Here is a 142,267-nt window from a genome sequence, read left to right on the forward strand (position 1 = left end):
GAAACAAAGGCTCTGAAGAGCAATAACTCACATAAGGTCCCAACAGCAGGTTCTGAGTTGTTTGGGGGCTTGTGCCCATGCCCATTGTGAACTGGGCTCCAAATGGGTGGGTCACTAATGTTTGTGGGATGAATAAATGAGGGGAGAAAAGAAAGGGGGCCAGGAGCGGCTGTCTGTCCTAAGCATAGACCCTCCAAGGTGAACTAGGTGCAAACCAGAAGCCAGGCAGGGACTGATGGGGAAGGTTAGACAGTGGTGGGCTGGGGTGTCTGGTCTCAGGCTGAGGTGTGGCTGGAAATAAACAGAGCCCAAAGTGGGAGAAAGTGGGGAGGAATTCTCCAGTTCACACTGGGCAGGCGCCATGTTCAAAATACTGTGGGTACAGGGCAACCAAAAAAAAAAGCACTAGTCTGAGGCCCCAGAGTAGTTCATTTCCAGTGGGGGAGATAAGACAATTAAGAAAGCACAAATAACTCAAACAGTAATTCCAGATGGTGAGAGGAGTTAAAGAAAATAAAACAAGTGTGTGTGGGAATGCAGTGGAGAAGTGACCTTATCTATGCTGGTCTGGGAAGATCTCTGGGGGGAAGCGGCACCAGAGTGGCACCTGAGGGTTGATCAACCTAGGCACTGATGATGAAGGTTGCTGGGGAGGGGTCAAGGGATGGGAGAGTTCTGGGCAGAGAGAACGGCAAGTGCAAAGACAAGCTGGTGACAAGTTGAGGAGACACAGAAGGGTCAGAGTGGCTGGAGTAAAGAAGGGCAGAGCGTCAAGAGGGGCCAAGAGTCACCTCCTTTGGGGAGCCTGCTCAGATTCCCGCGCACCTTCCACACTCCCACGGGTCCCTCTCAGGCCTTCTTCCCTGCCGGGACTGCCAGTCCTGGGGAGGGGAGGGCCGACTCGGATTCCTCCCTCCGCACCCCTGTGGCGCCCAGCCCGGCGCTGGGCACCCCATGGGCACTCGGTAAATATTTGTAGAGCGCACTGTGAGGAATGAATGAAACCATTGGGCGCAAAGGAGGTGGGGGGCGGGGCCGAGGGCAGGTGGGAGGCCGCGCGCGCGGGAGGGGCCCCTGGAAGCTCCTCCTTCCCCTCCCCCTCCCCCCCTCCTCTCCCCCCTCCTCCTCCTCCTCCTCCCAGGCCCCAGCGCGTACCACTTTGGGCTCCCGAGGCGGCCTCTTGTGTGATCAAGGGCGCGCAGGCCCCACAGAGCGATCTGGGGACCCTGCTCTCGGTGCTGGAGTTCGGAAGAGGGTGATTCGCGGTCGCCCGAGGGCCAGAACGCGAGAGGAGCGGGAGAAAGGAGCGCTCGCTCTCCCGCCGCCTCCCCGGCGCTCGCTCTCTCAGCCCCTAGGTTTGCTGGCTGCTCCTCCCACCCGCGCCCGCCTCCTTGCTCGCTCGCTCACTCGTTCAAGTCGGTTTTTAAGTCTGCGGTGTGCCCGGGAGTGTGCGGGGCGAGGGGCCCCGGGGCCAGAGCCAAGCCGTGGGCAGGGGTCCGGGCAGAGAGCAGCGGGTCGGGGGAGGGGCCATGTCCCGCGCAGGGCCCGTCTGCAGCAAGTGACCGAGCGGCGTGGACCGCCGCCTGCCCCCCTCCGCCACCTGGGGTGGCGCGGGCCCCGGTGCCGGGTGCCCCGAGCCCGGGTCGCGCGTAGAGCCGGCGCGATGCACGTGCGCTCCCTGCGCGCCGCGGCGCCCCACAGCTTAGTGGCGCTCTGGGCGCCCCTGTTCCTGCTGCGCTCCGCCTTGGCCGACTTCAGCTTGGACAACGAGGTGCACTCGAGCTTCATCCATCGTAGTCTCCGCAGCCAGGAGCGGCGGGAGATGCAGCGCGAGATCCTCTCCATCTTAGGCTTGCCCCATCGCCCGCGCCCCCACCTCCAGGGCAAGCACAACTCGGCGCCCATGTTCATGCTGGACCTGTACAATGCCATGGCGGTGGAGGAGGGCGGCGGGCCCGACGGCCAGGGCTTCTCCTATCCCTACAAGGCGGTCTTCAGCACCCAGGGCCCCCCTCTGGCCAGCCTGCAAGATAGCCACTTCCTCACCGACGCCGACATGGTCATGAGCTTCGTCAACCTCGGTGAGTGAGGGTAGGAGGGAGGAGGTGACCGTCTCGATCAGAAGGCGCTTTGGAACAAGGAGGAGGGAACCGCTTCTTACAACCAGCCCACCCATCTTAACACTCTGGCCGTTTGCAAAACCGTAGTGCCTGGCCAAGTCTCTCTGTCCTAGTAGACCCCACGCTGTGAGCGCCTCAGGTAGGGCGAACCAGGCTTATGTGGCCTGTGGTTGTTTGGGGGAAGGAACCACTGGTCTGAAGGCCCCTCCGGGTTAAGTTGGTGGCCGCACCTCTGGGACTGGAGGCGCCTGGCCCGCCGCGGCTGAGTTCAAAGTGCGGGGCTCGGTCATGTGAGCTGTGCCCGGCCGGCGCGTCCCTCGCTACCTGGATTTAAAGAGCCCTGCTCGGCGAAGCTTCCTTCCCGCCCTTTCTGGGCCCCCTCTCAGCCCTGTCTGACCCTGGCATCGCGGGCGTCGTGCCCCGTTCCCCGCTTTGGCAAGCCCTACCTGTCCGCTCTCAGTGCGCCCGCCCTAGTGTGCTGCGCGCCCCGAGCGCCTCGGGCCCCTCTCTTGGCCGCGGGGCGCCTCCCTCTCTCTCAGCTCTCCTGGCTTGAGCTGGTGAAGAAACGTTGCCATTGCGAGCTTTCTATTTTAAATATTTAATGATAGGTCCCGGACGGGCAGAATCCATTTTCAGCGTTTATCACATGTGGCGTGCAAACCACGGCTTTTGGCGATTGGGTGGCGCGGGATATCCGAGCAGACGCCGCCAGAGGCGGCTGGGGGACCTGGCTCGGGACTGGAGCCACGACGACCCGGGAGACTCGAGGCTGGGGCTGTGGCGGGGCCGCCGCCTCCTCCATCTGTGCACGCACACTCACCAGACTTGCTCAAACTAACCCCCGGCAGCGCTCTGTAGGGCTGATGATCAAATATTTGGTTTCCGAGATAACACTCCCCGATAGCGCTGTTTCCTGAGCGGCTTTCATTCTACATGTGTAATTTGCTGCGAAAATCCGAACAGAGTCAAGACAGCAAACTCACGCCCACGGGCGCTGTGTCAACATGGAAATAATGATACTCAAGCCCCTCGCTGGGCATTGGGGGCGTGGATGGAGGGCGCGGGGAAGCCGGATCAACCTTAATGCTTCCCGCTCCAGATAAGATCCCCGGGGTTCCCCGGATGCCATTGTCTGCCCTTAATAATAGCCAAAAATTAAATAGTGAAACAAGTTTCAGCGAGCAAGGGGTGGGAGGTTTAGATGCCAAAATAACTTCAAGAAAAGTTTAAATTATATTAAGCAGCCTGTTAGAATGAGGCAGCTCCATATGTCCTGATTTAGGACAATCTCCAAGATGTATGAGGTGGAAAAAAGCAAGGTGCAGATCAGTGAGGTTACATATGTGCTTGTATATCATCCCTTCTCACTGGAAGAAGACACTAGGAACTGGAAATAGACTTTACTGGGGAAGGGGAGGGGTGGCGGGTAGGACTGCGGCTGGGGCTTAGGGAGTGGGAGCTGGAGTCTGATCTTTCATTGTGTGCACTTTTGTCTGTGTGATTTTTTTTTTTTTTTTTTTTACAATGTGTATTTATGACCTATACCAGAAACTGGAGAAAAAAAATTCCAAATACATATAAGTAAATTAAAGAGAGCTCTGTAGCCCTTTCTCGGGCCGGGATTTATGGCATCCCCCTCTGTTGGGTACCCATGACTCCCAGTGAATGCAGCAGGTCCCAGTGGCTGCCTTCAGAGACTGGCTGGGGTCATTAAAAAGGTATTTGCAAGCCCTGGCTTTGCAAATCTCATGCAGAAAGTACCCTGCTGCTTACGGACCAGTAGCAGGGTCAAACCCGGTGTCCCACGTCCTTTACTGAAGAAGGGCTAGGTTGCCAACTGGGTGTCCCTGGGGATCTGGGGGCAGGGCTGTTTGTGCCCCTTGATGGTGGGAGCAAGCTGGGGCTTGTTTGGGAAGGCCACAGCTGGGTGGTTTTCCTCCTCTGGCTGTACACACACCTTTCAACCGTTAGTCCCATTTCTTTCATCTTGAAAGGACAAAGACCGGCTTGTCTGAGCCTCTTAATCAGTCGGGCTGGCTTTGGGCTTTGTGGGACAGTCCTGACTTTCTCAGGTCTTGCTTTCTGGAACATCACTCCAAATTAGATGGCAGAGTGGCTTTTAGCAGAGTGCACTGACCTTGTTTTCTTTCTCGCTTTGTCCCTAAAACTTGAGGTAATTAGATGGGTGAAGACCTGGACTGCAGTTTGCCATGACTTCTGTAGCTGTTTCTAAGGTTGACCTATTTCTGCTCAGCACAGGGAATAAATGCCTGTCTCTTCCATTCTGTTGTGGTCCCGGAATTTCTCCCCCAGGAGGGGCTTGGGGGTGGCAGTAGGTTGGAGCCAGTGGGGTGTGTGTGTGTATAGGAAACTTGCCTGGAAGCTGAGTTTGCTGAGAAAGCTCATGATTTTTCCTTGGATTGCAAATCATATTGCTCTGTAACATACAAGGTTTTCTAAAGGTGTGTTTAGTCTCACATTTTACTGAAGAGTGAGAAAATGTCACTTGTCCATATCAAACCATTACTTGTTATCATGCAGGGGGCATGGGGGGGATTTTGGGGAGGGTAGATCTTGAGGGAAGGCTGACTTTCTCCCCGGGCCTCTCCCCGCTGCGCTGTATACCGGGCTGTGTCCTGCAGGACTTGTGAGACCTCTTCCTAGATTCTGAAGGCTTTTGCAGACCTGGTGCGTTTGTTCTTCCTTCTGTCTGCAGCCAGACTGGCTTTTGTTCCTGTAAGTCCTCGGAATTCAAGCTTTTTGCCAGGCTGAGCAGGATCTAAACTAAAGAGGGAACCGGAGGAGCATTTATGACAAAACCAGGTGCTGAGAATGAGGTCTTCGGACCGCACCTTATAACGAAGACCAGCCTGTACAATAAAGCCCGGGGTGAGGCTGGTTGAGTGGCCCGATCAAGACTCCCACCTTCCCATCCTGGGCCCCTTAAGTTCAGAGGCGAGACTTGCAAACTGGTTTGGATTAACAAGCCCCTGATTTCTCCATGTAGACTTAAATTTTGGACCTCAAAATAGGCTATCCTTCCTTAAATAGAGCCCAGGCAATGTGAATTCCGCAGACGGAATCCAGAGATAACCCACTGCCGATCTCTCATTGGAGAGATCCAGTAGCTTCCTTGGGGATCTTCTAAAGAAGCCGGCTGGCGCGAGGGGTGTGCAGTGTGTGTTGATCTCTGGTCCAGGCTAGGAAGGAACCAACTTTGTTTAATCGTCGAGACTAAATTAAAAGAGAGAGAGCAAGAGAGAGAGAGAGAGAGAGAAGAGAGATAGAGAGTTGGAAACCTATCATTATTGGACTCTGCGTATAAAAGTGGCTTTTGTGACTGCATCTGAAGAGCAGTGAGAGGCCTTGCTGTTGGACTTTTCCTTTATACCATCTGGCTAAACTTTTTGTTGACAAGTGTTTGGCATTAAGATCTCTCCTCTTGCCCCTTAAGAACAGGCCCTACCACTGTAGAGTATTAGAAAAAGATTCTGTTACGGTTTAAAAATTTCCTTCAGGGAGTGCTCGGAGAAGAGAGCATGGGCTGCAGGCATTTGCAGCTGTAACCTGGCTTGTGTTAAGATTTGGAAGGGGCTGTTCCACATTCCAGCACTCGGAGCGCCGGCCCTCACTGGTAAGCAGCCAGAGGTTAATATAGATGTCACACAGGCTTTCCCCCTTCTTTCTTCCTTTCTTTCTGCAGAATGCCTTCGCTATAGGAGTGCACCAACAGCTGTGTTTTTAGTAACCCTTTCAAAATCACTTCTTTTAAACTTCATCTTCCTGCTTCTATAAATCAAAGATCTTCTACCCCCCCCACCCCCCACCCCACCCATCCCCCTGCTCCCAAGGATATATGTGACCCAGATTTGAACTTGTTTGATCTTCTTTGTATTTCTCTTTTGGAACCAACACTGGCTAAGGCTGAGCCCTGGATGCCAGCTTGGGTGGCTATTTTTAGTTTTTATTCCAGGCTTGTCATTCAGTTGGGGAGTGGCCCCATCGAAGGGGTTGAGGGAGGTGGCCCAGATACGAATCGATTTCAGGGCGGCCAAGGGACAGTTCTCTGAAGGCATAGCCAGAAGAAACTGCTTCTGGGATGCAACTCTTGCAAGCTCTGGTTCGGGGCCTTTACCTCGGGTAGCAGGCTCCCAAGCCTCTGCCGAGATAAACACAGCTGGTGTACGATCCCTGACCACCGGAATGCCTACGATGTGAGCAAATATCACATGGCCACTGAACTCAGAGACAAGTGATGACTTCATTTCAGGGAGAGTCCCATTTAAGTTGATTGATCACCCCTATCACTTTAATATATTTCCCCCCCTATTGGGTAAGGTCATATTTGGCCCATGGCAAGAATCAGAGTGTCCTAACACTCCCCCAGTCCCCGCCCTGCCCCAGCCTGCCCATTCCTTGAACCAGCTGAATATTCTGAATGGAGAGTCCTTTGCACCAAATGGCTGGCCACGTTAATTTTTTTTGCAATTGCTCTTCAGACCTAGCTGGGGTTTGTTGACATACTCTTTTTTTTTTTTTTTTTGGCAAGTTGCTGCAACATTTTGCCTTCATGAACTCCGGCAGTCACCAGGGGTTAGGACACAGGCAGGGATGTGTGGGACCTGTCATGTATTGTCAGAAGGAATGTGAGGATTAGCCTTTAAAGCAAGGTGGTGGGAGAGCCCTGCAGCTGTGTACACTTATTATAAAAGATTTAAGTCCCACTGGTAAAATCAATATATTGAATTGCATGACCCTCTGCTTTTAATTAGTTTAAATCAAATGCGCCGGTGCCACTTGCCTCCTCTCGCCTTCATGGGGTGAGGAAATACCAATATTTACATAGAAACTGTTAATTTGTGGTGAAAATGATAACACATTTAGCTTTACACACCCAAATTTGCCCCGACTTGATGGATCCCAGATCAACGCGGAGTTGCGGGGTGATGTCACCAGGGCAAGGTCGCAGGGTGGTGGATGACATCAGCGACGCTTGTTGCTTCGACCCTGGATGCTGGAGGCAGGTGGGTGTAGCTGCGGGTGAGGTGCCGGGAGGATGCTGGTGTTTCAAGAAACGAGCTGGTTCTTTCGTTGCCAGCCAGAATCCTCAGAGATTCCCTCCCATTGCATCTCAAGTCTTTTCCCTGAAGCGTGCTTACACAACTGGGAAGCGAGCGCTCGCATCTCCGGTTGCGTGGAACCTGCTCACCTAGTGTGCGGGATCCTGTGCACGGGCAGCTCAAGGCACGGTGCCTTATTTATTCCAGAGCGTCAGAGGCTTTTCTTTCTAGTTGCTGAAACCGTTTATAGAGGAAGGGTGCTTGCACTGCAGACCATCCCGTGCACGATCACGGCGATGACGTGAACTGTCCAGGCTGAGCTGCGTGTTCAGCCGCAGTTGAATTCTGGGTCCCTGCAGCAAAATGGCATTTGACAAATAATATCTGACGAAAATGTGACTTGGTATTTCTTAATATGAAACAGATATTTCCTAGTTAACCTTCCACGGTGAAAAATTCCGCGAACCCAATGTGAAATGGCCGTGCCCATGAATACCAGGGTGGCCACTGCATCCTTCCCCTCCCCAAAGCGGAGTGTTTATGATTTGAGGGGACATTTAGGAGCGCATGAAGTTTGACACTTACTTATGTGAAACCCCGAGTAGCATGTGCGATGCCGTCCTTTCAACATTTGTGTTGGAAGGCATTGTTGGGAGCCGCGCAAAGCCTTTGCTGATCCGCGTGGAGTGGATTGAATTAATGACAACTCCGAGAGCACCAGTTTTAGGGTAATTGCTTTATTGTTTTGGAGCCAGGGTGCTTATAATCCGGTTCCTGTACAAACATGTTTAACGTGTGTTAATGCATTTCCAAACCAGAGCCTCTCAGCACAACCCTGCTTTTCATTAATTGATGTCGGTAGCATGGTACAGTATTTCAAAGGGCTGGCCAAGTATAAACTGTGTTTCCAATTTCCTTCCTTTCCTGTGTTTGGAATGCCAATGTTAATTTGTTCCCATGCAGGAGCGGGGGCTGCCAACTGCGGCTTTCTATAAAGGGCTTCACAGTGAAGGCTTCCAGCCCTCGCTGATGCTTGTGGCTGCCTGGCCAAGTTTCCTGACACTTTGCAGCTAATTCTGGATGATATATGGAGTGGGGGGTTGGGGGGCTTTACTGCCGTGTAACGGAAGTTCTCGGTGACAGCAGAGGGTGTGACTTGGCAGGGGAGAATGGCACGGCATCCATAGTGATTCTCTTTAGACACAGCTTAAACCCATGTGTCTGTTTCCACTAGGGTTGCATGTTAGCTGCGTGACCTTGAGCAAGTTACTTAACATCTCTGAGATGGTTTCCTCGTTTTATAGAGCAGGATAACATTCCCTTCCTTTACAGCTCCTCAGGAAGATGAAAATCCTACCACATACGTGCAGAGTCTGGCACACAGTAGGTGTACAATAAATGGTAGCTCTTGTTTTTATTTGTGGCGGTCAGATCGTTTACTCACTTCTGTATATGAATTCAAATTTTACTTTTTAAGTACTTTATCTTATAATACTGAGATGAAGCCACCCATGTTATTTTAAAGATGTTAAGAAAATGGCCCCAAAGATGTGTGTGCATGCATGTTTTTCTCCTCTTCCAGAGATCAGGGAAATCTGAATGAGCACGCCAAACTCATACGAGGATAAGGAGAATATCATGCTAACATTTTCTTTCACTTTTAGCATCATCGTCTATTTAAAATTTTTACTACTTAGGAGACTGAAACTCGAGGGAAGACTACCTATGGGAACTCTTTGTACTGTCTTGCAACTTTTCTCTGAATAAAAAATTATTCCAGAAAAAAAAAAAAAGCTTTAATTTCAAAAAACCGCATTACTGAAGTATTTCTTCCCACCCGTTGCTGGAAGGTGGTCAAAGTACAAATTGTCTTTTCCTTTGAGGGAGTGACAAGCCCAAAGCATTCATTAACAGAATAGCACAACTTCCCCACTTTTTATGGGAGCAGGTGCAAGACTGCCCCCCTCCCCCAGCTGTGGTTAGGCTACGACAAAGCCCCGTGTGGGTTCAGTGCCTTCAGAAACCTCTGGAGACTAGAGGAGGCAGAGACCATCTCCAGGGCCCAAGACGGAGGGGTGAGCTTTCTCACTCAAAGCTTCCCATAAATTCCCTCCGGCCCTTTCTATACCGTTTGAAAAATCTGACTTAGTGAGTATTAAGTTTCCCTGCATCTTTGAGGTCACATGTTATTCTTTCACATCTTTATCTCCTCGGAGTAGCTTTCAAGTTTCCATCTTTTGTTGTCTGGCGTAATTAAATTTGGCTGTGAATAAAAACATGCGCTGTTTCCAAAATCGAGGACTTTGCATGTTTTTAAGCATTTGAGTTAGGCCTGTGCTGTCTTATAATGCCAGCCTCTCTCTTGCTTTCATGTAGTTTTGGGGAAAAAAAAAATCTAAGCACTTAGCATAACAGGCGGTCTCCAATGGTCTTCTCATGGTCCCAGTGTTCATCTGCCCAGCAATTTAACAACACACACAAAGGCAGGCGAGCTATTCTGTGGTTTCCATGACTTGTGTTTTGGCCTTGGATAAAGGACTTTTTTCCTGACTGCTTTTTCAGACATTCTGACTCTCCTGCTCTAGCGTGGCCTTGCAGAATTCTCCTGGCATGGGCGGTGCCCGGGCAGTGGCTGCTCGTGTACATGCATGAGCTGAAGATGTTCTAAGATATGTTTGTACCTTTTAACCTTGTGGCCTCACTAATAAATTTTTGAGTACATATCCTAAAAAAGAATAAATCATGCCTGACCAGGCGGTGGCGCAGTGGATAGAGAGTCGGACTGGGATATGGAGGACCCAGGTTTGAGACCCCAAGCTCGCCAGCTTGAGTGCGGGCTCATCCGGTTTGAGCAAAAGCTCACCAGCTTGGACCCAAGGTTGCTGGCTCAAGCAAGTAAGGGGTCACTCGGTCTGCTGCCGCCCCCCCCCCCCCCGGGCAAGGCACATATAAGAAATCAATCCATGAACAACTAAGGAACCGCAATGAAGAATTGATGTTTCTCATCTCTCTCTCTTCCTGTCTGTCTGTCCCTATCTGTCCCTCTCTCTGACTCTCTCTGTCTCTGCCACAAAAGAAGAATAAATCATTTTAGTATACTTTGTACTATATAAAACAAAGACTAAAACAGAAATTTATTATTCTTTTCTCCATTGATTGGATTTGAGAAAGAGGAAGAGAGAAAGAGAGAGAGAGAGAGAGAGAGAGAGGGAGCATCAACTCATTGTTCCAGTTAGCTGTGCACACGTTGATTGCTTCTCTCACATGCCGTGACTGTGGCTGGAACCAGCTACCTTCAGGTTGAGCTGGCAACCCTGGGAACAAACCAGTGACCTCGGCACTCCAGGATGGTGCTTTATCCACAGTGCCAGGGTTAAAATGAAAATTTAACCGGAAGTTACTAAAGATAAAAACTATCCAAAATTCTAATGTTACCTAATATACATTTTAACTAATCAATCATGGATTAATATATATATTTTCATATTAATTAATGAGGCAAATATAACTAATTTTGCTATTACTAAAATTTTCAATGTGATGCAATTTGGTTCTTTAAAATTATGGTTCAGGGCCCTGGCCGGTTGGCTCAGCGGTAGAGCGTCGGCCTAGCGTGCAGAGGACCCGGGTTCGATTCCCGGCCAGGGCACATAGGAGAAGCGCCCATTTGCTTTTCCACCCCTCCGCCGCGCCTTCCTCTCTGTCTCTCTCTTCCCCTCCCGCAGCCGAGGCTCCATTGGAGCAAAGATGGCCTGGGCGCTGGGGATGGCTCTGTGGCCTCTGCCCCAGGTGCTAGAGTGGCTCTGGTCGCAACATGGCGACACCCAGGAGGGTCGCAACATGGCGACGCCCAGGATGGGCAGAGCATCGCCCCCTGGTGGACAGAGCGTCGCCCCTGGTGGGCGTGCCGGGTGGATCCTGGTCGGGCGCATGCGGGAGTCTGTTTGACTGTCTCTCCCTGTTTCCAGCTTCAGAAAAATGCAAAAAAAAAAAAAAAAAAAAAAAAATTATGGTTCAGCAGTTTGGGATCAGTGAGCTAAAGGTCTGGTCCTGAGCTTTGATCATTTTGACCCTTCATTTGGTCCACATAAATGGATTTATTATGTTGTAACAAAGAACCCCACAATCTCAGTAGGTTGAAATGTGGTAGGTTTGTTGTCCTCTTACATTGTTATGACTCAATCCTGGATTGGGACAGTGCTCAGATCCCCAGGGTGACGGAGCTGTCACCCTTTTGAATGTTACCAAATATTGTGCCAGAGGGGAGGAACAATGTGAACTGTGCTGGGCTTTTAAAATTCCCACCTGGAAGTGACCCAACATTCCTGCTAACATTTCATTGGTCAGAGCTAGTCACATGGTCAAACCTGACCCAAGATGGGTGGGAGGTTACAATTCCACCCTTTGCTTGGGGAGGGTGACCCAACATTCCTGCTCACATTTCATTGGTCAGAGCTAGTCACATGGTCAAACCTGACCCAAGATGGGTGGGAGGTTACAATTCCACCCTTTGCTTGGGAAGGGTGACCCAACATTCCTGCTCACATTTCATTGGTCAGAGCTAGTCACATGGTCAAACCTGACCCAAGATGGGTGGGAGGTTACAATTCCACCCTTTGCTTGGGAAGGGGGAGCAGCTGAAAGAACCCTGGAAATGGCACCAGTGACTACCACCCTGTTGTAGGCGAAGGCTGTCTCACCAGATAAAGAGATAGAAACAGAGCAAGTGAGTTGTTGGCTGCATTACCGAAACAAAAGCCTTATTTTTTCATCTCATCCTCATCCAGTTTGCAGAGATTGTTGTTGAAGCTCAGCTCGTAAATTTCTATCTTCCCTGACGTCCACCAGTTCATGAAGTTTAATTAGTGGTAATTGTAATATTTCCCCCTGTGTCCTGATGGATCTGTCTTGCCTCCCCCAAGTGCTTGTACCCCATTTTGAAGACCGGTGTTTCCAGATGTTTCTGCATCACTGAGGTATTCGCGTGGTTCAAAAGTGGGTCTCTCCTCAGACCCACTTGTAGAATGGTTCGCCTCTTTAAAACTTGTGTTTCAGCAAAAGCAAGCTTTTAGTTTGCCGGGTTCACTACCCAGAGAACTAAGGAGATTGGTCCCGGCTCCAGAGGCACTCATCCTGGCTGGTGTGCCTCCAAGGCGGGCAGGTTATTGCCTTGTCATGAAGTCTTGCCGTGAATGGGACAGCAGCTCTTTCTTCCCGTGTCTGAGAGGCAGTTTCTAGTCCAGGCAGGACCTTGCAGGGCTGAATCTAGAAACTGACTGAATTCAGAGACGCCTTCATTATCTAAATGCATCGCGGGAATAAATCACAGTGACAAGGTGAGAGGGTTGAGTTGAGACCCTTTCTGTAGCAGTAATAGGTTTCTAATAGCTCTCTTTGTCGGGCTCCTCATTTAATTCTCTCTCCACATTCTGTCGAGCAAGTTGTATTCCCATGTTAAAGATGAGGAAATAGTAGGGTCCCAAACTTGCAGAACTAGGACGCGGTGGGGCTGGCATTTGGATCAAGCTCTTGCTGAGTGTACAGCCATCTACTTTTCCCCCCTGGCCCCGCAGGTGTGTGTGAACGGGGACGGGGGCCACAGGAGAGTAGTCCTGAGGCCACCAGAACAGACACTGAGCCCTTGATCTTGACTTTGTGATTTGGAGCCCTGAAGAGTGAGATAAAGGTAAACAGGTCAGCCCTTTCCCTTTCATTGTCCACCTTCCTAGGACAACTGCCCTCTCCTCTCCCTGTATGGCTTAAACATAATCGTCACGGCCCAGGGCCCCGAGTGTTCCCGCACCCTCTTAATGGGGAAATTCCAGAGGCAGCCACACATGGATATTTTAACAGCAGTACCTCCAGACATGGTCTAGAAGAGACCACGGGGGTGGTGTTTGCCACATGTACCAGAATAAATATTGCGCATTGTTTGTAAGAGCATAACATTCACCAACAGTCTACATGTCCATGAGCAAGAAGAGATCGGAGAAATAAATGTGTGATACCTTTCCTTGTCCATTCATGATATATACCACAGGGGGATGCAAGGGCTTTCTTACACAGTAACATAGACCCAAAACAGAATGTCCAGAGGAGAAAGCAAGTTGCGGAAGGATGTTTAGGGCGTAACCATTTGTCCTTGTGTCAGAATACACACGAGGGCACCAACTGATGCTGAATATGGTGTGTGGGTTCCTACGTGGGCACGACACCATGGAAAAGTGGGCGGCAGGACCCACAGCAGCTGCCTCTGGGGAGGCAGGAAAAGGAGGGGATTGGGGAGACATTTTAAATAAACTCCGATTGTTCCTGTCACGTTCGCTCTCGTTTAACAACAAGAAACCACTAGGAAGTGCAGTGTGGGATCCTGGATGGGTCTCGGAACGAAACGGGGAACATCAATAGAAAAACCAGCGCAATCCAAAAAAAAAACCAAAACACTGGGGTTTGGATAATGGTGACACACCGATGTCAGTTTCTTTGGTGGGACAAGTCTCCCCTGGTTATGGAAGATGTTAACGTCGGGGGCAGCTGGGCGAGGGTCCACCCTATAAGCATTTACTAGCCCTAGAAGGTTCTGAGGCCCACCGCCATTTTTAAGGGCTTCTCTCTCAACAAATGTTAGGTCAAGTCAGTCAGAAAATGGAACCTGAGAAGGAGGTTCTATTTTTGTAATTTTTCTGTAAATCTAAAGTTATTCTGAATTTATTATTATTAAAGACTTTACTTATTTATTTGGAAATAGAGAGAGAGAGGGAGAGAGAAGATGGGGGAGGAGCAGAAAGCATCAACTCCCATATGTTGGGCAAGCCCAGAGTTTTGAACCGGCAACGTCAGCGTTCTAAGTCGATGCTTTATCCACTGCGCCACCACAGGTCAGGCTAAAGTTATTCTAAAATAAAAGGTTTCTTTAGGGGGAAGAAAAAAAAAGCGACCACTATATTAACTCTTGTTAATTCTTAGTGGTGGGTACCTGAATGTTTGTTACATTTTCCTCTGCATTCTTTGTAATGACATTTTTCTAAGCCCCAAATGAACCAGAAAAGCTTCCTACTGGAGAGGAGTAGAGGTGGATGTTGGTGGAGTCCCTGTTTCCAAAGCATGGATCCCGGAGAGCCAGTCTTAGAGTGCGTTCAGGGTACCGCACCCCGAAGGCCCATAACATCAATGCACAGGCCCACTAACACGACGGGGCCTCAGCCAGCACACCCTGCTCGGCAGTGCCCTGAGACCTTTAAAACTCTCTGTCTCTGTTCATAAGAAACCCAGTATAAAGCAGCCATCGGTTTATGAGCAAGACAGAGGGGACAGGGGTGTTGTTTTAGGTCTCTCCGCTTGCCTCTTGGTCCTGAACTATGTGAAATGCCCCCCCCCCACCATCTTCCCCCTTCTCAGGTTCCATTTTCTGACTGACTTGACCTAACATTTGTTGAGAGAGAAGCCCTTAAAAATGGCAGTGGGCCTCAGAACCTTCTAGGGCTAGTAAATGTTTATAGGGTGGAGGCACCAGTTGGTCATTTCCTTGAGGAGGAAACAATAAATGAAGCTGCTTGCTTATACCTGCTCAGACCCTGAGCGCCTCGCTCTGAATGTACTGGGCGTGGGGGTGGGAAAGAGGACAGAGAAACCCACGGGTATCTTGAGGCTTGGACACCCTAGGAGCTTGGAAGCCCTCCCCCAACCCCTTGTTCAGGAGGGTTCATGGCAGGGTCTCAGCCTTGGCACTGGTGACGTTTTTCAGCCAGACAGTTCTCTGCTGTGGGGCCTTCCTGCACATTTCAGGATGTTGGGTGTCTACCCACCAGATGCCACTGGTGCCCCTCTCTAAAGTTGTGACAGCCCCAAATCTTGCCAGACATTGCCACATGTCCCCTGGGGAGGAGGGGCAGATCGCCCCCGTTGAGAACCACTGTAACTTGCCTCAAACTTGGAAATCGGTTTGAGAGCCTTTGCATCAAACCCACTGGCCGACGGCAGCAAGTGGAGTAAGCAGCATTTCTAGACTGATGGGTGATTTTCCGGTTGAAAGGAACCCAGATTGCGATCAAAACGGGAGCCCTCTCCTGGGAACACAACACTGCCTGCATTTCAAACTCCCCGGGGACGAAAATGGAGGGCAGAGCTTTACAGAGTTGGCCTCATCTCCTGGGAACCAAAATGTTGTCACGGCACCTTTTACCCGATGATACCAAAAGGTTACTAAACTCACTCTTTGAACTGGTCCCTCTTTTCTTTTACCTCCTCCCCCAACTTTCCTTAGGAGGAAATAGGGCACGAACCTCTCTCTCTTACCTGTTCCCCTCTCTCAGCAGGTAACTTGTTGGGGCGCAGGGGGTGGTTAGTAGAGAATCTGAGGTCTCCATGCCTCCCTGTAGCTCAGAAACAGCATAAAGCAGGGGACCCGGTCCCAGCCCAGCCTGCCGTCCGTTTTTGGACAGCCTGTGAGCAAGAAGTTGTCTTTACGTTTTTTGAAGGGTGATACATAATCAAAAGAAAAATATTATTTCATGGCACGTGCACATGAGGTTCCAGCCTCAGTCATTTGTGAACCTTTATTGGCACACGCTCACCTTTTGTGCACTTCTCTGGGCACTTTCACAGTCCAAGGACAGGGGAGAGCCGTCGCCACAGAGCCTGCTCGTTCTCCAAAGGCTAGGATGTTTAGAATATGGCCCAGTGTAGAAGCTGGCCAACCCCTGCTTGAGACGCTCCATTCCCTCTGCCGGGGAAAGGGTAAAACGTTTTTTTAAAAGCCCAAGTTTTGTCTGCTCCTCTTGTCCCTCTGCAGATGCCCAGTGACTGGCCGACAACCTCCTGGATGCTCAGAGAGCTTCTTGTAGTCCGAGGAGACTCTGATTTAAGCAGAAACCTCCCTTGAAGCCCTGCGTCTCAAACGTGGGGACTTGCATTGTGCTTCCCCATAAAGGCCCTGGAGCATTTGCCGGGCTCTTCCTCAGTTGGCTTCGTCCCAGCAGGTCCCCCACGCCCCAGGTCCTGTTTGCAAAATGTGCTCCTGAGACATGTCAGGTGATAGCCAAGACTGGCTCTGGGGTCGGACCACGTGAGTCTAAACACCAGCTTTGCTCCTTGTTAGCTTTGTGGCCTCGGGCAGGTTCCTGAGCTCTGGGTGCCATGTCCACCTCCGGGCTACTTTTGGTGCCTGCCTCCTGAGAGGGTCCCCTGTGCAGAGGCAGGCAGAGAGGTGAGCCCTCATGCCTCAGGCTCCCAGAATGTTAGCCGCTGGTGGAGACACTGTCACTTGCCAGGCCAAAGCGTGGGCCACTCTGGAGCTGGCCTGCCTGTGTGAGTCCCACAAACAGCTCTTGGTACCCAGGGTCATGGGATGCGCTGCTTGCTCATTCTGGGACGAGAGCAGGGATTTGGGTCAGGCTGATACCCCTACTGAAATGGGAGGCCTGGCTATGTTGATTGGGCCTGAGACAAACCCGGAAGCTGGTTTTCTTATTATGAGTCCTGCTATTCTAGAGAGCAGCCTCATGCCGATTAACATCTCTGTTTACTGAAGCAGGGTTTTCAGGGAACACAGAGCCATCAGGACCCAGGTGTGCCTGCCAGCTCAGGGCACAGACAGCCCTCAGGTTTAGACACTTGACTGTGGCCTGGCCTATTCTAAAAATCAATCAATCACAGTGACATTGTTCGCTCTCTCTGTCTCTCTTTCCTGAACTCTGTTTGTCAGACTTGGTAGGGTCACATTCCACCACCCTCCCTCCTCACCCCCATTTTGACATGAACCACTGACATTTCTCTATCTTCCGTGAGGACCCGCCTGTGCCAGTCACTCATCCAATAGGATGATTCCCACATTTGTTTTTATGTGTGGGGAAACTGAAACTCAGGGATGACAAGTCACTTGCCCACTTTTTGTGGACATCAGGTCTGGCTTTGGTCATTGGTGTGTGATCTCAGACAAGTCACTGCAGGTATCAGCACCTCATTGTTGGTCAGTTTGGGCCATCTCGGTCAGGCCGCTATAACAAAAATGCCCTAGCCTAGAGGGGGCAGTAAACAACAGATGTTTATTTATCACCTCTCTGGAAACTGGAAGTCCAAGATCAGGGTCCTAGCGCGGTTAGTTCTGATCCTCTCCCTGGGCTGCAGATGCCTTATTGCTGTGTCCTCATATAACGAGAGCGAGAGGGCTCCAATCTCTTCCTCTTAAAAGGAAACTAGTCCCATCATGGAGGCCTCACCCTCATGACCTCCTCTAAACCTGGTATTTCCCAAAAGCCTCGTCTCCAAATGCCGTCATGTTGAAGGGGTAGGGCTTTAACACATGAGTTTGGGGAGGGGAAACACAACTCAGTCCATAGCAGTCTCCCTCTAATGTGGGGTGGCTCAGGGCACTTGGGATTAAGTGAGGCAATGGCAGGGGGCTCTTTAAATGGAGGCTGCTCCTAGGGCCACCTTTGGGGCCCCATCTGGCTGCAGAGTCTCTTCCAGGCCCTTCTGTGCTCATGCCTGATGTCCTGACTAGTCTGCCAGGGGACACCTGTGAGTTCCTCATCGCATCCAGTGTAGGCCCTCGTCTCCAAGGCTATGCATTTTCCTAAGTAGCTTCACATTTAAAAAATTATATTTATGGGCCTTGTTTGGATAGCTCAATTGGTTAGAGCAGGGGTAGTCAACCTTTTTATACCTACCGCCCACTTTTGTATCTCTGTTAGTAGTAAAATTTTCTAACCGCCCACCGGTTCCACAGTAATGGTGATTTATAAAGTAGGGAAGTAACTTTACTTTATAAAATTTATAAAGCAGAGTTACAGCAAGTTAAAGCATATAATAATAATTACTTATCAAGTACTTTATGTCGGATTTTTGCTAAGTTTGGCAAAATAAATCTTTATAAAACAACTTAATATAGTTAAATCTATGGTTTTATTTATACTTTGGTTGCTCCGCTACCGCCCACCATGAAAGCTGGAACGCCCACTAGTGGGCGGTAGGGACCAGGTTGACTACCACTGGGTTAGAACATTGTCCCAATATGCCAAGGTGCAGGTTCCGTCCCCAGTCGGGGCACATACAAGAATCAACCAATGAATGCATAAATAAGTGGAACAATAAATCCATGTTTCTCTCTCTCTCCCTCCCCCCACCAACATCAATCAATAAAAAATAGTTATTTATTCAACACCTATTATAGGTTTTAACAAAGGCTTGGGAACTTGAAGAAAACATGTGTGAAAACAACTGTCCCTTCCATGGGGGCTAGGCTGAAGACAGGGGGTAGGATAGCAAATGGGAACAGTGAAAATTAAACTTTGAAATCCTTTAGGAAGCTACCATGTTGGGTATAGACACATTCGCTCTTGGATGGTAAGTCCCTGTGGCCAGTTTTCTTCCAGCGTTAGGATAGATTGCTGCTTTTTCATTTGTACATGAGGTGAAATAATTTCCTTAAATTTAGGGCCTATATTGTACCAAACACTAGCACCACCCTCAGGGACAGGAGATGCTGCAAAGTATATATCTCCCAAAGCCTGCTCCCTGCTTCTGCGCGGAGGAATGATGTCTCATTAAGGACTTGTTCTAAGTCACAGAATGCCTGCCTAAGCACTAAAAACATGTTATTATTTCCCACAACAGCAAGTTTTCAGGGAGGTGACTCCAAGTTTGGAATAGCAGCCCTGTGCTATCATCTAGGTATCCGTGATCTTTCCATTCCCCCTCCATCATTCTGAAATTCCTCATGCCTGTTACCTCATGGTTGCAAGATGGCTGCCACAACCCCACACATCACTTTCTCACACAGTCTCACATTCCAAGCAGGAGAAAGGGGAAGGGTCCAAAGACCCCTCCTTGTTTATCTATTTCTTGATTTCCTAGAAGTTCTTTTAGAAAACTTCTCCTTAAGTCCCATGGGCCAAATGGTCCATAAAGCCAGGTCTTGTTACAAGGAAGGATGGAAATATATGAAACTAGCCTCTGGCCACCACAGTGGGAGGTGGGTGAAAGAAAGTATCTTGGAAGTGGTGGCTGGTTATTCACATTCGAACGGCGTATTATTCCTCTCTCTCCCTCTTTGTCTATGTGGTCTGTAGCTGGGCTTATAGAAGTTATTTGCACATGTGCTTTGGCTCAACTGTATGCCCAGATAAATAGAGACCCTATTCTAGTTTCCAAAATGTCCATATAACTGTGCCACTGTGAATGAAGGCAGAAGGTTGGTGGCTGGTTGACATTAATTCAACCAGACTCTCATGAAGCCCATGGGGAGACTTGAGTTTCTCTTTAAACTCAAACCTGTAAGTAGGTACAACTTTAACCCTAACTTTGAAGCATACATGGGATTCCAGCCAACAGCCAATTGTTTGCTGAAAACAAACATTGTTTTATCTACAAAACCCTCCTGGTCTTCTTAAATAAGGGCAGAAGTTCTTGGAAATGACCCAAGCAGGTCCGGAATCATTGTCCCCTGGGAGGAGGCAGAAGCCGAGGTGAGACATGGTCTGAGTTCTGCTGGTGGGATAGGTGGCTCCTGTTTCCTGTTGGGTAGAGGATGACCAGATCAAGATACTCAAGGCATTTTAAGAATCTGTGTCGTTGTTTGCTCGCTAAGGGTGGAGAGCTGCTTGAAAGAGAAGGCTGAGGGGGAGGGGAGGGGGAGGGGTACAGAGAGAACTGGATGGAGGGTGGCAGAGGACGATCTCTCTTTGGGTGATGGGTATGCAACATAACTAAATGACAAGATAACCTGGAAATGTTTTCTTTGAATGTATGTACCCTGATTTATTGATGTCACCCCATTAAAATAAAAATTTATTTATATATATATAAAAAAAAAAAAAAGAAAGAGAAGGCTGCCCTGGTGGAGCCCTGTAGGTCCACTGTCAGCCTGGAAGAACTTTCCCAGTAAATGGGTCCTGGGCATCTGGGTTACTGATGCTTGTTGGCAAGAGACACTGAAGTGAGGGAGTCTGCTATATCCTTAGGCTCACTCGTTGGAAGAGGTGGTCTAGGAGAAAGGGAGAGAAGCTATTCTCAGGGGTTGTTTCTGGGCACTGTGTGCTTGGTGTGAACCAAAGTACATGTAACAGAGTATTTTTTTGGTTGTAGGCAAAAGAAATGTGTCCAAACTACATAATGTAAGGAGGAAAAATAAAAGGAATCGATGTATCCTCAAGCCTTGGGAAAGGACTCACCAGCAACTAGAAGGTCCTTAGAGAACCCAGGGGTTATTCTTTCCACAGCACTCAGCTCTGTACTGGGCAGCTTCCCTTCTACGTCCCTGCCTCACTGGATTCCTCTGCTGCCCCGCCTATTGGGAGAACGCTGGCCATCCATACCCGCTGTGGTTACAGCACTCTTTCTAGCTACTTTCCCAGCTTCCCTGGCAGGCTGGAATGGCCACAGGTGCTTTTCTAAACCAGGGAGACATGAGGAGAGTCTGCTAGGAGTAGAATGGGGGGTGGAGAGAGGGGGTTCTGAAACATATTTTGCTTTCTGGTGAGTGACAGCTGAGCAAACAGAACTCTCTATCCTCTTTCCCCTTTTCCTGCCTTGAATGTCATTCTGTGATGTCTGGAGCCATGGCAGGCACCTTGCGACCATGAGGCAACGAGCCTAAGGATTAAAGGTCAGTGTGCAGACAATAGCAGGGCAAAAAGGAGAAGAAAGTTTTCTTGATGACATGGCCGAGCTATCGCACCCAACTAAAATTCCTGGGGAGCAACTCTAAGCAGCTGAAATCCTATGTTCACTCATGAGTCAGTTGGGTCTAGAAGGTAGATCATGTTACATGAACAAGGTGACTGGGAGTCAGCTTCTGGCCCCTTGTAGCTGGGTTGGGGGGTTGGGGTATAACTACTATTTAGTTATAAGTATGCTAGCCATTTAATGATAAGTAATTGTAACAATTTCTGTGACAACCATTCAAGTGCAGGCTATTATTACCCTCCCCGTTTTATAGACCAGAAAACTGAGCACTGAGACAGAGTAGCTGACCCAGGACAGGCAGGGAGTGTATTTGAATTTGGAGGTTTCGTTACTGGTCCCTCCCTCTTAGACTTGATCCTGAACTGCTTCTCAGCAAAGAATGGGTTTGGAGCAGGTTAGTAAATAGCCTTCTAATGGGAGGGTCATCTGTGAGGGCAGTGGGAAGCCACGTAAAAGCTTTACGGCTGTGTGCTTTAGACCCCATATCCCATTTTTCTGATGATCAATGTTTCTGAAAGCAAGATATCTTAAAATTGATAAAAGTGGTGGTGTCTTTCCCCCAAAGAGCTGTCATGAAATTGACTGTACCTCCTGCAATAGAGGAACGATGGTGACAAATACTTCTTGAGTAGAACAGGACACGGAGAAAGCCAGCCAACATTTATTAGTAGTAAAACTGTTTATTAAAGTGTAATGTGTGTACAGAACAGTGCACAAATCAAGAACAGTTTGGGATTTTTGCAAAGTGAACACATCTGGGTCACCAGTGCCCAGAGCAAGAAACAACATGACCAGCTCCCAGAAACCCCTCACAACCTGACCCAAGAATGCCCACTGTCCTGTTTTCTAATGGCATAGATTAGTCTCGCCTGTTTTAAAACTTTATATAAGCTTCATCGTACAGGAATTCTCTTAAATCACTACTGATCACTTCCAATGATTTGGAAAGATGACCTCATTTAGAACTGGAAGTCTGTTTGCAACTCTACTGGTGACATTCAGCAGAGGACCCAAAATGTAATTTCAAAACCAGTCTTTGGTTGGATCTCGAAATCTTCCTTTACCAGGAATAGGATCGAAGGACAATGGTGCGATTTTGAGGATGTTCTGATCATCTGGCTTGGGAATTCAAGTGCAGGTTGTTGCAATGTGGACACAAAATGAATGAGACTCTTGAAGACTCCTATTTTGAAAGGGAGACCGGATCCCGGCCTGAAGGAAACGCAGAACAATCTCTTCCTTTGCTGCACCTGCACCGCCAAGGCCTAATGAGTTTAGGTTGATGGAACCCAGACCTCAGGAAGGATTATAAATTCTCATTTGATTTGATTTGCTTCTAAAGTACCTTAAACCAGCTGTGCCTGCCCAGCTGACCGAGGACTCTGGCTGCTTTGGGGGAAGGTCTGAGCAGGCACCCTCTTGTCCTGGGGGAGTGGGGCGAGTGGCCACAGTAGCTCCTCTCCCCACCCTGGCTGCTCCCAGGGCCCGCCCTGGTCCGGCACATGTCCCCGCCATGTCCCATGATTGCTAGTCTCTGTCTCCTTGGATTCTTCTAATAGCCCCATTACCTGGGGCCAATCGATGCCCCTGTTTTATGGAGGGGAGGAAGCTGAACCTCCCAGAGGTGGGTTACCTTGTCCTGAGTCCCTGGTGGTGATTGGCAGGGACTGTGTTCAAACCCAGGCCGTGGTTTCTTGGCCCATCTCTGCCCAGCCCTCTACGGCTTCTGGAGCTAACTAAGCAGGCCCAGAGGGGGGTTTTGTCCCCCTGAGGGAGCCTGTGGGGAACGTTTCCAAAGTCTCTTCACCGAGATCCTTGAGAACATGCCATGCCCGGTGCCAGGGAGGTGAGTGTGGTGGGCGCTGGAGTGGAGAACAGCACAGGAATAACAGTCACCAGGGCCCCACACTTCCCTGCGTGCCAGTGCTCCAGGCGTCCTCTACGCCTGCTGCTTGTGAAGTGGGATCCCTGGTCCGGCCCCTCGCGGAGACGACCCACTGACGGCAGTGTTGTTATCCTCTTCCTCCTCCCATTTTTTTTTTTTTTTTGTATTTTTGTATTTTTCTGAAGCTGGAAACCGGGAGAGACGGTCAGACAGACTCCCGCATGCGCCCGACCGGGATCCACCCGGCACGCCCACCAGGGCCGATGCTCTGCCCACCAGGAGGCGATGCTCTGCCCCTCCGGGGCATCACTCTGCCATGACCAGAGCCACTCTAGCGCCTGGGGCAGAGGCCAAGGAGCCATCCCCAGTGCCCGGGCCATCTTTGCTCCAATAAAGCCTTGGCTGCGGGAGGGAAAGAGAGAGACAGAGAGGAAGGAGGGGGGGGTGGAGAAGCAAATGGGCGCTTCTCCTATGTGCCCTGGCTGGGAATCGAACCCGGGTCCCCCGCACGCCAGGCCGACGCTCTACCGCTGAGCCAACCGGCCAGGGCCTCCTCCTCCCATTTTACAGAGGAGGAGCAACTTGCTAAGCGCCCAGTGGGTGGTGGGGTGGGGGGATTCCACACCCCAGCCTAGCCCCATGGTGGATTCCCAAGTTTGTGCTCTTGCTCAGGAGTTAAAACCTAGAAAACAGTTAAAACTCAGATCAACAGGTTGATCAATAAAATATTGAGAGCAGTTTATGTGCTAGGAAGAAAACAAAAAGAACTGGGAGGGTTAGGAAGGGGGCTGTGACCACCAGCCAACCTGAGCCCAACTCAGCCGAGGGGTGGCGCCTCGGTGCCGGCATCCTGGAGCAAAGCCCAGGCCTGCCTCTGCGCTCCAGAGCTGGCTGAGCCCAGTGGCTATCCAGTGTGATGCCATTCACCAAGGGACAAGCTCCTGAGTGGCCCTGTGACCGAGCAAGGGTCCTTGTGCCTGTGTTTTGGACAGAACTGAGAGCCCCGGAGCCGCCAATGTCCAACCCAGGCCTCTTGCATGATCTGGAATGAAATTCCTCCTCCTTCCATGGAATTTCCCTCTTTGAGGAAAAGGCTTCTCACCTGCCTCTGAGAACACCCTTTCGGATGCTCGTCCGCAGTGAGGTCTTTGTGTCATTGTGCTGCTCTCTGTCCTCTCCCTGCCAGTGCGTTGACACCATAGAGCGGTGCTGAGAGACCCTTCTGTGACCCCGAAAGCGTTTCTGTCTGTGCTGCCCAGGACGGAGACACGGGCCGCTTGTGACTATTTAGATTTAAATTAATTACACTGAAATAGACGTTAACATTGAGTTATCAGCCACGCCGGCCACATTTCAAGCGCTCAGTAGACGCTTGTGGTTTAGTGGCTGCCACACTGGACGGCGCAGATGTGGAATTCAAATTTAGAAGTATTAGGTTGAACCACATAGAGGTCAAAATTGGTAGAATGTTGGCAACTTTATATGGTTCAACCGACTAGAAGAGAAAGGGGAGTTCAGATGAATTAAACGCATTCCTTTTTTTTTTTTATTATTGATTTTCAGGGGGGTGAGGACAAGCAGGAAGCATCAACTCATAGTAGTTGCTTTCTGTATGTGCCTTGACCAAGCAAGCCCCGGGTTTTGAACCAGTGACCTCTGTGTTCCAGACTGACGCTTTATTGACTGCGCCACCACAGGCCAGGTCCATCCCTTTGTTACAGAGGGAAATACTGAGGCCCAGTGAGCCTGATGTCCCATCTGGCAAGCTGAGAGTCCAGATGGGGCCAAAACCCAGGTTTTTGGACTCTCTTGAGGTTTGTTGTGAGCTCAGGGATTCTCATCTTGGAGTGATTGACAGTGAGGCGGGACCATTCCTTGTTGAGGGGCTGTCCTGTGCATTGCATGATGTTTAGCAATGTCCCTGGCCTCTACCTACTAGAAGCCAGCGACACATACAAAATGAAGGTAGGCATTGCCCAATATCCCCTGGTGGGGGAGGTCAAAATTGCTCCTGGTTGACAATTGCCAGTTTAGCTGAAAATAGCAACAACCAGTTTCCATTCTTTTCCCTCGTTTTCAATTAGCCAAGGGTGGGATTGGAACCCAGAGATCCCCGGGCGCTGAGTTCTGCCCCCTGAGGAATCGGGGCGCCCATGGGTGAAGTATGTATTCCGCCTCGGTGTATGTCGGAAACACCCACATGCATGTACAGCCCATTTTCCTTCCCACTTCTGCCAGCGTCTGGGTCCTTTTAGGCAAACAACTGGCTTCAGCCCTGGAGATAATTAAACCCATCTTTTCTCCCTCCCCGGCCCATCCCCTAAACCCTTTGGTCCATTCGGTTCACAATGATAACATTGTTCGAGCAGGACTGCACACATGTTGACACTGAAGTGTTTAATCTTGCGCTACAGTAATTCTCTCTGCCCCTCCCCACCCCACCCCCACATCTGTGCAGCCTGCAAGGCTGAGGACAAAAAGCCAGGCTGCCAGAGGTCCTGCCTCTGCACCTGCATCTCAGGACGCAGCCCCCCTGCGTCTAACAACGAGGCAGTGTCTGAAGACCCTCTCGGAACGCCCGGCACTGGGACTCCAGGTGGTCTTGCTGGCAGCCCAGGCATTTGGTGGAAAGTTCTAGAGTCGAAGCGGCAGTTCAGGGGCGGAGGAAACAATGCCTCTTGTGTACCCTTCTCCAGGCAGTGCCCTGCTTCTCAGTTTGGGGGTCTAGGGAGGAATGATGTGGAGACAGGCTAATGCTACAAAATCTTCAAGCTGTCAGCTTCGCTCATGGGTGACTCTGGCATGGGCTGGAGCACAATTTCCAAGCCAGAGAGGGAGCTGAGTGGGATGCAAAGTCTTCCGCCCCTGAGTTCAGTTCTTCAGATTAATGTTGTGACTACATCATGTGTCTCAAGAGCTTGGAGTACTTCAGAGCTGCCCTTATTTCATTGTCGTCATAGCTACAAGGTGAGGGTAGTTCTCCGTTTGAGGGAGTGAGTGTGGCCAAGTGCTGAAGACCCTGTGGGTATTCAGACCAGCTATATGGCTGTGAGCAAGTGACTTTACCTCTCTCAGCCTCAGTGCCCTCGTCTGTAGAGTGGACGCATTGTGTGTGCTACCTCTGAGCAGGCACAATGCGAGCATTCAGTGAGATGCTGTGTGTGACACGGGATACGGCATCCAGACCAGTGGGAAGGCTTTTATTTTTATTTCTTTTTTTCTTTTTCGTGACAGAGATAGAGAGACAGAGATGTCGGAAGCTGATCATGCTGATGCTGTCTCTTCTTGTGGGACCCCTGGATTCCCCCCAGGGCTGGACCCCGGCACAGAGAGAGGGAAAGATAGGGACAGACAGATAGGAAGAGAGAGAGATGAGAAGCATCAATTCTTTGCTGCAGCACCTTAGTTGTTCATTGATTGCTTTCTCATACATGCCTTGACTAGGGGGCTACAGCAGAGCGAGTGACCCCTTGCTCAAGCCAGTGAGCTTTGGGCTCAAGCCAGCGACCATGGGGTCATGTCTACGATCCTATGCTCAAGCCAGCAACCCTGGGCTCATGCCAGCAACCCTGCGCTCAAGCTGGTAACCTTGGGCTTTCGAACCTGGGTCCTTAGCATCCCAGTCCGACGCTCTATCCACTGCACCAATGCCTGGTCAGGCGAGACTGCTTTTAGAATGGTGGCCCTCTACCTCCTACCCATTAGAATGTCTATTATCCAAACAAAACATCAGAATATAACAAGTGCTGGCCAGGATGTGGCACTGTTGAAACCCTTGTGTGCTGTGGGTGGCAGCCTCCATGGAAAATAATGTAACAGTTCCTCAAAAAATTAAGAACAGAGTTACTATATAACCCAGCAGTTCCACTTCAGGATATATACCCGAAGGAATTACTAGCAGGATATCAAAGAGATATTTACATTCCCCTGTTTACAGCAGCATTACTCACAGTAGCCAAAAGGCGGAAGCAGCCCAAGTGTCCGTAGATGGGATGAATGGATGGATAAAATATGGTTTAGCCCATACAGTGGAGTATTTTTCAGCCCTGGAAAAAAATTCTACTACAACGTGGGTGGACCTTGAAGACATTATGCTGAGTGAAATAAGTCAGCCACAAAAGAACAAATATCGTAGTCAAGTTTATAAAGACAGAAAGAAAGGAGCACGGTGGTTGCCAGGGTCTGAGGGTGACTGGAACAGGGACTTGTCCAATGGGCACAGACGTTCAGTTTTGCAAGATGAAAAGAGTTCTGGATATTAGTCACTTAACACTAATCAACTATATGCTTATGAATGGTTAAGATGGTTAATTTTATGATATGTGTATTGTACCACAATTAAAAATAAAAAACTTTAAAGTGGTGGCCGCCCCCTGGTTTTGGAGTTTGGTTGCTGACAGCTGCAATCTGACTGGGCCTTTTCATCAGCTTCTCTCCTCGAGCAGGACGACCGAGGGCCCTCTCACCCCCGCAATGGGGTGCCCCAGAAACACTCGTGGAATGGGTACACCGGGGTGCAAGGAGACACGAGCTATGGATTGGCAGCGTCTATCATTTTAGACTTTTGTGTGATGTTCCTTTTCTCCGGGTTCAGGACCACCTCCTCCGTTCTCCCATAAGAACTGCCCTGCGATCCTCATGTCGCAAAAAGAACACTCCCCTGGTAGAGAGTAACTGGTGTGTCTGCTCCATTTTCGAGAATTCCTAGTTTCTGGTCTGCCTCTGGCGGCCTTTCGGGCTCCTTCCTCTTGCCGTGTAGATCTCTGAATGAATGAAGAGCTGTCATCGAATCGCACCTCCCAAAGCAGCAGGGCTGCACATCACCCACTGTCGGCGGCCTTGGTCACGGCAGCTCCAGTGAATTCTGGCGTGTGTCATCTTTTAGGTGACTTGAGTTCCCGTGGGAAAGGGAGGAGGCGTCTGGGTTGGAAGTTTCAGAGTTAAATCGGGGTGGGGGGGGGTGAGCATTTCTCAGCAGTCAAAGCTCCTTGAAAATTCATTTCTAGCTTCTGGTTGTGGACTTTGGTTGGTTCTTTTGGTTCCTAGAGCTTTATTCTCGTTAAAGGGGTTCAGGAGTCTGTCCCAGCCACAACTGGAGCTGTCAGTCCGGGAAATACGCATGGAAAACAGACTCTGAGTGAGGAGCAGAGTTCCCACGTGGGACTTGCAGGCTTTTTACCGGGGAAGCATGCCTTTGCTCATTAACTATTTGGTCCCAATCGCAAAGCTTAGCGGCATCTTTGAGGGAAGACTGCATGGTCCGAAGGTTAACCGGTCTTTTTCTGAAAACCACAAAGTTTTGGAAAGAGCTGCTGGGCGACTGAGCTGGTTACTACCCACGTGTTGACTCTTCCTTGCCCTGGCACCTTGAGGAGGAAATGAAGACAGCTGTGTCTGGCCAACAGTGTCCCTTCCATGATGCAGATGTCTTGTCTGCAAGTGGCTGGTGTCTTTTCTACCTGGATGTCTCCATGAGAGCCACCTACATCGGCATCTGTGAGCTGCCGATGACCCAATCCAGTGAATGACCTCCTGGTCCCTTTATATCTGAATGTGGCCACCATCTGCTCATCTTATGTTGCCTGTTCTCAGTCCTGCTCTTCCCCTGGGCCGAGTTCCTCTGGTGGCTGTGTTCTCTACCTCTCATGCTGCCCCGATATCAGTCCACGGCTGTGCTTGCCTTTCTCATTGTTTGTGCATTTCCCCCACAAAACTTGGTCCATAAGCCTTGTTCAAGCCCCAAACTTAAACTTTCTTGCCACTGTCTCTCTCTTTTCAACTGTTCAATCAAATTTGTTGCTTGGGTCACCCACAGGTCACCTTACGTCTAACCTGTTGGCAACTACCTATTTTTTCTTCCCTTTGACTTCACCTGCAGAGCTGTTTCCACAATATTGACATCTACTTGTGGCATCATTGCCTGCTAGGCATCCCTATGTCCTAGCGGACATCCTTTCTCTAGTCCTTGCCCTTCCGATACTTGCATTTGGTCAGTGTTGACTTCCCTTAGCTTCATTTCCTATCCATTCCATCTCTTCTGTAGTCCAGAGCAGGGATGGAAAATACAGTCATTTTCTCAGGCAGCCAGGAATGGCAGTTGCTGCCTGAGCATCAGGTTGAAGCAGAGTGTTATGATTGTTTAGTGATGCCTGCCTGGGTTCAGGAAGGGAGAAAGGGGGCACGGCTGCTGGATATGCATCATCCCCTGGACTAGACCCTCCTCTGAGCTCCCTCTCTCTGTTCTCAACCCCTGTTATCCACTTTCCACAGTATTGCCAATCCTCTACGACAGATTTGATCAAGGCACCACCCAGCATAACAATGGACCAAACCAATCATGGCTGATGAAGTCAATCATTGACTCCTTAGCATGGCATTCAAGAACCTTCTCAATGAGGGACTAACTTGGCCTTTTTTTAGTTATTTCCAACATATTTCTTACCACTCACTAACATGCTCTATCTCTCAGACCCTCACTCCTGCTGTTCCCTCTGCCTGCTGTGCCCCTCCCTATTCTCTGGGGCTGGTCAGCCTCAATTCTGCCTTAACTTCCTGAACATTCTTCCATTCAACATCTTTCCTGTGATGAATTCCCACCTCCCTCATACCTAAACAAATACACTGGGATGTAGTAAACTAAAATAAACTATTTCTTTAGGGACAATATCTCACTTGGCTCCATACCCTATTACCCCCAAAATTCTTGACATGGAAATGGTGAAATGCATTATATTAAAGCTGCACGCTCACCCCTCTGACTCACCGATCCTGCTTCACGGTGTTTACACAGCAGAAATAAATGTGTTCACCCAAAGGCACCTGCACGAAGGTTCAGCATAGCACAATTTGTAATAGTCCCAAACTGGAAAACTACCCAAATGCACATCAAAAAGTATGGCCTAGTCATACAGTGGGGTGCTCTACAGCAGTGGAAATGGATGCACTACCCACTGTAAGCGGCCTCACAGGGGTGGGTGGAGCGGAGTGGGGCTGCAGACGCAGAAGGGGAAGCGACAAACAGCAAAGTGAGCCCGTGGTGTGGGGTTCAGGGTGGCTGTCACCTTTGGGGAGGAGGGCTGGTGTTTGGGGGGAGGCCTGTGGGATGTCCTTGCTGCTAGTAACCAAATGTGCCGTGTCCTGCTCCGGGTGTGTTTACGCTGAGAAAATTCATCGAGCTTCGTGACCACTTCTGATCTGTATGCTTTCTTGTATATATAATATGGTTACGATAGCTCACTGAAAGACAAGACGGGAATTACATAGAGTGATCTATTCAATCCAGTAGACTTACGGAGCCCTACCCAATGTCAGGCTGTGCTGGACACTGGGGGGTCAGGATGAAGATAGTCATTGTCCCTGTTCCTAGGGGTCAAGGGGCCGTCTTGTACTTGGAAATTATCCAAGTCTAAATAACGCAGCTTTCATGGCAAATGGTCACCTGGAGATAACCACTATTACTTGGGTATGTTTCCTGCTCATCCATTTCCAGGCGTTTATATAACTGGGGTTATAACTGTTTTGCTCAGAGCTGCCTTGGTTGTAAAGGCAGCGACCTGACTCTGGCTTAAAGGGGACTTGTTTGAAGGATGTCCACATAAGTCACAGATTGAAAGAACTAGGGAGCAGGTTGGACTTGTGTGCAAGGTCAGAGGTCATTGCTGAATGTTAGAGGGTCGTGCGAGCCAGCCCTCACTGTGTGGCTTCCTGTTCCCACTTGCCCCTCCCCTGTATTGACACCCTGCCGCCCAGAATTTCCCCTTCCAGGACCAGCTCTCAGGTTATTCCTTCAGGCTTTTGTAAAAGGAGGGCCCTAGGATTGGTTTTGGGGACAGTCAGGGGGCTGGATGCTGTCAGGATGGTGTTTTCTGGAATCCACTTTCTTTGGACTTATCGTTTGGTCTTGGGGATTTAGGCCCTTTTAATCTTCTCAAGATGAAAGTCTTTGTTAATGCCTGTGCGTGCTCATAGCCGGTGGGGCGCTGGAATGTAAGGGCAGCAGAGGAAAAGCTGGGTTTCCAGGCTCTGGGCTTTCTTAGGCAGCTTTCCCTATGGGCAAAGGGTAATATCAACACTAGATTTATTTTGAAGTTCAAGTCTTAAAGAAGACGGTGTAGACGTATTTTCTCCTTAAAAGCACACACACGCTTCCAGCGGTGCTGATGAAACCACCTGATCACAGGAGGAAATTGTGTAGATTCCATGCTATGAAGTGGCTCCAACATAAAATAGAAACCTCGGGAAGACAAGACTTGGAGTTTGGTTTGGACTTTGAATTATTCACTGCTCTTTTGGAAAGTGACTATTCTTTCTTTGATAAGTCACAAAATTATCTTCAGAACATGTGATGATGTGGGTGGGATTCAGGAACAGAATGGCCATGTGGTTGGTGCCTCTTGCTGCCTTAAAATAATCAATGAAGGAAATTCACTCAGAAAGCCATCCCAAAGAGCCTGCACATGTTGCAAGAAGTTAAGCTGGACACTTTATTCTTTCACCTGTTTTTCAAAAGAAACTTTATAACTCTGCTATCTTGACTGGTATCTAAAGCGTCTTAACAGTTAAGATACATTTAATCTTACATGTTAAAAGTTACCTATACACCTGATATAATAAACTTTCTATTTGTGATTATGGATCAATGTTTTCTTTCTTTACTGTGTGTGTGTGGCTTTTGTGATTGTACCTGTGTTAATGTCATGCTTAGTCAAATGTTTCCGTAGTGTTTGTTCTATTGAACTCTTTTCCTCCCAAATAACACTATCTTGGCTGAACTATGTAAATACTCCCCACCCCCACCCCCATGCACACACACACTGCTTCTTCTGCACTGATGGTCTTTCTCCTAGCTCATTGTTTTAGAGGCCCTGTAACAACGGCCAACACAAATTGCTTTCCATTGGCCAGACACTGTTATCAGTAATGGCTCCTGTGGTCTTCCCAACAACTCTATGAGAAAGGACCATTATAATTATCCTGGAGGGAGGGGACACATACAGAGGTTAAGTTGGCTAAGGCCACACAGCTGGTAAGTGGCCCAGCTGAGATTGGAACTTGGGCTACAAGGTTCCAGAGAATGTAAAGGTCAAGAGGGTGGGTTTTGGAGTTCAGCCACTCACCTAAGTTCTGACGTTGGGCAAGTTACCTGACTTTGCGAGCCTCAGTTTCCTCATCTGTAAAATGGGAATCAATCCTGGCTTACTGGGGCCATCAGATTGGCACAGAATTCCTGTATGGAACTCACCACAGAGTAAGCACTCATAAATATGCTTTCTTTTTTTGTATTTTTGGGTTCTTCATTCATTTTTATGTAAACCAACCAGGGTTCCAAACCCCTACTCTCTGCTCGGTTGTTGCTGCATTTGCCAGCAGGAGCTGTTTGAGATGTGGTTCATCCTGGCACTGGCAGCAGGGAAACTGAGGTTTGTGGGAGTCTTACTGTGTTCTGGGCATCGTATTGGGGCTCCTCCACACAATCACATGAGCAGCCCCCTTTGCTGAATGTTGGAACATCGGGTAATTCTCTGGCCTTCGATGATCTAGCTCTGCTGAGGGAGAGGGGAAGGCGGTTGGAAGTGGAGACATGATCTGAGTAATCTGTCAGCATGGGGCGGGTACTGACCTGTGGAAAACTCTCCTGATATTCTACAGCTCCATGTTAACTCCCGGAAACGGGAATATCTAAGGCCGTGTTTTGAGGGGTGGCCAGAGTGGCATGGTGGGGGGCAACCTGAGAGTTCACAGGAGCCACAGGAAGGTGAACATAGTGAGGGAGAAATTGTTGAATCCTGCTACGTGGAGGTCCAGCAAGATGATGACCATGGAATGTCCTTTCTATTTAGTGAAAGGATAGTCTTTGGTGACCTTGGATTGGGTGGGGTCGTGGGACTGGGAGGGCAGTGTGGGACACGTTCCCTGGAGCTCCCTCACTGGGGGCCCCGGGGTGGGGGCCGCAGAGGTACCCTCGACGGCTCACTGGGCATGCACAATACTCTCCAGGAGGTGTTGCCTCACTGCCCCCTCCAGCCCCCAGCAGAAAAGCACTTGAGGCCACATGTCGTCCCCAGACTGTGCCCATCTCCTTCCTAGAAGGACTTGTCTTCTCCTCCTGGCACACTCATAGGAATCTCTTGGGTACGATACTCTGGGGGAACAGCTTGGCAGCATCCCCGAAGCTGAGCGTACACAAGTCCTCTTCTCGGTCCGCCTACCCAGACGTGCCGACACGCAGGCGCCCACGCGCTCCCAGCAGCCCTGCTCCGCGAGCCCCAGGCTGCAGACCACCAGGCGCCCAGGACCTACGGAAGGGATGAATAGACAGGGTCCGTCAGGCTGCGGGATGTCGTGCAGCGGGGAGGATGAGGGAGCACCCACAGTGATGTGGGTGAGTTGCACTGAGTCTGGTGAGGGAGGGAAGCCAGGCTCAAAAGGAGGTCCTGTGTCACCTGGTTTTAGAATGTTCAGAACAAGCACAGTTAACCCACGGTTGGGAACACTGAGGGAGAGGAAGCGGGCAGTGGTCACGTTCTCTTCCTTGATCTGGGAGAAGTTTTCCTCGGGTGGGTTCACTTTGGGACAGTTCGCTGAGCTGACACATCTGGTTTGCGTACGTACCGCACGGACGCTGGGGTGCGGTGAGAAAGCTCTGACAAACCCGCCAAGGAAGTCCCCCTCCCAGCTGTCAGCACCGCTCCTGAGAGCAGGGGAGGCCTCCGGCAGGGGTGCACCACATCTCTGATCGGGGCAGGCCACCCCGCACCCGTGGGGTCTCAGGTGCATCCCCTGTCAATGTGCAGGGTTGAATGAGCTCGAGGGGTGTCAGAGGACTGTCCCAGGCGTTTCCACAGCGACAGAGTTGAGGCTGCTTGCCACGTGCCCCACCCGGGGCTCCTTCCAGAAGCTCACCTGATCCCTAGTCATCTGCTCTTCCTGGAAGCTGCCGCCACAAACCTCCCTCCCTCCGCCCTCATAAACCAGAGACCCCACGGCCATTTTTCTTAGATCGGGTCAGAAGAGAAGTGCTCCTTGTGGGTATGAAGGGGGGGGGGTGTGAGGGCCACTACAGTCTGATTTCTGGAGAGTCCTGTCCTCTGGCCAGCTGTCCCCAGGGAGCCCAGGGTTCCAGAGGCTGCAGCCCAGAGTCAGCGCCACTCCTCTGCCCACCCAGAGTCCCCTGGCCTCGATGACGTTACCTGCCTCCTCTGCCCAGGAGGGAACAGCCTGATGAGTGGGTCGTTCCCCATTGTCCCCTGCCCTCACCCAACATCTTTTAAACGGAGACCTGTCGGAAGGGCCCTCGGGCTCCAGCGCTGCGCGCCTCCTCTCAAAGGCATCCCGTCCTGCTCCAGCTGTGGCTGCCCTGACCCAGCCTGGGAGCTCTCAGGCTCGTTAGCTGAAACACACTAGCCATGTTTCTCCTCCCTCTGGCCATGCTGGTCCCCACCCCCAGGCCGGAAGTCCAGATGGGGCGGCATCTCCCAGGAGATGGGGAAGGGTCTGCACTTGAGCCCGGCCCTCCGGTGTCTTTCCCACACTTGCTGACCCCCAGCTTCATCCCGCTCTGTCTCAGTCCAGAGGATGCCCGGTCCTCGTGAACCCCGGGCCCACTCCCAGAAACCTGTTTTGGGGCGTGTACCCATCTTGGTGTGTACCATCTGTGAAGCGGGCATATCTTCGCCTAGTCCCGCTGCCTGTGGCAGGGAGAGGTGCTGGGGCCCTTTGCCTTCTTTTGTCCTGAAGTCGTTTTCCAAAGTCCTCCTCCCCCACCCCACCCCGACTGCCATCTCTTTTTTTGCTGTTAGTCCACAGCTGTGGTCGTAAACCCTGGCTGCAGTGGGAAACACCTGGGTGCTTTAAAAAGCACAGGTTTCTGAACCCCCTCACCCGTGGTACCGATGCAGCTGGCTCAGAGTAGGGCAAGGACAGGGGCTGCGGCAGCCCCGTGGGCCTGTCTCCCCTCGCCCACCGGGGAAGTTGAGAGCTGCGGAGGGGATCGGCAAACACTACAGGCGGGGTCCCGGAGAGCCAGTTAGGAAACGTTTCCAGCCACCAGCGGCAGTAATCTTTCAAAGCGCCCATGGTGATTCTCACGTGCAGCCCGGGCTGGGCCCCGCTGGCCTCAGGTGCCCCGACAGAGGGGCGAGGTTGTCTTCACTAATGCTAGCTCAGGCATCTAGCCCGACCACAGGTGAAGGTACTTATGTCAATTAGGTCACTTACCTCTGACACCAACAAACGAAGGAGTATTATTATCCTCATTTTTTAGATGAGGAAATTGAGGTTACTCGGTACCTGGTCCAGGCCGTTCAGCTAGTTGGCTGAGCCTGGCTTCAAACCCAGGCCTGATCTCTTGGAGCCTGAGTCTGTCCAGGGCCTCTAGGGTAGCTGTGGTCAATGTCCAACCTCTTCCCAGCAGGTTGGAGGCAGAGTCATCGCCCTTGTTTTCCAAGGTGACCACAGGGTCTGAGCCCATGCCGCTTTAGTCTGCAGTAGGTCAGCGTGGACTGGGCAGTTATTACCAGGGGTTGCTGGCAACGGGCATGTCTCCATCCAGCTTAGGCCAGATGCTTGGACTCTGAACCGGAAGAGTGAAACCCAGTTACTAATGAGCTTTGGTGCCGGTGTGTGTTTTTCCCCTTTCTAGTGGAACACGACAAAGAGTTTTTCCACCCGCGTTATCACCATCGGGAGTTCCGGTTTGATCTTTCCAAGATCCCAGAAGGGGAAGCCGTGACTGCCGCTGAATTCCGGATCTATAAAGACTATATCCGGGAACGCTTCGACAATGAGACGTTTCGGATCAGCGTTTACCAGGTGCTGCAGGAGCACTTGGGCAGGTGGGTACTGTGCCGGTGGCGGGAGGGATGCAGAACTTCTTCCAGCTACAGAGGAAGTGGGGGGGGGTGTCAGCCAGAGGATGGAGCTGGTCATGGCTGCTTCCACGCTGGACCATCCACCGTGCGCCAGGTCCTGTGCTGAATACTTTTTGAAAGGAGGCTGTATGGTGTAGGTCCCTGTTTCTTAAAAGCATCATCATCTGTGAATTCTGTTGGGAAGAGAGGATGTCAAGGTGAGCCTGGGACTGTGTGGTCCCTGTCAGTATTTATGGGTGGTTTGGAAATGGCATGTGCTTAGGGCAGTGGTCCTCAAAGTGTGCGCCAGGGCGCACTGGTGTGCCCTAGAAGATTTCCAGGTGCACCCTATGGTATTCCAGAGAAATATGTGCTTGTTGGGGACCAAAAAACCAACAGGGTTTTTGGAGTTTAGATTTTTGGGGGACAGAGGTGTGGGGAATTGGCTGTAAGCTGACAATCTGCCCAACCCCCCACCTCCCTTGCCTAATTAGGTTGCAAAAGGCTGTTAAGCTGTGGTGCTGGATTGTTTACACTACCCCCCGTGTTCCCCAGAAAGACTGGAGGCAAGTTTCTTCTATCCTTTGTTTGGTGTAAAGTTAAGATGATATGTATGGTGGAGGTCTTCTGCACTCAACACAATTAAGAGTAAAAAGATAGGAATTCTTCAGTGTATTGACGAGGAAATAAGAGTTTGCCTTTCAAATACATGCCCACACATTGAAGAAATTGCTAGGACACATCAGGCTCATGTTTCTCATAAACACAAGAATGAAAAAACACATTTGTGCCGGGACCTGCCGAATTTACTAAATCTTATAAGAATGTATCTATATATATGAAAAGATAACTTTTTTGTCTTTTTTTTTTTTACAAATTCTAAAAAGGATAACTAAAAAAATGTAACATAAAAATGTTTTTTAATGTCGGAATAAATTGAATTTTGTCATATTTATTTCATTTAATTACCATAAAAGCACGCGTGGACTTTATATTTTTTTCTTTAATATTTGACTTATCATAATATATTTTTTCAGAAATTTGTATATAGTGCGCCTACAGTTATTTGTAGGATTTTAAGTGCACCCCGACTTCAAAACGTTTGAGAACCACTGGCTTCGGGGCATGGAAGGAGGCAGATGGGAAAGAGGAAGAAACATTTTTGAAGATCTACCTCTCTCCCATTCCTCACTCTGAAACCAGCACATGGTATCTCTGGCAACCACCCAGAGTGGCCATTGGGAACATGTTAGGGGATAGAAACCCCCCAGACCAAAAACAAACAAGCTGACAATTCTCAGCCTTCTAAAATTCGGGTGGTCAGGAACTAAAAGCTGGTGTTGAAAGATTTGAATTTCTTGAGACCTTCTAGTTTTAAGGTCTTCTGAGAGGTAAGAAGGCTAAGAGAATGAGCTGGAACACTTCACAGGGACCTTCTGTGGTCCTGGACGTTCTGTGGACAAGACCAAGGTCGTACTGCCCATTGGCTGGATTTTTGAACGTCTCAGGTACCAGACTTTTACCCCCCCCCCACCACCCACATTCTGTTCCTTGGTAATTAATGGAAGGAAGGTGGGTGGGCATCGCCTTCCAATGAGCAGTCTGGCATCTTCAATCAGACTGGTAACCTGTTAGCACATCAGGAATTGTAGGGGACCATTACCACCTCGTTTGCCAAGCACCTCCATTCTAGGGGGTCATCTTGAATCCTGAGGACACCAAACTTTTCTTGGGTGTTTCCAGTGTCTTGCATTCGTTATCTCATTTCCGATTAAATAGCCCTCTAAGGTGGCACCTGCGTCGGTGACTGATGGAGGTTATACCAATGTACTGTATATTCCCAACAGCCACAACAGGGAGGGCTGTTTCCCGTGTGCGTGCACCCATGTGTCTCCTATCAGGCTGTTTTGATCTTTGTCAGTCTGATGGGTGACAATTGGTATGTCAATGTGGTTTCAATTTGCATTTTAGAGCCCCCACTTGAACACTGTGCCCTAAAGTACCAGAGTGCAGGCATGGTGCCCGAGGAGGCGGCCGACAGCCTTGGCAGTCACCTGCAGATCTTAGCTACAGGTGCTCAGGTGACCCAGTTACCCCTGGTGGGCTGCACCCCGGCCCCAGTTACAAGAAGAAGCATTGAGTTCCTTCTTAGGGGTGACATATGTTTGCTCTGTACTCTGAAAAATCTCCCGGGACTCTTGAACAAGAACATGTGTTTGACTTTTCTCATGAAAGCAGATTAATTGGGGGCGAGGCAGGTACCCAGAGGCTATTCGTCAATGGCGCTCGATTGGCCCACTTGTGCAAACCCCAGGCCCCGCTCACACCCAGGGCCTCCTGGCAGGCTCCCCAAACCTGCCTCAGAAATCTCCATTGAGAGGTTTAACCTCAGGAATGTAGCTGCCCCACCGAACAGAACTGGGAGGGTTGGTTGGTGTCACTTGTGTGGCTCTTCCTGCAAATTCCCCGGGGCAGAATGAGTTCCCCTTCCCGGCTGGTGGTCGCTGGGGTCGCTGCTGGTGCTGGCCCCTCATCCTGTGAGCAGGGTCTTGCTTCGGGACTGCGAGCGTCCTCGGGCACTACTCTGCCTGTGCAGGGCGCCCCAACCGTCGGTCCCACGCCTCCTGTGCACACCTACTCTGCTCCCCGCACTGGGAAGAGCGCTAAGGACTCCGAGACAGGCTGACAGAGGTCAGAGGACACTGCATTTGGAGAGAAACATGGGAGCCCAGTGATCCGTTTATTCGGCCACCACTGAGCACTCCACTCCACACAGGTGCTGGCCTCAGAACTGGACCGTGGACGCAAGCCAGCTCAGGTCACGAGGGCAGGGACCTTGTCTAAAACATTGGCTGAGTAATGTACTGGTTTCCCAGGGCTGCCCTGATGAAAAACCACAAACTTGGTGGCTTAAAGCAACAGAAATTGATTCTCTCCCAGTTCTGGAGGCCAGAAGTCTGAAACCCGGATACCCACAGGGCCAGCCTGGTGGGGAAGTCTGAACCGGCGTTCCCTCTGCATGCTTCTCTCTTCTTATAAGGAAGCCAGTCATCTTGGATTAGCCCCCCCCCCCACACACACACACACACACTTCAGTGTGACCTCATCTTCCTTAATTCCATCTGCTAAGACCCTGTTTCCAAATAAGGTCACATTCACAGGTTCCAGGGGTGGGACGTGAGCCCGTCTCTGGAGGGGATGCAGTTCAACCCGTGACAGGGAGTAAGCGAGAGAGGCAGCGAACAGGCGAGCAAGGAAGTAGACCAACTGGCCTGACAAGGTAACTGGTGGTCATTGACGGCTTGGTTGAGTTGGGGACATGTGAATGACAAGAAGGATCTGGCCCTGTGTGGCAGAACGTGTCTTGGTGGCACTTCAAGGTCTAAGGCAAGGACGGGCCGTTCGTTGAGTGTGGGTTGTGGGTGGGACAGACGGGAGGCGATGATGGTGGCTGAGTGATCCTGTAATCCTTGCTCAGATGGGACAGGAGCCTTTGACTTCCCCGCCGGTGCTGGCCGCTGCTCGTCTTTCTGCCTGTGTCAGCCTGCTGACATTGTGGGCACCCGGTCCTGTCATGGTTTGAGGTGGCTGCCTCCTCAACCCTGCTTTAGATCCATGGGGTGGATCCAGAGGCCCCCAGGGGACAGGAGGGGGCCTGGGTCACTGTGGCTGGAAGACGGATGGGCGGGACAGCTGTCCGCAGCTTCCTGGCAGGCGGCCAGGGCAGGTGTACTAGGTTGCCCCCAGTGAGCAGCTTGGTCACCAGTGGTCTCTGAGGATGCCCAGCTTGGCTTTGGGTTCCTGCCTCTGAGGGCTTTTGGCTTTCCAGGGGGTCAAGTCCCTGATCAGCAAAGGGTTGAGCACCTGCTATAAGCAGAAGTCAGCAGACCCAAGTCCCTGCCCTTTAGGAGCTCGTGTCCAAGCAGAGGAGGTGTCGTGACCGGTGCTGAGTATAAAGCAGGGCAGAGGTGGGTGAGAGGCAGTAGGAGGGGAGGAAGGGGCTGCTGCCTTTAGGTTTCTAGACCTCCTTTCTGCACTTAAAGGAAGGAAACAAGTCCTTCATTTTCCAGAAGTTAAAAGGTTAAATTTTTTAAAATTACTATTTTTTTCTGGGTGGGAATTTTTGTTTTTGAATTCAGAAGCAAGATGATCCTATTATGAAATTGTCCAGGTGGGATAACCCAGCTGTTAAGAGTGTGGATTTGAATCCTAACACTATGTACCAGTGTGGTCTTGGGAAGTAGTGACCCCTTGGAGCCTCAGTTTCCTTCTCTGCATAATGGAAATCATGCTTGCATCTACCTCCCAGGGTTGTGGTGAAGATGAAGGAGGTTAACATACTTACAACATAGTAAGTGCTCAGTAAAGTTTTACTACTGGTAGTGTCATCGTTATCACTGTCATCATCACTACCATCACCACCATCACCACCCATCATCACCATCACCACCACCGCTGTCACCATCACCACCATCACCACCCATCATCACCATCACCACCATCACCACCACCACTACCATCACCACCACCATCATTACCATCACCACTATCACCACCATCACCATCACCACTACCACCATCATCACCATCATTACCATCACCACCATCACCACCATCACCATCACCACTACCACCATCATCACCATCATCACCATCACCACTACCACCACCACCACCACTGTCACCACCATCGTCACCACCACCACCACCACCATCACCACCATCCGTGGGAATTCAGAGATCTTTTCAGGAAAACGGAGCGTTCCAGGTCTGACTGTGGCACTGCTTCCCAGCCTCTGCGAACTCTCTAATTTAGGAGGCTCCAAATTTGAAGGAAAGCCCGAGCTTGTGTGGAGGTGGAGCCCCTGTTTGCACTTCCTCAACCTAGGGCCAGGCATGTTCTTTAAGCGGAAGGCCTGTGACTGATGCGATTCCCTGAGAGGAGCCCGGATCCCGCCCCGCCCCCCCCGCCCCCCCCCCCCCCCCCCCCCCCCCGCCGGGTGTCCTCGTTGCTGCCGCTGCCCAGCTGTGTGGAGCTGGGACATCTGGCTCTCTGGTGAGCCTCTGCCTGAGCTCCAGGAAAGCCCTGGGGGAGCTGGGGATTAGCTGGCTTGGGTCAGCCTCCGCATCTGTCCCCTTGTGACAGCCACTTTCCACCGAGGCCTCTTGATCTCTCGGAATCCAGATTAAATTCCAATAATGAGCTGAGCTGGAGGCCGTCCATGGCCCTCGGGCCCTGCTTATAGCGTGGCCCCGGACAGCTGGACAGGCATGTTGGAACCACCCTGGGTGGGCTGTGGGCCGAGTGGGGGTTGAGAGGCAGGTCTTGGATCAGTGGCCTTGCTGGGGAGTAGTGAGGGTCCAGGCATCTGAGTCTTACCCTCCTGTACTGGACCCCAAGCCCAGAACTTGACCAGCTGGGGCCCAGCTTCTTGGAGCTGGACTTACATCTGTCCCCATGGCTCAAACTCTGGTTCCAGCTGAAGGTGAGGGTGTTTGGGGGAGGGGGTTGCTCTGGTTAACAAATGGTTTTATTCCTGGAAGCTAGACCCAGCATTTCCCATCCCTCCCCCTGCCCCTGCAGGCCCTGAGCTTGCTCCTTGAAGTGCTGCCCTATCTGTGGGGATGTGGATGCTCTGTGAGATACCCCTTGGGGGGGGACACAGGCCTGTCGGGGCAGCAGAACCCGCTCAAAGGGCATCAGTCAATGCCTAGGTCTAGATGATGTTGGCAGCTGGATGAAAAATGTCCCTTGGTCCGTCTCAGGGACTTTGGCTGCCAGGAGGGTGACCTCAGAGTGGTCTCCAGGGCCAAGATTGGATCAGTGGCAGCCTGAGTCACTCTGAGGAAGAGGCAGTATCCCTGCAATGGGCTGGAGAGGGAGGCCAAGGGGCGGCTGCCAGCCCCCTTCAGCCCAAAGCAGCCCCCAGGAGATGAGGAGGGAGGAGGAAAGCCTTATGCCCCCGCACTGCCCAGGTGGGGGCTCTGTCACCCACAGCCCTGGGCAGCCCTTGCCAGGGCTCCCCACAAGGAGGAGGTGCTCCTGGTGTCAGCAGTGCCCCCAACTGCTGCAAGAACTGATGCACCTACCTGCCTCTGGTCTTACCTTTTCCTCTGAAAGGACGTTTCCTACAAAGCTCCCTGACCCCGGCCCAGCGGCATCCTGGCCCCTTAGCAGCTCAGCTCAGCTCAGCTCAGCCCCTCAGCTCCGGGGGATCAGGTGAAAACCATTCAGAATCGGCTGGCGTGGGGGGGGGGGGGAGGGCCGAGCTTCTGCATTTCTGACTCACCCCGAGGGCTGTCCCTATAACGCGGTCCAAGGTGAGAAGGTGCAGAGCGTGTCTTCCTGGGAGTGTATTGCAGTTCCCGCACCCCTAGGGTGGCTCAGGGTGGTGGGTCATCAGACCCTTCCTGTCTTCATTGTGCTAAGTAGGGTGAAGGGTTTTGTGGCAGGACTGACTCTTTCTAGCTTCAGTTGTGGGGAGCATGTCTGGGCAGAGGGACATGGTTGCCCTACAGAGCACATCCCACCGGCTGCTCCAGGCTCATTGCCACTGTTGCACCAGGCACTTCACCCTGGTTGCGTACCTTGGAAAGGATTCTACGAAGACGTGTCATACCCGTTTACAGGTGTAGAGACTGCCCAGCGACGGGTAGTAACGCACCTGAGATCCTGCAGCTAGAAAGTGGTGGAGTTGGGATTGGAATACGGGTGTTAGATTCTGGGCTCACGTTCTTGGTCAGGACAGCGACGTGGTGCTTCCCGCGTGTACAGCTTTCCTCCCCTGGGGCTTGGATAGGGTGACGGTGCACCCGAGCTGTGGTCCTCGGCCATGGCCATGCATGAGAATCTTGGGGGCTTTTACAACCTGGACACAGCATTGGCTGGGGATGGGCTGGGCTTCGGTCTATTTTAAAGCACCCAGGGGGTTCCCTGTGTAGCCAGGGCTGTGGACAGGTGGCTGAGATCCCTCTTCTCTCATCTGTGAGCTGTCTTATGCCCACAAGACGAAAGGGGAGAGATTTCTCCAAACACAGGCCCTTGGGTGCCCTTCTGCCTGGTCTCTTAAAGACGACTGTTTTTATTCCACGAGACTGAGCCCCAAGTGTGGTCCAGGCCCTGACTGTCAGTCTGATTGGCACAGGGACGTGGCTGACTGAGGGTGCACGTTCTTTCAGGCTCTGGCTCCGAAACCTTCCAGAAGCTTCTGGAGCCCTCCTGCTGCTCCTGGCCTACGTGCCTGGTTCCAGGTCGCCTGGCTTCCGTCGCCTGCCACTGCGCCTCGGTCCCAGGGCGCGAGCTCTGGTTTGGAGCTGCTTTTCTCAGGAGACACCCCAGTAGACATCTCAAGGGCGAGGAGAGCACTGCTGCTGCCCGGGCCCCGCTGGACTGTCTGGGGAGGCCGGCGGGGGGCGCTGGAGAGCGGCTGGTCCCTGCCTGCCCTTCTCCAAGCCCCACTCCAGAGACCTCAGAGCGTCGGGAGCAGAGACAAGGGCCATCGACGCCCCTTGGTTCCCCTGGGGGTCCTCTCATGTGTCCAATGCCGTCACTCTGGGGAAAGCCTGCATTCTGTGACACCTCCCTGTGAGATGGAAATGCTGTGTCCCGGCCGGTTAGTGCTGGTCACAGCACAGTCGGCCTGCCTACTTGGTGCCCCAGAGCCAAATGGCCCCTTGGCTTCCTGTCCTGTGGGCTGAGGCCATCTGGTGGGCCTTTGTGTTTTTTTTTTTAAATCTTTGTGCCTTTTATTTTCTTCTATAATCCATCCCACACTGGCCTTCGCAAGGAGAATAGGGATGGGGCGGGGGGGAGTCAGTGGTGACAGATCTCATCTGTTGAGTGCTTGCGATGGGCCAGGCTGATGCTTAGCAAGCGGCACCCACCCTGTCGTACCCGTCACAGGAACCGTGAGCAGTCTGTTTTCTCCCGTTTTGTGGCTGAGGTCCCTGGGGCGCCGAGCAGTCAGATGACCCCCTCAAGGCCACACACTATAGGTCGAAGTCAGAGTCAGGAAATAAGTAAATCTTTGGGTGCTGGGGCCCCACGCTTAGGATTCTGATGTAATGGCCCTGGCATCACCTAGGCCCTGAGAATTTGTAAAGCTCCCCAGGGTGCTCCCTGTTCTGTTTTGTTCCTTCAAGGATCTGAGGGACCGTGGTCAAGTCACTTTACCCCGTTAGTGGGGGGTGGAAACCCTATTCTGCCTCCCCTCCCAGGAATGTGCAGGACGTGGACAGCGTGGGGGAGGGGCAGCCAGGATTCCCCACGGGGAGCAGATGGGAGCACAGAGGTCCTTCTGGGTGAGGATAATACATGTCATGATGCCAAGGAGCATTTATGAGACATGTCCTCTGTGTCTGCTCTGTTCCCAGCCCTCCCCGGGGATACGACGCTTGCCTGTGGGGGTCCAGATGAGCACGTGTCCCCATGAAGTGGTCCCCTTGCAGACCTGCCTTGTGGGATAGGGCTGCTCCTTGTACATCTCAGTGGATTTGGCTGTTGTCTCCCACGTTCCCCTTGTCATCTTCGCCCCCTCTTTTTTGGCCACACCTCCCTGAACTGGGAGAAGAGATGGCTGTCTTTGTGAACAGGGGTCATAACAAAGGTGATTGTGGTCGGCACTTTCTATGCAACAGGCACATCACAACCCCCGAGGGATGGACCTGGACCCACCCCGTTCTACAGACAAGGAAACTGAGGCACAATACCACATTAGGGGGGAAGGAAAGGCAGCTTGCACCTCCCCCCAGTCCCCTTGCTTGTCTTCCTTGGCTGGTGGACACACATTTTCTTTCACAGCAATCCTAGGAATCGATAACAGTGGGGAAACTTAGTTTCCGCGCAAGAAAACTGAGGCAGGGAAGACAAAGACCTGCCCAGCTTGTCCCAGCCGTGCTGGCACAACTTTTGTCACTAGAAACTGGCCCATGGTAGGCACTGAGTAGAACCCATGTGCATGAATGGATGACAGAAGGGTCTTGTCTTCTTGGGCATGGGCCTCCTGCCTTGACAGGCCACCCTGCATTGAGGCGCTTCCGGCACCTGGCACGGTGCTGGCACGGGGGTGCTGGCACAGGGGGGTGCACAACGCATACCTGTCCGCTTCAGCTGAGTAAGTGCCGGCCCAGGAGCGCTCGCCCCTGCCTCTCACCACCCCGGCGTCTCCAGCAGCGAGCCGGTCCATCCCAGTAGACTGCCCACGTTTTCTCTCTTCCAGAACTGAAACCCGAGAACGCCTTGTTTGCAGCCCTTCTCCAAAAAGTGAAAATTGCCCCTAATTATAATACTTTTCGATCTCAGGGTAGTTTCCTTGTGATGATTATAATTATATTATTGAGAGCTGGTGTGCCAGTGGGTGTCCAAGGACGGATTGGTTCTCATCTGAAAATGGGGGAACCGTGCGGTATGTTGTGGCCCTGGATTCCCTACACCGAAATGAATCTGGGGAGGACGGCGTTGGTATTGGGGTCCAGCTGTACAACTTGATCCGGAGCTTTAATTCCAAAAGCACTTTATGCTTGGACCTCTGCTCGGCTATAGGAGCCTATTTTTCCAAATGTATTAACATCTGTGTTTCATATCAGGGCCTGTAATTGCTTTAGCCTTTTTGGCAGGAGACAAAGAGAATTAATATTTTTCAATTTGGTCATGAGCGGTCATCTGTAGCTGGGAAGAAAAGTGCCTGCTCAGACTCAGTAGGGGCGGGAATGAGGGCTCAGCAGGAGATAATGTTTTATAGCAGTCCACCATGGGTGAGGCAGTCCTTGGTTATTTCCAGTTCAGGGCAGAAGTAGGCCTCTGGGTAAATGCTCCAGGTTCTTCCAAACACTGGCTCTTCTTTTGTCTTCCTACTGCCAGCTCTCCTCAGAGCCATTTTCTGTCTCTTTTTGCCTCCACAATACCCGTGGCTTTCCATTCTGCCCATCCAAGAACGGCGGGAGGAAAGCTGACACCTGGCTTGCATTCCAGCATGCTTGCTATCACTTCCTATCTGGGACCCGAGGCAGGCATTGCTAATGGATTGCAGCACTTCTTCCTGCCAAACCTGAACGTGGCCTGAACGTGGCCTGAATCCTCCGTGCAGCTCCCCTCTGTGAGGCAACCGCTAGCTAGTTGAATGAAATGGGCCTTCGAGTGAAGCCTGCAGGCCACTGGCCTCAGGTCGGGTTTCCCTGTAGACGACCCTGAGACGAGGATTGTGTGTGTGTGTGAAAATGAATGATTAGAAAATGTTTCCAGATAAGGTCAGAGCATGGGAAAGTGCCCCAGAAAAGCAGGCAGCCAGGCAAGGGGGCCATGCCACAGAGAGTCCCCTGGAGGGTAATTAGCCTCCTTTCTCCTGTAGGGGCTTCAGGAGACAGTTGCACCCTTCACATCCATCAGGATTTAAGGCACAGGTTCTCGATTTCGGCACTACTGACATTTGGGGTACATCATTCTGGTTGGGTGCCGCCCTGGGCACTGTAGGGTGCTTAGCAGCATCCATAGCCTCTCCCCACAAGACGATACAGCCAGTTTTGACAACTTCAAGATGTCTCCAGACATTGTCAAATGTCTCCTGGAGCAGTGGTCCCCAACCCCGGTGCCGCGGACCGGTACCAGTCCATGGGCCATTTGGTACTGATCTGCAGAGAAAGAATAAATAACTTACATTATTTCCGTTTTATTTATATTTAAGTCTGAACGATGTTTTATTTTTAAAAAATGACCAGATTCCCTGTTACATCCATCTAAGACTCACTCTTGACGCTTGTCTCAGTCACGTGATACATTTATCCGTCCCACCCTAAAGGCCAGTCCATGAAAATATTTTCTGACATCAAACCGGTCTGTGGCCCAAAAAAGGTTGGGGACCACTGCCCTGGAGGACAGATTGCCTCTGGTTAAAAAGCACTGGGGTGGAGGGACGGGGGTCAATCCCCGGATGCTCACAGGTGAGGTGGGAACTGGCACCCGGGAGCCAGACAGAAGCATCTGAGATGCGGCACTGCTGGGTGTACCGTAGGGGAGGCTGCTGACCCTGTCCGCTTCGTGTTGTCTCCTCCCTTCCTTCCCGTTTGTGTTGCAGAGCACCCGCCCCCTCCTGACCCACGTTCCACTGCAGCCCCGCACCTGCTCACAGGCGCCCTGAGGCACGCTCCACTGCAGCCCTGCACCTGCTCACAGGCTCCGCGGGTGCCGTGGTCTGGGTTGGTAGGGCTTCTTGAGTGAGAACTGGATTATGAGTTCCTTTGAAGGGATGGGACCTTTTTTTTGTTTTTGCTGTTCCTCGGAATCTCATTGGGGACTTCTTAAGGAAAATACTTGGGCTCATCGGAGGCTTGTTTTCCCCCTTGATGTTGTGGGTTGGAGATGTGGGCTCATCCCTTGTTTCCGGGGTTGGGCCCCAGTTTCAGGGGAGTAGGAGGGAGGCTGGATGGTTTGTGAGTCAGCTTTGCATGTGGGACTCAGTTAGAAAGAGGAGCCCCCTGAGAAACCTGTCATTGCTTCTCTAGAGAAGGAATGGGGGTCCTCCTTGGAAAGCCTTTTCCGTCCCCAGCACATGTCTCCGTGCCCCGGGAAGCGCCACGCTGAGCTGTGTTCACACAGCACAGGAGGACTGGTGGGTGACAGCCCCGATGCCCACAGCGTCCTCTTTTGTCTTTTTTTCATCCCTGCCTCCCTCCAGGTGGTTTTTGGGCTCACCGCTCAGAAAAACGACTTGCATGTAAGTGCCTGACTCAGTATCTGGGGGAGTCCCCGAAATATGATGGGAGATGAGTACCCACCTGGATGGACTTTCGTGAGTCAGGGGTGTGAGGAAGTGTGGCACCTGGCACAGCTTCCTGCGTCCGCCGTGTCCGCAGCCTCCCCCCTCCCTCTTTGGTTTAAGGATCCACAGTCAGAATCCCTCACTTTGCGCCGAGTTGTTCTGATCTGTCCTTTGCTTTCGGAAACCTTGACGTCTGGTTGTCGCGACACATGCCTCTTCCGTCTGCAAACTCTGCTGTTAAGTTCATCTCCTCTCTCCCTCGTCCGCCCGCCCACTGCACTTCCCATTTCTGCCTCTGGTTTGGAATCTGAAAACAGCCTGTGGTTCTTTAAAAAGGAGGTAGAGAAGATGACCCTGTACGATAACTGTGTCTGTGTTGGTTTGTTTATTCCTTGAATGTGCGTGAACGAGGCTGAATTTACCTCGTTCTATTTTCGTCTGGAGCTGGAGGCTGGAGGAAATGGGGCAACCAGGGAGAGTCTCGGCGGATGAGTCTCCCGTCCTTGGCGTCCCGCCCGCCCACCTCCACCATGCCAGCTGCGCGCAGCTGCCCAGCAGCGTGGGATTTCCAGGGCCGGCTCAGACGCTCTGCGACACTCCCCACAAGGCTTGGCTTTTCCAGGGGGGACCCCAGAGGTCTTTATGTGTCACCGCAGGTCTGTCTCTGAGCACTGCCATCACCAGCGTGACTCACCTCTCGTCTCTTGGGAGGTTGAAGAGAATGACAGGGCCTCTGGTTTCCGGAAATTCTATGACCCAAACCCTGGGACTGTAAGCAAGGGGGTGGGGGTGGGGGACACACACACAAGAGTCGGGTTCAAAAGTAAACCTGAGACTGGCTTTCTCGCCAGCTGTGGCTCCTGTTTGTCTGCTTGTTCCTCCAACACGCGCGATGGAGGAGCTGGTCCTGATAAAGGGGTGCCACAAAAATGGTCGAAGTGAACCCCAAACAACCGGCAGCTTCCACCGAGGGGCTCTTGGGGGGGGGACAATTTGGCAACCCCCTGATTCCAGGGGTAGGACTGTGGAGGGTGGGGCATGGAGGTACCTGGGCGCTGACCAGTGTCTGTGGCCCGTGGGCATATGGTCGGGCAAGGGACTGGACTGAGGCCCCAGGGAGTTGGAGGCAAATCCATTTCTGGAAACACCTGAGTAATTTGGAAAAACAGCCATTCATCCTCTTTTGCTAACACAAACTACAGAAAGTGACACCAGAAAACCTCCTCGGCTGGTGGTAAGAATACTCTGAGGAGACCAGCCCATCTATTCAGCGTATCTTTGAGACCCGCTACGGGCTGCGCTGTTCGCTAGATGCAAGGCTATGACAGCGGCAAGCCAAGGGGGACCGGTTCCTGCCCACGAGGAGCTTAGACTCTGGGGGGGGGGAAAGAGGAAGACCCAGGGAGCCGTGCAAGGACATTTCAACGCCAGCCTGAATGCTAGAAGGGGGGGGGGGTCTTAGAGGGTATCAAATGAGGATCCGCCCATCAGGGCGTTGGTGGACGCTTCCCTGGGGAGCCGCAGGATGAACAGGTGTGACGGAGGTAAAGGGGGAGAGAACAGTGCTGCAGGCAGCGGGAGCAGCATGTACAGAGAGGCCTGTGGGAGGCTGGAGTCTGGGACAGATGATGACAGCCTGTAAGGAGGCTGGAGCACTGGGGGCTGGTCAGGAGGAGAAGGGGGTGAGAGGGGGTGTCGGGGGGATGGACCACCCTGGGCCTTACAGGAAGGGTGACTATACACCTTGTGTGCCCACCTGGAGTTATAACAGCACCTCCTTTCTCTCCCAGAAGTTTCCCAGTTTGGACATTCAGTTATGTAGTCTCCTTTGTTATGGAAGACATTAGGGAGTTTGGGCTTTTTATCCTAAGAGCTAAGAAAGGGTTAAGGCAGGGCAGTTATCTGTCAGGTTGCTGGGGACTGGGAGTGTGGCACAGGAGGAGTGGGAACTCTCCCTCCCGTGGGGAGGCTTTTGCAAGCTTCCCTGACCTCAGTCTCCCCACTGTGATGGGACAACAGCACCTCCCTCCCAGATAACGATGGGCTCTCTCGGCATCATGGAGCCAGACCCGTTCTAAGATTTTGGATCTTAAATGAGGGTCAAAACGCTGCAGTTGTGGCCCTGGCCAGTTGGCTCAGCAGTAGAGCGTTGGCCTGGCGTGCGGGGGACCCGGGTTCAATTCCCAGCCAGGGCACATAGGAGAAGCGCCCATTTGCTTCTCCACCCCCTCCCCCTCCTTCCTCTCTGTCTCTCTTCCCCTCCCGCAGCCAAGGCTCCATTGGAGCAAAGATGGCCCGGGCGCTGGGGATGGCTCCTTGGCCTCTGCTCCAGGTGCTGGAGTGGCTCTGGTCTCGGCAGAGCGACCCCCCGGAGGGGCAGAGCATCGCCCCCTGGTGGGCAGAGCGTCGCCCCTGGTGGGTGTGCCGGGTGGATCCCGGTCGGGCGCATGCGGGAGTCTGTCTGACTGTCTCTCCCTGTTTCCAGCTTCAGAAAAATACAAAAAAAAAAAAAAACACGCTGCAGTTGTCAACTCCTTGCTTTAAGGGTTGGGGCAGCTTAAATCCAGTGGGAGAAGGTTCATATTGACATTAAAGTCTGCTTCTACCCAGAGCCCTGAGCCTGTGGCTGATGATAGCACCCCATTTAATCAACAATCCTCACTGTTTTCTCCGCTTGACAAACAAAAAAACCTCAAGAACAGAGGTTGGCTTGCTCAGGATCACGCCGCTGGGATTGTAGAGCTTCCCAAGGACCCACAGGCTTGTGATGTAATGCCTGCATCCCTGACTACTCAGAGTGTGAACCAAGGACCACCCTGGGAACTTCATCACAGAGAGGATCTTGTGCTCCACTCGGATCTCCTGATTGTTTTCTCCTGCTGGTAGATGCCTCCCTGATGGGGGAGAACCTTCCATTTGGAGCCGTGTTCCTCATCTCTCTCCACCTCCAGCCCCTGTGACCCCTGTGTACGCACAAGTTCAAGAGCCTCTTTATCGCATGCCCTTGCCAGAGCTGACCTTTCTCCACAGCAGGACTGCTCAGAGACTTTACAGAGCTAGTGTGCATTATGAAATCTCTAAGGGGCAACAGTCATGGTGCTTCCCAACTTCATGTAAATACTGTACAAAGCGTTTTTGATTTTTGACCCTCCCATTTTCCTCTCCTGGATATCCTACTAATGGGAGGCAGTTTTCAAGATCCTGTTAAACTCCAAACCCTTCATTGCACACGGGGAAACTGAAACCCAGCCTTTAATGGCTGCTGCTTGCTTCCTGACTTTGACAACATGGGCTCCCTGGACTCAGGACAGGCATGTACTTGACCCTCCTGTGAATGCCTAGGTGTGGGAGCAGGAGAAAGGAGGAGGGAGACAGACAGACAGACAGACAGAAGGTCACCGGGCAGGGAAGACGTGGGCTGGTAGGAGGAGGATTCTACGCTTCTTTGTGTATTTTTCCACCTTTCTCCCAAATGACTTAATTTTAGTCTTCCTGGATATGCAGTCTTAGTGTGTGTTTAAAAAAAGCTTTGGACCTCCCTGACTTCATCTTCCCGCTCTGGGGATGCCAGGGACTGTTTGGTGACTGGGTAGAAAGGCAGGGCACTCCCTGGAGCCCAAGGTGGGGTGCTGGGACGAGGGCTGTGTCCTCCCCAGCCTGGGGCTCAGGAGGAGCGCTCCCTGGACCAGGAGCCTCGCAGCGGCCACGCCCGACTTCCTCCGTGGCTCCTTTGATCTCCTTCCCGGCTTCCCTGCAGGGCTGGGGTTTGGATGCTGGTCTGACTCCAGGTGCACGGAGCTGCCTTCCCAGCCTGACTCATCCTTAGCAGCAACATGCCTGCTCTCCTCCATGACATCACGTTAGTCTGGGAACACTCTGGCTTCTCTGTCGCTCTCTCTCTTGCTCTGTCTTCTGAGGAATGTTCCCCAGGCCAGGCAGCAGTTCACAACATGCAGGGCTTTTAAGATGTCCAGCAATGCAGTTTTCCAGAGAGCCACAGGATGAGTGTGAGGGGTCAGAGCAGGGGTGAGGGAGAGCATCTGCTGGTAACTGCCAGTGGAGAGCCATTGTTTCCACCCCTGCCTAATGCTCCCCCCGGCCTCCCAGTTCTCTGAGGACCAGAACCTTCCCCTAGTCAGAGGGCTTGTAAGCTCCAGCTGCCACCCACCTCTGTGCTGTCCGTGCACCTGCACCCTCTCCTTGTCAGCCTCTCTCATCGTGCTTTGCACATTCTGTTCCCTCTGCTGGAATGCCCTTCCTGCCCTCCTGGCTGCATTGGCCATGCTCATCCCTGTGACCTCCCTCTGGAGACGTTTCCCGAGAAATGTTCTCCCTAAACACCCTCACCTGTCACGTCCAGTCCTTTTCCTCCGTCTGCTTGCCCACAGGACTCCTCCCTCTCCTTCCGGCCCCCTGATCAGGGCTTGGTGACCCTTCTGTGTAATACAGTCACAGCCTCTAGACCCAGAGCTCGTCTCTGGTTGCCATGGTACCTCTGGCTCTAGCAGAGTGCCCGAGACACACGGGGCATTCAGCAGGATTTCAGGAGTGACACTCCGTTTTTTCCCTCTTGCTGCTGTACAGATGACCACACATGGCTTCAAACAACCCAAGTTGACTGATTTCACCGAGCTAATATCAAGGTGCACCCAGGACTGCGCTCCTCCCGGAGGCTCCAGGGAGAATGTTTCCTGTCCTTCCCAGTGTCTAGAGGCACCCACATTCCTTGGGTCCTGGCCCCTGCCAGCAGTCCTATCACTCTTAACTCTGCTGCTGTCCTCCATATCTCCTTCTCTGACCCTCCTGTTCTCTCTTTCACTTATAAGGACCCTTATCATTATATGGGGCCCACCAGGGTAATCCAGGATCATCTCAAAACCCTCAATTTCCATCCCCAAACTCTCAACCAGATCACATCTGCCAAGTCCCTTTGCCATGTAAAGCCACCTATTTGTGGGTTCTGGGAGCAGGACATGGACCTCTTGGGGTGGGGGTTATTATTCTGCCCACCACAGAATCTGGGGTCCATTTCCCTTTCTTTGATGGGAGGAGGCCCGTGGCACTGGGCCAATCACATTCTGCATTGGATTCTGTCTTCTCTAACTCTGGGCAGAGGATCCTGGCTGGGAGCACCCAGGTGACAGATGGCTCCATGTGCCTCGTGTCACTTTCTGTCTGGGGCATACTGTTCCCTAGCTGAGGATGCTTTCTGAACTCCTTGACACCTCAGTTGTCTCATCTATAAAGTGGGGCTCGTGACTGTGTGCACCTCATTGGGAAAGAAGGGTCAGGGCAAAAAATGTCACTCAAGAGCTTGTTGCACAGCAGGTGCCCAGGACGTGGTGTTGGGGTGCTGAGGCCCAGCCGTGCCTGCTTGAGCGGCCTTGGATGACTCCAAAAGTGGCCCTTCTAGGTCCTGGCTTGCATCCGCTCCTAAAGGTGATGAGCCGTGTCTGAGGGACCCTGGGGGTTGCGTGGGGGAGTCAAGCTGGGTCTGGGGCTGTGACGGCAAGAGCCACCCTAGAACGGATCCTGATTCTCACGCAGCCACCAGCAGCTTGTGCACAGGACAGAATCTCTGGTCTTTCCAGCTAAAAAGCAGCCAGAGTAGATTTCCAAGGTCCTTTGAGCCTATGAAGACCTAGACATCTGGGACCCACTGGCAGGTCGGAGAAGGTGTTATTGCCACGGTTCTGCAAAGTAGGAGGGATGAAGACTGACGCTGGGTCCTGAGCCTGGACAGGGACTGTCCCAGGTGCTGAGGCAGTGGGCACTGGGTGACCCAGCTGGCATCTGTGTTTCCTGCGGCTCCTGCTCCTACCTGGAGGCCCCGGGGCCACAGGAATCCTCCGACTTCCAGTCTCAGCCTTGCTTTGCCGGTTTCGGGGCTGGGTTCCCTGGAGCTGTGTGTGTGCAGAGGTGGTCAATGTCCTGAGGCCCCGGTCCAGAGGGTGACATCCTGCATCCCACATGAGGATCTCACTGCCACTGGAGTGTTTCGTGGGTGAAGGCCCCTGAGCTCACCGTCTCTAAATAGTCCCCAAAGAACCAGAGCATGGAAAACAGGACTTTCCACCTTCCCACGTTGGAGATTTTTAAAATACCCACTTTTCCATCGCGGTAGAACTTTCCAGGGGAAGGGGGGCTGAGAGACGCTGGAAGGAAACCAGCTCCTCCTTCACCCTGTGGGTTAGATGTCACCATCCTTATGAGTGTCCCGGGGAGGAGGAGCCCGTAAACCCCAGTGATACTCCGATCCCAGGCTGGTGGTTAAATACAATATTTACACCCCCCAGCACTACGGAGTTGGGGTCACTGGTGGTTCACAGCTCACAGGGAGCAGCGTTTTGGGGGAACCTGGCTTTCAGATGGGGAGTTGACCTACTGGTTTTTCTGCTTTTCCTTCATCGGAAGCTGAGATGCTGTGTAAGAAGGAGGCGGGAATGCCAAGTTGTAGACCAGCTCGCTGCCTCCTGTTAGCTGGGAGGAGGTGCAAGAGCCAGGCCACCCGGCGTGCCCAGGTGTGTCCCACAGATCCAGCAAAACATAGAAACGCGTTGCTCCCAAATGGGTCGCGCTTTTTGCAGAAATAGAGCTGCGTTGCTAAACTGAGACAGCGTCAACAGACAAGTATAGAGGGAAGCAGGTCACTTCAGAGTGAATTGTTGCTGGAACTCTGGGGTTGCGGGCATTCAGGCTTTTCATGCATAAACCTTAAACATATCATTGGTGTAATGACATTGGGCTGTGAATTTTGGACTTAGGTCATCTCTGTCCATTGCTTTAAATGTAGCTTCGTTGAGATATATACTTGTAACATGTACAGCTCAGTGGTTTTTAGTATATTCGGAGTTGTGCAACAACAAATAACCGCTATTCAATATTAGAACATTTTCATCAGCCCAAAAGGAAACTCTACACCCATTAGCAACAACCCTCTCCCATTTCCCTGTTCCTCACTTGTTGGCAACTACTAATTTTTCTGTCTCTGTGGATCTGCTTCTCCTGGACATTTCGTGTAAATGCTGTCGTCCAATGTGTGGTCCTTTGTGTCTGACTTCTTTCACTTAGAGATTTCAAAGTTCATCCAGGTCGCAGGGCATGTCTGTGCCTTGTTCCCTTTTGTAACTAAATGATATTCCATGGTAGGGATTTGCCGTATTTTGTTTATCCATTCATCAGGTGGTGGATATTTGAGTTGTTGGATTATTATGAATAATGCTGTTGCGAGCATTTGTGTATAGGTCTTTTATTTTTCTTGGATAGTAAAATTACCCAGACTTCAAAAAGTGGGACAAACTATACCAATGGACAGTAGAGCTGCATATGGTCCCAGTGATAGGAGGAATTGTTACTGGTCATATTTACAGTGACAGAAAATCTACATGAGCATACACTTTCCTGATGAATTTTGGAGTCAAACAACCAGACTTTGAATGGATATGTGGTCTATTGACTTGTGGATCTTTGGAAGTCATGTAACAACTGGGATCAGGACAGATAAAGTCCCCAGAATTTCCTGCAGTTTCTCAGGGAATGTGCACTAACACCTACACGACAACTTGTAGTAACTGCAGAGATGCCCCAGGGAGCCTTGACGTTGTGTCCCAGGCCGGCCTTCACTTGGGTCTCACCAGTCGCTGACGAAGGTGACGTTATCTTCACTTTATAGAGAAGGAGAGAGAGTCTCAGGATTTAGCCGGCTTGACCTAGTTTTCTCCTTTCCCTACCACTGAGGTCTCCTCTCCACTAGAATTTTCTCTGCCCCATGCAATATTGTGACAATAACGAGCACCACGCAGGATTCAACAACTACTTCCTGTGCCTCTTGTCCCTCTGGGAGAGGGCGAGTTGAGGTGACAGGCTTCAGTACTCAAGTTTGGAGATCACCGCGTGAACAATTGGCTTCACCTCTGAACCTCACTTTGCTCCCTTGTAAATTGGGAACAATAATCTTACTGTTGAGGAGAACCAGAGAACTGGAGCAAGGAAAGCCCCTAGAATTTCAGCCGTGGGGACAGTGGAAGAATGCATTTTGTTTCCTTGGAGCCCTTCACCCCCGAGCCTTTCCCACCTCTGCTCTCACCTGGGCTGGGTTGGGGAGGCCAGCATGTCCAAGGTAAATAAATGTCACAAAGGGCTTGTTCAGTTCCTCCTCGTTGTAAGATCCATTGTGTTTGGATGGGATGCTCCAGGTGGCAGCTAGACATTCCCACTTTCCCACCTGTCTGTCTGGACTTGGCTGCTGAGCTATTTCTCCATGTTCATGTTCATGTGGGCCAACCCCATGCCTGGGCCTTCCATCTAAAAGTGAAGCCTATGTTAGCATCTTACTCTTCCCACTTCCACAAGGCTCTCCTGTCCTGATGCCTTCAAACAAAGGTTTGGCTCTTCCAAATGAGCCTGGAACAAAGTGTGAGCTGTGGCTGGGAGGAGAGGAGTCGGTGTACTCACAGTTGATTCATGAATGAGTCAACACTAACCTTTTAACATCTGGCCCTTGGTGTCATAGCATGTAATAAGAGAATGCTTAGTATCGTTGGGCAAGGCCCTAATTCATCAAAGGCCTAATTCTGTTCCTTAAGTTACTATTTGTTGTTCTACTGCCCATAAGGGCCTATGCGGATAGCTGGTCACATTTTCCTACAAATAACAATTTTCCAGCGAAGTCACCACCCAGGTTTGGGACTTCTGTGCGGTGGTGTGGGTGTTCCTACAGAAGCCCTGGGAACCTGACTCAGTAGGGAAATTGTTTTTGGTTCAGAGTGATGTTTTTTTTCTCTCATCAAATTGTTGAGGTAGCCCTCCATATCCAGGAAAGTCATCGAGGCAAATTAGAGATGAAGACAGCAGGAAATTCTTGTCTGTAAGTTTAAAATTTGTGTGGACAGCCCCCAAGTCAGTTAGTTATGAAGCTAACCACCAGAAGGAGGGAGGGAGATGTGGACGCGTCATGGGAGGTCGTCTCATGGTTTTTATTCAGTTTGGACATGCAGGTCAAATTAAGGGTCTTCAAAATCCCTTGTGTCTCTAAAAAGACTCCTTTGCTTCTATAATCTCTCTGTATTAGAGAGAGGAGTTTCTTTTAGATTATAAAGGACTTCAGTTTGGCTGACTAGGAGACAGTGTAGCATCTTATACAGTGTGTCCGTAAAGTCGTGGTGCACTTGTGACTGGTCACAGAAAAGCAACAAAAGACGATAGAAATGTGAAATCTGCACCAAATAAAAGGAAAACTCTCCCAGTTTCATTCCTATTCAGTGCAGTTCAATGTGGGCTCATGCACAGATTTTTTAGGGCTCCTTAGGTAGCTATCCCGTATAGCCTCTACAGACTCGTCACTGACTGATGGCCTACCAGAACAGGGTTTCTCCACCAAACTGCCAGTTTCTTTCAACTGCCTATCCCATCGAATAATGTTATTCCTATGTGGTGGCGCTTTGTTATAAATGCGCCGATACTCACTTTGCACTTTGGTCACGGATTCGAATTTAGCGGCCACAGAACACACTGAACTGTCCTCTGTACCGTCCACATCTCGACTGGCATGGCCTTGGGCTGCTCCACTGTATACACGGTGTTACGTCATCATCTGCGCATGCGCACATGCTGCCACATCATCCTACAGAAACCGGGAGGGTTTTCCTTTTATTTAGTGCAGATTTCACATTTCTGTCGTCTTTTGTTGCTTTCCTGTGACCGGTCAAAAGTGCACCATGACTTTATGGACACACTGTATTATGACTATGCTTTGTCAGTGTAGCAGCAGGAGTCCCATTCCATTCATTATATTCCATTCCATATATTGTGCATTGCATAAATCAGCATTTTCTCAATTGGGTTCAAGAAGTTGATGAGTGAAAGAGAGGGATATGGGGCAGCTTGTAATGGGGGTAACTCCCGTACCCAACTTGTGATCTTGGTGATGTTAAGATACTTTATATACTAGAATTCTGCTACCTAGGGAATCAATCCATCTACCACCCATCCATTTAGCCGTCCTTCATCACCTACAGCAGGGGTCCACAAACTACGGCCTGCAGGCCGCAGGCGGCCCCCTGAGGCCATTTATCCGCCCCTACCGCACTTCCTGAAGGGGCACCTCTTTCATTGGTGGTCAGTGAGAGGAGCACAGGATGCAGACGCAAAGCGCGTCCTCACTCATGTACAGTACTACTTTCGGTGACACTGGACGCATGTGTCACGGCTCCGGAAGCGCGTCATATCACTTGTTACGGCTAGCAGTGACAAATATGGAACCGGACATTGACCATCTCATTAGCCAAAAGCAGGCCCATAGTTCCCATTGAAATACTGGTCAGTTTGTTGATTTAAATTTACTTGTTCTTTATTTTAAATATTGTATTTGTTCCCATTTTGTTTTTTTACTTTTATTAAAATAAGATATGTGCATTGTGCATAGGGATTTATTCATAGTTTTTTTTATAGCCCGGCCCTCCAACGGTCTGAGGGACAGTGAACTGGCCCCCTGTGTAAAAAGTTTGGGAACCCCTGCCCTACAGGGTCAGTTGTGGTCTTGCCTATTTTGCTACTGCAACATGAGAGGGAGAGAGAATTAGAGGACCATCTCTATTTGTAACATCAGTCTCGGAGCTCACCTCGTAACTAACGTCTGGTCAGTTCACGAAGAAGTTGTGTAGCCTGGAAATGAAGAGCGTCTGTACTAAAGCTCAATTTCCTGGGCTCAAGGCTGAACTTGGCAACTTCCTGGCTAACTGGCCTGGGGCAAGCCATGGTTTTACCATGTACTCAGTGGAGATGGGGATACCCCTGTAATCAGGGTTGGGAGAATTGAATGAGATAATGTGTGAAGAACACTTGGGGCAGTGCCTGGCAAATGGTAAGAAATCCAGCAAATATGAACTACCGTTCCCTGAGACATACAGCAACATGGAGGTTGTGTGATTCCAACCTTCCCAGATTCTGTTCCGCTGGCACCCCTCTAACTTGAAGGGCGAGCTTGCCCCCTGCCCCTGTGTGTATCTCTTTACACCTCTCCTTCAGTCCATTTTCCCATCACAGCTACTAAGGGGTCTCGGTCTGATGCACACATTTTTAGGGACCAGCTGACCTCCTCCTACTTCCCCCACCCCACACAGTCCTCGTCTTCATCTGTCTGGCTGGATCACTGGGTAGCTGAGCAGTGACCTGCTGACCCAGAGCCTGCGTCTCCTCCTCTCTTGTAGGGAGTCGGACCTGTTCCTGCTTGACAGCCGCACCCTCTGGGCGTCAGAGGAGGGCTGGCTGGTGTTCGACATCACGGCCACCAGCAACCACTGGGTGGTCAATCCACGGCACAACCTGGGCCTGCAGCTCTCAGTGGAGACCTTGGATGGTAAGTCCCCAGCCCCCGCCCAGCTGGCTCTGATACAGCCTGTACTCCTGGACTTATGTAGGATCTCAAATGCTCGTGCTTGCTTCCATCAAGAGCAGGCATCCCCTGTGCCCTCCCCAGCTAGTCCTCGATGTCTAGCCTTTTGATCCAAACCAAAAGTAGCCAGTAGCCCCTGTGCACGAGATGATTACACAGTTGGCTACTGCTGGATTAGGTGAGGCCTCTTTGCTCAAAGTGTGGTCCCACCGCAGCAGGTTAGAAATGCAGAGTCTCTGGCCCATCCCAGGACTGCTACACCAGCACCTGCATGTTAACGAGAGCCCCGAATGATGCCTGAGCACATAGCAGTCTGAGCCTCAGGACACGGGCATTCTGGGCTGTCCTGCACATTGTAGGATGTTTAATAGCATCCCTGGCCTCTACCTGCCCAGTGCCCATAGCCTCTCCCAGTTGGAACATCCAGACATTTCCAAATGTCCCCTGCAGGGTACAATTGCTCCTGGTGAAGGGCCACTGCACTGGTTGGTGCAAGGCATTCAGCCCCTTCCAGGAAACACTAGATGAGGTTCTAAGTCACAAATACTTGGAGAACCAGCTGTTTGCCTGCCCCTCCTCCAGCACCTTTTCACCCCCCCACCCCCCCATCCCCCACACACATCCGTCTTCTCTGGGAAGAACTGATGGGAAGGGGAGTGGGGAGCTGGAGTAGGTCCACTTGTGCCAATTTCTTCTTCCCTAAAGTGTATATCTTATTAAGTGGGGATGGTTTGGGGGTGTGTAGTAGCTTCTTCATGAACCAGTTTTAAGAAAAGCCATTTATAGTAAAATAGATAATACACGCCCACGGTTCAAAAGTCATAGGTTGCAGATGTGTGCCACGGTGAATAGTTTCCCTCTGGCTGCCTTCCCCCGGCTGCTGAGTTCCACCTCCCAGAGGCAACTGCTCTTATGTGATTGGATATCTCTTCAGAGATGCTCTCTGGGTATTTAAGCAATTACATACAGATTCTGTTTTCCTTCCTTATTTTCCTCCCACAAGTGGTGGCAGAGTATAAACAGGGTCTTCACCTTGCTTTATTTTCACCTGGCAACTTATCTCGGAGGTTGGCCCTTTTCAGTGAGTAAAGAGCTTCCTCATTCCTTTAAAGGCTGTGTGTGTTTGTGTTTGTGTGGAGTGAGTGTGGGTCTGCCACTCACAGGCTGTGTGACTCTTCAGAGCCTCAGCTCCTCACCTCCAGCATGTACGTGATGAGAGGTCTTGGGCTGTTGGATTGTCCTGAGATTAAATGAGTTAATATAGAAAGGGTTTACAAATGGTGCCTTAACATGCATAGGAACCTCCGGGCATCTTGTTGAAATGCAGGTTCTGACTCAGCAGTTCTGGGGTGGGGCCTGGGAGTCTGCATTTCCAAACAGTCCCGGGCGATGGAGAGGCTGCTGTTCCCTGGGCAGGGATTTAAGTATCGATGGCTGAGAAGAAGACCTGGCTCATAGTACAAGCCCTGGATGAGAGTTCTTTTTATTGTTGTTGTAGTTGCTATTGTTGTTGTTATTGTTCTTGCTACCAAAAGTGACTTACCCAGTCCCCTTGGGAAGGACATCTAAGTGTATCCTTGCCTTTTGCTCTTACAAGCAGGGCTGCAGCGGAAACCTCAGTGCACACCTCACTATCCCCTCGAGCGAGTCTGGCTCTGGGATAAATGCCTGGAAGTGACACCATTGGTAGATTTGATAGATATTGTTAATTTGCCTTCCTGCAGGGGTCGTTCTGTTGGCACCCCACCAGCCGCTGCATCCACGAGGGCACCTGCTTTCCCATCTCTGTCAGCCCAAGTTCTCAGACGCGTCCATTCCTGCTAATCCCACAGATGACAGCGGGATCTGTAGTTCTCTGTGGTGCGGGAGGCTGCGCCCTTTCCCAGGTGTGCCCCGCGCATCGTCTGTTCATCCTCTGCCCACTGTTCTCATCAGTGGCTCTTTTTCTTCTTTACAGTCTAGGCACATTTGGCCCTTTGTGATTTGAGCTGCAAATAGTTTCCCAGTTTGTCGTTTTTCTTTCCACTGCGGTGAATACTGGGTTTTGCCAAGTGGATTTAGACAATGTGGCTGCATTTGATAACCTTTTCCTTTATCGCACCTGGGCTTTGCCTCTATTCCTTCCTGTCAGAGGCCACTGCTTTGGTCTGGAGCTGCCCCCTCTGCTTGAGCTTCTGAAAACCAGAATTACTCGCCTAAGGCCCCGGGCCACGTGGGAGGGGCCACAGAGTTCAGGACCACACTTGTCTTGTTTCCTGGCCAGTCTTCTTTCTACTGATGGTCCTGCAGCCTTCCCTGCCCTCCCTTCCCCTGTCCACATCCCGGACACTTCAAAGTGGGTCTTCGAAGGTGCTGGATTTTCCATCCTTTTATATTGGCTTGGCAAACTATATCTGGCGGATCAAATTTGGCCTGCCGCTTGTGGTGTGGCCTGTGAGCTAAGAAGAGTTTTCACATTTTTATATGTGAAAAAATCAAAAGAGGACTATTTCGCGACGTGTGAAATGATATGAAACGTCCACTTCCAGGGTCCATAAATATAGTCCAAGTGGCACACGGCCGCACTCAGCGGTTCGTGTGTTGTCTACGATTGCTTTTGTGCTGCAGCAGCAGCAGACTTGAGGACTTACGACAGAGACTCTGTGGCTCAGGAAGCTGAAAATATTTATTATTTTCAGAAATACTACTTATAGAAAAAGTTTGCCACCCCTGCTAAGGATCATGGTCTGTTGAGTGTGAGAAACGCTAGGTTGGATAAACAAAACAGATTTTTTTTTTTAAACAGATTTCTCTTCAAAACTTATCAGAGCTTTTATTTTGCTGATGCCCATTGTGAATCTCCTGATGGGGAGCCGATTTGGCAATAGAGCCCTTAAACCTTTCCCTTAAAAGCCCCCGTGGAACTTACTGGGAGTGAAGGCAAAGTGAGGCTGAAGTAGACTTGATTTCTCTCTTCAGGGGGACGATTTCCCTGGACTTGTAGATATTGCTAGAGTAGACCTTCCAACTTGACCCCTGTGGGTCCTGTGCTTCTGTCCTGTCTGCCCTGCTGGCTCGGGTGGCCCAGGTTTGGTTTTTCTCCGAAAGTGACACTCAGTTCCGTTTCCGCTAGTGTTGGGTTTGCTGTCATCTTTCTCCCGTAAAACGTCAGGGTCTTTGTGCCCCTTTGCCTCCAACTGTTGCTCCCCCCGCCCCCGCGATGTGGACAGGGCTCAGCACTTAGCAAGGTGGCACCGCCTGACGGTCAGAGCGTGGGCTCAAGAGCTGGTCAGACTCCCCAGGCTCAAATTCCCAGCTCCACGGTTTCTAACCACATGACCCAGGGTGAGTCACTTAATGTCCCTCATCTGGAAAATGGGGTTAATAATCATTTCCACCTCCCAGGGTGGTGGTGTAGGATTAGGTGAGCTCATGCAGGTGGAGAGCGTAATTGCTCAGCCTGCGGTGCTCCTGTGCTCAGCACAAAGTTGGTGCTTTGTGCCACCCACTGTCTCCTGTAATCCTCCCCACCCTCAGGGAGCTGGATGTTATCATTACCATCCTATGGTGCAGGGAGCAGACTGAGGCCCCTGACAGGTGGCGGGGCTCCACATTCCAGCAGCCGCCCGGGGACCCCTCTCCATCCGCGGGGAGTGGAGTCTGGTAGAAGTCACCGATGCTGCCAAGAGTCAGGGCGAGAATTAGGCACTGGACCCCTGACTTGGTGCCCTGTTTCCTTCACTCCCAGATGGGCACTAGGGGGTGGGTATTACCGCCCTGGGACTCGGTCTGTCCAGGTGCTGTGCATGTTACAATATTTGATGTGGTTGCCTAAGTCAGGGAAGGGGCAAAGTTTACCAACTGGCCAGTTTGGCTCATTAGGCATGTGAAATTTTCACCTTTTGGGAATAAGATAAGAAGCAAGTGAGGTCAGCATCCCCAGACCACAGGCTCCTGGCCGTGAAGTTCTTTTTTCCCTGCCGTGGAGTTTGTCCAGCATGGTGCGGTCAGAATTCCTGGGGAGGCACAGGAATATGCAGACCTCTGGGCTCTTCCCCAGAGTCACTGATGGCGAGTCCGTGAGGGTGGGCCCAGGAATCTGCTTCTTCTCCTGAGCTCCTTGGGTACCTTGGGGCCTGGATCGGTGATAACACTCCAGCAAAGTTGTGCCCTGTGTTTTGGGGTATTCCCATTAGTAAGATGGTGCCTGGGTGATTGGCTTCCTTCAGGTTCTGAGTGTAAACCTTTTCCTGTTAGATGTCTACACTAGTGAGAGACCAGCAGGGCCCGCTGAGCAGTCTGTGAATTCTGGAGTTCATGCTGGGCAGCCTCGTGCCCGCCAACGGTGTGCCAGCCTGAGCTGCCTGTAGAGACAGCCTGGTCCCTGCCCCCTGGACCTCCCACTGGCATTAACATAAACTCGTGAGCACCGCTGCTCCGGTCAGCATCCGGGTCAGCCAAGTCCTTGTGGGGTATGGCCCCCATGCCCAGTTCCCAGCCCCCATCAGGGAGGAGTCGGGGCACCGGGTCAGGGGTACAGCATCTAATCTTCGTCCAGTCCTAGACAGCATCTTGCAGCCACTAGATAACTGCTAGAATATGGAGCCCTGTCACCTGTCAGGGCCTCAGTTCTTCACTCATATAGAGGGCATGGTTGTGGTAGTGACATGGGGGATAGCTTCCGTCCCCAGGAGGTCCCATCATCACAGACCTTTTCTAGAAGCTTTGTGGTTGGTGCGAGGTGAGCTCTCTGCCCACCTGGTCTCCAAACGCCGCCTAGACCACCCAGGCAGCGTGTCTGTTCCCACTGCCTCTTGCTGCAGCCTTCCTGTCTGTCCCCCCCTCCTAGTGGCACAGCTAGGACTCTGCCCTGGGGGTGTGCCTGGGTGGGGGAGAAGCCCATAAATTCCCGGGGAACCTTTAGCTCATCAGAAACCAGCTGGGAACCCCGGCTCCCCTCCAGGACAGGACGCACAGGCCAGGGCACTGGCGCCTGCATGCCTTTCCCTCCCTACAGAAGAGAGGAGAAGCACCCCTCCCATCCTGAGCATGCAGCCTGTGCAATCCCCAACCAGGAGTGGGTGGGAGAGGAGAGGAAGGGCACGCTGCATGGAGGGATCCTGACACACTATGGCCCCACTGGCATGGGCAGCTAGCCCCTGAGAAGAGGGCTGTCTAGGCGGTGCTTGGGAGAGCAGGCCAGGCTTTGTGCCCCAGCTCCTGCGCAGACTCCTCCTCCAGGCAGCCTTGCGGGATCTTGGGCAGCTAGTCCCTTCATCTGTTCCATGGGTTTAATAGTGACCGGGAGGAAGACAAGGGTGAATTCATGCAAAATGCTGGGCCCTGGGCCTGGCACCCTGTCTGTGCTCTCGAGTGTGAGACATTATTATTATTGTTGTTGTTGATACGTTTAATTTTCACAATGGCCCTGCCAGGTTAGCGCCATTGTTGTTACCAACATCTTACAGATGAGAAACTGAGGCTGAGAAGGCCAAGCAACCTGACCAAAGTCACTCAGCTCCAGGTAAACCTTGACGCCATGTGGATTCTGACTCTGTTTGCAAGAAAGCTCAGAGGAGTGTGGTCACCAGGGACCAGACTAGGGGGCACTGTATGATTAATGAGCCCATGCTGGGGACAAGGCGGGGCCATGCAGACAGAGAGCCCTAAACCCTACCAGCTCCTGGCTCCTGCCTGGCTGTTCTCACCACGTCCCCTTTCCTTTGAGGGAGAGAGTTTGAAAAAGAACCCAGGAGACGGTGGGCCCTCTGCAGGACTAATTAAAAGACCCCGTGACTCAGAGGTGGCCAGGGCTGCATCTGACTTTTGTGGGCTCCTTCTTCCATAAAAAAAATATTAAAAATTATGTTTTTATGACCATGTTGGTATAAAGACAAATATAATCCTGGCTAGATTAAAAATTAAAACATTTTCTCTGACCCTAAACAGTTCCTGTTTTGTCTTCTGATTTTAAGACACATTAAAATATTTTCATGGGACCCTAAAAGTGTCGTGGGCCTGGGCACCGTGCCTGAAGGCCAAGCTGGCCCTGGGCCCCACACCCCAGGCTGGGGAGTGATTCCGAGCGCTCCCTACCCCAGCACCTGGCTGTTAGAACCAGCTTCCTACAGTTAACAGCCTCTTCGCCCGCATAGCAAGCACATTTATCCACTCAACAAACACTTGCTTGTACCTACAATGTGTGCCAGGGACTCTCACAGGCACTGGCTGTGGCTGTCATGTTGCTCGCATTCTCGTGGGAGCAGGCAGAGTGTAGAGGGACCATATGCTGGAGGCCGTGAAGACAAGTTCTGAGTTCTGAGGACGGCTCGGGAATCTTCTGGCTGGTCTCCAGGCCAGTACGCTTGGTGATCCCCATGCCGCCTTCCATTCCAAAGCCGTGGGGAGATGAAGACTGCTTTTGGCTGGGTCTCTATCCTCCCTGCAAATGTAGAAGCATCTGGTCATTGGTTCCCAGTATGAGGACTCCAGCACCTTATCCTACTTTACAGGGTCCCCCCTCTTTCCCTTGTCTGTAGAAGAAATAACTTAGAGGCGCAGGAGGGCAGCGTGCATCAGCCCTGCCTCTCTGATCCCAGAAGATGATCTGGTGGCCTAGTTTCCCCCACACACTTCCTCCTGGTGGGCCTCCAGCTGCTGACCAACACACCCTGAGCTCCAAGACCAGGAGGTCCCTTTTCCTTCCACCCAGCCCGTCTCTGCCTCCTGGAGTTAGACACATGGGCGTTCTGGATGTCTGGGTGCCAAGAGTCTCGGGCTCCTCCCTGCGGGTGTAGGGCACGTGTGCCTCCTCTTGATCATCCCAGATGGCATCAGATGGGATTGCAAGGCACATAAAGGACTGAGGGCATATGCTATCCATGTGTGATGCTCAAGCCGCAGCAGCTGGGGTCGGCTCGGGAGGTGAGCCACTTGCCCACAGTGGCCACCGAGGCTAAGCCCCGTAAAGCCAAGGCTGGTGAGCACCCCGCCCCCAGCGCAGCTGCCTCCAAGGTGCCTGTGCCCTTGTGATTGCTTCACATCCTGTTTGTCCAGAAGCTGAAGAGAGACAAGAAGAGGCCTCGATGACCCAGAGACTGGGATAGGTCCTTCCTGGGCTGGGCAGGCAGTGGTGACAGGGATGGGATTGGGTAATTGGGGCCAAGCAGATGTCACAAGTGTTAACTATGGGCTTGCTTGTCACTTGGGCCTTGGTCCATCAAGAGAAGTGGCTGGAATTAATGTGTTTTGCACAGTTAACGAGGAACATTCTTACTCTGTGGGCCTCCTAGGGGCAGCTGATGGCCTTGGGCCTGGAAAACAAAGACTCCACGAGAAAATCAAGATGCTGCCCGTCAGTGGGCCGGCTGCGTCCCTCCTTCCCCAGGAGGCCCCGTCTGTGCTCTGTGCCTGCCCCTAGGGCTCTTCCTCTGGGCTTGGCTTGCTGATTCTGCTCTTGCTACCAGTTGCTGTCCCCAGATCAGAGTCCCATGTCCTTCCCAGAGTCCAGTGTCCACAGCACCACCCACCTGGCTCACCTTTTGGAAGGCCTTCCTCCCTGTGCTTCCCTGAAGTCTCGGAGGCCTGGCAGGTGGCTCACAACCATGCCCAGGTGATCTCTCCTCTCCCTGATGTCCACCTGGACATGGTGGTGGGTCAATGGATAAATGCTCAAGCTCTGGTCAGCTGGACCAGGGTGTAGACTCCATCTCTGCCCTCCTTGGCAGAGGGTCCCGGGTGGATGCTCCATGCCTCGGTGGCCACTGTGGGCAAGTGGCTCACCTCCCGAGCCGACCCCAGCTGCTGCAGCTTGAGCATCACACATGGATAGCAGATGCCTGGGACCTCTCTTTCCTCATCTGTAAATATGGGATCAAGAGTCCTGCCCGCCTGACCAGTGGTGGGTCAGTGGATAGAGCGTTGACTTGGGACATTGAAGTCCCAGGTTTGAAACCTCGAGGTTACCAGCTTGAGTGAGGTGTCACCGGTTTGAATATGGGATCATCGACATGATCTCATGGTCGCTGGTTTGAGCCCAAGGTCACTGGCTTGAGCCCAAGGTCGCTGACTTGAGCTGGGTCACTGATTCAGCCTGAGCCCCCAGATTAAGGCACATATAAGAAGCTATCAATGAACAACTAAAATGACACAACTATGAGTTGATGCCTCTCATCTGTCCCCCTTCTGTCTCTCTCTCTCTATATATTTTTTTAAAAAGAAAGAAAAAGTAAAAATAACAACAAAAAAAGAGTCCTGCCCAAGAAACAGGCTCAGCACAGTGCTGAGCTCACAGCAAATGCTCAGAAAGGATTGTTTCTTATCTTTGTTGAGAATCAATAACAGGGAACTAGCTCTATCAGGAGTACCTTCACTGGCAAATAATAGGCGATAGGATGTCTCATCTCATGGGGACATTTACGGTGTTCTTTATGAGTCTGGAAGTAAGTGGAATAGGGTTGGTTAGAACAGAGGTCAGCGCACACTCTCTGTCCACCAGCTAATAAACGTTTCAGGCTTTGTGGGTCAGGCGTGTTCTGTCGCAGCTCCTCAGCTCTGCACCTCTGCCATTACAGCGTGAAAGCAGTGTGTGGATGAATGCACACGGCTCTGTGCCAATAGAACTATTTACAAAAGCAGCCGGTAGGCTGGCTTTGGCCTGGGGCTCTTGTTTACAGGCTCTTGGGTTAGAGTATCAACAGCGTAGTGAAGACTTTTTCCTCTTGGTCTTGTATGTTGCCTGTGTTGGCATTGTGGCCTGAGGCTCTCATCACATCACAGTTGGCAAGATGGCTGCCTCCATGCCCCCGAGCATGGAGAGAGGAAGGAAGCAGGTGGGCTGGATAAAAGATGTTTTTGTCTTGTGCCTGCCTTTCTAGGAAGGAAGATATTTCCTAGTAGCCTGCAGTCGCCATCCTAAAAGGAGCTGCAATCTGGAAACACTGAGGTTGCTGGTTCAAAACCCTGGGCTTGCCTAGTCAAGGCACATATGGGAGTTGATGCTTCCTGCTCCTCCCCCCCTTCTCTCTCTCTCTCTCTCTCTCTCTCCTCTCTATAATGAATAAATAAAATCTTTTTTAAAAAGTTAAAAAAAATAAATAAAAGTTAAAAAAAATAAAATAAAAATAAAAGGAGCTGCAAGAGAAGCTGGGAAGGATTTGATTGGCCACCTCCTTGGGTGAAAGAGGACCAGGGACAAGGAGGCTGGGTGTGGCAGTGGGGTCTGCACCCGGTAGCTTCTGCCTCACGGAACGCCCCTAGGATTGGGCCCTTTGCACTCAGCACTAGCGGGAGAGGAGCCTGCTGGGACAGCTTCCCTGGCTCTTCAGGGAGCAGGTGTGATGATTCTGGAGCAGTTGGGCACCTAGAGTGTGCAAAGACTGCGGGAAATTGCCCCACAATGGACTTCACTCTGCTTCAGTAACAGAAATGAAAACAGGCCGCACAAACGCCAGCACTGGAGGTGTCTTGTGATATCCATGGAGGCAGCTCAGATGTCCTTCCCCAGCTGAAGGAGCAACAGCTTGCCTATTACTTCCACACTGTGGGGTGCTTGCTGCTCAGCAACAACGGGATGTACCCCGCGGGTGCTTCTCAAAGACATGCAGGTTGAAATAGGCCAATGTAAAAGTCTGGGAGTCCATTGATATAAAATGCCTGGAAAATGCAAAGCTAGAGGAATGAGAACAGGTCATCGGTAGTGGCCTGAGGCTGGCAATGGGGGGAGGGCGAGACTAGCTGAGTTTGTCCCCCTCAGCACTGCTGACAGTTTAGACCAGATCTTTTCCTGTCATGGTGACTGTTGTGTGCACTGTGGGACGGACGGTTAGCAACCAACATCCCCAGCCTCCACCCACTCAATGCCCGGAGCACCTGTCTGCAGAAACTGCTACCTGTCCCACAGGGAGCAGAATGACCTCTGGGTTCAAAGCACTGGGATAAAAGGCAGCAGAAGGGCATTCTTTTGGGGTTGATGGGCTGCTCTGTATCTGATAGAGGCGGTGATTCCATGAATCCATACATGTGTTAAATAAAACTGACAGATCTACGTATAAAAGAAGGGTCAACTTTAATTTATGCATTGATGAGAGAGAGAGAGAGAGGAAATGGGGAGGGAAGGAGAGAGAGAGAGAGAGAGAGAGAGGAAGTCAGGGAAGGAGAGAGAGAGAGAGGAAGTCAGGGAAGGAGAGAGAGAGAGAGAGAGAGAGAGAAAGCATCAACCCATTGTTCTACTTTGTTGAGCCATTGAGTTGTACATTCATTGATTATTTCTTTTTTTTGTTGTTTTTTTTAATTTTTTTCAGTTCATTTATTTATTCTTTATTCATTTTTAGAGAGGAGAGAGAGAGGGAGAGAGAGAGACAGAGAGAGAGAAGGGGGGAGGAGCTGGAAGCATCAACTCCCATATGTGCCTTGACCAGGCAAGCCCAGGGTTTCGAACCAGCAACCTCAGCATTTCCAGGTCGATGCTTGATCCACTGCACCACCACAGGTCAGGCCCATTGATTATTTCTTGTACGTGCCCTGACCAGGGGTTGAACACTCAACCTCTGCATGCCAGGACAATACTTTATCCACTGAGCCACTTGGCCAGGGCAAAAAAAGTTCCATTTTACTATATGTTCATTTAAAAGTAAAATTTTTTAAAGCCAAAGAAACAAAACAAGCAAAATACAACAGAGAAAGGCAAACCTCTCTATGAAACTAGCAAATTCATTGCCCCGGGCCCACTTACTTCCCTGTTGGGTGGGCCAGACACCTCCCCACAACTTTGCAGCTGCCTGCAGGGGATCAGCGATAATCATACATCTGGTAAACCTTTCCATCCTAACTTAAGGAACAGTTTTTTGGCAGATAAAACACAGGATGCCCAGTTAAACTTGAATTTTAGGTAAACGACAAATAATTGCTTAATATAAGTATGTCCCACAGATTACAAACATTATTTCTTTATCTGAAATTCAAATTTAACTAGATATCCTGTATTTTTATTTGCAAAATCTGACAACTGTATTCTTGAAAAAAATTTCCAGGTTTGTTTGTTTTTTTCAATGTCTTAATATAAATCTTTTTCAACTTTTCTAAAGCTACAGACCTATGTTAAAATACTATGGATATCTTTTATTTTTTTCATTAATTTAGCCATCTCAATCCCTATGCCTAATACCTTCAGCTTGGCCCCCAACTCAGTGTGACTTGCCCTGGACATTTAAATACAAATAATCAAAACGAACACTTGCACGTGCTAAGTAAAGCCTATGTAATGAAATCATCGTAAAATGAAAAGGAATTTCTCTCTCAGCCAACCCACAGGACCTCTTCCTCAATATACTCTTTCCTGGCCCTTTGTGAGGGTATTAAAATAAAAATGAACTTCATGTATGAACATACCCACATATGTTCATATAGGCTTTAAATGTCCTCCCTCCCACTTGTGAGCACACTGTGTCACATTTGGCCACTCACTCAGGAGCTGATTCGAAGGACCCTTCCTTCTGTGGGCCCGATGGCAGCCTGGGCCTGTCTTGTTCCCAGTCCGCCCCCCCGCCCCCCCGGGGCACAGAGCAGTGCTGGCACAGACACGGTGCCAGGGACACTTGTGCACAGATGCACGCACCGTTTAGGTGACTGGTCAGCACTTCATGGCTGCCCCGAGCGTAATTATCTTGTCTCGATTATGTCCCACATGGTATCTTGGGCTTTGCAGTTAAAGATGTGACTGCAGTGACTCCCCTGTGTGTGACCGTCTAGACTGGCTTCTTTTGCGATGGGAATATGGGATGTTTTTGACTCCCAGGGGTCACTTGGATACATTTTGGGGAGCAGCCGGGGATGTCGCTACACACACACACACCCTACAATACCCAGGCAGCCCCCAAAGAGCACATCCAGCCCAAACATCACGGGCCAGGTGGAGGTGGAGAAGCCCACTGCATCTTGGTCTGGGCCCAGCATGCCTCCTCCCCTCTCTGGTCCGTGCAGGCTGGTCAGTGGCAGGTGCAGGTGGAAAGCCCCTGGAGACCCTCTTCGTTCTGTTCTGCCGCCCGTTTCCCCCTAAGGCTGAGGACCCTGGTCCTGGCTGTCCTGACAGCGAAGACCAAGCCCGCCCCCCTGCCCCCCCGCTGGGGGTGTAGGGTTACGGTATCTGGAGCAGCATCGCGTTTCCAGGAGAGGCATTTTTATTTTGCCCTTAAAAGCCTTCCAGGGGGGAACGCAAATCCTAGGGGCTCAGCTTTAATGGTTCCTTTTACAGAACCGCTCCAATTATAGATGGGTGAACTCAGGGAAACCCCGCTAAAGAATGCAGGAGAGCGAACGTTAAAGGGGTTAATTTAGGGGGAAATCGTGGTGGACGGGGAGTTTGGTCTTTGAAACGCTCGTTGTTAAAAAAACCAAAGTGAACCCCTGGTGCTGGCCTGGTCCTTGGGAGGCCGGGTTTCCTGACTTCCGCCGTCTGGGGGGCTCCGGGTGAAGTTAATTCCAGATGTGGATGGGCCCACGGCTCCAGGAGCACTGATTGCCCTGGCCTCTGACCCCTGCCACCTCATGCGGGGCACCATAGCTGTTGTGGTTATTCAGCCTGACCTGGGTTCAAGTTGTGCACCCTCGCTTCCGAGCTGGGTGTCCTGGGCAGGTCATTCAGCCTCTCTGAGAGGGGCTTTTTCTGTCCTGTCTCTTGCTTTATCTTTGGAACACTTACCACCACTGGACATGACACCATATACGTATTGGCCAATGGCCTCACTACCGCCAGAGCTGATAGAGAGCCTGGTCTCCCATCACTCTGGACCCGTCGGCAGAACATAGGACATGGTGATTGCTCCATCCACTTTTTCCGCTCGGTCCCTGGGGTCCAGTTTCCTCTCAGTGTCGTCCATCGTCCTGTTCAAGCTGCTTCCAGATGCCTCCAGATCCTTCCTCCCTGGGCACTCCTGTGCAGCCTCTGCCCCAGGTGCCCGACCTCTCAGTGGTGGAAACGGGCACCTGGACTCTGCCTGCATGTGGCCTGTCCAGCTACAGCTCTGCCCAGGCGAGCCCGTCCAGTCTCCATGTGGACCCTGACCGCAGCTGAGCCAGCTTTCATTGAGCACATTCGAGTAGCAAAGCTCTGCCCTGAGGAGTTTCCGTACACTGAGCGGCGGACGCAAGGCTTGAACCCAGGAAGGCTGGCTCTGGGCCAGAGCAGGTCTTGGTCCCAAGTCTGTGCCTCCCCGGATCAGGAGCCAAATGTAGGCTGCACTGTCACCTTCCACCCTCCCCCCCGGGCTTGTTCTCCCCTACCCCTGCCTTGGTTTCCCCGCCTCAGCAAACGGCTCCTCCCTTCTTCCAGATGCTCAGGCCCGGAGTGCGGAGGTCATGTGTGACTTCACTTTCTCATCTTTCGCATCCAATCCCTCAGCAAGTTCCCTCGGTTTTCCTCTCCGAACAGATCCCAGATGGGTTGTTTCCCAGGTTGGGACCTTGTATTCTAGTTCTACGACCATTGGGTGAAACTGGGTGAAAAGTACACAGGACTTCCCTGAAGGGGTTTTGTTTTGTTTTTGTTTTGTTTTTGTTTGTTTTTGCAACTTCCTGTGAGTCAGTCATTATTTTGAAACAAGACATTGAAAATGAAATAAATTCTAAGGATGGATTTAAACATGAACTACTGAAGATCTGACCGTTTATAGCCAACTCTGCTGCTACTCTCGCCCTGCCCAGGGCCACCTCCCCTTGCTCTCTGGTTTCTGTCCTTGACTCTTCAGTGCGGTCTCCAGGGGCAGCCTCAGGTGGTCTTCTGCAAACAACTCAAGTTGCCCACTCCTCGGCGCTCAAACACCTGTGATTTTCACTTCATGCAGATTGTATGAGCATCCTGAGGCTGCAGGAACAAAACCCCCCAAACCCAGGGATTTAGAATAACAGCTTTATTCCCTCACGGTCTGGAAGCTGGAAGGCCGAAGGCAAGGTGTCCCAGGGCCTGGCTTCCTTCAAAGGCTCCATGGAAAGGGCCTTGCCTCTCCCAGCTCCTATTCGCTCCTGGCACTCTCTGGTGTGCCTTGGCCATCTTTCATGTGAGTGTGCGTGAGTGTGAGTGTGTGTGTGTGTGTGTGTCTCTCTCTCTCTCTCTCTCTCTTCACGTGGCCTTTTAGGACACCAGTCATTGCATTAGTGCCTTTCCTAATCCAGTGTGACTTTATCTTAACTGATTTCATCTGTACCGACACTATTTCCAAATAAGTTCACATCCTGGGGTTCTTGGGGACATGGATTTGGAGGGACACTATTCAGCCCAGTAAACAGAGTGAGGCAGAGTGCTTGCTGATGCCCAGAAGACCCTGTGTTCTTTGTGCCTTACTGTCCCCCACCACTTACCCCTCTGATCCCTTTCTACCCCCCTCACCCCCAGTTTCTGCCCCTTGGACACGCCCACTTGGCTCCCACCTCTGGGCATTTGCCTTTGCAGTGCCCTCTGCCTGAAATGCCCTCTCCCCACATATCCACCTGGCTCCCCTCCTCCCCGTTACCCAGTTCTCCGCTCAACCGGCCCCTCCATGCAGAGGGTGGTAGACATAAAGGCTGCTTGCAACTCTCCCCGCCTTTCTTCGCACCGGACAGGACTGCCCCCACCTCATTTCGAGAGGTGGGTCATGCGACCTGCTCTGCCCAGGGAGATGTCAGTGGAACTTCCTCTGGCCCGAGACCTCCTGCAAACCTCAGTCTGGCTCCTCCCCACCCCTGCTTTGTGTTCACCCTGAGATACCTGCGGTTTCCGTGTTTCCTACCCGCCTGCCCATCAGCAGGCCAGCCCAGGACACAGGGAGTTTTCTCTGTGTGGTTCCCCACTGTGTTCTAAGCTCCTAACAACTGGCATAGAGCCGGGTGGACGGATAAGTGCGTGAGTGAGCTGTAAGGCACAAGTGAAACCCCCTGCCGGCCGCCTCGCCTGTAACCGTCTCCTGTGCATTTGGCTGCTTCCCGTCTAGGGCAGAGCATCAACCCCAAGCTGGCAGGCCTGATCGGGCGGCATGGGCCCCAGAATAAGCAGCCCTTCATGGTGGCCTTCTTTAAGGCCACCGAAGTCCACCTTCGCAGTACCCGCTCCACGGGGAGCAGGCAGCGCGGCCAGAACCGCTCCAAGACGCCCAAGAACCAGGAAGCCCTGCGGATGGCCAACGTGGCAGGTACGCCCAAGGCGGGAGGGGCCAAACACAGACCCCCCCAGGACCCAGTGGGGGCCCAGTGAGGAGGAGCAGCTCAAAGTCCATGTATGTGCTCCACAGATGGTTGTGGAACCAATGCAGCAGGAAGCAAAACCCACAAGCTCCCCTCCGCGCGGGGAGTAGACAAGTCGTAAATTCATTCAGAAACGCAAGTACCAAAACATGAGTGTAACAAGATGCCGGTCATGTCAGATTCTAAACAGCCTACCAGTAAATGAAGGAGAACTATGAAAACGCATGTGGGGAGTTGCCACGCCCACCCCCAGGCAGGCCGCTGGCTGTGGGGCAGGGAGGAGGAGAAGTGGGACTTGCATTTTATTTCTTATAAAGTGAAAAATATTTGAAACTTTTGGCAAATTTGCATGCTTGTTAAATATGGATTTTTCTCCTCCAGAATCCATCTCCCAGAGCTCTGGGTCGGTCGTGAGACCAGGAAGGGTTAGAGGCAGGAACAGCCCCACTGGCCGGCCATATTGGGAGCTCCCAGCTGAGCTCATCGGCTGTCCTGGCTCCTGGGCCTGGGGTTGGTCCCAGGAAGCACAGAAGTGGGATAGGAAGCTAGAATATGCAAAGCAGCCCACACCTCCAAATCAACATTGTATTGTTAATAGCTTCTTTTGCCTCACCAAGCCGATTTTGAACTTCCTGTTCATTTTCCGTTTTGAGAAAGGAAGTTTTTCTGGAATGGGCTTCCTGACCTGCAGGGGTCCCGGCTGGACCTTGTAGGTAGGTGTGGGTGGCCCCGGGTTTGTGCCCAGGATCCTGTTCTGGCTGGTGCATTCGTCCTTTTCTCAAAGCATCTGTGGTTCCCCCACATATAAAACGCACCAAACCCCTGAATTTGTGTTGGAAACCTTCTCCATGCTGGGCTCTTGGGGGCTGGGATAGAATGGTGAAAGCCAGCCATGGTCTGCCCTTGGACCACAGGAGGTGACCGTCATTCACAGCCACACTAATAACAGGTCTGAGAGTCGGGGGGATAGAGACCAGAGACTCGCCACTGGGGGCCAGGCTGGGTGGAGGCCCGGCTGGGTCGGCTCCACGACAGGGCTCCAGGCAGCAGGACCTGCAGGTGCAGAGACTTGTGGTGGGAGGTTGCATGGCACCTGTGAGGGGGGCGGGGAAGGACGAGGTGGCTGGGACAAGAGGGTGGGTCTGGCGAGGTGAGCAAATTGACGTGTCCTCTTGGGAGCCACATCTTGAGCTTGAACTTTATCCAAAGCTGTTTTGGAAGTCTTTGCAGAATTTCAGGCTGTGGAGTGGGTTGAGGGTGACTAGATGACCCTTTGGCTGCTCTGAGAATGGTGGGGAGCAGTGTGGGGAGGGTCAGGGTAAGGAGACACTTTAGAGGCCTTTCCATATCAACCCTGCAGGAAATGCCGGCAAATTCCATCTCAGCGGAGACTCTGTGTCTTGGAGTTCTATCAGGAGCACCTCAAAGACACACAGTTTGGCACCCAGTGTTCCCCACCCCATCTTCACCCAAACCCTGTCAAGTCCCACTTGCGTAACCCCCAGGATGGGGCTCTCATTACCTCCCGTGGTAGCTAGTCTTCCTTGCCTGAAATCTGCCTCCTGCCTGTAGATTTCTACTTCCTGGCCTTGTGTTAATTAAGTTCACTAAATTCTGCCTGGAAGTTTGATAAAAAAAGAAATACTGAGCCCTGGGCCCTCCTGCAGGCTTAGTGTGTGTGTGTGTGTATGTATGTGTGCGGTGTGCGTGCGTGTGTGTGCGTGTGTGTGTCTGTGTGTGTGCCTGTGTGCACACATGCCCGTGGGAAGGGCTTTACATCATGTGATGGGCTGAGAGCCCTGCTGTAGGGCCCCCCACGTCGACTTCTCTCCCACAGCGGCCTTCTGTGCGCTGGAAAGCAACATGCTCCGGCGTGCCGGGAAGCTCTCTCTCCTGCAGGCTCACCCACCCCGAGGCCTCCCACGGCAGCTCTTGCCGTGCTGTGGGCTGGGGCTGGGAGGCTGGGGTTGCCGCCTCCCTTCCACACCCTTCTCCCCGCCCACGTTAGGACCCAACTCCCTGCTCATTAGCCATTTTCACCAGATGACCCTGGAGGGTGGGAGCTGAGCCCCAGTACCAGTGGTGACTCATCAGCTGCTCAGGCAGGGGCTCCTGGAGTGGAGGGGAGGCAGCAGCAGCTTTGCTTCCTGCTCGCCTGCTCGCTGTTGGGCTGGGAGGGTCAGGACTGGAGGGACAGGTAGCTGAGGCCTACTCCTGAGTGTCCTTTTCTGCACTAACCTTGTCAACGGCTTGCTGCTGGCACCAAATAAAGAAGGATCCAAAGCTACATGAGGGTTTGATGAGAAGAAGTGCCACGATTGATTAGCCATGTCTGCCTTGAGCAGAGGAATGGCAAGTAGTGGCCTGAGTGCTACTTTCCAAACCTGTCTTAAAACAACGCAATGATATTTGGCTTAATGTGGAAACCCAAGGCCCAAGAGAACAAGGCCACGGGCAGCCCATGGAGCTAGTTGTGGACAGGCAGCAGTGGAGTGTGCATGTTCATGTGTGTAAGCATGCATTAGAGAGACAGAGATTTTGACATATTTTTGAATGTTCAGTCCCTAACCCAAGTGCCTGTAGACTTTTGGTACCTCTAGAAAGCCCCAGGGCATCATTACCACTCCTCAGAGAAACGGCAGTAGTGTATTTCTCTGGAAGGTCAGTGGGATTCGACTTTCTGCCCTCTTGGTGGTGGTGATGATGGGGCTTTGTCCCAGGCCCCGTCTTTCCCCTCTTGCCCCTTCCAGAGGAGTAGGCATCGTGGGGTGGGCTGGCCCCCCGTGTCCCGGTCTATCAGCAGCAGGCCTCTCTAGGCAGCCTCCTGTAGCTGGCGTGGGGTGTGGTTGGGCTTTGAGTCCCTTGTGGAATCCGGGCAGGTGTCAGCATCTAAGCCACACATGTGTGTCAAAGAAACCAGTGTCCACAGGAAGATCCAGACAGTGAGCTGAGACTGTGAGAGCGGGATGGGGCGTTGGTGTCTCCCTTGCGGGGCCATCTGCAGGGGGTGAAAACACATTTGAAGGCTGCGGGTCCTCAAACAGCATTTATGTCAGAAAAGTCACCCTGCGGCTTCCAGAGTTCGATTGTGCTCGCACCACTGCCTTAAGCGAGGAAATTTTAATGCGTGTATTTGTGTGTGTCTCCCGTCCCTCCCTCCTGCCATCTGCCCATCCGCCAGAGAACAGCAGCACTGACCAGAGGCAGGCCTGCAAGAAGCATGAGCTGTACGTCAGCTTCCGTGACCTGGGCTGGCAGGTAAGGGCTGGGCTCCGCAGCGCTCCCCTGAGGCCGCGGGCTGTGCCCCATGTGTGCAGTGAGTCGTGTTTCTCCAAGTCTCCCGTATCAAGCGTCTTAACCAGGGAAGAGGATTTAGGGTTAAGGATATGGAGTATTTAATGAAACCCAAGGGCACAAAATGTTGCTGAAACTCAAGCTAGAACCAGAAACCCAAACACTTTGGACTCTGAACCCCGTTCTGCTCTTGAACCTCGTTTCCATCCTGCACCGACTGTTCCTCTCAGACGTGTGCTAGAATCAAGCTGCCTGGAAAGCGGGCATCCACCCTCTGCCCTGTCTGTCCCTCCTTCCCCCGCCCCCACAATTCAGAGTCCCAGGGCAGGCGCTTATTGGCCCAGCTCAGCTCCAGTGCTTCTTCCTGAACCAATGAGCTGTTTTAGGGATGGGACCATGTTATAGGAACATGGCTGCCCCCTCTGGAACCACTTGGATGGAGTGGGGCAAAGGGCAGGGGATGAATCCTAGTAGAGGAATAAAGGTCATATAGTTAAACAACAATGAGCCCCTGTGTCATCCTGGGCCCTCTTCTAGGAAGCAGTGGGCACTGCAGTGTGGGCAATAGGCCTCACAGAACTCAAACACCTGGGCAGAGTGTTATCATAAGATCACCAGGTACAAGTGGGAGAGTCTTCCCTGGGGCTCGTGCCCCAGTTCACTCATAGGGCACTTGTGCGCACAGCCAGCATGGGCCGGCCCCTCCTTGACTCTGTCCTCGCCATATATGACAACACCCATGCTTTAAAGGGAGGCAGTTTATGCTTTGAGTTTTATGTTGGAACAGAGCCCCAAACTCCAGGGTCGTCTGCTGGAAGATTCCATGGACTTGAGTCATGAGGAGTATATTTATTGCTAGAACAATCTTTCTGTACTAACCCGGCCCTAAAGAAAACCTGGCCACGTGCATCCTTTTCTGAGTAGCACGTGGGTACCAGACCCTGTGCTGGGCCATCGGCACTATCATTTAATTCTCACCATGATGGATTATTCGTTTTCCTCCCTGGGGTAGACAAATGAGACATGGAGGTTTTATGTATGCAAACAGCCAGTGTGGGACCACCTAGTACATGCCACCCTGTCCACCTCTCTCTATGCCACCTACTGATACAGCCACACAAATGTCCATTCGGGCACAGCTCAGCCCCACAGCAGTCTGTTCTTTAATTTGCATTCTGTGGGACCGTGAGAGGCAGCCGTTCATTTCTCCTGCCTCTGCAGGAACCCCGGCTGATCAGGAGAATGTCTTTGGCCTTGAGAGCACCAGAGTCTGGCCCAGAGGAGGAGGGTTTTGACCTGGAGGGTGGGACCCTGTGGCTCACATGTTCCATAGGGCCCTGGACGCGTCCCTCAAACCCTTACGCTCTCTTCTCCCACGCAGGACTGGATCATCGCGCCTGAGGGCTATGCCGCCTACTACTGTGAGGGGGAGTGTGCCTTCCCTCTGAACTCCTACATGAACGCCACCAACCATGCCATCGTGCAGACACTGGTGAGTGTGGCCTGCATGCCATCTAGGGTGTGGTCAGCTGGGGTTGGGGGGCAGGGCCACTAGCTGGGGTTGGGGGGCAGGGCCACCAGCTCCTGCCTCAGACTCCTCCAAGTTAGGACCAGAGTAGATCTCTGCCTAAGACCACATCATGACTTTCAAGGACTCGTTTCTTTATTTAAAAAAAAAAAAAAAAAGTTAAAAAATTATCTTACTATTGTGTTGACATAAAGAGGTGTTTCATCTTTAACCCTCAAGTTTATTTATTTCTCCTAATTTGAAGAGAAATTAGAACAGTTTCATGGGTTCCTAAAGGTATTGTGGACAACAGTCACGGCCTGACGGAGAAGTGGCCCTGGCCCCGCCTCTGTCTGGGGGCCGCAGTTCCTGGCTGGCTGCTCCGCTTCTATAGGCTGTTCCACCGCACAGGGTCTGGTCTTCCCCAGGTCGGGTTGAAAGTTTGTCCCCTGCCAGCTCATGTCTCTACCTCCTAGCCTTGAACTTCACAGTTCAGTTCAGTGTTTATTGTGTGTTTATTTTTTTTTACTTTTTAAAATTGATTTTAGAAAGGGAGGGGGGAGAGAGAGAAACACCAATTTGTTCCACTTATTTGTGCATTCAGTGGTCCACTCTTATATGTGCCCTGACCAGGGATTGAACCAGCAACCTTGGCATATTGGGGCAACGCTCTCACCACCTGAGCTACCCAGCCAAGGCATAGGGTCTTTATTGTGTTTGGTGAGTCTACTGTCCATAGACCCTGCATGGGGAGCTAGGGACACCTCAGGGGACCAGCAGAGACATGGCCCCTGCCCTCAAGGCCTCATTTTCCAGGGGAGGAAGCAATTAAACAAGTGAGGAGACATCAGAGAGGGAGGGAGTGACAGGAAGGTGGCCAGCAGGACCCAGGGTAAGGAGATGGGCTGGGGAGCCCCGGGGCTGTCTCGGGGTAGGGAGTTCTGCCGAAGCGCAAACAAATGAACTGACATCTGGGATTTGCTTTAAAATTATTCCCGGGTGACTAAGATGGGGACAGGTTTCGAAGTTAAGGTTTGAAATTGTCCGTAATAAAACATTTAGAAAGTGTGTCAGTCTGTGTCAGAGGCCACAGATGGGAAGCTGGTGAGCAGAGGGTCATCCACAGAGTGCTTTCACTGGGCACACGTGGTGTGTCGGAAACCGGGAAATGATACCTAAAAACAAAACCAAACTGAATCTTTGGCTTGTTCCAAACAGTTGGCACAGCTGATCACACTGGCTGTGGTTGCTGCGGTCAGTCTGTGGCCTGAGAAAGGAGACCTTTAGTTGGCCCCAGTCCTCACTCTTCCCTATTGTCTCACTTCTGGCCTCGTTCACTCATCAGTGACACTCGTGTGGCCCCTGTAGGCATTTGAGTTGGTTGACCCTTGTCCTCTGTAAGGTACATAGAAGCCCAGGAGTGAGAGGAGTGGTGAACCCGAGCGACTGGCTGGCTTCTTTCTTTATTCCTGCTTCTGGACTTTCTGCTTTCTTGATGTCTACCCATGTGTTTCCCCAAATCCATGTCCTCTTATTTTTATTGCTCAAGAGGCAAAATCATCTAGTCTGGTCTAGACCTGCACCATCCAATATGGTAACCATTTCACATGTGGCTCTTGGGCACTTGACATGTACCCAGCCTGAATCTAGATATTTTGTGAATATACACACTGGGGTTTGAAGATGTTAATACAAAAAGAGTAGACTGTCTCACTAATGACTTTTTACTGTTAAGTATATGTTGAAATAATAGTACATTTGAAATACTGGGTTAAATTAAATATATATTCTTTTAGTAAATTTTACCTATTTCTTTCCCATTTTCTTAAATGTGGCTGCAAGAACTTTTAAAATTACATGAGTGACTTGCTTTATAGTTTTCTTGAACAGGGCAGGTCTTAACTCAGAGGTCAGCAACCTTTTATCTGAAAAGGACCAGAGAGTAAATATTTTTTACTTTGATGAGAGTCATACGTTGTGGCTGCTCAGCTCTGTCCCTCATACTGAAAAAGCAGCCATAGATGCCACGCAAATGAATGGGCATGGCTGGGTGCCAATAAAACTTTATTCACACAACCAGGAGGTGGGGCGGGATTTGGCCTGCAGGCTGCCCCCAGCCCACTGGTTCTCAACTGGGGGCGGTTTTACCTCCTGGGAATATTTGACATCTAGTGACACTTTTAGATGATATGATTGGGAGGTGGGCTGGAGTGCTTCTGACTTTAGAGCCCAGGGGTGCTGTTAAACAGCCTATAATTTCCACGCTAGTCCCACCACCAAGAACAGCTTGGCCCCGAGTGTCTGATCTCGCCACTAACTCCCCAGCTGTGTGCTGTGCAAACCTCCACACGGGCACTTCGGTTCCCTCATCTGTGAAACAGGGATAGTCCCAGAACCCAGTTAGTTACACATAACGTGCTCATAACTGGGCATGCTTGCTGAGTGTCACCTAGGTCATTGTGCCCAAGCAGTGCGCGTCCCTTATCAACATAAGGAGGCCAGGGAGGAGTGACTGACCGCCTCTCATGACTGCCAACATTTCGCTGTCTGTTCCAGGTCCACTTTATCAACCCGGAGACGGTGCCCAAGCCTTGCTGCGCTCCGACCCAGCTCAATGCCATCTCTGTCCTCTACTTCGATGACAGCTCCAACGTCATCCTAAAGAAATACAGAAACATGGTTGTCCGGGCCTGTGGCTGCCACTAGCCCCTCCCGGAAGTCAGACCCTTTGGGACCACATTTCTCTGGATCCTACATCTCCTCTACCTGACGTGTCCCACTGTGCACCTTGGCAAGGAGCCTGCAGACTGACCGCCTTCCTCTGCGGGACGTTCCTGTCTCCCTCCCCAACTTTCACAATGTAAGAACGTTAAGGAATTTGAGAGGCAAACAGCTTTTGATCAGTTTTTTGTTGTCATCCTATGGACAAGATCCTACAAGCTGCTGCAGGCAAAACCTAACAGGAAGAAAACTATATAAAGAAAAACCGCCTGGCCACGCACGAACAGGGGCTGTGAAGTCTTGCCGTGCGCTGACTCGTCCAGGGGGGTAATTAGGAGTGTGCCCTTTGGCCAGGCCACCCAGCACTGGGAGGAAGGGGGCGCGGCGAAGGGTGGGCGTGTTTGTGTCTGTGCTGAAGGAAAACTGACACAGAAGTTCCTGTAATAAATGTCCCAATAAAACGAATGAATGAAAATGGTTAGGATGTTACAGATATATTTTCCTAAACAATTTATCCCCATTTCTTGGTTTACTCTGATTTCATAAACAGAAGCTGTGGCTGATAGAGGGAGGGGAGGCTCCCTCTTCATTCCATTTGGGTTTCGTCTGAGTTTCCAGAGACCCAGGTTTCCAGAGACCCAGGTTTTACGTAGACTTGCCCAAATCCAAGATTTGGCTGGAAGGTGAAAGGGCAAATTTCTGCTTGGTGGAAGGGGGCATGTTGACCTCGGAGGAAAAATGTGTTTCCTCATTCAGCTGGGTGTAAGATGGCAGAAATTAAAACAGGCACTGAAGCCCCAGCAAATGTTTGCAAGTGGTTCTCCAGCCCCCCTCCCTGCTAGGATGTCAGTGTGAAGGACGGAGTGGAGGACAACAGCATTAGGACAGAGTCTGCAACTTGACCTTGAACTCTGGCCACCGTGGCCCTGTTTAAAGAAGCCCCAAAGAGGCCTCACTCTAGATAGGGCTACCATCCATCCCCTAAGTAAGCTTGTCTGTTTTTCATTGATAGCTGGTTCTGAAGTCTGGGCTCAGACTGGGCCTCGAGGCCCCCTCTTTCCATTAGCAGACCCCTACTGAGGGCTCTGCGAACAGTCAACTCCCTGAAGGAGGTCTGCTGGGTGCAGGGTGTGCTGGGAGGGACTCTCAAACGGAAGGACCTAGAAGCATTTAGAGAGTGCATCCTAATAGAGTGTCCTCACCTAAAGGTGCCATTTTGACGTGGCTCTTGGCGAGAGCCTTCCTCACCTTGGCTAGTAGGTGCCCCTAAATGCTGTTCACCCCACCTCCAGGTACAGCACAGGGCTCTGTGTGAACAGTGCAGGGTTATCCAGAAGGCCCCTGGACTCTGGTCTCGTGGAGACTGTTTCTCTATCGTAATTAAGGTGGTTGCTGAAAACTTTGTTTTTTTACTTTCTTTTGTTTTTTCTTCTTCAGTAGCTTGGGCTACAGCCTTCACTCTGTCTGGTCTACAGGGAGGAGTCACTGTTTTTGTTACATTTTGTTTTGTCTGTTGGCAGATCTGGGGATTATTGTGTGTTCCTTCTTGGTACAAGTTTTCTCAAGAGTTACGTCCTCTGGTTAGTATCGTTTGTACATTGAAACGTGTAAATAGTTGTTACAAAACAAAGAAATTATTTATGGCCATCAGAAGTTCTCTTTAGACCCTCCTCCAGTCTGAGACAATGAGCTCGCTTTTCTGCAACCTGCTTGTTTTCTTATTTAAGACTATTTATTAACGGTTGGACCAATGTACCTTCAGCTGTTGCATAGAGCAGTCCTCAGCGAAAATTCTGTATAAATAGACAAAATAAAAAGGATTTGGACTTTGCAATAAAAGGAGACATTTGGTTCTGGTTCTTGGGCCTGCGTGTCTGTGTCTGTTGTTCTTTTCTGTCAACTCTGGACACTGGTGTTCTCTTGGTCCGCTAAGAGCCCTGCCTGGCCCCTACCCTTCGCACGCTGTTTATCATCCAGGCCCAGGGGAGGAAAGGGCACTTGTCAATATTTGCTGCAGCTGTGTGGCACTCCGGGCTGGGGAGATGGAACCCCACAGCCAATGTGGACTTCGTGGGCTCGACTACAAAGATCCTTCCCTGAGTGAGAGTGCAGCTGTCAGCAGCTGTTTCAAAGAGGCAGGGGGTAAATTAGCTGTGTTTACTGCTAACATAGTTGAAAGGTTTAGTCATCCCAATAAAATAAAGGCACAAGAAAGAAAGAAAAAAAAGGTGGGAGGGGAATGTACACCCGAAACTTTTAAGCAGTTCAGGCCCCAGAACCGACACTGCCCAGTGCGTGTTATTTCGGTGGTTCGGAGGCTGCTGCTGGTTCCGGGGTCCAGCCAGCCGCGGACGGCCCACTGCGGGCCTGGTGGAGCAGCCAGCGCCTGCTGCCTGAGCAGCCAGCGGCACGGGACAGCCCCTTGGGTTCCTTTTCGCTTTGAAGTGCTCACCTGGTGGATGTTAGAATCCGGCCCATTGCTTGGCCCGGCTGTTCTCTCTTCTTTTGGTTCCTCAAACAAGCAGCCACTTAACAAGTTCCAGCCCCTGTGATTTCCAAACCCTCCTGTCATTGTCCTGATGTGCAATTTAGCTTTTGTCCTGTTTCCAGGCTCGAGACTAGGGTCGCAAATCAGAGGGCCGGGTGCAGCCTATAGACATGTCTTATTTCCCCTATATGGTGTTTATACATTTTCTTTTTTAAGTGAATTCATTGCCAACATGTTTCAGAAAATCAGAAGATTGGGGTAAGGGGGAAAAAATCCCAAATTCTGCCTTCTCTTGACAAATTGGCAGATCCGGCCACACTGGACCCCGTTCCTTCATGGAAGTTCTTGACTGGAGCCAAAGAGAAGTTTTGCTGCAGTCTCCACTCCTCCCTATTGCCTCTCTCCCAGAGGTACAAATGCCAGTTGCTGTGTTAAACATTGTAGATATCTATCAATTTGTCTCTATTAAGAGTAGGAAAGTAAAAGCTAGCCTGAGAGGTCCACACACTTCAGGAGGAAGAACAGACCACAAACCTTTTGTTCATTACTTCCCATTTAACACCTTATCTGGCTCCTGCAGATCAGTGTGTGTGTGGCTGCAGCACCACAGATGGCCTCATCCTTTGCCTTCCTTTTTCTCCTCCCAGTTTCAACCTCTCTTGCTCCTTTGTACCTTGAACATTTTTTTTTTTGTATTTTTCTGAGGTTGGAAATGGGGAGGCAGTCAGACAGACTCCCACAATTGCCCGACTGGGATCCACCCAGCACGCCCACCAGGGGGTGATGCTCTGCCCATCTGGGGCGTCGCTCTGCCGCAATCAGAGCCATTCCAGCACCTGAGGCAGAGGCCATGGAGCCATCCTCAGCTCCCGGACAAACTTTGCTCCAATGGAGCCTTGGCTGCAGGAGGGGAAGAGAGAGACAGAGGAAGGAGAGGGGGAGGGCTAGAGAAGCAGACGGGCACTTCTGTATGCCCTGGCCGGGAATTGAACCCGGGACTCCCGCACGCCAGGTCGACGCTCTACCACTGAGCCAACCGGTCAGGGCCACCTTGAACATTTTTTGTTGCCTCTCCTCCCAGTGCTGCTCACAGAGCACCTGCATCAGGTAATGCTGCTCCCACCACTTGGCCTAACATCACTGCCAGTCATGCTGAGAGAACACAAAGATGTGAAAGAATTGACTCAAAGTCTCCTGCTAATCATTGCTGGATCCTGGAATTTGACATCTGAACCTAAAGCCTGGGCTTCAACAGAATAAAAGTTCGTTTCTCTCTCATTGAAAAGGAGTCTGAAGGTCTGTCATCCAAGATCTGTATGGCAGCCTCACCATGCCTTTTGGGATCTAGTCCATTCCCATCTTTCTATTCTGTTATCCTAATTCATGGAATCCATCCTCACAATTCACCTCATGGTCCAACATAGCTGCTGGAGCACCAGTCATCATATTTTAAGCAGCCATCCCAAAGGGTAGACACAATATATCCACTCACTTATCCACTCACTTCTCATTAGCACAAATGTAGTCATATGGCCGCACTTAGATGCAGGGGAAGCTAGAAACAGTAGTCTTTATTCTGGATGGCAATGTACATAGTCAAAAATCAGTTGTCAGGGTCCTATTACTGTGAATTTTATGGCTGCTAGAGGTTATCAATGAGTTATCGGTGTTAGTTTTCTATGGCTGCATAGTAATCACCACCAACTGGGTGGCTTACATCATCAACCAGTTACTATCTTGCATCTTCCGTGGGTAGGAAGTCTGGGCGAGGTGTGTAGCTGGGTTCTCTGCTCATGGTCTCAAAAGGCAAAAATCAAGGTTTCAGCAGCTGCAGTGTCACCTGGGGCTTGGCTCCTCTTTCAAGCCCGTTCAGATTGTTGGCCAAATTCAGTTCCTTGCAGATGGAGGACTAAGGTCCCATTTTCTTGTGGGCTGTCAGGCACAGGCCATTGTCAGCTTCTAGAGCAATAGTCCCCAACCTTTTTTGGGCCACGGGCTGGTTTAATATCAGAAAATATTTTCACGGACCAGCCTTTAGGGTGGGACGGATAAATGTATCATGTGACCGAGACAAGCGTCAAGAGTGAGTCTTAACGGATGTAACAGAGGGAATATGGCCATTTTTTAAAAATAAAACATTATTCAGACTTAAATATAAATAACACGGAAATAATGTAAGTTATTTATTCTTTCTCTGCGGACCGGTACCAAATGGCCCACAGACCGGTCACAGAATGGCAGCTTACTTCTTTAAAGACAGCACAAGAATCTTCTTCTTTTAAGGTTCACCAGATGAGGTCAGACCCACCCAGGATAACCTCCCTTTGATGAACTCAAAGTCCATTGATTAGGGGCCTTAATTACATCTACAAAATCCCTTCACCTTTGGGAGTGATGATCGGGCAGAAATGCTGAGGGGCACCTTCAAATCCTGCTTGCACAGTACCTAAGCTGCATTATGCAACTCGGGCCAGAGGATTCGTTAGAGACAACACTCCTATGGAAAGTACCTGGAATATAGCAGGCACACACATTACAGTGACAACAGCTGCAGATAGGGTCCTCCCACTAGGAATCTCGCCGCCCCACCAAATGAGTTGAACAATTTGAGTTGTAACCTTCATGTACCTGGACTCATTACCTGCGGTCCCAAAATTTACTCATTACCCCGGCTTATTCTCATATGCACCTGGGAAAGGATGATGGCATGACTGGTCTTGATCTTTGTGAAATATGGCACGAGGGTGCTCCCTCTGGGCCAGGACCACCCAAGGCTCATCAGGTGCCCGACACTTGAGCTCACTGACTCCTCTGGATAAGCCCGAGAGCCTCATGCTCCAGCATTCTTCCCACAGCAGACGAAGGCACAGGGAGGTGAGAACAGCACCATTAAATGTTTGCTGCATGCTAGCGGACAGTGCCCTGTGCACCTCCGGGGGCTGCGCCCTGAGGCGTCAGGGAAACCGGCACTCTCCAGGGTGGGTCCTGCAGCGGCAGCCCCGCCCCAGCCCTAAGTCGGGGGTGTTGATGGGGAGAGGGGCCCTGTGCCCAGGCCCCAGCCCTGCACTTGGGAGTCTCCTTGCCAAGGGTCCTCACGGTGACCTCTTGCAGACATTTCCCCCCTTGCCTGTTCGTCGATTCCTCCTGGCGTAGACCCCTTCAGCACTCTGGCACTAGCCTCTCTTGGTCTTAGATTTGAGGAAATAAAAACAGAAGAGGGAAAACACAGACCTCCCCCAAGCCTTTGGAGTTGCGACAGCTGCTTGGACGGAGGCAACGTGCACCTGGGCTGGGATCACAGTGCTTCCCCCACTGGCTTCTGGTCCTGCCCACCCGCCCCGTTCCAGACAGGGCCTCACGCAGGCAGAGGAGGGGGCAACTGGGCAGGCTGCAGGCCCCCCACTCCACAGGTGTAAGGCCCAGAGTTAGACCTGCTCTAAGTGCATAGCGCAGAGGACTGGCCACAAGTCCCATCACAGTGCTGGTGACCAGGACTGCAGGATGGTACGAATGATCCCCTGGGCAGGCCAGCTTCCCAGGCGGCCTGGGCAGTCACGCAGGGCTCCGGGCTCAGAGTAGCTGTTTGGATGAACGCAGACTGCTGCCAGCCTGAGGTTCTGAACCTTCTGACCAAGGCCCCGCAGCTTCATTTTGCTCTGGGCCCCTCAGTTCAGTTGTGAGTCCTGTGCCCAGTGGATAGAACAAGGGCTTTGGGGTCAGGCCCAGGGTCCCAGCTGGCCTCTGCCACAATCACTGTTCAACAAGTACGCTGTGGGCACCAATGCACGGCAAGCAGTGTTCTGGGTGCAGAAGACACGCTGTGACGGGAGGCGGGGGTGGGGGCAAGCACAGGCGGAGCAGGGGGGCAAGCAGTCAAGAACAGCAGGACCACATGGAGTAGGGGTGAAGATTAGCCTGGGGCGCAGGAGGAAACGGAAAGCACCCCAACCAGGGCCAGCTGACAAAGGCGTTGGCGAGGAGAAGTCCCCTGTGTAATGCTCAAGCACACAGGGCTGAGGGCACATGCCCAGAGACAGTGTCAAGGCCAGAGAAGTCCCCTGTGTAAGTCTCACACAGGGCTGAGGGCACAGGCCCAGAGACAGTGTCAAGGCCAGCAGGAGACCTGTAACTGGCCAAGGATGATCAGTTGGAGGGGTCCTCAGACTCAACACTGACATCTCTGACGTCTGGGGCTGGATAAATCATTATGAGGGGTGTCCTGTGCCTTGTAGGGTATACAGCCTCCCAGACTCTACCCATTAGATGCCAGTAGCACTGAACCCTCTGTTGTGATACCGCTCATGTCTCCAGACATTGCCACATGTTCCTTGGTGTGGGGGGTGGGGAGCACAATTGCTCTCAGCCGAGAACCATCAAATTAGACTAAACTCAAGCCAAAGAGGCAGGAGCCATCCTTCATCCTGCTGCAGCCCCAGACTATCTCCTCTCTCATGCACTCTGCTCCCATGGCACTGCCCTCCTTGCTATTCACCCCAGGTGCCCTCCTGCCCCAGGACGTTTGCACTGGCTCTGTCCCATGCCAGGAAAAGTGCTACTTCAGACAGCTTCATGCTGTTCCCTAAAAAAAAAAAGTCAGATCTTTTCTCCACACCCTCTGATCCCTGTTGATAAAAACAGTCTCCTCCCAGCCCTCTCCTTCCTCGTCCTTCTGTTTTTCTCACCATAATGCTCATCATCACCCAAAAAAACTGAACATTTGACTTATTTATGTGATTGTTGTCTGTCTCATCCTCCAGAGAGCAATGGCTTTTGTCTGTTTTGGTGACTGTAGTGCCCCCAATGCCCAGCCCAGGGCTTGGCACACAGCAGAACTTCCTTGACAAATCTGATGAGTAAATGTCATTACTGTTATTAACAGGCCTGGAATCAGGAGACTTGGGCCCGGCCCCAGTTGCTGAATGACCTTGGAGAGGGCCTTCGCCCCCTGGGCCTCCCCCTGTCTGATTAAGGGCAGAGCCAGGGGCTCTCTGCAGCTCCTTCCGGTGGGGCTTTGGCAGCGGGGCAGTGTTTTGGAATCGCCAGGGACACACTTCCCCAGGTGCTCCCAGGACCTGTCTCCGCGCAGCAGTGTGAGCTGACCGCTGCCTTCACCCTGTAGCTGTCTCCTCCGCTTTTCCTGCTCCCAGGAAGGAAGTGGCTGGGGGAAATTGGGAGTGACCTTAGATCCGTGTTCTCCCAAACTCATGTCATTATTTAATACCACAAGCAAGCTGCTATGTGTGTGTGGTGGTGGAGGGTGAGGAATAGCGGGGGTGGGGTGGGGGCAGTGAAGGTGGCAGTGGCGATGGGAGGGCGTGGCTGGAGACGTGGGCCACCCTTGATGGTGCGTATCCTAATTAAGTTGTAGAAATGCTGGATTAAAACGGTTTCTATTGCAAATGCCGGCAGAGAAATTACATATTTGACTCTGACCCTTTCTAAGCGGATCCAGACTGGGATCCCTCTATTTTAGGGGGTTTTAACAGAGGTTGTCTTACCCACTCCACCGAGCCCAGCAGTGGAGTGCGACAACTTTGCCTCTCATCAGGCGCCGCACCTAGCCTGTGGCTGGGTGGGTCGTCCAGGTGGGCCCAGAGGGGGGTGGAAGGAGTCACTCTGAGCACATCTTTCTCAGTCACCTTTGGGGAGGATGGTTTTCCAGGTCGATGGGGCCTCTCCAACCCTCCAAACAGCACTGGTCTTTGTTCAGACCTTGTTGAGTGTGTAGATGAAGGAAAGGATGACAGATGACCTGGGTCCTCACCCCATCCGGTCCTTCTGCGTGGTCCCTAAAATAATACCATTAGTGGGGCTCAGCGGAGGCTCGTTATCTTTGGAGTGGGCCTGCTGATAACGCTGAGCGGGTGCTTGCTGAAGCCCTGGGCGAGACGGGGCAGCCATGGGCTTGCAGTGCAAGGGTCTTTGCTTCCCATCAGCCTGCTGACATTCTGGGGCTATAAATAGCCCGGCGAGCTTGAAGCCTCAGTGTGCACGTGTGACATCGGTGGCGGAACCTGGCACGCCTGGTCCTTGACACCCACTGACACCCATGTGTGCACAGAGACCTGCCACTGTTTCTGCCCACGTGTCCTCAGCCAGAGTGGGGCTCGTGAGCAGCAGGGTCGCCGCTGGGTAGACTCACCTCAACATTTCTTTCCAGCCTTTGGCCAGCGGTGACCTCTCATCCCTGCTATCAGCTATGGGGTGCTCACTGCCAATCATGTCCTCAGCCTTTATCTGGCTGCCTGCGGCTCATCACCAGGACGCTCCCCTGGATAACACTGGCTATTCTCGATCCCAGATTTGGAAATAAGGAACAGCACACAGGAAAAGGTGAAAAACTGCCCAGAAATCCAATCCTGTTCCCTCGCCGGATGTAAAACACCATGCACGTTAACACTCCTCTGTCCTGTTGATAAATGTCTGGCTAGTCCTTTCAACACTTCCCGGACTTCAGCCCTGACTGCCAGGCGCCGTTCCGGAAACGGGCGCGCAGCTGGAAGAAAGACGGACAGCTCCCGCTCTCCCGCGCTCCTGGCGGTCAAACAACAGAACCAAGCAAGCAAGTGGCAGCTGTCAAGCAGAGAAAATGGTGCACAGGACAGACAGCAGACAGGGACAAGTGGAGAGTCACCGAGGGTGTGGCGGCTCTGACGGCTGCTTCAGGATGGGTTTCCAGAGACAGCTCCTCTGAGAAGGTGACGTTTCAGCTGAGACAGGATAACAAGTGGAGTCACCATCCTCCAAGTCCCCAAAGCCCCTTGAACAAGGGAAACATGATCAAGATTGTGAACTATTTATATTTAGTTTTCTACTGAGTTATGGTTCCCAATGCAGAAAGGGCACAAACTCGTAAGAGTGAATATTCACAAAATGAGTTCAGAAGGATGGTCTCTGCACCTGTAATAAATCAAGAAACAGCATCCCGATTCCTGGAGGTCCTGTGCCCAATTCTAGCCATCACCCTGCCCCAGGGTGACCACTGCCCTGAATTCTCACCCTGTAGAGTGTTTTAGAAAGTTATGCAACCGCCTGACTAGGCGGTGGCGCAGTGGATAGAGCATCAGACTGGGATGCGGAGGACCCAGGTTCGAGACCCTGAGGTCGCCAGCTTGAGCGCGGGCTCATCTGATTTGAGCAAAGCTCACCAGGCTTGGACCCAAGGTCACTGGCTCGAGCAAGGGGTCACTCGGTCTGCTGTAGCCCCACAGTCAAGGCACATATGAGAAAGCAATCAATGAACAACTAAGGTGTCACAACAAAAAACTAATGATTGATGCTTCTTATCTCTCTCCGTTCCTGTCTGTCTGTCCCCGTCTATCCTTCTCTCTGACTCTCTCTCTGTCTCTGAAAAAAAAAAAAAAGTTATGCAACCAAAACCATATGATACATGGTCCTGTGTGTCTGACATCTTTTCCTCAACATTATATTTTTGAGATTTTGCCTTATTGTTGTGTTTAATTGCACTTTGTTCATTTTCACTGCTGTGCGTTATTCCTTTGTGTAAATGTAGCAGATAATCTATCTGTTTTCCATTGATGAGCATTGGGTAGTTTCCACTTCCTGTTGAATGAGAAAACACTGCTATGCACGTCCCTGCCTATGTCTTAGTGAACTCATGAATGTGCCTCTGTTGGGTCCATTCCTAGGAATAGAAGAGCATGTCCAATCATAGGACTGCGGGCTGGCCACTCTAATCGGTCCTGCAAAGCTGTTTTCCGAGGTGGTGAAACCATACATCCTCACTGTGCAAGAGTCCCATTTGTCCCACATCCTTGCCAGTCCTTGAAACTATCTTTTTCTTTTTACATATTCTGGTGAATTATTCCATTGAATTTTGAATTTTGTAATGTAATTTAATTTTTTGGAGGGGGGATCCACAACCACCGGAAAATATTTTGGGACAAAGTCAGGACCAGACACAAAAAAGAGGAAAGCTTTCTGCCTCTTGCTGGTCCCTGTATGCAAACCCCCTACGGGCTGGGAGCTGGTTTGGGCATCTCCATCCATGTCCTGGTCCATCCTTTAGGGGAGATGCCATGATTGGCATCCAAGCTCTGCAAGAGCCACTTTTATCCAGAAGGCTACCTCGTCGCCACTCACACAGAGACACTGGGCAGGCTTAGAGATGGCCACAGAGAAAAGGATTCTGGTCGACAGAGCGTGACTTACTAGGAGTTGGGATTTGACCTTGGGGTCCTCCCATTCCAACCCGGCTCTTGTTCCTGCCGCTATTTCACCCCCAGGGTATTCCCCTGCCCAAGTTACGGAAGACCGAGATGACTCTACCGCCACAGACTTGCGATTGTTCCTTGTTTCTGGGCCTCTGCCCCAGTCCTGAGCGCCCTCGACGTGGGCGCCCACCATCTGAGAACCTGAACCGGAATCCAGGCAAACAGTTTCTTGCCCAAACCGGTGTGGGGATGGATTAAAAACAAAAACAAGTGACCTCACTGGTCATCTGCTGAGCACAGCCTGAAGAGAGGATCGAGCACTGGCCCTGCTCACTGACCACTCGAGACGAACAAACCTGATCATTTAGGATAAAGAGTGCCCTTTGCTCCGTGGGTCCCAATTCACCGGAATGTTCGAGAATTGGGTGGCAGCCCAGCCTCGAATGCCGTGAACGCCAGGACAGCTGTGGAAAACACAGTGATGCATTTATTTATTTAGGATTTATAAATGGACCGCTTCTCAAAAAAGGTTTTGCAGGAAGCTTAACAAAAACCTTAAACACACGAACAACAAGAAGGTTAAAAATAAAATTAAAATAAGAGCTTTTCAAAAGGATCAGGGGAGTTCATGATGGTGGGTTCCTGGATTGGGGACCACCACACACATGTTCCAGGGGCCGCTTTGGGGATCTGGGCGCAATGCTGACCCCCTGGAGGGCAGGTCAGAGAGACAGAAAAACGGGCTCCTTGCTAGGGTGACCAACACCCCTGGCTTGCCCAGGACTGACAGGTTTCCTCGGAGCGCGGACTTTCCTGTGCTAACGCTGAGAAAATCCAGGGCAACCTGGGTCGAGTTGGCCACCCTCGCCCTGGGTGTGACATCACTTGGGCTGCTGAGTCCAGCTGTACGTGAAAGCAGGCTACTCCGCAGCGTTGCAGACGTGTATACCAGTGAATTCCTCTTCTTTTTTTTTTTTCTCCAATAGAAAATTGTCCTTTTGTTATCTTTAAATTTAATTTCTATTTGTGCAGAGCTAAATAAAAAGTTGAACTGTAATACAAGATTTATAATAAAGAGCAGCTGAGCCTGACCTGTGGTGGCACAGTAGATAAGGCGTAAACCTGGAACATTGAGGTCGCTGGTTCGAAACCCTGGGCTTGCCTGGTCAAGGCACATAGGGGAGTTGATGCTTCCTGCACCTCACCTTATTCTCTCTCTCTAAAATGAATAAAGTTTAAATATATATATGTAAAAAGCAGCTGTGCTTGATCTCGTCTCGAACACTAGCTTCTACTCTCATTCAGGGTATAGACTGGTAACAGTCATTCTGAAATTTATTGTGCTGGGCACTCGAAGGGCACTTTAAATTTGGACGTTAGTGCCTTCTAGAAGAAAGTATTTTTTCTTTTTATAGTTTTAGCTCTTTCTTCTATTTCTAAATAACATGTCCATATTGTTCTTTCTTGATTTGTTATTTTAGATCAGTGGTTCTCAACCTTTCTAATGCCGTGACCCCGCAATACAGTTCCTCATGTTGCGGTGACCCCAAACCAAAAAAATAATTTTGGTGGCTACTTCATAACTGTAATTGCTACAGTTATGATTCGGAATGTAAATACCTGATATGCATTATGTATTTTCCGATGGCTTTAGGCGACCCCACTGGGGTCGCGACCCACAGGTTGAGAACCGCTGTTTTAGATACTATTCATTGACCTCTCATATGGAAAATGAGTGTTGGAAAACTTACACCACCTCCATATAGACTTGTCCTCCCACAACCTCTTACTCTAATTGATCTTAATTTTGGGTGAAATTATTATTTACTGTTTACACATTCATGGCCACTTAAATATTGGTTACCTCTCCATCATGTAGTATCTTACTATGGCATCATTTCCTTTCTTGTAAAACCATTTGTTTTTCCTGGAGTTTATAATTGCCTTTAGAAAAATAACCTGCTTAGATTTCTCTGTGTTCATCACTGTCTTTGCCCAATTCTCAAACAACAACAACAACAACAAAAAGTCCTGAAATTTTTCTCAGCACAAACATATTAGGTAATCTAGTGGGTGGTTTTATGGTTTTGTTTTGGTTTGGTGTTTAAGTTATTCCTCCTGGCTCCCTCTCCGTCACTTCCCGGCCTGCTGCACCAGGCCCTCCTGGAAGTTGTCAGCACCTCCCACCAGCAATGGGTCCCCAGTTCCTGGACCCCATGCCTTCCTCTTCCTGGTTTACACAGTCATGTGGCTAGAACAAGGTCTTCAGGGGCTGCTTGGGACAAGATACACGGGAGGCAACTTTGTAAAACTTCTAATATCTGAAAACATCCTTATTCTATCTCTCACCTGATTGAATTCGAGTTAGAGAATAGTTTTCCTCCTGATGTTTGGAGACTCACAAGGCTTCAGAGCTGCAGTAGCTCCCGTATTGCTGTTAAAAAGCTTGTGTGTGTATGGCCTTCCCCTTTTCTCCTCTGAAAACCTGGAGTGTCCTTTTATCTCGTTTTCTGTACTTTTTTGAATGCTATGCTAATTCTTCCCTCCGTTCAATTTCTTCTTCCTGAAATTTCTGCTAGTTGTAAGTTGTGTCCCAGATGGAACATCTAATTTTCTTATTTCTTCCTTCTGTTTTTCTTTTTTTTTTTTTTGTATTTTTCTGAAGTTGGAAACGGGGAGGTAGTCAGACAGACTCCCGCATGTGCCCGACCGGGATCCACCCGGCATGCCCACCAGGGGGCAATGCTCTGCCCATCTGGGGCGTCGCTCTGCCGCAATCAGAGCCATTCTAGCACCTGAGGCAGAGGCCATGGAGCCATCCTCAGCGCCCGGGCAAACTTTGCTCCAATGGAGCCTTGGCAGCGGGAGGGGAAGAAAGAGACAGAGAGGAAGGAGAGGGGGAGGGGTGTAGAAACAGATGGGCGCCGGGAATCAAACCTGGGACTCCCGCACGCCAGGCTGACGCTCCGCCACTGAGCCAACTGGCCAGGGCCCCTTCTGTTTTTCCATCTCCAGATTTTTATGCCAAGTTTGGGAATATTTCTTCACCTTTATCTCAATTATTCTACTGACTCCCTCAGTTCAGCTTTATAAGAGTACATTCTTGCTTAGTGAAGGTTCCTCTTAACAACAACAACAACAACAAAAGCATTTTCTCTGGTTTCACAAATTTAATCTTTTCTCTCCATGAGGCTATTAACCATGCTTTCTTTTCAAGGGTCCCCCCCCCTTTGGTGTGTGTCTTCTCTCTGCTGTCTCTGTTCCCCATGTTCTGCGGTTTTCTGTCTGTCGATTCGGTTTCTGGCTTGAACACGGAGGTGGTCCCTCTGAGGAAACCAGGGCGGGGCCTCCCACTGCCTCGCTGACTTGGGGGGAAGAGTCCCGTGTTCACAGCGGGGCTGCCCTGTCCTTCCCTGTGCCACCGTCCCAGCTCCGGAGGCCTCAGGTTTAATCTCTCCGTGGGCAGACACCCACCTCCTGTGGGGGAGGGGACAGAGTTAGGGAGCCTGTCTCCCCACTCTGCTGTTACCCACCACCCAGGCTTCTTAAATCCACCTTTCTCTGGGCTCAGTGGACTGTCCCCCTCCATTGTCCCCCTCCATTTCATTCCCGCCTTCTCGCGTCTGTGGGTGCCCTCCCTCGGCTAATGTTCCCCCTTCTGTTCCCATTGTTCTTTGGGGTTACGCCTTTACTGAAAAGTTCATTTGTGACCTATTTATAAGGGTCTCCAGGTGGAGCAAAAAAAACCACACACACCTTCCATTCTCTAAGTTCACTAAGAATCGGGTGACCAACTTGTCCTGGTTTGTCCGGGACTTTCTTGGTTTCGGAACCGGAAGTCCTGCGCCCCAGGAAACCCGTTGGTCCTGGCACACTCTCTCTCTCCAGCTGTCACTTCCGAGTCTCCTTTGTCCCATCGCTTGTCTGAACCCACCTGAGTCCGGTGTTCCCTGAACGGCTAGCTGGTCCAGGGAGCAAGTCCACACAGCCGCGGAGAGTGAGGCAGACCGGATCCCTTCTATCACAGACACTCAGAGTGTCTGGAAAAGTCCCTGTATTTCTGGAAGCCCCAAAGATAAACGGCGTGCATGACTATCATTACTGAAATTGCTGGCTGCCGCCGAGACGTGCGTGTCCAACGGCCTCCTGGCCACGCAGCCCCCGCCTGCTCGACCTCTGTAATTATAAGAAAGTGTTTTAAATGGTTCCAGTCCAAACAAGACCTGGAGGTGCCGAGAGCAGGCTGGTCGTTAGGACTGGAGATTAACGACCGCCAGGGAAGAGCGTGGAAGGACTGACTCATGGCCAAGAGCAGGGTTGCGGGGATGACCCCACCGCCTCTGATGCAACAGGGTTTGCAGACAGAAAGGGAGTCAGCCGGTCTCCCTCAGCACCCCCCAGTCCACCCCTCAGGAGTGGGCATAAAGACAACCTTTGATTGGTTGATGGTGTTCCTACATTTCACCAATTAGGCGTGCGTTTGGATGAACTAGCATTTAAAATAAAAAGGCAAGTATGTTTAGGATGAGCGGAACTCAGCAGTCACTCACATGTTAGAGTAAATTAATTTACACCAAGAGGGAGGCAGTGGCTAGAGGGCAGGGTGGGAGGGTGTCAGCATAGGAGAAGCATGGACCAGATGCTACCCCTGCATTAGATCTCAGCTCCACTCATTTATTAGCTGTGTCATTTGGCCTCCCGGAGCCTCAGTTTCCTTATCAGCAAAATGGATATAATTATAGCACGTTCCTCATGAGGCTGGTGTGAAGAATAAAAAAGAAATAAATATGTGCTTAGCACATTATGATAATATGGAACACAGTAAGGACACAATGACAGTGGTATCATTGCTGTTATGATCATCATCAGCCTTGTTTTGCCATTTTTCAAGGGACTCACCTGACTGTCAGTGGACTTGACCCCCACCCTGCCATAGGTAGCCACCTCCTGAGTTGGAAGGCAACAGGAAGAGCAGAACTTCAGTCAGTCGTCAGCTAAGGGAGACCACAATACTGGAACTCAACCAAACAGCCTGCCCATTTAACCTGGTCCTGCGTCCCCAGCAGTCACCTCTACACCCTACAACAAGTGGGGAACAGGCGAGGACTCGCTCAGCAAGTTCTGGGGAGGCAGAGCTGGCAGACTCCTGGCAGCTTCTCCACCTGCCTCCGCCACTCAGGGGGAGCTCCCAGCACAGGTGCTAAAGGGAAGTCCAGTCAAGCTTCGTGGGTCTCGACCGTGGAGAGGAGCCTGACCTGGGTACCACAGCCAAAGTCCAGCATCAAAGGGTTGTGGAGAAAGGTGATCAGGAACGTTCGTTATCTCCACCTCCTCTGGCCTAGAGATTTGGATCAGTGGTGCTCTTCCCTGCCCAGGGGGTCTTTCTCCGGGATGTCTCATGGCGCAGCCCCAGCAAGACCCCGGTCCTAGAAGGACTCCAAGGAGCGCACAGTCGCAGCGGGGAGGCTGGCAACCACAAGGCAATCATACCGCAGTCTGATGAGCCTCTTAGTTCTCGTTGAAATGAGGAAGGGAATTAATGGGGAGCAAGAGAATGAATGAATGAACAAATGAGTGAATGGATGGATGAATGAAGCCACGGATATGGCTGCGGTAAGTGCAGGTTTGGTGGAAGCCTACACGGCTGAATCAGTCCCTCCCTCTCTTCCTCCTGCACCTCCTGCTCACCAATCCCTCTGCTCCATCAATGCTCCCACTCCTATTTTACAAAATCCCAGGAACAACCTGGCGTTTTTAGAGCATGGGAAAGGGGACAACAAGGAGCGAGCAAACTATAAAATCCTCTAGTGGGGGTGATTTGGGGTAGGTAGTTAGGTAAAAGAAGGAGCATTCAAACATTTATTGGTTTGCATCTCCATCACAAATACCTGGAAAATACTTTGAGGCATTGCTTGAGGTTCCTCCTGCCTTTCCTTAATGTCGGAATGTGGGTGAGATGTCTGGAGGTACAGCCACCACCCTGCAACCATGAAGCAACAAACATGAGGATGAAGGGAGAAATGAGGAGAGAGATAAGGAGAGGACCAGAGGGTCAGCACGGGACACACACACAACACTGGGGAAAGGGATGGGGGGAGAGGAGATGAGCCTACATGAGTGTTGCACAACTTTATTTGAATGGTGGCTGCTCTGGGAAGCCCCCATCTGGGCACCACTGTCTTAAGCCCTCTGTCATCGGCCACCTGAACCAAGGCAAGGAGGTTCTTGACCCCCTGGCAGGTCAGAAAGTTGTCCCTGTCCTGGAAAGGTCCCACCAGGGACTCTTCTGACCTCTGTTTCTGTTTTGGAATGCAGGATGGAGTAAGCGGCAGGGAGGAGGGGTTCCTCTCGGCTGGTGTATTTATTCAGGGCCTCTCCCCAGAGGACTTGGCAGAGCTTGTGTTTTCTCAGAGATGAAGAATAAACACAGAGAATCCAGTAGGGCCGGGGTACAGGTTTGGCACGCAGGCGGCCAGGGCCACAAGTGTGTGTGTGTATGTGTGTGTGTGTACGCACGTGTGTGCGTGTACGTGAAAGTGCACTTCCTGTGTGAGTGTGTGCATGCATGACCGTGTCTGTATGAAGTGTGTGAGTGTAAAGGTGCATGAATGTGCCTATGAACATGTGTGTGAGTGTGCATCAACGTGCATGTGAGTGTGAGCATGTGAGCGTGCATGAATGTGTGAGTGCGTGCATGTGAGTATGCACACCCATGTGTGTGGGCAGTAGCACTGTGCTGTGATCATCACCACAACCTCTGTCTAGAACACTGGAATTTGCAAAGCCCCTTTGCAAAAATAGAACAGCTACACAATTTTCCCACTTAAAGGACACAATTCAGTGTTGTTTGTATGTCTCTAGGTGAGGTGCAACCATCACCTCAATCACTTTCAGAACATTTCCATCACCCCCAAAAGAAACCTCGTACTCATTAGCAGTCACTCCCCAGCCTGCCCCCAGCCCCCAGCCACCCCTAAGCTACTTTCTGTGTCCATGGGGTTACCTGTTCTGGACAGTTCACATAAGTAGAATCATACAATGTGTGGTCTGTGTCTGGCTGCCTTTACTCAGCATAGCGTTTGCAGCGTTCAGCCAGGTTGTAGCATGAGTCAGTACTTCATTCCTTTTCGTGGCTGAGTAATATTCCACTGTGTGGATAGGCCATGTTTTGTTTATCCACCCATCAGCTGATGGGCATTTGGACTGTTGCCACTTCGATCTATTGTGAGTAACGCCGCAATAAACATTCATGGACAAATTTTGTGTGGACATACCTTTTCAATTCTCTTGGGTCCATACTGAGTAGAATTCCCGGGTCTGTTTTAACTCTTGAGGGCCGGCTAGACTTTTCCAGAGTGGGTGCACCTGTCTTGCATCTCCCTGATGACTGATGATGTTAAACACCTTTTCATGTGCTTATTGGCCCTTTGCATGTCTTTTGGAGAAAGATCTCTTCAGATCCTTTGCCTGTGTCTTAATCAGGTTCTTTGTCTTCATTAGTAAAGCACTTTTATAGGCACACATCCTGCTGCCACATGTCCCTGCTGCAAGCCAGGTGATGGCGTCCCTGTGCTGTCATCCCATCTTATGGACAAGGAAAGTGAGGCCTAGACCGGTCTCACCAGATGACTGCATCATTTGCAGGGCCCTGTGCATTATGGAAGTGTGGGCCCTTTGTTCAAAAAGCATTAGGGACCCTGGCTGGTTGGCTCAGTAGTAGAGTGTTGGCCCAGTGTGTGGAAGTCCTGGGTTCGATTCCCGGCCAGGGCACACAGGAAAAGCACCCATCTGCTTCTCCACCCTTCCCCCTCTCCTTCCTCTCTGTCTCTCTCTTCCCCTCCCTCAGCCAAGGCTCCATTGGAGCAAAGTTGACCCAGGCATTGAGGATGGCTCCATGGCCCCTGCCTCAGGCACTAGAATGGCTCCAATTGCAGCGGAGCATCACCCCAGAGGGGTCGAGCTTCTCCCCCTGGTGGGCATGCCAGGTGGATCCCTGTCAGGTGCATGCGGGAGTCTGTTTATCGGCCCCCGCCCCCCGCTTTTTGGGAAAAATGCAAAAAAAAAAGGCATTAGGGATTTCAGGACAGTGACAGTGGAGCATAAACCAGGTGAGTAGACCTGCGTGACTGCTCGGCTCACTCACCCACGGTGCCACCCCGCTCTGATTGACCGTAGTAGTAACAGCTCACGTTTGGTCTCTGGTTACTGTGAGCAGGGCCTAGCCTAGATCGTTGACCTACAGGACGTACCAAGGTTGACAACCAGCTTGATTGAGTGTGGCTGCCATTACTGTACTTTACAGGTGAGATATGGAGACTCAGAGACACCCCCCCCCCCGCCCCACCGTGAAGAGCTGGTGCTGAGATGAGAGGTCAGGCAGGGAGGGGAGGCCACCAGCAGAGGGACAGCTCTGAGCCTGAGTCTTGGTGGGGACCCTAGGGCGCAGTGCGGAGCTGGTACTTCAGAGAGGTGAGGATACTTATCCACAACTCTGCCCATCACGGGGGCGGGGGGTGCTTCTCGGGCCTTAGCTCCCAAAAGGTTCAGTGTGTGCTAAACCAGGGGTCCCCAAACTTTTCACACAGGGGGCCAGTTCACTGTCCCTCAGACCATTGGAGGGCCAGACTATAAAAAAAACTATCAACAAATCCCTATGCACACTGCACATATCTTATTTTAAAGTAAAAAAACAAAACGGGAACAAATACAATATTTAAAATAAAGAACAAGTAAATTTAAATCAAGAAACTGACCAGTATTTCAATGGGAACTCTGGGCCTGCTTTTGGCTAATGAGATGGTCAATGTGCTCCTTTCATTGACCACCAATGAAAGAGGTGCCCCTTCTGGAAGTGCAGCGGGGGCCGGATAAATGGCCTCGGGGGGCCGCATGTGGCCCACGGGCCGTAGTTTGGGGACCCCTGTGCTAAACATTAGATCCCCCAGCCCTGAAGTACCATTACTCTAATTACAGACGAGGAAATGGAGGCCTGGAGAGGCTTAAGAACTTGTATAAAGTTATCACCCTCGTGACTGATTGAGCTGGATTCAAACCCAGGCCCTCTGGGTCCAGAGCCTGTGCTCCTAACCACAGGGCACAGTGCTGGAGCTGTGGCCCCACTGGCTGATGACCCAAGTTCTTTGCTCTCAGATGTGGAGCACACAGATCTCAGCACCGTCCCAGACCTGGGCCTGCTCGGGTCACTGTCACAGCTGCCCCTCCCTGGCCCAGGATCTGTCCGTGCCTGTGGAGGGCGATGGCTCTGTGGGGCCTGAGTTTTTATCACTGTGCCGTACGCTCCCTCCGCCCCTCCCGCTCTGGCCTGGGCACTGCCACTCTGATGTGGTTCCTGCTTCCCGTCAGGCATCTGGCCTGCACATGGAAGGGTGCATCCGAGCCTGTCTCCCCTCCCCCTGGCCCCATGTCCCCCTTGCTGTGCTCCACAGCTGCTGTGATTCCAACGTCCTCCAGACTCTGTGTTCCTGCTCGGGGCTCTGTCTTCGGAGGGGTTGGGAGTCAGGGCTTGGAGACAGCTTCTGGGAAACCCGGGCATCAGCCTGCTCTCCAGGGGAAAGAACAGGACCGAGATGTTCCCTGTGGCTGCAGCAAAGAGCTGCAAGCTGGCAAACAGTGTTGCTCTGAGCCCGGCAAGCACCCCACCCACTGTCCAGACGATCTCTCACTGCCCCTCCAGTACAGCATCTAACGGGGCAGCATCCACACAACGGGGACAGCCAGCTCCCTGCTCCAACTGTGCGCTGTTATACATTTTGGAAAGCACCTTGCAAATGTGGGGGTGGGGTGGGGTGTCGGGAGGGGTGTGTGTCTCTAGAGACAACTCAGGCTCACACTGGGTTACCCACAGATGACAGCCGCCAACCCAGCCCTCTCGCCATTTTATGGACCACTTGGTAGAGACACTCAGAGCTCCCGCCAGAGGGCTGGGTGACCATCGGTCAGTGAGTGATCCACATGGGTGCATTCCAGACACCTGAGCATCTGGTTTGAATCCCGTGCCCACTCTCAGGACTGTGCAACCCAACCCTCTGAGTCTTCCACTCTGAACATGTCCTGTGCAGCGGCCTTGCTGGACTGCTTAAAGATGAACATATATTCCAAATGACTGCTTAATGCCCAGACATAGTCAGCACTAAAAAAAATGTAATATTACATATAAATTTAAAACACACAGGGGCCTCCGGGCTGATCTGTGACCTACTTTTTAAATTGAACTCTTGGAGTTTTCCAAACTGCTTGGATTGCAAATTACAGTGTTGGCAATTGGGAGCTGTGTGACCTCAGGCAAGTCACTTAGCCCCTCTGTGCCTCACTCTCCACATCTATGAAATGGGAATAAAAACGGTACCTAGATCAAAGGGTTGCTGGGAGAATTAAATTAGTTAACACATAGAAAGGGCTTTGCCCAGTTTCTGGTACAAAAATAAGCTCTTTGGACAAGCTGGCTATTTTCTCTATTACTTCTCCAAGGAACGGATATGCAATTTATTTAGTTCAATTTCTCTTTAAGCAGCTTGCCCAGAGCTGGAATTTGAAACCAAAGCCTCTCTGTATGACACCAAAGCCCAGCCAGCTAATCAAGGTGGAAGCCTGGAAGCTTTTAAGATTGGGACGGAAAGCCAAAGAGAAACGCACTTCGTAAACACCTTGACGGCCAGAGAACGCTTGCTGGTCCTCAAGAGCCTCTGACGCAGACTCTGAGCTCACGCCCCACCCCACCTTCAGCCAAATGACCTCAGAAAAATCACTTCCTGTCTCTGAGCCTCAGTCTCCCTCTCTACAAGACGGGGAGGATGCAAAGACCTGCCACCCCCAGGAGCGCTGTGCATCAAAGGCAGGTACACAGCAAGCAAACCCCTCTGGCTTCGAGGTCAGAAAGAGCCAGCATGGACGTTCGGATCAGCCGCTTCCCTGCTAATCAGCAAGTCAGTTCACTGATCTGTGCCTCAGTTTCCTCATCTAAAACATGTGAGAGGAAAAAAAGCAGTTTTCCTGAGAATTAAACATAGGCCAGATGGTGTTGCCCTAATTTGGGAGCTGATGTCCTTGGCTCAGGGTCACCATCACTAGTGACCAAGCCTCAGCACCTGCGGAGGGCATAAAACTTTCCCAGGATGGCTCAGCCCCTGCCCTCCGTGTCCCCGTCACTGCTGCCTGTGGGCATGGGGTCGCCCTTCGCTGCCAAGGATCAATCAGCCTCTCCTCCCCACGGTGACGGAACCTGAGCTGGGGCGGCATGTTGTGCTCTCACCACGTGGGCTGATGATAAATAACCCCGGAAGTAAGAGCTGCTCAAAGCATGAGAACCATTAATTGTGTGTTTTATATAAACATATTTTTAAAAAAATAATTTGGCATGCTGCAATGAACACACATTACTTCTATAAGGAAACAAAATTAAGCCGAGAAAAGACGTATGCAAGGAATGAGATCGTCGGCAGGTTTATAGTGACTCCGTTTTCTCTCCTGGAAAGCGTGCTCGACACTCTAACAGACTGACCCCGAGCTACCCTGTAAACCCCAGATTCTCCTCCTGGATAATACACCCAAAAGAACTGAAAGCGTTCAAACAAAACCTGCACGTGAGCGTTCCCACGAAGCAGAAACAGCCTGAACACCATCACAGGTGCATAAACAAAACATGGTCCATCCACACGAGGAACTATTTTTCAGCCAGAAAAACGAACGGGGTTCTGACACCTGCTGCAACAGGGATGACTCTTAAAAACACTGTACTAAGTGAAAGAAGCCAGACACCAAAGGCCACATATCGTGGGACTCCATTTATAGGGACTGTCCAGAACTGCCTGATCCACAGAGACAGAAAATAAATGAGTGCTTGCCGGGGGCTGGAGGGAGGGGATGAAGTGGGGGGTGATTATTAATGGGTATGAGGGGTTTTTTTTTGAGAAACCAAAATATTCTGGAATCAGATAGTGGCGACAGTTGCACAAAATTGTGGCTGCACTAAAAGCCACTGAGCCACTCACTTTAAAATGGTTTAAGTGCAGAATTTAGTTCTACGGATTTGGCCTTAATAAAAAAACAGGAACAAACAATATCTACCCCCAAAGAGCTGGGCCTGGCATGTAATAAGAACCGGCAGCCTTCCCTGGAAGTGCATGCTGAGGCTTGCACGGTTCTCGAGCTCTGCTGTCACAACACCAGGCCCGAGCTTCCTGCTCCGGCAAGCCGGTGCTGCGTCCTGGGCCCGGAGAGCAGGAGGGAGCCCTCTCCGTGAACCCCCCAGCCCCCTTTACACGGCACTCGAGGACTTAAAAGGAAACAAATGAAGGCCAAACACGGAAACTGCAAGGGAAGTCCCTGCAGTAAAGGGGGAGAGCCCAGAACAGCGGGGTGCCCTCTTTCTTCATGAAGACCAACTCGGGAAAAATAAAAGTCACATGTGGCATTTTTCTCCATTTAATGATGAAAGCCGTTAAAGCATGTCCAATAGAAAAGAATAGAATCCCACCGCGTAGACTGCATACTGTTAGAGAGCGTAGGCTTGGGAACCAGACTGCCTGGGTTCAAATCCTGCCTCTGGGCAGAGGCTGTGCAGCCTCGGTCAAACAGCTTAACCTCTCTGTGCCTCAGGTTCCTCTTCTGTACCAACCTTATGGGACGATTGTGAGGATCACATACAAGGTCTGGCGCAGCGTGAGGACCTTGTAAATATTAGCTCTTATTGAAGGTGTTATAATATGATGGCTGGCTATTCATGAGAAAACATTCCCTAATATTTAGCCCCCAAAAATGTTAATTTTCTGGGCAAACGTCACGAATGCAACAGAGAGACAGCTCTCTAGCCCTTTGGACTGAGATTTGATTGGGTAAAGTGAGATGGGCCGTGGTCATTGCAGCCCAGAGTCTTTCCACTTCGGTCCCATCAACCCTGGGGGCAGAGTCTTCTCTGGGGCAAGGCCGCCCTGTTCACTGCGGGGTGTCAGCAGCACTTCCAGTCTCCACTCACTACCTGCCCACTCCATTGCCACTCCCATTGACCACAACCAAAAGTGTCCCCAGACTTTGTCAAATGTCCCCTGAGAGCAAAATCATCCCTGGCTGAGGACCCAGTGCTACAGAAGGAAACCATCGGAACAAAGGGATGATCATCACATTGTATCACAGTTTCTTTTGAGAAGCACTGTACTGGGTGAGTTTGCTAAAATCACCTTTTAGGATAAGAGATAACTTCTCAGCTTGGTGAAGTTGGCAAAACTTTTGAACCTAGAGTTAAAAACCCAGTGTCTCGACTCTGGCTCTTCATCACCGTATGTGTGACATGAGACACTATGAGACACTTATCTCTCCCTGTCCTCTCCATTTTGTCTTGCCTCGTGGAGACAATATACATGGGTTCTCCAGAGCCTGTGGCCAATACCTGAGCAAGTGTTTCCCAAATGTCACTCACTGGCCTGCGTGACTTTTACCTGTACCTGTAACACAGCCATATTATTATTCATCCGCTCTGCTCCCTCCTCTTCATCCTCACTGAAATTCCCAAGTGAGTATCCACTTAAGCAGTGACTGCTCAGTCCTGTCTTTAGAGTGCTCGTTATGTTTTTTTTTCTAATACAGTTAGAATTAAACTCATCAAACTAAAAAGAGGTGTCTGCATCCTTCCTACAAACCATCCCACCTGCCACCAGAGGTGTGTCCAGAACAGCCTTTGTGAAGCAGCCAAATAAACTCAGATGGGTGAAAATCCTTTGCAATATTAAAAAAAATATATTACTACAAGTGCGAGAGATGAGTTTGATGAATTCGAACCAATGCTGATGGAGCACCGCTCTGGGACATTTGAAATGACACGAGTTGCTTCCCATTCTGCTTTGCCATCGTCCCTCGCTCCCACGTTTCTGCCACTTGGATGTGAGGCTGTGACAGGGCTTCTGTCTTGCCCTGGGACAGGGGTGCTGCGCCCCAGCCTTACCTCGCTGGGGACTCTCTGGGTTGACTAGAGATGTATCCCCATACAGGGGAGCTCGGCTGGCCGGGGAGCCTTCTCGGAGGGGCTCTTCTCCCCAGAAAACCTTTCCTGTGTTTGGACAGGCACAGCAAATCTGAGCAATGAAAGGGTCTCCGAGCAAGCCCCCTCATGGTCAGAGGCATGGAGGACATGAGAAAAGGACTTGGTTGTCCAGGAAGGTGGCTCTCTGGGCAAGTTGCTCAGGACCTTTTTGACGTTTCCTCCACCCTAGAGATAAGCCTTTTTCTCAACTTCCCAGCCTTCTCTAAACTCTAACCTCCAACTCCCCAGAAGTAGGGACTACTGTTGCAAAAAATAGACATTTGAAGTACACCCTCCTCCCCAGCCCAGGGAACTGTCCCACCCAAGGAGGTGGTCCCCTCGCCAGCCATGCTTTGTCGCACGCCCTGCCTGGGCAGCCACAGTAGATCGGCTCAGGGGCAGATGTGACTCAGGCTGGGCTAAGCGCAGGCTCTCTCCATAGAGTTGGAACTGAGGTGGGGAAGGGAGCTATGGGTGAGCCTCTCCAGTGGGCACCCCTGTGTGCCTGCCTTCTTTCAGTGGTATCCCTGGGCCCTAGCGCAGCCCTGGTATCCCAAAGGCACCCCTTGAGTCTTTGCAGAACGGAAGCACGTGAGTGGAGGTCTTTAAGCATCTTCACCGATTCCTGGCTGTTCAGACTCCAGGGTTCTCCTTCTAGTTGGAAGCTAGAATTGCCATGGGGCCCAGGCCAGACCCCAGAGGTTCTCGCTGATTGCTCCGAGGTGTGGCCTGAGCATCGGAACAACTTCAAAGCTCCCCAGGTGATTACATGTGCGGCCAGCGCAGGTCCAACCCCCCTCTCCGTTTCTGCGGGGTGTCTCAGCTTCCCTGCCTGACTTGGTGTGAGGTGGATTCTGCTCCTCACAATCCAGAAAAGAAATAACTACAATGGTTCTAAAAGCTTCCACTCATTTCCACCTCAGTCAACTTGGGTGGGCTGTCCGGCAAGAATGGGGCTCTGTGCCTCTGGAATCTTATACATTGTTGTCCCTGTTTCTCCAGTCTCTTCTTCCCCTGCTCTGCTCCCTCCCTTAGATCCAGCGCAGGACCACCTGGCTGTAGCCTGAACATCCCCAAACCCATTCCTGCCACAGGGCCTTTTGCATAAGCTTTGACCTCTGCCCCGACATGCGCCTTAGAGCTTTTGGCTGGCTAGCTCGGTCCTCACTTTATTCAGGGCTCCATCCAGTGTCACCTCCTGACCACTGATCTTGGTCCCTTTTGGACACATCCCACCTTGTTTATTCTCCTTATAGCATCATCATGACCTGGAGTATTCTCACTTGTTCATCTATTTGTTTCTTTATCAGCTGAAGTGTTTTTGTCCAGAATGTAAGACGCAAGCGGATAGAAAGCTGGTCCATTCCCCATTGGCTCCCTTGTGCCCAGCCCAGGCTCATTGACTCTTTTCAGAATGAATGAATGAAGTCCATTTCTCAGATGAAGAAACTGATCCCCAACTCGCCCCGAAGCTTCGAATGAGTTCACTCCGAACATGAACCCGGGACCCCTTTCCCCAGTTGGCCACTGGGACGTTCTAGTGCAGATGCCTGTCCCCGCCCCCCCATCACTTGGCTCCTCCCCCTCAGTCTGGCTGTGATTACTGGTTGCTGCCACCCACCCGCAGTCTAACAAACGGGGAACAGCTGTGCCGCAGGAAACCGCCTCCAGCTCAACCCCGATGCTGTAGGGATGTCTTTCGTTAACGTCAATAGGCTTTTAACATTCATTTTTTTCTCTTTGTGCAAAATACCTATCATTAATTCTGACTTGCGAGATCAAACAGTTAACAACGTGTTGATCCAAGCGTGCTTTCAAGTGATGTATTGTACCATTTTGGAGACTTATGGGCGGTTGCTACTTTTTTTGACAAACACGTCCAAGTCCACTAGAGAGGGGCGAACCAGCATCCCGGGGAAGGAAGCAATTAACAGCTCCATGCCGAGGGGTCCAAGCACCATTGCGTCATACGTTTTATTGAACACTGCCTTTTTCTTTTGCGTTCTGGTGGGTTGTTTTTTTTTTTCAACCAAAGGAAATGAGCCTCTCTAATCCATCACTTCAAGCAGCATCAGAGGCAGAGTGGAAAATAAAAAGGCTTCATTGAGCATCACTGAGCTTTCCCCTCCTCTCATGTTGCTGTGACTCTGCAGGGCCGTTTTGTGAATGGACTTTTCTTTCCTCCTCGTATGGCCCCCTCCATCTTCCCTTGGAGAAACTTATGGTTTTTTCAGCACTTTACATGCCAAATCGCAACGGTTGCAAGGCAAGAGCACATTTTTAATGCCTCCATGATCCAAATGAGAATATAAGCAGGCGACATAGTCAAGTATATATAAACACTAAGGAGTGGTGAAGACTGTGGCAAACTGCAGAATTCATGCCCAGTCTGCAAGGGCTGCCACTACTCAGAGCCACATAATGGTTCTATTTTGAGAACCTAGAAATGTGAGTGTGTGTGTGTGTGTGTGAGAGAGAGAGAGAGACAGACAGACAGACAGAGGGAGAGACAGAGAATGAGAAAGCGCAAGAGAGAGAAAACGTAAAAAATAATACATACACAGGTCAAATGGAAATAGGGCAAGAAGGTCACCAATTTACAAACCCTGGTCTCTGGCTGAGCTCCTAAACCAGACCATGGTTAACCTCTAGAACAAATCAGCAGGCAAAGGAGTCAAAAAAGCCCAAAAGAAATGAGGTATATCCGTGGGGAACGTTAAATTTATTAGAGATTTTTGGAGGGGGAAGTTTGTGGAATTTCACTGATAGACCACTTAAAACATCATTTTAATATTAAAGCCAACTGTGAGATAGAGCAAAGTGTAAAAAGTAAATCAACATTTTAAAAACCCAGAACTTCAAAGAAATTTTGCTTTTGCACACGTGGATTTGGGAAGCCCCCACCCAAGTCCCTAGTTTATATGTTCCTTTTATTCTATAGTCAGAAACACTTTGATGGAAAAGGTTGAGACACTTGAGAGACTTGGTTTTCTCACCTGTGAAGTGGGTATAATAGCTGTACCTACCTCGCAGGGTATTTCAGAGAATCAATGAGATAATGAGTATGAGGCTTCTGGCCTCCCCAGCCTGCCACCCTTCCTTCCAGTCCTCCCTCTGAAGCCGCCACTTGGTCCCTTCACTGCCCCTATCCTGCCCTGCACAAGCCTAAAAGGAGATGCCACCCAATGCTTGTCCTGGATTTGATCTGCTGTCTCCGTGAAAAATTTGTGAATTTGAATCCCCTGAGAATGCACAGGAGCTTGTCCTGTGTCTCACTATCTGTGTGGCCGATTCCCTGTCTCTGTGAACATCTCCTGCTCTGGCGGCTGCAATCTTGGCTTCCTCTGGGATGGAGAGACTTGTCCTGGCCACAACTCCCCTCTGTTCCTTCCAGGGCTAGGTGTGGGCTGACACACAGTAGGAGCTCATTGAAATTTTGGTGGAAATATAAGCATGCCAAATTAGCTCCCCAAACAGGTCATCTGCTTTCGTGAAATCATTCTGGCAGAATTTTGCTGAGATGCAAGGCTGTTGAGTGATTTATGGAGCTGTTAAACGTACCCTAAGTCAATCTCGCTCTTCTTTTTTAAAGGGTGGGGGTAGAGAAGTGACATCCTTCGGGGAAAAATAAAGTCTCCGCGCTCGAATTTGCAACCTGGGGCCTGACATTGCACAGAAAATGGCCACGGCTGTAACGCGAAGCCAGCCCGTCGATTGGAGTATGACAGTTTTAATGTTCCCCAAACCTTGCAAAATGTGCATCCAATTAACCACTACTGAAGGGCTTTATTTATAAAATAATACTTTTGTGGTCAGGTTGCACTTTTTCCATTCATTTCTGGTGCACGGGGCTCAAGTTGCAGCCTCCTCCTGTGATTAATAGAGACAAACGCTGGGTTTCTGCTGCAGCCGGGGCGCTGGGTGGGGTCTGGGCCAGAGCCGATTTCCAGTGGAACCCAAACCTGGAGACTTCTTTTCTCCTGGCGGCCTCTCGGGCAACACACTCAGAAGTGCTTGGGGAGAGCTGGAGGAAGGAAGAGGTGTGCAAGGACTGTAACACCATTTTTCTTGGGCAGGAATGAACGGACATAAGTATCGTGTGATCCCGTCATCCCCTGCACAGCCCTCTGGCTCATTGGAGGGGACGTCTGAAGAATTCTGTGGTATGTGGGAAACAGCTCCCTGACCCACTCAAGGGTTTGGTTTCCTTTCATAAAGCCCATTTTACTCCTGTTAATGCACGTGCATCGTTACAGTAGTGGCGGCTGAGTCCAGTAGGAGGGCGGTTAGAATCTGGAGCCGGCAGAAAGCCAGGGACGATTCGGTGCAGGGGTTGACAAGCGTTTTCTGCAAAGGGTCAGGTGGTAAATATTTTCACCTTTGCAGGCCAGACCATCTCTCATGACTCTACTGCATCCTGCCTTTGTTAGCCATGCACAACATGTAAACAAACAGGAGTAGCTCTTCCAATAACACTTTATTTACAGAAACAGGTGGTGGGTTGGATTGGGCCCCTGGACCTGCATTTGCCAATCCTGGTTCTGCCCACGGGGAACTGAGACACACAGAACTGAAGCAAGCTGATCACTCTTCCCAGGGATGAAAGAAATGTCCTGTCCACCACGGGCATGAATCTTGGTTGATTGTCTATGGTGTGCAGGGACTGTAACTCCCACCGAAGTCACTTTCTCTTTCAAGTCCTCTGAGCCAGGTGGAAGAAACCTCATTTTAGGGCTCTGGGTTCACCCTTTTCCTGGAGCATTGCTTAGGGGGCCCGTAGAGCTCTGGGCAGATGAGTGGCACCTGATCCGGGCTGTCCCCAGGTGCCCTGGGCGTGTGCTGAGCTGGCCTCCTTCCCTCCGGCCCTCAGTTCTCATTAGCCACACCTATGCCCTCTGTATCTTGAGAGCAAAGCCTCTTCAGGGTGATGGGCCCCTGGCCACACATGACTGAGCAGCCAAGGAGACGTGGGTGGGCCCAGCAGCATTTGCTAGAGCAGCGGTCTTGGGAACCTTTTTGGCTGAGAGAGCCGTGAACGCCACATATTTTAAAATGTAATTCCATGAGAGCCATACAAGGACCCGTGTACGTTACACATTATCCAATAAAAATTTGGTGTTGTCCCGGAGGACAGCTGTGTTTGGCTCCAGCCACCCGCAACCATGAACACGAGCGGTAGGCAATGAATGGATTGTAATACCTGAGAATGTTTTATATTTTTAACGTTATTATTTTTTTTTATTAAGGATTTGTCTGCGAGCCAGATGCAGCCATCAAAAGAGCCACATCTGGCTCGCGAGCCATAGGTTCCCGACCCCTGTGCTAGAGTCTTCTCCGTTAATCCCCCCACCACTGCCCTGTGGATGCAAACAGCTTTCCGGGTTGGTGAGTGCACATCCTTAGCATCTGTTCTCATAGCTGCAGAGTGGCCCACAGAGGCTGCAGAACCACACCATTGGACAAGTATCTCCCTTTCCCATCTGTTACAGAGAGATTTGTGACAATAGCTTTTTTGAGAGCTGTACCTTACAGATTTCCATTTGAAAAGCAATGTTCCATTTTCTCCATGCCCAGAAGTGAGGGGCACGCACCCGGACCCCCCGCCCCCCGCTGCTGCTTTGGGTTCTTGGGCATGGAACCTGGGCGGAGACTGCACAGAAGAGCAAGGAAGCCCGGGGCGGGGAGAGGAAGCTTTCGCTCGCTGGGGTGGAAAGCGACGGGCAAGTCCTCACAGGTGAAGGACACTGATGACCCAAACTGCTCCGTCTCCGGGCAGAGGGTGGCACACACGTGAGAAACGCAGAGAGGTTTCCCAAAGCGCAATGTATCGCATCTGTTTTATTTTCTGGTGGAAGTGAAAGTGACCCCATAAAACAAACAGTTTTATCTTCAGGCCCTAGAATACATGGGATTCCAGGAGGGTGATCAAAAGGGAGCGTCTGAGGGGAGTAAAAGCGCCTTTGGGGTCACAGGTTAGCACCAGCCTTCCTTAACAATGTCATTAAGAGTCCTTGATGGGGGAGTGGAGCTGACATCTCCCTGTGAAAACACCCCGCATGCTTTGCCTTGAACTTTCCCAGGACAAAATCGTGGTCCTCCCTCTCCTGCTTCCACCAGCAGCTGGCTCTGCAAACTCCCCCTACAACTCCTGAGAAGGAGCAGCCCGAGCCCCCTAGAAGTGCCACCACACATGTCCCTGTCACAGAAAGACCTAGAGCACCTAGCAGGGCGGCCCTTCTCCCTCCCTCCCTCCCTCCCTCCTTTCTTCCTTCCTTCCTTCCTTTCTCCCTTCCTTCCTTCCTTCCTTCCTTCCTTCCTTCCTTCCTTCCTTCCTTCCTTCCTTCCTTCCTTCCTCCCTTCCTTTTTTCCTTCCATTAGTCCCAAATTTCCATGATTCCAAGTTTGCTGGTGATCCTGGGTGTCCCAAGTCCAAAATAGAAGTTGTTGTATTCATTCAATCACTGATAACTGTTAACTGGTTTTCTGCTGTTTTATCCACCTGTGGGGAGCTGTGGGCTGCAGAGGGAAGCAGAGACATCCTGGCAATGAAGACAGAGAAAAAACAGAATTGGCTCCCAGCAAAGAAGGCACTTTGCATAATATTGTAGCAACGGCTGTGCAGCAAGTCAAGAGAGCGGTGGGGTCCAGAGAGTAACCAGGAGGGTCCGGGTTCTGTTTTACCAAGCGTGGTCAGTCTGGAAAGGAGCTGGGAGAACCACCCCACCCGCTGCCCTCACTCATCCTGCACCCAGAGCAGCTCCTTTGTGCCAGACTCTCTTAGGTTAGAGCAAGGCGCACCACAGGAAGACCCTGCCACCACAGAGCTGGTGTTCTAGAATGGGGATTCTCAACCATGCAACTACTGACATTTGGGGCTGGATGCTTCCCTGCTGTGGGGGACAGTCCTGTGCATTTTAGAGTGTTTAGCAGCAACCCTGACCTCTATCCACTAGATGTGACAGAGGTATTCACCTCCAAGCTGTGACAACAAAAATGTCAGCAGACATCGCCACCAGCACCCGCCCTGTCGGTGATAATACCCCCCAGGATGAGAACCCCTGCTCTAGACGGTGATGGCCTCACTCAAACTTGGAAGGAGTCTTCGGTTTCTGACAGGAAGACTTGCCTGGGGGAGGGGGGTCGACTGCGGGGGTCTCAGAAGGTGAGGACAGCAGGCCAGGACAGGGAGTCAAATGGTCCCATAGGGGCTCAGGAACTGCCATGCTCCGTCAGAGTTGTCCACCTTGAGCAAGGGACCTGGCCTGTAAGCCCCATTCACCTGTCCAGTGGACACAGGGCAGCTGTCCTGGGCTGGGAGTGTGATGTTGGGGACCTGACTGTCTTCAACCAAGTTCCAGAGAGGGACTCAGCTGAGAGCTGAGGCCACCAATTCCTCCGCCAGCTGGGGACACAGTTGCTGGGACCCGGAGTGACCACCCTGGCATCCACATAGACAGTGGCTACCTGAGCATTGACGGTGCCATAGGGGCCCTGGGTCAGCACAGAGAGGCCTCCGTGTGCAGGCGGAGCAGGAGGGACATCTTATTCATTTCAGGGCTCCTGGGGCACAGCCTGGCTCCACACATGCACTGAAGTCTTTGCATTGGGAAATAATGTACTTTCTACAAATTGAGGTAAAAGTCACATAATATAAATGAACCATTTTAAAGCAGAGGCATTTAGTAGATTAACAATGTTGTACAGGCATCACTTCTATCAAGTTCCAAACGTTTTCATTGCCCCAGGAGGAAACCCTTTCCCCATGAAGCAGTCCAACCCTCTCCGGTCAGCCCCAGCCTCTGGCAACCCGCTGATCCACTTCCCTCTCCATGGACTTCCCTCGTTTGCACGTTCGGTACGAATGGGACCCCGCACTCTCTGACCTTTGCGTCTGGCTGTGCTTGCTGCTGTAAATGTAAATGCTCCCAGGACGGCAAGGCGGGGTCTTTAACGACTGCTGTTGGGTCTTTTCCGGGCAGCAGGTATTATGTTCCCAACCACTTCTCTTTGAATGGAACCCTAATAAGCCAGCTGCAGAATCAGGAATCAGCATCAGAGGCAGGTGCCCAGCATCTCTGGTTTTTCTCATTTGCAATTCTAAGGATGCCCTCGGGCTAAGAAACTCTTGGGGGGGGAGGTTTTATTTTGTAGTCCATCATCATCTAATTGAACACTTTTATTTTTTGCATTCAGCGAAACCAGGATTTTGTGAGTTACCTTTACCCTCGCAGGAGGAAGGTCCCCCGGTGGTGGGATTTCAGCCGGTTTCTCCCAACAGAGACAGCTCCCCAGTCTCCAGACCTGCCTGGAGAGTCAGGCCCTCCCACTTGTGGACCCGCTTCTAAATGACAGGTTTCAAATTTCCCTTCCTCTGGCTGGGGGAGGGGAGGGCTATTCACTTCTACCACCACGGAATACAAATAATATTTCTCTTGGAGAATTTTCTCGCTCCCAAGGCCATTTTCCTGAGATCCAAGCGTTCAAAGGCATTGCAGGGTGTAGCTGAGTTGTATTTCTGAAACTGCCAGAGCCCGCTTAGTGTTCACTCCTGCCCAAGGGTTCACACTTTTATTCTTCCCTCGAAGCCACTTCACCCTCCGTGTCGCCGTCCCTTGCTATGCTTTGTGGATCATCCCAGTTAAACTGATTCTGAGACGTGGGACCGATTTTCTCTTCCCTGTCGGGACTGCTGGTCTGTATGAAAACTGGTCTTTTCTCTCTCTCTCTCTCTCTCTCTCTCTCATCTGTGTGCCATTTAAACATTTTTGCCGACGTTTTTTTTCCTGCATTTGCTGCAATCCTTAGAGTGTTTTACAAAGTTCTGATATTTGAATGTCCATGATTTGTCTGAAAGTTATAATTTTAAAAACAGTGTTTGCCAATCATCAGATCCTACTTACATAATGGACATTTATAAAGTCGAAGTCGAAGTATATGATAGTAGTTATTACGGGCACAGGCTCCGGGGGCAGACTGTCAACTGAGTGACCTTGGTTACGTCTTCCTGAGCCTCAATTTCATCCAAAACTGAGGATAATAATACTACCTATTTGTGGCAAAAGCTGCTAATTATCTCTCACTAGGCTTCTTCCCTTCTCCCTGAGCAAGAAGAACCTTGACTCTTCCCTGGGCCTGTAACCAGCTGGAATAAAAACTATATTTTGCAATATTTTTTTTTACACCAACATAACATGACTCAATGTTGTTAAAAGGGGCATACACTGGTATGCTTGTGTGACTTCTACACAGTGTGCTAAGGGAGGAAGTGTGGCCTTCTTCATTTCTTCTTCCTTTTTTGCTGGCTGGAATTTTATGTAATGGCTGGATCTCCAGCAGCCACATTGGACCACGAAGGTCACCTGGGGAATGGAGGCCACACATGGTAGAAGAAGGAAAGGGTGGGGGCTCACTAATCCCAGCCTTGCATTGCTTATCTTCAAATTTTCTTGGAATCACGGACAGCTTCTGCTTCCTGTCATTTATATTGAACTTGATCCTTATACGGTTACCTCAAAAGATTGTTATGAAGATTAAGTGGGTTAAGAGAAGTTTAACAGCTTTAAATGCTTAGTACATAATCCAGGACAGAGTTTGCCCTCAGTCTATGGTGGTTGTTACTTTTTTTTATTATTCATTTTAAGCAAAAATAGGATCACATTTGAGTTGTTACATTTCTCACACGAGAAGCCCACACTGACTTGCTTGTGAGTCTGTGAAACTGAGGATGTGTGAGTCGGCCCCGACCCATTCAGGCTTAGACCCCACACTCCACACTCCCAATTCCACTGGATTGCCAGATGAAATACCAAATACCCAGTTAACACTTGGACTTCAGACGAACAACAAATAATGTTGAACTATGAATACATCCCATATATTCATTACTCTTTGTTGATTCACATTTAACCAGGAATCCTGTGTTTAGATTTGCTAAGTCTGGCAACCCTAGACCCCACACCTCTCTCCCAGCTGTTAGAGGGATTGTCACAGAGCAAGTTCCTAAGGAAGCAGACCCTGGGACAAAATTACTATGCAGGAAGTTTGCTGGGGGGTGTTTCGGGATAATACACAGGTGTGTGGGCGGTTGTTGGCCAAACAATCGAATTATTTCTCTCAAGAAGCTCAAAAAAGGAGAGTTCAAAAGAGGAAGCATCCATGGCTGACTCACAATGGTGACCCCATCGAGCAGGGACATGACGAGCACAGTCCTACGTGGGAAACAGTGCAGCCAGGACCTTAGCGTTACCTGGAACCCCGAATAAGCTTCTTGCTCCTGTGATGCCTGACTCTAAAGGTTGATCTCCAGATGTCTAACTTCCCTGAGTATCCTGAAAGCAGATCCCACCATCTGAGGTGCCCTGAAGGCACCTCTGCGCCTTGGACCCCAGAAGGAATCAACACTGTATCCCTGATAACAGCTAGGTCCCACGTGGCCCCATCTCAGAGAAGAGTTTCCTATAAAGAAACACAGTCCAGGGAACAGAAGTTATTCAAAGGAATCCTGACAGTCATCGGCATCTCAGAAGGGACGTCAGTGAGCATCTAAAGCAGGGGTAGTCAACCTCTTTATACCTACCGCCCACTTTTGTATCTCTTGTTAGTAGTAAAATTTTCTAACCGCCCACCGGTTCAACAGTAATGGTGATTTATAAAGTAGGGAAGTAATTTTACTTTATAAAATTTATCAAGCAGAATTACAGCAAGTGAAAGCATATAATAATAATTACTTTCTAAGTACTTTATGTCGGATTTTCGCTAAGTTTGGCAGAATCAATCTTTATGAAACAACTTACTATAGTTAAATCTATCTTTTTATTTATACTTTGGTTGTTCTGCTACCGCCCACCATGAAAGCTGGAACGCCCACTAGTGGGCAGTAGGGATCAGGTTGACTACCACTGATTTAATATATACCCCGTGACCTCATTTCTCAAGTTCTCATTTCTCCCTTCCTGTCCCCTGGCACCATAGCTGATCTGGGGCCCCACATCTACCCACCTCCCAGCATGCCACATTCAGTCCGCTCCTCCACGGTCCCTTTTGTGGCTCTCCACTGTGTGAACTGATGTCTTCTCTAGGTAGGTGATACCACTTGGGTCTCGCCTCTCTGGTCCTGTCTCTTGTTCCATTCTTCCATTTCCCCCAAACATCTGGCAACTATATCGTTTTGAATTAATGTGAGGAGGTCAGGGTGCAGCTGGGGCGGAGACATTTCCACATTAATAAATCTCACTTTCATCACAATGATGACTTAAAAAAAATAACACTTCTGCCATTTAATGAGCACATACTACTTGTCAGGCACTGACCCTCGTGTTTTCCGTCGAGGACACCGTTAATCCTCACGTCAAAGCCCTGAGTTGCAGGGAGTGACTGGATTGGAGACCAGGGCTCGGAACTCTGAAGTCCACCCACATCCGCCTCCCCGAGAAACACACACAAGCCCCGTGCTGGTGACACGCAGGTTGTTCTGCACTGCCTGTGACGTGGCTGCACGCCCCCCATTCCCTCTCTTCAGCCACACAGCACAGGGAACCTCAGCAAACACACACACACACATACACACACACACCAAAAAAAAACCCCCCACAAAAATAAAAAATCCTCCTCCAAATGCCAACCTCATTCTGGCGTCTCTTTGAGAGAAGTTGTTGCTGTTTCAAGGCAGATTTTGTCAGTGCTGTAGTAAATGGGAGGCGATCATTTTAGAGGTAGAATCACTTTCCCGCTGAACACACGCGTTAGACGGTTTGGGGATAAATATTTTAGCTCTTTGTCGTGGTTGCCATTTTTGTCTCCTGCTTATCAGGAGACGTTTTCAAAGGCTGGGATTACAGGCACCTTTGCTGGAAAGCGGGATTCCTGGGCTGGCGAGAGGCACCAGAATAATCTCTGAATCTCGGCACAAGCAGTTTTCTTCTCAGGAATGTTACCAGCTCGGCGCTGAGAGGGCCTCCAGGGATGATGGAGCCTCTTGTGTCTTATTCTGAGGCCGGCAGGGTCCTGTGAGGTAGGCCGTGTCCTGGGTGTGATGGCCACCTGGTACCAGTTCGGCGCTGAGAGGGCCTCCAGGGATGATGCAGCCTCTTGTGTCTTATTCTGAGGCCGGCAGGGTCCTGTGAGGTAGGCCGTGTCCTGGGTGTGATGGCCATCTGGTATTTGGTTTCTCCACCCCCATCTGCTCTGCTTCTGGTCACTGTCTCACTTTCCTTCTGCAGAACCAGCCTCCCTCTTGGTTCGCAGGGTCTGAGCAAAGCTTATTCTCTGCCCCCAACTGAGCAGGTGGCTGGAACTCCACCTGCTCCTAGACTGTAGGGGTCGGCCAGGGGTGTGGATGTTGCCTAACCAGAGCCAGCGATACAGGGGCTGGGTTCTGCTGGAGGTAGAGGCTGAGGGGATGTGAGATCCAGAGTTGCCGGCAGCCTTTTTGTAACCATGAGGGAAGTCCCTTCAAAGAGAACAGATGACAAAGAGGGGGCAATGAGATGGAGAGAGAGAGAGAGAGAGAAAATCACATGGATGTCCTGGGAGCCCCCGGTCCAGCCTCACCCAACCTCTCAGCTTTCCAACCACATGGGACAATACTCTTTCCTTAGGCCAGGGCAAGGTCCTTGTCACTTACAACCAAGGACATTCCAACTGATACGAAAGGGAAAGGGACAGAAAATTCTTGATGGGTTAGATGCCATCTGGGAGGAGCCCTCGACTTTGTCTTTGCACCCATCAAATGACAGTTCCACACGGCAAACTCATTCCACGGGTGCTCTCTGAAGGAAGCCTTGGCAGGCTTGCTACCTGGTTGCGGGCTGTAGGGAGTCAGACTCAGGAATAAGTTTTTGTGACCAAGGATGTCAGGCTGTTGTCCGTCTCCGTGGATGCTGGCCTGCAACCCCGTGTGCCCCCACCTCCAACACTGGCCTGCAAGGGCCTCCTGAAACGTAGACGCGAGCAACCTCTGACAGGAGCATCCAGGGCGGACAAGGTGTCCCTCGGGGACGGAGAGGGAGCTCCCGCCCTCCTGGAACAGGGGCTCCCGGATGCCTTGGGCGGAGCTGCAGGAAACCAGCACCCACTTCTGATTCACGCTCGCCTCTGATTCACGTGGGGCTCGTCCAGGATTGTTAAGCGTGTGAGTTTCCAGGGAGAATGCACATGCTGTTCACTTTGAGTATATATACATGTCTCTAATTAAAGTCCTTTTGGGATGGCCCTGAAGTCCCCTCCTCCCAGGCGCTGCCTGGCGACTCCGGGGTCTGGACCTGCCTCTGGGCTGAGAGCAAAGTGGGGGTCGGTGCCTGCCTCCATTCCTTCTGCCTTCACCGCCCCCTCCCCAACTCCCAGCTCCATATTCCTCTCCCCAAGTTCTACACAGCTCTCCCGGCTCAGGTCTCACAATCACTCACCCCCAAAGCTGCAAAGGCATTCAGAACACCCCCCACCCTCCGCTTAACCAGGGTCCCCCCTCCAGAAACCACTGGGCCTGGAGAGGCCGCTCCTGAGGCAGCAGGCAGCACCTCGCCCAGAGCGGGTGTTCAGCGGACCACGCCGGCTTCACCCCTGGCTGGCTGCATCCTGCCCCTCTCTTCAGTTCCCATCGCCTTGCCTTCCCCGCTCCCCCGCAGCCCGGGGTGAAAGGTGTGCACGCCCGGTGTGCTGTGGGAACCTCTCCTCCTTAGGGGGTGATGGAGCCCAGCTGGACAAAAGGCACCTCACCTCTGGCACCCTCCTGTCCCGACAGCTGGCCTTCTGCACCTCTGTCCTCAGGCCCCTCCTCCGGGCCAGATCACATTTACAGGGTCCTTGCAGGTGCTGGGGGTTCAGGAAAACAAGGCAGGGGGGAGGCATGTAGGGTCACAGGCCCCGGGAGGTTCCGCTGGGGAAAGGAGGGGAGGAGCTCCCTGTTTATACACAGCGCCAGCGTGGTGATAGGAGCAAGTCTGAGAGGGGGCCGTAAACTCTGGGGACTCAGAGTCTAATGCCTGCTCTCCCCTTCAACCATCCCGTCCTGAGGAAGGGATGGAAATTCGGCTTCCCGGAGCTGCCAGGTCCGGCAGGGGCGACTCTGGTGAGTCACCTGTTGGGTGGGATTCCTGGCTGGGAGGGAAGGGGTCAGAAACCCCAGACTCTCTGTGTCAGGAGCACGCAGTCGTGCCCCAGGCTGGAATCAGTTTCTACTCCCTGCTGCTCTTTGCCTGTCAGCAGGCCCCGCGGAGGCACGTGGTTGAGAACAGCTCTGGAAACAACCGGTCCCGCACAGAGAAGTGGGACAAAAAAAAATTCAGTGTAATGGGGCTCAGAATAAATCCAAACTGAAAACACCTTAGGTGTCCAGTAACGGGGACATTTAAAAATGTGGCACAGTCAGAAAATGGAACAGTAGGCAGTCATTGAAATCTAGTGATGTGTTTGGTCAAACAATGTGACATTGCTGTTTCTGTGACACATCATGTTCAAACTTAGATCTGTACGCACAACATATCGTTCCATAGCAATAGAAGTAGAGGTGTTGGTTCGGTTCTGCAACAAATATGTGTGTGTGTGTGCCCACATAGGATACAAACATTAGAGGTAGGTAGAGAGAGATACCAAATGGGTGCCGAATGTAAGCAATTTAAAATAACTTGCATGCCTTGCAGGATATGATTAAGCTGTTTTTACAGTGTAAATATATAACTCTCACAATCAGAAAGTAATATTTTATATTTAGCAACAAAGATATAGTAAGAGCCAGTGGGGTTTCTGTGCACCCATCCCCCCACTTTGGGGAATTCCCCTTCCCCCACTGCGCTCATGGTCAGCTCTGATGACTGCTGATTGGTCAAGGGTGGGCACTGACCCAAGCTAGGCCAATCAGAGTCACTTCCCTGAGAATTTGAACTTGGGACTGGGAAGAGGTTGTCAGGTGGTGGCTTTGAACCATAATTTGGGGGTTGTGGGACAGCCACTAGCAACACCACCACTGCCACCAACAGCAATGATGACAGAGTCCAGTGCACAAAGCCCTCACTATGTCCCAGATACTAAGTGCCTTTCATCCAAACTCATCCAATCTTCCCCGTTTTAAAGAGGAGGACGCTAACGTGTGGAGGGATACAGTAACCTGCCCCAGCTCATTTCACTGACTCTATGCAGCTGGGACGCAAAGCCAGCCGTCTCTTCAGGAAGCAGCGTCCACGTAGACGCGACAGAAGCCTTGGCCGGGGAGCTCCCCCTTCAGGGACTGATGGCTGGACATGTACAACTTCTACCCCCACCATCCGCGGAGGGTGGTGTGGGTGGCAGGAGCAGGCAGCCCCGCTGAGACCCCTCATGGTGCCGATGCCTGTGGTCAAAGACCTCACATCACTCACGGACCCACAGGGGTTCCTGGTCTCCATCTAAAGAGATGTTCTGGATCTGGCCACCCACCTTTAAGTCCCCTGCACAGCCTACTTTGTGGTCGTCACCCTCTCTCTGCTGAATGATCCAGCAGTCTCCCTCTGGTCTCCCTGCCTCTAGCCTCAGCCAGATGGGCAGATGCAAATGGACCCCCATAAGGGCCCTGCACAAACCCTCCAGGTGCTCACCCTTGCCCCTGAGATAATGTCCGTGGCACAGCCCCAGGGTGTGGGTCTTCAGCTCCTTCCCCCACTCCCTGCGGGTACACTTCCCCGACAGGTGGTATTGTGTTCAGCCTCCAGGATTCTCCACACTGTCCCCCTGCAAGGAACACAGAACAGGCCAGATAATCATCCCTCACTGAGCATTCACCGTGAGCCAACCTCAATTCTAAGCACTTCACATTTATAGTCCCAGTAAATCCTCACAATACCTCCATCGTCTCCCTGGCGTATTTCAGGAAACCCAAGGATAGCTCCTGAGGGGAGGAGCTGATGTGAGGGACCCCAGGCAACCTAGCTCCAGACTGAGCCCCCAACCACTGCACCGCTCTGCCTTGGAGTCCATCTGAGATTCTAGGCAGCTGGGAGTGCGGGGCCAGGTGAGATGCATGCAGAACTGCACCTGGAAAGAGTTCTCGTCACCACCGCCCTGCAGAGGGCCCAGGGCTGGGCGGGGCCGGGCTGCAGTCAGGCTCTGCTGCCTCCTGGTAGCCTCAGTTTCCCCGTCTGTAAAATGGGAGTTAGAAATGCTACCTCGCCACCATGGCTGAGGAGAGGGAATGTGGGATCGTGTACCTGGAATACTTAGTACCCAGCACAGGCCACGTCAAGCTCTCAGCAAATCGCAGCTGATGTCAAACACTGTTATTCTTATTTCTATTGTGTGAATGGAGGGAGCCTGCTCGGGCAGCCCAAGGAAATGGTGCTCATTTGGAAGCTGTCTTCAGGAGCCGGCTTGTTCTTTCTGGGATCCGCTCTGGTCCCACGGTTCCCCCTAATTTGAAGCTGCCATTTTTTGAAGATTTTTTTCTAGGTTGGGAGAGGAGCTGTTTGTGGGAGCAGAGACCCACTTGTACCCTTTCCGAGTCTCAGCACCCGGTATGGTAATGAGAGGCTGGGGACCCAGACTGTGCTTTGTGGGGCCCCATCTCCTCATTTGAGGAACGGGGTTTGGGGGGGGGGTTTGGGATGACAAGGAAAGGAGACGATGAAGGCGAAGTGTCCAGCCTCATGCCTGGCCCTTAGTGGCTTCAGTGGGTGCTGTTTGCATTATGACATTAAGCGTTGTCCTCGAGGTGGGTGGCCCTGGGCACAGCCGTGGCCTCTCTTGACCTGGTCTCTCATCGGTAGAGGAGATGAATCCTCTTTTCCAGGGTGTGCCCCTGAGTCTCTCGTACCAGGATCGGAACTGGAACACAAGCTTTCTCACTGCTGGTCGGCGAGGTTCTCTCCGAGTCACTGAAGTGTGCCCAAAGTCTGCAGTGACATTAAAGTGGATATTTACTGAGGCCTCCTGCACGTCTCCTTTTTTCTCTTAACCCCTTTTTGCAGAGGACTGTTACGCACTCAAATCCCAGAGCTGGAGAATAGCAGGAGGGGACCCCAGGTGGTCGGACACTGGAGCACTCCCTGTGAAAAGCCGCAGTGCAGTGTACCCACCAGAACCACCCCCAGGCCTCCCAGACGTGCGCTGGAGACGTGCGCTGGAGACCGCCGCTGGAGACGTCCGCAGGCCCCGCAGGGACTTCCCGGCCCAGCAGGGTTTGCTCCCAGCTCCCCGAGTCTCCACTCCCGCCTTCCAGGAGAGCCGTGGTCTGCTTCCCAAACTGCTGCCCCACAGCTGCCCCCACGGCTCTGTGGGGACTGGGAAGGGACACTGAGATCACGGGGAAGGGCCGGCCCCATGGCTGGAGGCCTCACCCCGGAGCAGCTCCGGGGACGGACCACCAGGCCTTTGTCGGCTCACGTCCTCATTGAGCTGGGTTGAACCGAAGGTCAGATTTTTACTGCAAATGTAGAAAGATCCTGGCTGGTCAGGCCAACCCAGAACCCAGCTCTGTGAGAGGGCTGTGGGGCCTGCCTGGCCGTTTCTACGGAAGCGCTTAGGACTCGGTGGGCAGAAAATTAACAGCCGAGCTGAGCATCCTCTGGGTCCCTTTGAGTTGGCAGCGAGCTAGCACCACAGGCCAGAGAGCTCTAGCGCTGGAGATGCCGGAGCCTGGCAGGGCCGTGCGGGTCTCTTCTGGGCTCCTGGAGTCAGGTTTGCCCAGCAAATGTGACCTGGGCTGGAAGGAGAGAAGGTCAGAGGCTCTGGCGGGAAGACCTTGCCAGGGGGAGTTTCCCAGCCCCGTCAGACCTGGATGAGTGATGTGGGAAGTTTTCCCACAGGCTAGAGCCAAACGGGGGGGGGGGGGGGGGCTTGCATTCATCTTCCTTGTGGTAGATATTGTAAATAACGACAATCTGCACATTCCCTTCAGCCCCATCCTTTGTACCAGGTGGGGTCTGTCCTGCCCTCTTGGAACCTGGCAGCCTTGGACAATAGCGTGTGGCAGAAGAGATGGTGTCCCAGTTCCAACCCTAAGTTGTGCGAGGTCTTGCACCCCACCTCTTGAGCCTCCATCTCTGCTGGGTAAACAAGCCAGAGCTGACTGCCTGCAGGACAAGGAACACAGAGCCCCCCTTACCCTGGCCACCTCCATTCATGTCAGTGAGGCTATTGTAGACAGGCCCTGGATCAAGCCATACCTGAATGAGGGTACTTCCCACCTCCTACGTTAGCCAGGAAAATCCTTCCTGTCCTCTAAGCAGTGTGAGTGGGGTTTTCTGTCACTTGCAGACAAGAAAATCTTCATTGATACAGAACCAATGGCAGAGCTACAAGGACTCCTTGCTCCATTAGGTGTAAGCCTCTTCTTTTTTCTGAAATTGGAGCAACAAAAGCTCAGAGAGGTCACGACACCTGCATGAGGTCACAGAGTGGTTTGTGCCCGAGTCAGGACTGGACCTGGGGAAGCCGAGTCCAGTTTAGGACTCCGTCCTGTACCCTGCGGCGAGGAGGGTCAGTCAGCCTTGTGCCCACTCCCAAGCATCCTTGACATGAATGCTCACATACCCGAGAAGCAATAGGAGACAGAGGTCGGGGTTTCAGAGGACTTAGGCTGGATTCGTGTGAGGCCATGCAGAGACCCTGGCCCAGGCAGACCTTGGAGTCCCACGTCACAGAATTCTGGGTCTGAGAGCCTCTGCCTGGGCCAGGGTCTGGAGATGCAAATCACAACAGACCACCATGGCACCTAGATCCACTTTTTTTGTGTGTATTTTTCCGAAGCTGGAAACGAGGAGGCAGTCAGACAGACTACCGCATGTGCCCTACCAGGATCCACCCGGCATGCCCACCAGGGGGCGATGCTCTGCCCATCTGGGGTGTTGCTCTGTTGCAACCAGAGCCATTCTGGCACCTGAGGCAGAGGCCACAGAGCCATCCCCAGCGCCTGGGTCAACTTTGCTCCAATGAAGCCTCGGCTGCGGGAGGGGAAGAGAGAGACAGAGAGGAAGGAGAGGGGGAGGGGTGGAGAAGCAGATGGGCGCTTCTCCTGTGTGCCCTGGCCGGGAATCGAACCCGGGACTCCTGCACGCCAGACCGACGCTCTACCACTGAGTCAACAAGCCAGGGCCTAGATCCACTTTTTTTTTCTTTTATTAATTTTTAGAGAGGAGAGAGAGAGAGAGAGAGAGAGAGAGAGAGAGAGAGAGAGAGAGAAGGGGGAGGGAGGAGCAGGAAGCATCAACTCCCATACGTGCCTTGACCAGGCAAGCCCAGGGTTTTGAACCTGCGACCTCAGCATTCCGGGTCGACGCTTTATCCACTGCGCCACCACAGGTCAGGCCTAGATCCATTTTTTATTAGTCATGGTACCTGGGCTCTCTAAACCTGCTTTCCTCCCGTGAAAACTGGTCTCAACAATAACACACATGCTGTTCACTGTGCCGCTTGATGCTTGACTCACGTGTAATGAGCAGCTACTATACGCCAGGCACAGGGCTGGGCAGTGGAACGGAACCCCTGCCTGGTGCTTATAGCTCTGAGCTTCTCAGGGTTGGCGTGAAGATGAAATAAGACCACATGCAGCCGGGGTGTTTGGGGAGGGGGTAGAACTCTGCATCTTAACTGGGAGGGCAGTGCCATGGTTAGAGGTGTCAAAACTCACAGAACTACATTTCCTATGGGTGAATTCCTGCAGCGGTAGTTAAGCTTGTTTTGCAAGTCAAGGGGAAAAGCCTTACATACAATGTGGACTCATTCAAATGAAAAAAATGAGGAGAAAGGAGGAGGCAGGTGTCAAGTGCTCCGCCCTCGGCTGCACAGTGGGAGCAAGTATAGTCGCAAGCACTGGCTATTGGTATCCACAGCTCTATTGGTATCCACAGCTCTGTGGGGCTCTCAGCTGTTTTGGATTATCTGTGTCATGACTCCCTTCCCTGAGCTGAGATCACCGAGGAGGGACCACAGACGGGAGCCCACGCCTGCAGGCTTTGAAAGGCCGAGCTGACAAATGGAGCAGCCCTAAAATCATTAACGAAAAAGGAGGTCAGCCACGGGGCTGCCCGCCAGCGCCCGGTACAACCCAGGGCCTCTTGGCAAACGCAGGCTGGAGATGGGGGGACAGGCCAGCTCCCCATCCTCGCCTGCTGACCCTCACACCCTGTCTCGCATTTCAGTGCCGGGGACATGCCCCAACACGTCCAAAAGGGCAGGGACACATCCATAGGCTGTGTCCACCCTGTACTGTAACTGTCCTTCAGCTGGCCTAAATCCTCCCAGGTGACCAGGGGTGATGGAAGTCCAAGTGTGGAGCTCCGGCTCCCGAGGGGAGGAGAGATAATTAAAGATCAAGCCTGTGACAGGAATCCGGGAAATGGAGAAGAGAGGTGAGGGTGCCAGGGAGGCTTCTCTGAGGAGGTGACATTCTCGAGCTCGAGCTAGGAGAAGAGTCAGTCAGGTCGATATTGGGGGAAACAAAATCATGGCTGGAGAGAACAGCTGGGTGCAAAGGCCCTGGGGCAGGAACAGGTCAGCTGAGTTCCAGGCACGGGGATGGCAGGGCCGAGAGAGCTGGGAGATGGGTCAGAGATGCAGCAGGAAAGTTAGAGCATGACAACATTGGAGGAAGACATTAGGGTTGATTTAGGGTAAGACGGGGGGACCGAGCCTTAAAGAGTGACAGCGCGGAGGCACGGCCCTCCGCCCCCATTCTAAGAAGGATAGGCGCAGGGTGGCATGTTATAAACAGCCGGAAGCACCAGGCCAGGGCTGGTTTCTAAACGCGCTCCTAGCCCCTCGTGGGAGTCCCGCGCACCTCCTTCCCGCCTCGCCTCCGAGTTTCCTACCTCGGGAAACAACACCAGGCCTGTATCTTGAGGGTTGGCTTTCCTCTCTCCCAACAACATACAAAGCTGACGAGTGAGAATCGGCCTCTCCCCTGGCAGCACCCACAACCGTCTGTGCATATCTGGGGAGGGATCGCCTGCCGGGGAAAGGCGAGAGCCGGGACGGGGCCGCAGATCAGATGGACGTTGTGGAGTGTCAGCGCGATACGCGTCCATATTTGCCAACATGGTAAAAAAATGATGTTTCGTATGATCCAGGATTTACGCGGTGCGCTCCTGACGGTGTCACCTTTCTCCCCTTTCCTATCCCAGCAATCATCTTAAATTCTACTCAAAACAAAGAACTCCCTGTTGGCAGTTAATCCTCAAAGGGAGAGCTTTGTTCGGGACTAAAAAAACCTCATTCAACGGCGTTGGCAAGGGGCTGGCATTCCTCGTGCCAACTCGGCCTGGTCTTTCCAGCCCTGACTAGAAGCCTTCACTTGAGAGCTTAAGTTCGCTTTTCTTTTCTTTTCTTTTTCTTTTTTTTTTTTTTTCACCTCTTGCAAGGAGAGCCCTCTGTCACATGGCACATTTGTTGAGCAGGTATCGAAGGGAAAAATAGGGGAATTAGAGCAGCAGCCAGGAATTGAGGCAGGGCAGGAGGTGAAGAGGATTCTGGATGTGCAATGAGCAGTTGCGGGAGGTTTCTTAGGAAAGTGGGGTCTTCAGTGAGCTTCCTTCCAGCTCACTGGCTACATGAAAGGACCCCCTTTTGTATTAGTTTGCAATGCTGAGTAACAAATTGCCATAAACTTAGTGCAGGGGTCCCCAAACTTTTTACACAGGGGGTCAATTCACTGTCCCTCAGACCGTTGGAGGGCCGGACTATAAAAAAAACTATGAACAAATCCCTATGCACACTGCACAAATCTTATTTTAAAGTAAAAAAACAAAATGGGAGCAAATACAATATTTAAAATAAAGAACAAGTAAATTTAATCAACAAACTGACCAGTATTTCAATGGGAACTATGGGCCTCTCACTGACCACCAATGAAAGAGGTGCCCCTTCCGGAAGTGCGGCGGGGGCTGGATAAATGGACTCAGGGGGCCGCATGTGGCCCGCGGGCCGTAGTTTGGGGACTCCTGACTTAGTGGCTTAAAACACCTGTTTGTCTGTCCTACTCACTTATGTAGGACAGCAGTTCCGGCCCAGTGAGACTGCGTTCTCTGCTCATGGCTGAAATCAAGGTGTCGGATGGCCTGGGTCCTCCGCTGGAGTTCCAGGTTCTCTTCTGAGCACATGTGGCTGGGAATTTAGTCCCTGATGGTGGGAATCAAGTCACGCTTTCTCCCTGGCTGTCAGCCCGGGGTCACCCTCAACTCCTCGCAGCCAGCCTCCTTTCTTGCTAAAGTTGGGTTTCTGTCCCTTGCAGTCAGAGGATCCTGATCAATACATCGGTCCCTGCATCAGCAGGAGTGCTGGGGGGTGGGGGTGGGGGGCACGGACAAACCAGGTGGGCTACCCTGCAGCTTCAGGGGTCAGAAGCCCCTGTGACCAGACGGCTAAAGTGAGGCAGCTGTCATCGTGTCCGGGACACAGTGATATCAGTATAGGTGCCCCTGTCAGGCTCTGGGCCTTTTCTTCAAGGTCACGGGAGGCTCACGACATTTTATTTTTTATTGAGGTGAAGTTCACATCACATTAAATTAGTCATTTTAAAGTGAGCAATTCAGTGACATTTAGTGTATTCATGACGTTGGGCAACCACCGCCTCTATCTAGTTCCAAACGTTTTCATCTCCCCGAAAGGAAGCCCCGTGCCCAGAAGCAGTTGCCGCCCCCATACTCCCCTCCCCGCAGCCCCTGACAACCACCAATCTGCTTTCTGTCTCTACGGATTGACCTACTCCTGTCACCGTCAGGAAACTCTAAATAATTAATTGTGTGGCCAGTCCTGCCCCTGTAGGGCGGCCAAGTTTTGACAAAACTATAGGACTCCCAGTTAAATTTGATTTTCAGATTAGCAATGAATACTGGTTTAGTATAAGTATATCCCACGCATTATGTGGGATATACTTACATTAAAATGATCTGTCCTGTACCTGAAAGTCAAATGCAACTGTGCATTCTGTATTTCATCTGGCAACCCTACGCCCATCACCTCAGTGTGCTAGGAGAGAGGACAGCTGGGACTGTCCGCAGAGGAGCAGCTCTGAGCTCAGGGGAAAAGGTGAGCGAGACCAAGCTGTCATTTCCGTAAGATCGGCTCGGAGGGGAAATACGTGCCCTTGACGTGTTGGAAGGGACCAGGGTGCCTGTTTTTAGTCCTGAGGAGACCTTTCTGCTCGCCGCCCAAGGCAGGTGCCGCAGGCTGGGTGGGTCCTCTCTAGCCTGTCCCTCTCTGAGACTCTAATCTGTAGTGTACTTTCATGAGAGGTTGTTACTCCCATCTTACAGCTGGGAAGACTTGCCCAGAACTCCCGTATCGGTCCGGGTCCAACCAGTGAAGCAGAACCAGGAGGAGATTCATAATAAGGAATTTATTGCAAGGAGTTGGCTTAGGCGAGTTCGGGGCGTGCTGGACCGGCCCGGAATCCGCGGGGCGGGCGGCAGCAGGGCTCGGGCTGTGGGGCCGTGGGGGCCGTGGGGCTCGGGCCGTGGGGGCCATGGGGCCGTGGGGGCCGTGGGGGCCGTAGGGCCGTGGGGGGCGTGGGGCCGTGGGGCTCGGGCCGTGGGGGCCGTGGGGCCGTGGGGGCCGTGGGGGCCGTGGGGCCCGTGGGGGCCGTGGGGGCCGTGGGGCCGTGGGGGCCGTGGGGCCGGGGCTGAGGCTGCTGCCCACAGGCAGAATTTCTTCAGGAAAGCTTCAACCCTGCTCTTAGGGCCTGTCGAGTAATTGGACCAGATCCACCAGATCATTTAGAACAATCTCCCTTATTTAAAGTCAACTGATTTTCGGTTTGAATCACATCGACAAAACACCTTCACATGCAAAGCACCTAGACGAGCGATTGATTGAATAACTGATGACTGGGACTTCACCAAGCTGACGCACACATTGACCATCACAACCCCCATCTGGCAAGTGGCGACCTGACATGCAGCTGAGTTTGGTTATCGCAAAGACTTCATTAATTCTTACTGCAACCCCGGGAAGCAGGTAATATCTCCACCTTACAAACGAGGAAACCTTGGCTTGGAGAAGCCCAGTCTCCAGCCCATGCCTACACACCGTCACCCAGACGGCACTCCAGCAACACTGTTTTGAAGACTTTGTTTTGCTCAACTCCAGCACCTGCGCGCTGCCCCCCACCCCCAACCTGTAGATGGTCCTGCCCTGACTCATCAGGAGCTACCACTTGGTCTGAGCAATAGGGACTTGTATTCTGGTGAGGGAACCTGGAGTGGGAGAAAGTTTTGTGGAGGAAAATGAGGGCTGCAGCCCAGACCAGGGAGCAGATGGAAGTTGATGAGGGATGCTGGGGTCTGGGGTGGAGGTCCGCCGTCAACAGAGACCCTAAGTCTCTGCCCTCCTGTGTCCCTGATCACTCACGGGGGGCTGGCAGGGAGGGCCACCGTCCCACAGATAGTGATCATGGATGGCACATTGTCACTTAGCGCCTGGCATCCTCAAGCAGAAGAAACGTGGCCTCCCTCCCTGATGTCCCCTCCTGACCCCCCGCCAGGATGGGGCTGGAGCACAGGGGCTGCCTCTTTGATGCAGGGGCTCCTCACAGTTACTCAGATGACTGGCTCATGAAATCGATATGTGGAATTGGGATACTTTTATGGGGGCCTTTTCTCTTTCCAGCGAATTCCAGGGCACGATTTTACAATCCTTGATTCCAGGCCCCCCTTTGCCTTGACTCCGGGGCTTCCTCAGAGGGGGCGAGTCATGGGATCGCAGGTGGGGGTCGCCCTTGAGAAGTGGAGGGGTTGGTCAGGGAAGCTGGGGGGGCTGCCTCGGAGATTAGGCCAAAGACCTTCAGTAGAGTGTCTTGTCAGGTGACTCCAGCTAGTGTCCTCAGGGCCACCAATGAGCCCTCTTCTTCCTCCACCAAGACCTTGGACTTGGTCCCTGTTGAAGAAAAACATCGGGGTGGGCCTGACAGACTGGCTCTGGGAAGGAGTGTGTGTGGGAGTGTGTGACTGTGTAGGGATGAATTGTGTGTGAGTGTGCGCATGCTGATGCTGTGTGTGGAAGCAAATGTGTGAGACTGTGTGAGTGTTGTGTGACTGACTGTGTCTGAGCGTGAGCATGCCTGTGTGTGAGCGTCTATGTGAATGTATGAGAGAGCACAGGACTTGGGCCCAGCAAGCGCAGGCGCCCCCTGCTGGGTGGGTAGAGTCGTCTCTACCAGTAACAGAAACCTGCTGAAAAATCCCTAGTCAGTCTTTGCAGGCCACTGTTTAATTTTACCCTTGTTCCAGGATTTACTGCACACAGATAATAAGAAAACAACAACACAGCAAGCATTCCCAGAGCAAGCCTACAGACTGCGCACTCAGCCATCCAGCAGTTATTCACTAAGAACCCACGTATCAGGTGCTGCAACCCCTGCAAAAAGAGAATCACTCCCATTTAACAGATGAGGAAACTGATCCTCAGAGAAGTTACTGACTTTCCACAGCGACACTTGTGAGGGGCTGATCTGGGGTCTAAAACCAGGTTGTTATCCCTCAGCCTATGCTCCCACTACGCTACTCCTGTGGGCGCCCACCATAAGCCACCTGGCTCTGTCCACACCCCCGGTCCCCCTGGGGTCCTTCCATCACAGCACTGACCACAGCGAGTGCAGATGCTCACATCCTGCCTGCCTACCCTGCTGGGCTGTGAGTCTGAGGGCACCTCTTTCTCCCCAGTTCCCATCCCACTGCTTTATGTGTGGTTCTTAATCAACTGGATGAGAAAAAGAAATCTCCCCACTTCCCATTGACTGGTTACCTAGCATCTAGCCCTTAAAACCTCCCCTCCTCTAGGAAGCCTTCCTTAATACCCCTCTTGCCCCCAGGCTCTCAGAGCTCCCTGGCTCCTGTGCTCATCCCATCCCACTGCACACATCCACCGCCCCCCACCAGACTGTCTTGTTCACTACTGTCCTGCATATTGAGCATAGTAGGCGCTTAGTAAGTATATTTGTAAATAAGTTGAGGAAATGGACACATGACTGAGTGAATGAATGAATGAACAAATGTATGACTGAAAGGAAGCTTCAGAGGAGGCATGGGGATGAGGAAATTGCTGAGGAAAGGGTTAAGAACTTTGACCAACAGAGGCAGGACAATCCTGGTGACCTCCCTTGCCCCTCACTGCTGAGGTCCAGGAACTGCTGACCTGGAACCAGCCTTAGATCAAGCCCGGCAGAGGCCCCCACAGGACTTGGAGCCAGAGGCCCAGGTTCAAGTCCCTGCTTCACCGCTCACCAGTGTGTGTGGGGGGGGGCAGGCACCTGGGTGTGTGTGGGGGGAGGCACCTGGGTGTGTGGGGGGGGGCAGGCACCTGGGTGTGTGTGTGGGGGGAGGCACCTGGGTGTGTATGTGTGGGGCAGGCACCTGGGTGTGTGTGTGGGGGAGGGGGGCAGGCACCTGGGTGTGTGTGGGGGGGAGGGGGGCAGGCACCTGGGTGTGTGTGTGGGGGAGGGGGGCAGGCACCTGGGTGTGTGTGTGGGGGAGGGGGGCAGGCACCTGGGTGTGTGTGGGGGGGAGGGGGGCAGGCACCTGGGTGTGTGTGGGGGGGCAGGCACCTGGGTGTGTGTGTGGGGGGAGGCACCTGGGTGTGTATGTGTGGGGAGGCACCTGTATGTGTGTGTGTGGGGCAGGCACCTGGGTGTGTGTGTGGGGAGGCACCTGGGTGTGTATGTGTGGGGAGGCACCTGGGTGTGTATGTGTGGGGCAGGCACCTGGGTGTGTGTGTGTGTGGGCAGGCACCTGGGTGTGTATGTGTAGGGAGGCACCTGGGTGTGTGTGGGGGGAGGGGGGCAGGCACCTGGGTGTGTGTGTGGGGGGGCAGGCACCTGGGTGTGTATGTGTGGGGCAGGCACCTGGGTGTGTATGTGTGGGGAGGCACCTGGGTGTGTATGTGTGGGGCAGGCACCTGGGTGTGTGTGTGTGGGGCAGGCACCTGGGTGTGTGTGTGTGGGGAGGCACCTGGGTGTGTATGTGTGGGGCAGGCACATGGGTGTGTATGTGTGGGGCAGGCACCTGGGTGTGTGTGTGGGGCAGGCACCTGGGTGTGTATGTGTGGGGAGGCACCTGGGTGTGTGTGTGGGGGGGCACCTGGGTGTGTGTGTGTGGGAGGCACCTGGGTGTGTGTGTGTGGGGAGGCACCTGGGTGTGTGTGTGGGGGGGGCACCTGGGTGTGTGTGTGGGGGGGAGGCACCTGGATGTGTATGTGGGGGGGCACCTGGGTGAGTGTGGGGGGGGCAGGCACCTGGGTGTGTGTGTGTGGGGAGGCACCTGGGTGTGTGTGTGTGGGGGCACCTGGGTGTGTGTGTGTGTGTGGCACCTGGGTGTGTGTGTGGGGGGGCACCTGGGTGTGTGTGTGGGGGAGGCACCTGGATGTGTATGTGGGGGGGCACCTGGGTGTGTGTGTGGGGGAGGCACCTGGGTGTGTGTGTGTGGGGAGGCACCTGGATGTGTATGTGGGGGAGGCACCTGGGTGTGTGTGTATGTGGGGGGGGCACCTGAGTGTGCGTGTGGGGGGCACCTGGGTATGTGTGTGTGTGGGGGGGCACCTGAGTGTGTGTGTGTGGGGGGCACCTGGGTGTGTGTGTGGGGGGGCACCTGGGTGTGTGTGTATGTGGGGGGGCACCTGAGTGTGTGTGTGGGGGGGCACCTGGGTATGTGTGTGTGTGGGGGGGCACCTGAGTGTGTGTGTGGGGGGCACCTGGGTGTGTGTGTGGGGCACCAGGGTGTGGGGGGGCACCTGGGTGGGGGGGCACCGGGGTGTGTGTGTGGGGGAGGCACCTGGGTGTGTGTGTGGGGGGGAGGCACCTGGGTGTGTGTGGGGGGGAGGCACCGGGGTGGGTGTGTGGGGGAGGCACCTGGGTGTGTGTGGTGGGCACCTGGGTGTGTATGTGGGGGGGAGGCACCTGGGTGTGTGTGGGGGGAGGCACCTGGGTGTGTGTGGGGGGCACCTGGGTGTGTATGTGGGGGGGAGGCACCTGGGTGTGTGTGGGGGGAGGCACCGGGGTGTGTGTGTGGGGGGAGGCACCTGGGTGTGTGTGTGTGGGGAGGCACCTGGGTGTGTGTGGGGGGAGGCACCGGGGTGTGTGTGGGGGGAGGCACCTGGGTGTGTGTGTGGGGGTAGGCACCGGGGTGTGTGTGTGGGGGGAGGCACCGGGGTGGGTGTGTGGGGGTAGGCACCGGGGTGTGTGTGTGGGGAGGCACCTGGGTGTGTGTGGGGGGCACCTGGGTGTGTATGTGGGGGGGGCACCTGGGTGTGTGTGGGGGGAGGCACCGGGGTGTGTGTGGGGGGAGGCACCGGGGTGTGTGTGTGGGGGGAGGCACCGGGGTGGGTGTGTGGGGGTAGGCACCTGGGTGTGTGTGTGGGGAGGCACCTGGGTATGTGTGGGGGGCACCTGGGTGTGTATGTGGGGGGGGCACCTGGGTGTGTGTGGGGGGAGGCACCGGGGTGTGTGTGGGGGGAGGCACCGGGGTGTGTGTGTGTGGGGAGGCACCTGGGTGTGTGTGTGTGGGGAGGCACCTGGGTGTGTGTGGGGGGAGGCACCGGGGTGTGTGTGTGGGGGGAGGCACCGGGGTGGGTGTGTGTGGGGAGGCACCTGGGTGTGTGTGGTGGGCACCTGGGTGTGTATGTGGGGGGGAGGCACCTGGGTGTGTGTGGGGGGAGGCACCTGGGTGTGTGTGGGGGGCACCTGGGTGTGTATGTGGGGGGGAGGCACCTGGGTGTGTGTGGGGGGAGGCACCGGGGTGTGTGTGGGGGGAGGCACCTGGGTGTGTGTGGGGGGAGGCACCTGGGTGTGTGTGTGGGGGAGGCACCGGGGTGGGTGTGTGGGGGTAGGCACCGGGGTGTGTGTGTGGGGGGAGGCACCGGGGTGGGTGTGTGGCGGGCACCTGGGTGTGTATGTGGGGGGGAGGCACCTGGGTGTGTGTGTGGGGAGGCACCGGGGTGTGTGTGTGGGGGGAGGCACCGGGGTGGGTGTGTGGCGGGCACCTGGGTGTATGTGGGGGGGAGGCACCTGGGTGTGTGTGTGGGGAGGCACCTGGGTGTGTGTGGGGGGCACCTGGGTGTGTATGTGGGGGGGGCACCTGGGTGTGTATGTGGGGGGGGCACCTGGGTGTGTGTGGGGGGAGGCACCGGGGTGTGTGTGGGGGGAGGCACCGGGGTGTGTGTGTGTGGGGAGGCACCTGGGTGTGTGTGGGGGGGGAGGCACCTGGGTGTGTGTGTGTGGGGGAGGCACCGGGGTGTGTGTGGGGGGAGGCACCTGGGTGTGTATGTGGGGGGGGCACCTGGGTGTGTGTGGGGGGAGGCACCTGGGTGTGTGTGGGGGAGGCACCTGGGTGTGTGTGGGGGGAGGCACCTGGGTGTGTGTGGGGGCACCTGGGTGTGTATGTGGGGGGGAGGCACCTGGGTGTGGGGGGGGCACCTGGGTGTGAATGTGGGGGGGAGGCACCTGGGTGTGGGGGGGCACCTGGGTGTGTGTGGGGGGAGGCACCGGGGTGGGTGTGTGGGGGGAGGCACCTGGGTGTGTGTGGGGGGCACCTGGGTGTGTGTGGGGGGGAGGCACCTGGGTGTGTGTGTGGGGGGGAAGCACCTGGGTGTGTGTGTGGGGGGCAGGCACCTGGGTGTGTGTGTGGGGGGGAGGCACCTGGGTGTGTGGGGGCAGGCACCTGGGTGTGTGTGTGGGGGGGCACCTGGGTGTGGGGGGGCACCTGGGTGTGTGTATGGGGGGGAAGCACTGGGTGTGTGTGGGAGGCTGGCACCTGGGTGTCTGATTTACCTCTGGCTCTGCAGCCTGGCTTGCCCTCCCTTACAGATGCATTTGCTGCCCTCTGGTGGTTATAAAGAGGTCTGCTGGGCACCCTTGAGGCTGCCTCTCCCTGGTTCTTCCGGTTGTTTGGGAGGATTCCTCTCAGTCCCCCCACCTTGGGGTGGGCTCGAGCATGTGCCCTTACAAGCTACTGTCAGTGCTGTAGAGAGAAGAAGGCCATTTCCTAGGATGAGGTGGCCCGAATGCAAACCTCCCGAGCTTTTTGCTTTGGCAGGAATGATCACAACTCTGAGGTCCTCCTGTCACTGTCCTGGTGGTCCCACAAACTGCTCCTCACAGGCAGTCTGCAGCCGCTCAGTCCTGTGCACCAACCCGGACTCTGCCACTGCCTGGCTGTGTGCCCTTGGGCAAATTACTTAACTTCTCTGAATCTCCGTCTCCTCTTCTGAAAAATGAGATTAATATCTATCTTGCAGTGTTGGAGCTATATACATTAGATAATATAATATTTAACCTTTGTTGAGCATATACTATGTGTCAGACCCTGGACTGGACACTTTATCACCATATTAAATCTTAATTGAACTTATCAGATTTCTCAGGAATCTCAGAAAAGAGGCACTGTTGTGATCTCCATTTTACAGATGAGGAAACTGAGTCTCAGAGAGGTAAGATTATCTGCCCCAGGGGGACACAGCCAAACACAGAGAACTAGGATGCAAATCCGGGTTCGTCCAAGCCCACAGCCTGTTATTTTTACGTCGTGTCCCTTGGTCTCTGGTCCCAGCGGAAGTCCAGATTGGCCAATGCATATGTTCTTGACTGTTTTTCAACAAAATAAAGGGAAATTAATTAGTTAATATAAGCATTTTGTTTGGCAGTCATTTTCTTCCAAAACATGGGGTAGCTGTGATATTAAAACGGTTCTTGGGGGCAGAGTTGGGACCCCAGTTTTTGATGTTTGTCACTGTGGGCACCCTGAGCCTTCCATCTTGTTCAGCCCCCAGCCTCGACTTGCAACCCACAGCAAAGATCCTGGACCGCGGGGAACCCCACGAGAAGACACCCTGTGGACTCCTGTCTCCCCCCACCGCCGTGTTGCACAACTCTCCTTTGGAGTTTTATTGTCAGCTCTTTCTGATTTTCACAAAGCTCCTAAACCCAGTCTGTTTGAGGTCATTTGACTTTTGTTAAGAACAGGAGCAATGTTGTGATTCTAATTAGTAAACCACAAATCCCGCCGGCAGCTTCTCTTCTGGAGCGGGGACGGGGAAGTCAGACAGCACAGAATCATTAGGAAATTCTTGAAGGGAACGGAACACTCTGGAGCCTGTTTTGGACCAGGTGCTTTTGGTCTATCACCTCTTTTAATCCCAGCAACAGCAGCAAAAGGTTTTACCTCATTATAGACGGGGACCCAAGCCTCAGAATGAGGGGCTCCTCAAAGACACGCAGCTCGTCCAAGGCAAAGCTGGGCTTGAACCAGACACAGCAAGGATGGCTCCTTCGGTCTGATATCGGTCTTGATCCATCTAAACTAGAGGGTGCAGCCCTGGCCGGTTGGCTCAACAGTAGAGCGTCGGCCTGGCGTGTGGGGGACCCGGGTTCGATTCCCGGCCAGGGCACATAGGAGAAGCGCCCATTTGCTTCTCCACCCCCCCCCTCCTTCCTCTCTGTCTCTCTCTTCTCCTCCCGCAGCCAAGGCTCCATTGGAGCAAAGATGGCCCGGACGCTGGGGATGGCTCCTTGGCCTCTGCCCCAGGCGCTAGAGTGGCTCTGGTCGTGGCAGAGCGACGCCCCGGAGGGGCAGAGCATCGCCTCCTGGTGGGCAGAGCGTTGCCCCTGGTGGGCGTGCCGGGTGGATCCCGGTCGGGCGCATGCGGGAGTCTGACTGTCTCTCCCCGTTTCCAGCTTCAGAAAAATACAAAAATAAATAAATAAATAAACTAGAGGGTGCAAACTTTTTCTGTAAAGGACCGTCTGGGGATATATTTTAGGCATATGATCTCTGACACAGTAGCATGAAAGAGACCACCAACAATACTGAAGTGGTGGGGGTGGCTATTTACAAAAGTGGGTACTGAATGGATTCGACCTCCAGGCCATTGTTTGCCAATCCCTTGTTCTAGCAATCAGGGCACTTACTGCTTGGCAAATATTGTTGGTAGGAAGGGGTTTGAGCTATGGTCAAGCCTCAAAGGGATGTCACTGAAGGGATTCTGGGAATGGGTTTTTTTTTAGTCTCAAAAAGAGACACTAGATGGAAACATTTCTGCATTCTGATGCAGCTGGTCATGAGGAAGTGATGGTTGGAGCCAGGGCAGCCCTCTTGTGTGTTGAGGAGAGGAGCCCAAGGACCAAAGCTGACCTTGGGAGGGCAGAAGAATCCTGGGTCTTTGACGATGTTAACAAGACCCTGAATAAGTGCCCTGGCATTGCCAACACTCCTCTGGCTTTGTGATGAGAAATTTAAAAGATTTGTGTTAAAGCCGCCTCTGGTAGACGCTTGTTTCTTTACAGTGAAAAGTCTCCTAGCTAATAAGTTGTCCAAAGTTTATTCTTTCCTTACATCTCAACATGGTTTTCCTAGCCTAACTGGGTTTATTTTATATGGTGCTGAGCAGAAAAAACAACCATCTGTTTCATGCCAGATGAAAATTAGCTACAGCCTGTGCATTGGCCCAGTATGCACAAAACCACAGGTACTGACGTGTGTGGAAACAAACTGTTTCCCAGTGGGAATTTTTATTTAGGCAACTTTTGCCTTATAAAGCCAGTTCTGATGTACTTGAGTCTCAACTCCAGGGCGAAGGTGTTTCTGATTACAGGGAGGTGTGGCCGGCTGCCCTCCCAGATCGCCTGGCAGGCAGGTAGATGGCTGGGAGCTCACAGGGTAACCTAGGGTGCACGTGGGTGTTTGTGGAAGACTCCAGCAGTGTGGCTGGAGCAGGACATTGTCTGCTGGGTGTGTCCACTGCAGACGCGAACAGGTGGTAAGCGCGGGCAGCCCTAGGAGGTCGAGATGCCCGGCAGGAGCTGTCAGAAGAGCATGGTGGGCAGGTGCCTTCAGGCAGAGACAGCGGCTCTTGCAAAGGCCACGTGTACAGATGAGACAGCCTGAGATGTCTTTTGGAAATTATGTTCTGAAGCCAAAATTTGCATTCTGTTAACACAATATTTGAAACTCTCCAGAAGGGCCCACAAGTAAAAACATCCATAGATTTGTGTTCACAGCCTGTACAACAAATCCCTGGGCATGCAGGGCCCCTGATGAATGTCCTCTGGTGGCTTCGGGCTGGAGACAGGCCGGGAGCTGCGCCTGGTGGGGGATGAATGCTAACAATAAACCCAAGACTCTTCCAGAAAGCGGAGGCAGACCCCCCGGGCTGTTCCAGGGACATTGCCTGCTCTTCCTCAGGGTACTAAAGAAGCACTTCCCACAGTTCATTATGATTTTTATTTCCCCTTTCTATGAAAATTAAAAACAAAATATGTCCAAGAAGACTAAAAACAAGAAAGAGCCCTTCCCTGAAGCCACACGATGGCCTGGTGCAGCTGAGGGCCCTGGAGGCAGGGTCTGTGTCCGGATCGGAGGGAGGGTGGGGTGCAAACTGATCCCAGGCTTCACAGGGCTGAGGACTGCGTCCCCGAGTGCCCCTATCTGGGCATGGGGCCCTGGGAAACAGCTGCCCAGGGCCTGCAACCCCCCACCTCCCACCCCAACCAACCTGCTTCCTTGTGATGCAATGGAGCAGCCTACCATGTGGTCCCAGTGTGTGTCCCAGTCATTGCCACCAGACAAGTGTGACCCCTCTTGGCTTCCCAGGCCAGTGGATGCGCCTGAATTGGGGTGACTTCACCCTCTCCTGAATTCTGTGGCCTGCGGGGCCCAGTTGACAGCCAGCACATGTTCTTAGTGGTGGGGAAGCTACCCCCTCCCACCCAAGGGCCACCCAGATGCCAGGGGTTTCTCTGGTCCCCTTGGCTAATGCCAGAAATGTTTGGGTGTCCTAAGAGGTCTTCACATCTCCTGGGCTGAGGTTGCTGCCCAAGATTGGCAAGGGGACTTCTCCAGGTCTCCAAGGAGGACCCCCCCCCCCGCCACTTTAAAGATCCCCACATGATGGTCCTCAGACTGTGCGAGTTGTATTATGTTTCTGCCAATCCACAAACATTTTATCAACTCTGTGGAAGGCATTGGGGGGGGGGGAAGCGATGATAATAGAACTGTTCTTCTGACCGGAAAGGGGAGTTGTGTTGGTGTCCAGGGGCTGCCGTAACAAATGACCACAAACTGGGGGGCGTAAAACAACAGACGTGTTCTCTCAGAGTTCTCAAGGCCAAGTTTAAAATCGAGGTGTGTCAGCAGGGCTGTGATCCCCTCGAAGATCCAGGGGAGAATTTTCTGTGTCTTTTCCACCTTTTGGTGGCTTCAGGCATTCCTTGGCTTGTGGCCACATCACTTCCACTTCTGCCTCCGTCTTCACATGGCTTCTTCCTCCTCTGTTTGTCTCTCTTCTGTGTGTCTCTTCCAAGGACACTTGTCACTGGATTTAGGGTCCACCTAGACAATCCAGGATGATCTCATCTCGAGATCCTTAACTTAATTACATCTGCAAAGACCCCCCCCCCAAATTAAGATCATATTCACTGGATCTAGGGATTAGGGTGTGGACATGTCTTTTAGAGGACACCATTTAACCCCTATGAAGTATAATTATAATGGCTGCAAACAGATGGGAACAAAGCGGCCTGGACAGAGCAGGGTGCATGGTCAGGCTAATTATGAGTGAGACTCCATGTGAGCCAGACGCCACTCAGCCATGGAAGTCCTTGCCTGTCCTCTTCAAAAATGTTAATGTCACCAAACACAAAGAAAAGCTAAGGAATGGATCAGATGAAAGGGGGCTGCAGAGACACGACAGCGCAAGGCACTGCCTGAACCGGGACCAGACCTTGGATGGAAAAGAACTGCTGTCAAAGCAGCATCTGTCCCCCGCACGGCTGCACTGGCTGCCACGCTCGGTCCCTGTCGGCTTGGTCCCCCTCCGGTCACGTCCTCACACAGGGGTCAGAGTGGTCACTGTCACCCCTGCTTAAAGTCCTCCACTAGCTTCTCATTGGTTTAGGAGAGAGCCCTAACCCCTTCCCCACGCCTCCAAGCTTTGCATCAGTCTGTGTGCGGCATCATCTTCCTTCCTGGTCTCCGGAGACCAGCAGCCCAGTCACACAGACGAGTACAGGCCTCGGCTACCCCGCCCCCCCACACACACAACCCCAGGGCCTTTGCACTTGCATTCCCCTCCGCCTGGAGTGCTTTTCTCCCAGATGGCCACATGCCTGTCTCCTTGTTGTTTAGATCTCACCATCTAAATGATTGCCTCCAGGAAGCCTTCCCTGACCGCTGTCCTCACAGCCGCTTTTCTCCCACATTCCTTTGCTGTCTTCAGAGGCCTTATCAGAGAAATGTAAAACTGTCCTGCGTGTTTGTTTCCTGTCACCCCCAGCGCTGGCAAGCTCCCTGGGAGCAGAGGTTGACAGTGACACCTTGTGGGGGAGGACTGTGAGCACAGATGGACAAGAGGCTTAGCTGGTCTCATAGATCTCCTGGTGCAGCCAACCTTCCCAGCTAGGCCCCTGGGACCGCCACTGCTTTCACGGACCAAGGACAACCACTGTCTCGTGTATTTAAGAGCCAGACTGTGTCTGCCCGGCTGGACAGTATAACCGTCTGGGCTGATGTTTAGCGTGTGACTTGCAGCTCAGAATAGGCGTTCCAAATTCAGTTCCGCGGGCTGGCGGTTAGGACCTGGGTCGTGGGAACCCAGAGGTGCTGGAACAGGGGTAGACAGGCAGCTCCGACTGTAATCCCCGGGGAGTGGTGAAAGGCGTGACCTCCGCAGCTGATTAGTGAGGTGGGTCTGGGAGGGGTCCTCAAAGCCGATGAAAAACCAGGCGCATCTGCTCCTCGTGGTGCAACCTGGGCCCAGCCAGCGATTGGTGAATCAGCACGTAGCGACTCTGCCTGATCCTGGAATTTGGCACAGAATCTGGCACACAGATGCGTCAGGAGAGGGCTGTGGAAAGTCACAGGGTTGTCTTAAAGATCAAGAGATAACGTGCCTGAAGAGCTCTGTGTACCCCAAGTCCGGACCACAGGGCCATGAGGCAGGAGGTCCGTATAGAACTGGCACATAAACATCAGAGGCCAGCCTGGACCTCCCCGGTGCCCGGCACGTGGTGCCCACACAGCTCCTAGATGAATATGAACTACAGCTGTGTTTCCAGGCCTCTTGGTCTTGAGTGATAGGAACCAACCTGAAGCAGCTTCAGAAACCGGGGGCCTCTAGGAAGGGGCTGCAAGGGCAGTGAGGCTCCCGTGCCTTTCCTCTCTGCACGTCTGCCTCATTCTCT

At 52.0% G+C, this 142,267-nt stretch overlaps 1 protein-coding gene across 1 annotated transcript; it reads left to right on the forward strand.

The window, feature by feature from the left end:
- The first annotated feature begins 1,153 nt into the window (after nucleotides 1–1,153).
- BMP7 (bone morphogenetic protein 7) lies at nucleotides 1,154–83,314 on the forward strand. Its single transcript, XM_066236272.1, has 7 exons — nucleotides 1,154–2,081; nucleotides 35,389–35,581; nucleotides 58,557–58,705; nucleotides 73,684–73,881; nucleotides 77,115–77,191; nucleotides 78,609–78,719; nucleotides 81,291–83,314. Exons 1-7 carry the CDS (start codon nucleotides 1,664–1,666, stop codon nucleotides 81,438–81,440), a joined length of 1,296 nt encoding a protein of 431 aa, XP_066092369.1. The 5' UTR covers nucleotides 1,154–1,663; the 3' UTR covers nucleotides 81,441–83,314.
- The last annotated feature ends 58,953 nt before the right edge of the window (nucleotides 83,315–142,267 follow it).

The sequence above is a fragment of the Saccopteryx bilineata genome, chromosome 6, assembly GCF_036850765.1.
Source record: "Saccopteryx bilineata isolate mSacBil1 chromosome 6, mSacBil1_pri_phased_curated, whole genome shotgun sequence".
NCBI classification, from domain to species: Eukaryota; Metazoa; Chordata; class Mammalia; order Chiroptera; family Emballonuridae; genus Saccopteryx; species Saccopteryx bilineata.

What these genes read in the sequence shown, in the direction of transcription:
- BMP7 (XM_066236272.1), top strand. Translation starts at nt 1,664, where the DNA reads ATGCACGTGCGCTCCCTGCGCGCCGCGGCGCCCCACAGCTTAGTGGCG. An exon ending in CTGCAGGAGCACTTGGGCAG is followed by an intron (nt 35,582 to 58,556) that starts GTGGGTACTGTG and finishes CCTCTCTTGTAG; the next exon opens with GGAGTCGGACCTGTTCCTGC. An exon ending in ATGCCATCGTGCAGACACTG is followed by an intron (nt 78,720 to 81,290) that starts GTGAGTGTGGCC and finishes TGTCTGTTCCAG; the next exon opens with GTCCACTTTATCAACCCGGA.